This window comes from Macrosteles quadrilineatus, unplaced genomic scaffold (genome assembly GCF_028750875.1).
Source record: "Macrosteles quadrilineatus isolate MER2022 unplaced genomic scaffold, UCM_ALF_1.0 Scaffold_7__1_contigs__length_78375512, whole genome shotgun sequence".
Lineage (NCBI taxonomy): Eukaryota > Metazoa > Arthropoda > Insecta > Hemiptera > Cicadellidae > Macrosteles > Macrosteles quadrilineatus.
This window is the reverse complement of record NW_026542600.1, coordinates 72,334,911-72,466,471: the sequence shown is the minus strand read 5'-3', so window position 1 is coordinate 72,466,471 and position 131,561 is coordinate 72,334,911. Positions and strand designations below refer to the sequence as shown.

The following is a 131,561-nucleotide window of genomic DNA, read 5'->3' as shown; positions in this document are numbered from 1 at the left end:
GGGTCTGGGAATTTGGAATTTTCAAAGCCCTTTGGTGACTTTTTAAAGCTTTTTTAACACCTAAAACTGTGCCCAACTGTCCATAAACTCCCATTTCACCTGTTGCTTGTCATGAGCAGGTAGACATTTAAAAAATCAAACTATGACGATTGCATTCACAAATTTCTAAACACACTGCAGACTATGGCCATATCCTCCTAAAAGCCGTTTGGTGACTTTCTAAAGCCATTTTAACGTCTAGAACTGTGTGTAAAACCTCCCATTTCCCCATTTATTTGTCATGATTTCAACGTCTAGTACTGTGTCCAATTGTCCAAAGACCTCCCATTTCACCTGTCATACGACATGCAAGCAAGTAGACAAGTTTTTTTCTTCTTTTTTTTTTCTTTAACCTTCCATTTTTTCTCCATTTTATAGATCTGTCACAATATGTATAGTAACAAATTCAGTAATAGCATTGACTATATAAACTTAAATACTAGTGTTTATATAGTCAATGGTAGTAGGCTACTGGTGCTACCGCTGATGGCTGATGCCTGTGTAAGTTAGTAGCCAGCAGACAATTTGACAACTAGGAACACAAAATCAGCCGTTTCTCCGTCCTCGCTCGCCTTTGCCCTAGCATGTCAACCTATTACTGCTGTAAAAATTGGATGATGTGTACAACTTTCCACAGCATAATATTGTTTTATTTGTCGTGATATTGCCCCACAAAGTTTATCTATGTGTAACTTAATACTACTCCTGCCATCACTTATTTAGTTTAATAAAAACTACATTGATGTCTGTTTAATAACATTGATTGTTTTAAGGAAGAAATGTATGTTTAAATTTATTTTTCCAAGGGGGGCTTTGGCCCCTGTAGCCCCACCACCCTTGGAACTGCCACTGAAAGTAACAGAACTTAAGGAAAATAATAATAACATTCTCATTTCTTATCCTAATCACTTGAGTAAGGTGGAGGAATCTTTATCGAATAAATGGCTATTCGTGTTCAAGGAACGAATATTTAAATGAGCAAAACAGGCTTTGACTTCCTCGTTTCCCGCCGCCTGGCAAGGCTCCGGGCTCAGGACAGCCCTCTGTGGAGAGAGATCAACCGGGACCGGACCCAAACAACTTCTCTTGGAGTTTTCACGCCTAGACATCTCGTCATACGCAGTGCCGCCGAAATCACTTTGCTAAACAATGATGCCAGCCGTAAAGCTCCCCTTCTGTTGAGATGTCTTCCATCTCGAGCAAGATGCTTTCTTCCCACCCAGCAGTTGGCCTCCACAAACATGACCCCAAAACTATTGCACATTGAGTCAAGTTGGTAGTTAAAATTGAACGAAGCTTTGTAACTGATATCTGATCTGATAGTCATTAGATCTAATAACTATGCTGTTAACATAAATTTTTGAGTGAGGAAAGTTTTTTAGCCGTAAACAGCAGGTCGGCCATGTCGTGGAGTGCCTCCCGCTTCCCCTGACCTCCGTTGTATCCTGGACCTCCCCTATTAGCCATCCGCAGGTTGTTCGTGATGGATGTGGATGATTCTAAGATTGTGAGTAACGTATTTCAACAAACAATTTTTCAAGTGATTAGTTTGTGCTTCAGGGCAACATTCTACAAACGCACCTTTTTCTCTAAGTCTAAGCTAACATGGCGGATCATAGAGTCACCTAAAACTAAAACATCATCATACAAAGGTTCATTACATTGACTCTGTTGTTATCTAACCGAGCACCTACGGACGAGTCCTGTGGAACGACCTTAGCTTCAAGATTTGTCAGCTTATTCCTTTTTTTGACCTACATTTTACATTCGAGTCAGTTTTCCATCCCAGTTTTACACTAGCACCTAGATTTAAATCAATCTCTTCAAATTCTATAGCATTTTCAACAATGGATGATTCATTCTCCTCTACATTGAGAACCTCAAATTTATTTCTACATACAACATTTGGGGCACCTATCATATAGGGAATAAGCTATTACCGTAGGTGTCATGGTAAGACCTGGACTCGAGACCGATTTACTTTTTTGTTTTGAGGTCCACAGATGCCAAAAACACCATCTGTTGCAATTCATATATATATATATAATTAGAGAATATGATGCAATTGTTTTGATCTCATGTGTCAAACAGATCGCGGTATATAGTGAGTTAAATAGTGATTTTGCTGAACAATATATTTTCCCCAGAACTGATTACAAACGAGTTTTAATTATGATTTTGTATTGATCAATATTGACCAAATGTTGTTTTGTTAAAAATAATTGGTTAGTCATGACATAATGACTCATCTAGCGGAGAGGAAACTTTGCGACTTAGTTGTGTGGGAGTGCTGCTATCTTTCATCAGCAATCAGCGCTGTTCATTATTGTACTTGGCTAACCTGCCTTTTCCCCAAATGAATCCTAAAATACTCCCACATATTTAAGAAAACATTATAAAATAAGTTTTTAAAAAGAAGTTCTTACTATGTTTAATTTAATATTAATGCTGTCTTTTTTCAGACATGAATCGCATACTACTCTCGTATATTCATGTACAAATTTATAGCAAAATTTAAAAATGTTATATATCTTTTTATAAAGAAATCCTTCATTTCTTCAGCTTCTTAAGATTTTGAAATATTTTTGAAATAGTATCATAAAGAATAGTTCCTCCAATTTAGTAGTTGGACAAATGAGAAAACGGTAAATTTTAAAATTTGTTACAAATATTTTAAAAGAAGTTCTCACAAAAGGAAAATTTTTCAATTCGAAGGACAAAATATGGCAAATCATTTCTCCTTCAACTTAATATTTGGACATGTAAGACAAGGGGCTTCGATTCAATGAAGTTTAATCAACAAAGTGTATGTTAAAGTTGATGTTTAACCAACAACCAAATGAATTACAAATGTAAATAACTATAATAATAAAACAAATTATTACCTATTAAGGGAATCCAATAAAAAAAAAAAAAAAAAAAACAACAATTAATATTCAATTTAATCTATTTCAAATTTCTTTATTTTATTTTATACAAAATGAAAAATACTTAGGCATTCAAATTACCAATTTTGTTCATATATGTTCTTTTGGGATTCGTCTGAATAAAATTTGCCCAAAAACGTAATGTGAGGGAAATTTTAATATATGTCAGACCAAACATTTTCAGCTTCTCCATATATTTATATACTCTACCTTACACAGAGTGTACAGTTTCACCATATATTTATGTACTAAACCTACACAAAATGTACAGCTTCACAATATATTTATATACTGTACCTACACAGAATGTAAAGCCTTAACCATATATTTTTACACTACCTACAAGAATGCACAGCTGTACCATATACAGTATTTATATACTGTACCTTACGAAGAATGTACAGCTTCAACCATATGAAATGAAATAATATTAAATTTCCCATTAATTATATACATATAATTACATTGTATTTTTTTTTCTATACTTAAATATATTTATATGCTGTACCTAAACAGAATGTACACCTTCACCATATATTTATATACTGTTCCTTACACAGAATGTGTAGCTTCACCATAATATTTATATACTGTACCTTACACAGAATGTGCAGCTTCACCATAATATTCATATACTGTACCTACACAGAATGTACACCTTCACCAAATTTGTATATATTGTACCTTGTACAGAATGTACAGCTTCACCATAATATTTATATACTGTACTTTGCACAGAATGTGCAGCTTTACCATAATATTTATATACTGTACTTTGCACAGAATTTGCAGCTTTACCATAATATTTATATACTGTACCTAGACAGAATGTACAGCTTCATCATAATAATACTATACCTTACAAGCGAGAGAAGGGTTTGATAGGTCTATTTCCTTCCTTCTGTATGTCATATGTAGAATATGGGCCTGTGAGTTTAGTGTGTGCTTCCCAACATTTTGGTTTGTTATAAAATAACTGATATTCACAAGTAGCTCAAAAAGAGATCGTATATCGCGACTTAAGCAACAATCAATTAAAAAACAGATGTTTTAACACATTTATATTTGTGTTTTCTTTTTGCTAAAGGAATTTTTCCTGGTGTTTCATGAAGGGGGTAGTCGATTATTCCAAAACTTATGTATATGGTGTCACACTATTGGTAAATATTAATAATCCTATAAACGTCTTTCGTGGACATCAATTTGAATAAATCAGTTTTAAGGAATATTAAGTACATACAACTCGATAAACTTCAAAATTACTTTTAATAACCATTGTCTTAATAATTTTTAGCTGCAATTTTGTTATTATTGGTCCGATTTCTATTTTATTTATGTTAATTGTTATGTTTTGTTAAGACCTGTAAAATGATACCAAACTCGACTATCCTTGCTATTTAAAAATTTTGAGCTACCCCCCCCCCCCCCACTACCCCTAAGGGCAAAATTTTCGAAACTGACCATAATTATTGTAGCCCTTCATATCCAAACAAGTTGCCGCAAACCGATTTCAAATATCTCAAATAGTTAAAAAGTTAAAGGGGGTGCAAGTTAATTTTCAGCCACGCTCATGGTTATTTGGATTTGACACGTTTTAGGGCGCCATTTTGTTATTAGTGTGCCGATTTTGGGTTTCTTTATGTCAATATGTATGTTTCGTCAAGACCTGTAAAATGATACAAAACTCGACTATTATTGTCATTTGAAAATTTTAAGCTACACCCTACCCCCACTACCCCTAAGAGAAAATTTTCAAAATTGACCATAATTATTGTAGCCCCTTATAGCTAAGAAGGTTGCCACAAACAGATTTCAAATATCTCAAATGGTTGAAAAGTTAAAGGGGGGGGGGGGGGGTGCAAGTTACTTTTCAGCCACCCTGTATATTTTTATCAAACTTGGTAAATTTATTTATTTTATACTAAGCTATTAATATTTACTAAAAACACACTTTATTAGCTTCCTTGTAGCAGCAAACCTAGGTACTCGTTAAACCTAATGTTATTTAAATACTGTAGATTTAATTGAAAATCAATTAGACAAATGGAAATTCACTTAGTCGGCAGGTTTGCTGCGGCGGGGTATTTGTATATTGGTATATAAATAATACTGACACAATTTTGCATGTATCCTATTAGAATTTCAAACGCTTTCTTGTAAGGGAACGATGTAAATCCTGGTGTTGTTACCATCTAATAGTAGCCTTGTTTCAACCTTCAACCTCCGACAACAATTAATTAAATCCATTTTTATCTCACTGACTTAATTATTGGTCTAATCTTGTTCGTAACTTATTAGTAAAAATAAGATCTTGCGCTTAATTCCTTATTAAAAACAAATCAGAGGTTAGGGTAGTTAACACCCCTAAATGATTAATTTCTCCCTCGTGGAACTGTTCTCACTATAACAAAATATAGGTACAGAAATACCATGTGTTACGAACTCAAATCTATGTATTAAGTTTTTGGACCATAGCAACCATTTAGATTAGCTTTATGTCACATCTTAAAATTATTATTTCCTTCCTCGTAGAGCTGTTCTCATTATTAAAAATCCGGAAATACCAAATGAACAAAATAAATAGGCTACCAATTAAGTATTCAAGCCATTTCAACAGGTTAGGGTAGGTTATAACACAGCTAAACATTACTGCCCCCTTCCTCATAGAAACTTCTAACTTTTGATGCAGACCTACAAAATGTAAAAAATTAAATCAATTAACAATTAATTTGTTTACATATTTTTGTAAAGGATTAGGGAAGCTAACACACCTCAAAATGTTTGTTTCCTTCCTCGTAGAACTGTTTTCACAAAGAATCAACTAAAATGTTAATAAAGATTTAAATTAACTACGTTTTTACACATTGCAAATTCCATCATGACCCAAACGATGCTACGTTTCTGAGAAATACGCGAAACGCAGTCAGTTTAGAAGCGTGGCTTAACAGACTCGGGTTATGTTTGTGTTGTGTGTACCCGGAAACTGTTGTTGGATGAATAGTGATACACATGGACTCTGGTTCTGACGCAGTGATGTTAAGCCACATCAGACGATGGAGAACACGACCATCATCAGCCATCAAATGTCAGACGTCTACCCGACGTGGCCATCATAATCAGCGACACTGACGTGTAGCCAACAGGATAGGCTTTTACAATATAATTTGCTACATAAGTAAACAACGATTATCAGGGAAATACTCAACGTTAGTTAGTACAATGTTTTGCCTGTCCTGTACCTACAGTATTTTATTACCATATATGTACATTTCACTATTATATGTGACATCTTCAAGGGGTCTTCTTACATCACTAATACGAATGTCTATAATATTTACAAAATAATTGAACACGATGATTTAATTTAAGAAAACCTCCTAAAGATGCTATATATATGCTGGTGAAATGTACATTGGGTGATACAGACCACTGGCAAAATAGCTAATAACCAATATAATTTAAGTTCTCGAAACTGGGAAAATCTAAATAATTAATGACATTTCTGACTGATTCAGTTAAGTAAAATATACAATTTTTGAGTGGTGGGAAAGTATACGATTGTAGTTGATCGGTATTAATTACCTTAGTCTACAGTTGTATTGAAAAGTGTCATTTTGTCCACTGGGATCAGTTTGGAAATCAACTGATTTCTCTTTAGTTTACTTTGTCTAGGTGAATTTTGTTTACTGGAATTAATTTGCAATACAACTGATCCATAAACATTTTACTTCGCTTACTGCTTACTACGTTACCGCTTGTTTTTTCACAACTTTGCTAACTAGAATGACTCCTGACCAAAACAAAATTGTTGAGTTGAGTATATTTTGAGTTTAGATGGGGATTTTGAGTTTTTGAATTTAGGTGGTTAAGGTTAAGTTTATTTTTAATTTGACGATAACATATTAAAAATCGGTTATATGCAGATTAAATTAATTCTTAAAAGTAAAACGTTTTAAATAAACATCCAAATCAACGTTTCAGTAAAAAAAACAACAAAGTAATTAATTTATGAAGGTTATAAAAGTATGTAAAAGAAGACTCTTTTTCGTTTGCCAAATTTTTATGTTGGCAATGAATGACATTGTTTACTCCGTCTTCTCAATAATCCAATCAAAAAACAAAACATCCTAGCCTTAATGCTGTATATGCTGTGCATAAATCAATTGTTTAGTTGTAAACATACCAAAAACTGTTGACAAAATGTAATGAGCAAAGCAAGCCTCGGCAATATTGTCATCGCAAAAGTGCCACTTTGCACCCTAGCTAAACGATACAATAATGTGGAATTTTGTTCACTGAAATTAGTAAAAACCACTTATTCCTAAATCCTAAACATTATCTTTTACACGCTGGGAATGTCAACTGGACAAAACAAAATTTACGGCAATTTTATTCAGTTTCAATCTATAGGAAATGGTCCGTAAGTAGCTTATGTGTATTATTACTTATACAGGGTGAATAAAAAGTCAAGACCCCCCCTCTAATATTTTTCTAAGTAAATATACAGAGATATCCTTTTGGTGGTCGAGCAATCTTAGCAGGAAGTTTCATTTTATCATTTTGAAATTTTTAAGTGTCCCCCCAAAAGGGGGGATTTGGGGGGCAACTCAAATATTTTAAACGTAAACCCCCTTCAAGTGACACCTCATTTTGAAGTGTTTACAAAAACTTAAAGAATGGTGAAAACTAGAGGTCGCTATCTCTTCTCTATCCAAAATGGTAGCCCGTCAAATGTTGTGGAAAATCAATGGTAAAATTGTTAATATTGGCTGCCATTTTGGATAGAGAAGATAAAGCGAGCTCTGGTTTTCACAATTCTTTAAGTTTTTGTAAACACTTCAAAATGAGGTGTCACTTGAAGGGGGTTTGCATTTAAAATGTTTGAGTGTCCCCTCAAAAGGGGGGATTCGGGGGACAACTAAAAATGTTTCAATAGAAACCCCTATCAAGTGACACCTCATTTTGAAGTGTTTACAAAAACGTAAGGAATGGTGAAAACCAGAGCTCGCTATCTCTTCTCTATCCAAAATGGCAGCCAATATTAACAATTTTACCATTGATTTTCCACAACATTTGACGGGCTACCATTTTGGATAGAGAAGAGATAGCGACCTCTAGTTTTCACCATTCTTTATGTTTTTGTAAACACTTCAAAATGAGGTGTCACTTGAAAGGGGTTTACGTTTAAAATATTTGAGTTGCTCCCCAAATCCCCCCTTTTGGGGGGACACTTAAAAATTTCAAAATGATAAAATGAAACTTCCTGCTAAGATTGCTCGACCACCAAAAGGATATCTCTGTATATTTACTTAGAAAAATAATAGAGGGGGGGGGGGTCTTGACTTTTTATTCACCCTGTATGTAGAATGTTACATAAATAACAATTACGATATTTTAGTTGAAATAATCTAAGACACTATTTACAGTATGTGAACGGAGGGAATTTTTCGTTTGTCGTATTTTGAAGTTGGCAATGACATTGTTTATCCTGCCAATTCAACAATGCAGCTCAGTTATGCAACCTTCATGTTGTAATAATAACGTTTGTGTTTGTACTGTTGAACACGACTGTACTAACTTAACTTTTTATTGAATTTTGCCACGTCTGAAGTAAGATTCTTTTAGCGAATTTCCCATATAGCAAATAAGCTATTGCCGTGGGTCTCGTGGTAAGACCTTGCCGAAAACTCCCACCAAAAACCGTACAAAAACACTTCGATATACCAAATAATTTTTTAATCTTTTTAAAAAGTCTAGAGAGAAATTGGAAACTTTGTGTTTTGAGGGTCAAAAAAGAGGAAACCCATTTTTACCCCATAAAACCCCTTGTAAAAACCCCGTTCCCATGGCCCGATCATGCTGGTTCGCGAACTCATTCAAGTTTATACCGCCTTACACCTTTAAACCAAATTTCACCAAAATCGGACAAAAATTACTCAAGCCAAAAACTCCGTTCGTTCACGGACGTATATATATACATATATACAAATTTGAACAAACGGTGTTTTTGGTCTCTAGGGACATCAAAATAAAAAAGTAAATCGGTTCCGGGCCTAGGTCTTACCGTGCCACCTACGGTAACAGCTAATTTCCTATAGGGAAATTCACAAAAAGGAGTGAACAAAAAGGAGAAAGAGTACCAGAAGGAAGACGAGCTTTTGGAAAACCAAGAATGAAGTTGAAAGACTAAGTAATGAAAGACATCTCCAGACTGGTATCTACATTAGAAGAGGCGGGAATAGAAGAGGGGATGCCAGAATCCTCTCAAGGTTTCGTTGGCTACGGAGGTAAGATAAGACACAGCAAGTGATAGTATGCAATGGAAGGTGGTATGTAGCTACTGGACTTAAAACCAGAGTGTGTGAATCGGCCGTCAATATCACTTCAAGGCTTTTAAAATTTACACAATTGCTGTTTTATTGGAAAATTATCGGATTTCAAATGTATATCGTATCTGCCTATAATCGGATGAAGGAAAATGTGGTCACGTGATAGGTGTTTACAAATGATTTTCCCCATTAAAACTGCCAGAGTTTATCTTTAAGTGGGTACTGTTCTGAATTATATTCAGTTTTAATTGACTACTCAATTCCCGTACGTAGGACGGACCAAAAGCTAGTACAGTATTAAACATATTCATAAATTAATTTTACTTGTTATCCACTTTAGAGAAAAAATAAGTATTAAAAAATTAGTAAAAAATAAGTATTAAAAAATAAGTTATACAAGTTTGATTGTTAGACATTTTGAAATGATAATATGAACTTTGACGTGAAATTAAAATTGATTAATATTTTTTTATTACTTGGTAACTGGAAAACTTTTATATTTTTAGCCACGCGAAAGCACCTGTTACACATAGTTTAATCACGAGATTAAAATTCGTAAAATTCATAACTGTAACTGTATTTTTTTATTGAACCTTTATGATTGAGATTAAATGCTTCTAAGGTAAAGTGGTTCAAACCCCTAAAATCTTTCTGAATAAACCGGAATCAAACATGTCACTCTAAAACAAAACTAACTACTAGTATATATAACACACCCCACATAAAAAGGTCATATTTGAACAACACGAAACATTTGAATAAATAACTACGATTTTAGGAACTATTAATATATGTCCATGAACAAATTTGAGCAGTAATGTGATAGCATGTAAAGTTGCAACATTCCTCAATACCCAGAATGATGTGGTGCAGTCTGGCGTTAAACTGTTGGTGACTAACTTTGACAATTAAGTAGCCTGTAACATGTTCCTAGGAACGTCACGTGGTTGACATTGGACAGCCTTTTCATTCTGTTCATGATATTTTCGCAGAATGCAGTATTACAAGGGGTCACAGACACATTGGTAGGCGGCTGCCAGTAGGCGGGTTCGGGCAATAGCTGTCACCCGTCATCTAAAACTGGTCAATATATCAACCTGTCACTAACAATTAATAATTCGCCTAAACAAGGAAAGTGATAGAGATATTTATTTTGCGATGTATTTGGGAAGTTTTGAAGTTGTTTCGAAGTTTGTTTCAGATACGTTGTTTTTAAAGTTGACAGCATCTGCACAGATACTTATCTACTATCTCAACCCTATAAATTTCATTACGTTTGGTCAGGTCAAGTGATGTTAAAGTTGCTTACTATATATTTTATGAAGTATAAAGTATTTATCTAAGTAAAATTTTTGGCCAACCATGAAAAAACTGTATCAAAGCTGAATGAACACGGTTTGGAAGTTTAAACGATTCAATATTATAGTAAACAAGTACAACCAAACCAAACAGTCTCCAAACCAAAGGAAATAACCCACAGTTTGATGTGTAAAATTGGAAACTTACTTTTAAATATAAAACATCTAAGTTAAATAAAACGAATTTCGTTGGACGGCAAAGTATCAATCTATTTTTATAACAGACAATTTTTAATTAAAACTATCGTTGAATTCGAGTGCATATAAGCCTTTAAGTGATATGAGCTTAGTTAGTTAATCAATTTTATTGAAATAAGTAAAATCATACCAATGCCATGGTTTGAAAATCAAACAAAAGCCACCATCCGGTTCTTTCAATATTCAATATTCGTATAACGGGCAATATTTGTTTGATATCGGAGGAATTAAATCCTTCAAAATGAGTTGCTGTCACCGTTTTCATTATCACCTAAGCTTCTTTTCAAAGTTGAATCTCAGCCGCAAAATGATCAAAGGGCCAAACACGCATCGTCCTCACCAGACATGTGAGGCTCTGGTCGTAACTGTAACACACAACATACGAGTTAATTACTATTTCACTTTAAACTAATACTTTTCACTGATACAACTTATTCAAGTTATTATTGCGTACATTTTATATCACATTAAAACAATGATTCACGACTTTTCAGGATGTGGAATCTGATTTCATCCTCAATCGAGAAATCGCATAAAACCATAAAAGATTACCTAATCCCGGATAAAGATAGAAACTCACAAAAGAAAGTGTATACAGAATATTGTTCGAACAAACACTATACTACTACTTCTATTCTTTTTATGTTTTTTTTTTGTACTTCGTCATCTGACGACGAGACCAGATTCCACACACGAAAACCTCGTTTTTTACAAATCATGATAAACATCTTCCCCAATAATAACTTAATAGACCTCGGTGCCATTGCAAGTATCTTTTTACATAATGCCAACAACTTCAAACATAGAACTGTATCGAGGAAATTGAAGAAATGGGATGTCTTTAACGGCCACTTTGAAATTCGTGTTATAGACTAATTTAAACTCAAATGGTTAGATTTTTCTTTCCGCTTAACATATTGATTTAAATTCAACAATATAATCGTGATTCTTCAAATGTTTGAATCTCCTACTTGTGTCACATATATTCCGTTTAAAGATTATTATGAAATTCATTTTTATGTATGAGCATTTTTTTAAATCATATTCAAGTACGATATTTTTTTTATTTAACGTTTTATTTACAAAAATAATAATGTAATTGACAGTTTTCCAGTGTAAGAAATTATTAATTTGCATTTTTCAAATCAAAGTGTGAGCTACTTCAGGACAATGAAACGTATTTATGATAGTATAACCCCTAAATCCGACGACGACATCAATATGAATATCAATATCAAGGAAAGGTCCCAGGCCACACGCTCGAGTACACTGTTTGCTATGTGTCATGTGTATTTCGCTCAGTGAATATAATTCCAAGAAAGATTCTATCACAATTGAGAATAAAGATTATATCAAAGGGGAAAATGTCGCATATGTATTGTCGCCCTTTATTGGATAAATATCTGAGGGAAGAAAATCTAAATTGAATCCTGTCAAATCTCTTTTGATATATCTCGGTTAGTTTCCTTTCTTAGCATTTTAAATGGATTAAACATGTTTTTGTACTTTTAGCGAATTTCCCCTATATGGAATAAGCTATTTGGTAATAGCTAGTGCTACGGTAAGCACTCATGGTAAGATCTGGACCCGGGACCGATTTACTTTTTCGCTTTGAGGTCCCTAGAGGCCAAAAACACCATCCGTTCAAATTTATATATATAATATATATATTTATATATGTATCTATTAGCACAATAACTCAAGCAAAAATCATCTGATTTTGATTAAATTTGGTACAAACGTGTAAACCTACATTTTTTCGAACGAGTTCGCGAACCAGCACGATCGGACTATGGGAACAGGGGTTTATTGGGGTTTTATGGGGTACAAATTGGTTTTTCCCATTTTTGACCCCAAAAACTTAAAATTTAGCAATTTTTTTCCAAACCATTTTGTAGACCTTAAAAAACAAACAATTTAGTATATTGAAGCGTTATTATGCGCCTAATGGTTACGGACAAAATTCCAAAAATATGTAAATTTAAAATTCCCATGTCATTCTTATGGAGAATAAGTTGTTGTATTTTGCTTGTTTATGAACATATTTTGATCAAATTTGGAAAATTCATTCATTTCATACTTAACTATTAACATTTTACAAAAAAACGCCCCTTTACCCTCCATGTTGCAGCAAACCTAAGTACTCGTTAAACTAACTTTATTTAAATAGGGAGTAAATGTGATATGTATAAGGTGACATTTTAGTGTAAATCCAATCAGGCAAATGGAAATTCGCTTAGTCTGCAGGTTTGCTGCGGTGGGGGTATTTGTATAGTTTGGTTGAATTAAAATTGCGTTATCAATCTGCCGTATATGCTACATTACTGCCTGGCCTTAACTTAATTCGTTACTTTTTCTTAATCTAAGAAAAAAATGTGGGTGTTACGAAACGATATATTTCCACCATCCCACTAAAAATTAATGGGATTAAAAATTATTAAAAATTTAAAAATATAAGGATAGTTGATCTGGATTACTTTTGTAATGTTTTGTTTCTGCCCTTAAAGGGCTTCATCCAAAATTTGTATCGAGCCTAAGCTGAGTATAGTGTCAGGAATTAAATGTTTTAAATTGTGTGCACGATTTTAGAACATTTTTTTCAATATAAAAGGGTTTGAACACGACGTTAACTTCTAATCTTAGTATTTCATCTCAAGTAATAGTACTATGTGGGTAGGAAAAGGTGGATATGTGAAAAGCATTATGCAATTGAAAAATTACTACACTTACACCAAGCTTCAAACTGAAAAGCTCTCTCCTTGCAATAAATATTTTACCACCCGTCCTCCTCTGTAAGATTTATCCGTTTGAGTATGAACCCGAACACAATCTATAATTTGAGTTTCTACTTTCGCAGATAAATATAATAGGAGGATTGCTGATAAGAGAAAGGCAAGAGCAGGAATGTAAAGGAGTTATCAGCATGGCGCAGGTTGGCTGTCTGGTGCAGTACTGATAAAGCAGTCTCACAAAACCACATCTCATGTGTTCAGCAAATGTTCAGATTGTTGTTGCCATCTTTCTCTGATCGAATGGTCCTTTCCCTACAGTCATTGAAGAAATAAAAAAAAAAACGCTTAGTCTGTTCCATAAAGTTTTAAATATCAGATATTTTAGCCTAGGGAAAACTTCCCAATCCCTAAGATTCTCCCTAAAATCTGAAATCCCTAAAATATGAAAAAATGCTCATGTATCAAAATGAGTTTCAAAATATTTTTTAACAAAATATATATACTTTTGTGACACAAGAGTAATCAGGCCTTTTCACAATTATTCACATGGAAACTAACTTTACTGACCATCCAAAATACAGACTAACAAGCTTTTCAGTATAACTTTTAAACTGCAACTGCAACGTACAACATTACCACAGAAAAGAAACTTAAACGCTAATTCTGGTCACCTGACTCAATTGAAATGCATCAAATTATTTGTCTTTATAATAATAATAATAATGTATTGTCTTTATTATAATACTTAATAAATACGTTTTCAGGTATTCTTCGAGCATCGACCGAAATATTTTTTTGATTTTCAGGAGGAGAGGGTAAATGAGGAGTAGTGGGTGGAGGGGAGGTTGAGCTCATTCAAAAATGTTTATCGATCCGATTACATGATTAAATTATCTCAAAACTTAACAGGATTCAATATTTTTCAACAAAATATCATCGGCGACAACACTATTTATATTTTTTCCGTTATTTTATAATCATAACAACAAAATTTAAAACACTGAAAAACCAACGATAAACAAAAATGCTCTTAATAATGTTCTCGACTACGTCTCAAACTGCTTGCAAAGTCTCATTTTCGATCTTGGTTCAAAATATACCATTCCATGATATGTGTGATGTATTAGTTTCCCAACCAAAACATTATCCGCATTGAGATTGCAAAATCATAATTAATACTCTGTTATTCATAATTTAGTTGATAAATAGCCGTAGTAGGTAAAACTAGTTTTCAAATAACTTAAGAGGATTGACATTAACCTGATTTTTAATACCAACCAATCGATGATTAACATTTAATCTTAAATAATGATTTCGAAATTATAATACATTGTAGGCCTATATGTTCCTTTCAATTCTACATCCAAACTTAAAGACTTCAAAGATAAACATTTAAACGATCCAAATAGATTAAAATTAATAAAATTTATCCTTCTGGCTATTTCACTGAGTGGTCAGTTTTTATTTACAACGAAATAATTCTATACTTTAGGATGGAAATAAAACATTTATTGATTCATTCATGTATTCATATTCAAAATAAAGTTAATAGAATGAAGATAGTATAGCTAAAAAAAAACAATAAATAAAATTTTCTCTCTTCATGAGGTGCACAGATAATATTGTAAAAGAATATGTACATTGTATACATGGATTATTATCCACATTAATAGACAAAATTAAATAGATTAAACCCTAATGAATGGTTACAAAACTAAAATAGGTCTTTTGTAATGACCAGTGCAAACGTAGGTAGGTGTAGACTAGTGGAAACTTGTACTTACTTTTGTTTATTTTGAAAATTTTACTGAATTCTTTACTTATAATTTAGCTAAGAAGCTGCTTACAATTTTTATTCATATTGCAACAAAAACTACAGTGTTGCGGATATAAAGTAGCTCTCTTTATCTCAAGACTTACCGGACGATGTTTTAAGTATTGTCTGTTTTCGTTTCGGCCCCGATGTGGAGTACCGTTTTCAGGGTGACTTGAATTCCACACAGGTAACGTATCAAGTACTTGATCCATTGGTACTTCAACCGTGCGCAAACAAGTGACCCCAAATATGGCACTCTATTGTTCATCAAAGCCGAAAAGTTGGTGGACAGTGTGTTTAATTGACTTTTACACCAACGTCGCCCGAAGGCCACGAACTAAAGTACATGTTCTGTATTACATTGTACATTGTCAAATACATTGCTCTGAGTGTGTTATCGGGGGAGCTAACAGCTTTTGAAAATTGCGTATATACAAGTAACCACTGTTACAGAAACTCGGGACTGCATATCATGTATTCCCTTCATCACGTGTTGCGAGTGTATCAGCACAACTGTGGCAGTACCGAGTCAGCACTTCCTGTTTGTGCCGATATAACAGTAGATGGAGGTAAACTAAAGCACTCACCAAATTCATCGAGGTTGGGTATATAATTTTGGAACAAATGATCCAAAATCGCCACCGATCTATCAACCGGAGCAAGTTTATGTGATGATGGAGGCTTCTGGAAGATGTAGACTCTGATCCTTGGGGACTGGGCTACAAGATTGCAGCCCAGAAACTCAGCGCCCGATCACCACCTTCCGTCATGGAGGGCACCACCATGGGCAGGATCGTCACCATCCTGTTTCCGTCTCATCCGCAGCGGCCTTTTTTCGATTATGGTATGGTAGGGGACATTCCCTATAATAAACATAATAAATAAATAAACACCATATATTACCGCATAAATTTATATTTATATTACTTCATCTATGATTCCACTCTTTAGCATCGAAGAGTTGGAATCATCTGTTCTCTCCCTGACAAATAGAAAGGCTCCTGGTCCTGATGGGATTCCCAGTGAGGCCGTTAAGATGGTATTCTCAATCGACCCCCTGCTCCTGCTGAAAATGTACAACACATGCCTGTCCGAAGGGGTTTTCCCACCCCCTTGGAAAAAGGCTAATCTTGTGCTACTCAGCAAGAAGAAAGGCGACCCGGATAGCCGTCATCCTACAGACCTTTTTGAATGTTGGACATGGCCGGAAAGCCTTTTGAAAACTGATCCGCTCCCGACTGACGTCTGCCGTGGAAGCTACCGTGATTTGTCTCCCCGTCAGTACAGTACGGCTTCAGAAAAGGGTGGTCAACAATCGACGCGATATCTGAGGTACACAGAGCAGTCGAACGTGGCGAGAGCTTCAAGAATGTCTCTAACTCGGCGAGATGGCTCGATATATTGAATGCGTTGAGAAACAGCTTTCACGTACGAGCATATTTGTCGAGGCTCATCAAGCACTGCAGAACCTGCGCTGCAGAACACTTCTTTACGAAACGAAAGATGGTTTGCGGACGATGAATGTCCCTGCCGGTGCCACGCAAGGTTCAAAGATTTGTGGAACACTGCCTACGACAGCCTTCTGAGATCTGAGATGCCATAGGAGAATGTTTTAGTTGGGTAAGCCGATTACGTTGCAGCCCTCATTGCAACACGTAACGTTGAGCTGGCCCAACTGAAGCTAAACCAAGTCATGCGCGTTGTAAATTCTTGGATGGCTTATCTTAGTTTGCCGCTCGCTCTGAGCTTGTCAGAGATTGTTATTCTTACGAAGAAACGGATTGAAACCATAGCCCCACTACGAGTGGGAAACGCAGTTGTCCAAACCACGCGAACTGCCAAGTAAAAGTTGAGCTGGAGGGACCAGATCTTTAGTACGGCGGACAAGGCTGCTAGGAGTGACATTACTCTTAGTAAGCTTATGGCCAATGTTGGGGGTCCTCGGTCTAGTCGTAGAAGACTAAATGTCTGCAATCCAGTCCGTGCTTCTCTAAGGTTCTGTAGTGTGGGCAGACCGGGCAGACGCGTTCAACAAGGAAGCGTGCAGGTTGAGGCTCGCATGAGTGCAGCGTCAGGTGGTGTGTCCGAACGATGGGATATGATATGCTCCGCCGGGAGGCCACTCAACATATTTGGGTGCTGTCAGTTGAATCGATTTGTGAGCCTTGATAAAGGGTGAGGACAACTGGGACTGCTGGTCGCATTTTGACCGGAATATCCTTCAAGTTAAAAAGAACGATCTAGATCGGATCACAGTCTAGATCGTGTAAGAGAAATGATCGGCTAGACGCTGAGTAAGCCCTTCGGGCGTAGGCAAACTCGGCCTAGTTCTGACGAAGTGTGACAAGTGTTCCCAGGCTAGTGTCCGAAGAGTAGATGAGGTTTTTCGTGAGTAGTCTTTGGGTCTTAAACCCGTTTCAGTCCCACACTGCCAGCCACCTGTGTGCGTAAATGCATTTTCCCACCTCTCCATGAAAAAAATGGTGGAATATGCAGTATGTAAATTAATTATAAAAACAAATCTGTATTTTTCAAACCGAAATAGATAGAAATATTTGTTAACTCCCTTAACAAAGTAGGAGGTAGGTGGTGACTTTTATCAACTAGCAACCCCTATTGAGTTACCAACCCCTCATTTTGAAGGGTTTGTCAAGAGAAATACAATGACGCAAATCCGAGGAGGATATCTCAACCCTTGTCAAAATGACAGGTATTTCAAATTCTTATTTATGTGAAAATGCATCAATTTCACAAATTCAAAATTTGGAATGTCATATAAGACCGAATGGCTAGGGGTAAGATATCTACCTCGGGTTTGCGTCACTGCATTTCTTTAGTCAAACCCTTCAAAATGAGTGATCACTCAATAGGGGTTGCTATCTGAAAAAAGTCACCCCCACCCCCACCTTTTTAGGAGAGTTAAAAATATTGTTGACGTAAAAGATTCCGGAACCTTTATTAACAATCAATGCCAAAATAGAATATTTCAACATATTTCCGTAAAAAAATTCAGACTTGTCTCCATATCTGTAAAACTGGCGCCTTTTCATATAAATAAAATTTTGGAATACCTACCATTTTGGCTAGGGAAGAGATATCTACCCCGGGTTTGCGTCATTGTATTCCTCTTGAAAACCCCTTCAAAATGATTGAGGGTTCACTCAATCGGAGTTGCTATTTAAAAAAAAATCACCCCCTACCCACAACTCTGTTAGGGGGGGTTAACAAATATTTTTTATGTAAACGATTGCGAAACCTTTGTTAATAATCAATACTATAAATTGAATATTCCTATCTATGTCGGTTTTAAAAATACAGATTTGTAACCATACTTAATTTACACACTGTATAAGGTATTGCGCTGGGGAGCGATCTGGCATAGTGGTTAGAGCGCGGGGCTTCAGTCCGCGAGGTCCTGGGTTCGATCCCCGCCAAGTTACCAATGGATTTTATCTAATTGATAATGCCGCAACCCCTAGGTCTAGCCTGAAGTAATATGAAAAACAATCCCAGGCTCGTGCCTAGCGTCCTAGGAAAAAAAACAATAATAAGGTATTGCGCTAGTGATAGGGTGTACAACAGTTTAAAACATGTGTTGCAAATACCGGTGTAAATGCACTGAAGAGTATACAAAAGAGTAATGATTTTGGAAGCATTTCACACAAATTATGCACAATATTGTGCGTAATTGGTATGATAATGCTTCCAAAATATTTGCTAACTATAGTTAGCACATATTTGTACCTCATGCGTGAAAAAATCAAAAGCCTTAGTGCAGTAAAGAGCATTAAAAGCTTCGCTCGCTCCACTCTAGTGTGTTTGCAGACCTTATCTCGCATCAAGGTTTCTAAATATTTGATAAAAGGATGATGTTTGATAGTTAACCTAAGTATGATAATCAAGTTGCTTTCAATCTAAGTTCATGAGGTGGTTCGTCCGAAACTTCACCAGAGTTAAAAACACAATAAATTTACATTCTACAATATACATTATAAAACAGTCATGGTATTCACGGTAACAAGTTAGTTAATAGTTAGTCTTAGTAAAGTTGTTTTGGCTTAATGCATGTAATTGTCAATTTGACAAAATAAATGCGCTATTGAGTTATTAAGTTACGTCTACAGTATTGACCAGCATTGTTGCGACGCGTTAGCCACTGGGATCACGGAAGGGATAGTGGAACGCTGTGCCTGCGCCGACACGGTGTCAACTAAAACGTCCACGGCTTTTCTTTTTGACTCTTTGTTCAATATTAGTGTATAATTTTTGGTGTGAAATGTTTGTACTTAAACTACGAGGACTTGAACTGACGTATTTATCCCATTTGTTAGTAATAAGTGTGTTGTATGCTCAACGGTAATCATCCGAATTTTCTTTTCTTTGTGCCGTAATTTGTTAGCTTTGGCTAACAATCGAATTTGGCGATCGAATAAGCTTGGTGATCGTTGTGAATCCACAGCTTCACACACTGGAGTTCCTTGAGTGTGAAACCTGCGAGTTAAGTACTATACAAAGATCTCTCATACGAAGCACGTCAACAGCATCACGAAAAGGTGACAAATGGTCTCAATATATAGGTCTATATAATTTGAGCAAATATTGTTTTCTTAATAGCAAAAGTAACAAATTTAACAATACCAATAATTAGTAGGGTCTGTTTTTAACTATATTCATAAAAATCACAAGAGTCTTTGCGCACTTTTTGATCAGTAAAAAATTTCTACTTATATACTAATCATTCTAACCCAAACAACAAATTGAAAATGATTGTAAACAAAATTCAATTAGGTAATAGTGCATTGTAAACATTGCACACAATAATTAATTTACAATATCTCTTGAATACATTTTTCCTTAAAGCTCGGAAAGATTTTCAAAATCAATCCGTCGTGATAAGAAGATAGTAGATGACATGGTGCCTACACAATGTAGCAAATGCACTTCCGTAGCTCGAAACTGGAAACTAACTTGGCTGTTGAAACTTCCAGTTTCAGCGCGACTGCCAACTGCCAACTGGGAACTGTTAACTATCTAGACAGACGGCGCGGCGCTGCGCTGCAAAATCCTCCCATACAACACTCAAGTTTGTACATTAGTTCAACTAATGATATATTCCGAATGTAATGTAACGAATGTTTTATAATGTTATTCAACTATCGTATCTAACAAATAATGTAAAGTTAGAATTTACCCGTACACTTTGTTACGAACTACATGAGAAATTGATTTACTACATTTCACAAGTTATTACATTAAGAAATTACACAATTTTAATGTACTGTGGTTAGCACTTACAATAGGTTTTAACTTGTGAAATGGTGAATTGGAGTACTGTATCTATATTTGTTTTGTAATAACAAATTGTTGTTGCAAGGCCAATTATTGATTTTTGATACCATAAAATCAAGGAGAAATATGTATCGTATTTTATTTAAGTAATTTGAAAATATAATTGTTTATTTATCACAATTTTGAGTTGTGTACAATAATTAATTTTAAAAACTCCATTTCACTTATACCACAACCATAATTCACTCAAGTTTAGGTAAAAAATATGTTATCTTCTCTACAAAATGAGTTATATATTTTCGAGGGCGTGACAACTAATATGAACGAAGAACTTAGTTAATTTACAGTATATTTATTGAGTTTTAATAATTTCGAAATAGAATGGGGTATTATCTCTATTAACCCTTAGATATACAAAAAATATCAGTGGCGCAAAGAGTAACCTTTGTTACGAGCTATACACAAGAAATTGTTTTTACTACATTTCACAGGTTTATCACATTATCAAGAAACTACACAATTTGAATGTACTGCGGTCAGCACTTACAATACATTGATGTCATATATTCGTAGAATACAGATGTAATAATTTGTTTCTTATTAATCGTAAAGACATGTTCAGAGCTCATGTATTTGTTTACAATATTGAAAAAAGTTGTTGGGAGTATCTAATAATTGCTTTATTTGTTTCAGATTAGATTTGCATCCATCTAATGTAACCTTTTTACAAGCAAAGGCTTTCTAACCTATCAAAGACAGAGATCTGGGCAAATTTAACACATAGAACCTGCATATACAGTAACTAGAAGAGGCGAATCAAATCAAATCAAATCAATCAATCTCTATTCCAAGACAACAATGTACAAAAATCATACAATGCTGTATAGGCTGCGTCAATATGTAAACAGTGAATTAACATTTCAAAGGTTAAAACAATTGTCAAAATATTCTCATAAACACAGTATTTCAATAACAAATTCTTAACAGCTATTTTAAATTTATCTAATGGTAACTCTTGAAAATAATTTGGTAGATGATTAAATAACTTAATCGAGGAATATTTCAAGCTTTTTTGAGTAATACTATAAGTACAGTAATAAGTTTTATGTTTAGCACGGTTTCTGGTCTTATAACTATGGATATCACAGTGGGAAGACAATGTGATAAGGTTCTTTTTACAATACATAAGACAGTGGAAAATATTTAAACAAATAAGAGGCATGACAGATAAACAACTAAAAATGGGCTTACAATGAGTTTTCGGTGGAACACCAGCAATTAATCTAAGAGCTCTCTTCTGCAAAACAAATAAAGATTTTACATATCCACAATTAGCCCAAAGAATGGTACCATAGGTAAGATGACAGTGTATGTAGCTATAGTAAACAGTAAGCAGAACTTCCATTGAAACAACATTTTTTAGTTTTTTTAATATAAACATACCTTTGGATATTTTAACAGCTACAAATTCTATATGTGATTCCCACTTCGTTGCTCTGAATTAAGATACCTGCAGCGCTAGGTGGCTATAATGTAATGCTTCCTAGATCAGAAACATACGGGAATGGATGTGATATACTGATAATACACATACTGTGTCTTAAACATAGCTTATCTTACTGCTCCTATACTGATGACATACACATGTGTCATACAAATAGCTTAGCTTATCTTACCATGATATATTAATAGCACAGTTTCTGTCCCTTGTACACATGAATGAATAAATGAATTAATATTTATTACAACAGTATTGTTACAAAAAAAAATACAAAACTTATTCGATGAAAAAATAAATAAATGTGACAGTAAATTGCAAGGGAATATGTACATTAGTTTGAATTTGGTAAACTAAGATAATTACTACTAAGAATTAAGCTAAGACATTCTATGGACAAAATACGTTGCTGAAAACCTGAAAATAAACAAATAACTTGTTGATTAAATGAATTTGCATTCAAACAGCTCTTTAAGAATGGAAATTTACACAAACAAAATATTAACATCTTTTGTGCAATGATTATTTAGGCTTCCTGCTTCGATGGTTACAACATTGGTTTATTCCCCATAATATAAGACAACGTAACATATTTAACACTTTTAATACTATATTTTTGTACTATGCGTCGATTTAAACGTAAATATAAATGTGTACTGAGTAAAATGGCTAGTTTAAATTTTTACAAAGAATAAAATAAATCCGCCCAAATGCAAATCCCTTTTAATACTCTTTGCTATGATTTCTGGTTCACGAAATTAATCTGATGCATGTCGTTTTACCGATTCAACCAAAATTTAATATGTACCAGCTGAAATTCGACTATTTTATAAGCTTCTGATACCCTACAATGAAAATGAACAATGCCCATGAATCTCTGATATACTTTTAAGGATATACGGTACGCTGATGGTAAACTTGTGGGGAAATTCGATAATACTTAGCAATTTCTTTATAACTTATCCACATATAATATAAAATTAAAGAGGTAAATCTCTCAAGCATGGGTGAACGTAATAACTGAGACCATTTCCCACGAAAATGAGTAAGATTTTTCCTTAGGTGAAATTACGACATATATTTAAACTACGGTAAAAATACTCCTCATACAATATGAAGTACCAGGGGACCAATCATTGCTCGTGGTGGTTAATTTGTAGAAGACGCAAAAAAATAAACATAGGCCTGCAAATTACAGTCTAAAATGTATTATAAAACAAATCATACAGGGTTAGGCAAAAGTCTGGAACCCCCAAGTTAACTTTTTAACGCGTTGTAGTAGGAAAACCAAACTCGGCTCATATTTACAACGTAAGATATTGCACTTTTTCATCAAAGTTACAACTTTGCCCCAGCCCCCAAAATGGGGTATTTTGGGGGCAGCCCCAAATTTTTAAAGGTAAACACCTATCATGTGACCCCTCATTTTAAAGGTGTTATCAAGAGAAATTGAATGGTGCAAACCAGAGGTCAATATCGCAACCCTAATCAAAATGGCAGCCATAAACCCATGACCCCATAAACCCTTTAATATGAGGGGTCACATGATAGGTGTTTACATTTGAAAATTTGGGGCTGCCCCCAAAATACCCCATTTCGGGGGCTGGTGCAAAATTGTAACTTTGATGAAAAAGTGCAATATCTTATGTTGTTAATATGTGGCGAGTTTGGTTTTCCTACTACAACGTGTTAAAAAGTTAACTGGGGGGTTCCAGACTTTTGCCCTACCCTATATAATAACATTTACCTTTTGCACACATTTTGTGCATGACCCCGTCGTCTCAAGTCATTGAAAACCATTGTAGACCTAAATAAAGTTGCATTACTGACAAAGCAAAAATTTACTAAAATTAAAAATTCTGTCTTCAAAAATTTAATCATTACAGTATTGTCATTTTTAAAGCTGAGCCATTGTTTAAGACTTGATGTTACAGTAGTTTATCTTATATTTTACAGTTTATTAGTTTATATTTGAGATTTGGTTTCCTCTACCAATTAATTGAATTTTATTGAGCGATTAAATAAATGCCGTTAGACGCATCGTACAGATCTGTGATGTGCCTAGGAAAATTTTATTTTTATTCAAAACCAATGAATTCCACTGATGAATCTACTCTTAGAAATCAGTTAAAGTGTAAACATAAAACGACATTAATTAACTTGTAAAAATGCAAATAAATAGTCCGACTACTCTAAAATGTGGTGTTCTGCTGTATAATGTAGTTCCAAAGGCTAAGTTTAAGGGTTTGCGAGACAAAAATTGTCTCTTTACTTTATTCTCTAGAGTCTAGATAGAGCATATTTTTTAAGAGTGTGAAGATGTTAGTTTTTATCCCGATTCACATTTAAAATATGTCTAAATAAAACAATCATGTTAAAATTAAATAAAAAATAGTACAGATTGAGCTGTAGACGAAGGTAAATACCTATTTTTAATTAATATCACAGCTCAGGGGCTAAAAATGGATTTTAATTAAAATTAAACTATTAATAATTTGGAACTCTAGTTTAACGTATAAAAACATATACCTTATTTGTTTTACCCATAAATCATCTCCATCTTCAATTTTTACCACGTTTAATTAAGTTGTAAAGCCAATTCCTCTTCGGTAGACGTACCCTCTTTATTATTAATTTAACTAACAATCATTTCCATACAGACGAAAAATAAATATTGAAAATATCTTCGCTAAAGTTTAATAACAAACTCGTGATAATATTTAACATCTCAGCTGTTAACCAGCATTGTTACGAGTTGCGAATATTAAATTGTAAATATTTGTATTGTTAATATTTTTCTTACTATTTATATTGTTACTACTATTGTTATTGTACAACTATTACTATTTTGTTTTCTGTCATTTCAAGTTGTGAATGTTTTTAATTGTAAAGTGGTTATGCCGTTGGGAAATAAAATAATATATTATACGCTCTCTGGTTGTGACCATTGAGATAAATAGATTATAACTGGAGTCACTACTCCCTGTTCCCTGGTTGAACATTAGAGAAAAGCATGCAATCAAGATGGCCGCTTGTTGCCGAGTTTTGTTGGTGTATTTGTCTCGGTTGGTTGGGATTGTCAAAAATAACCCCATCTGATTGGTTTGAATTTGACAGCTGTAACTAACCGATCACAGGCCAACATAACAACACGAGAAACTGAAAAAACCCATCAAAACAGTGGCACGCTTTTTAAACACACGAGTGGTTACTCCAGTTATAATTATAGCTCAGTGGTTGCGAAATGATAGTCATTGGATCGCGGAACGTCGCAACAATGGGATCGACATAGGATATTTGAACAGAAACTGTATGGACCAAAAACATCAATAAAGGGACGTAACTGGATCGCTCTAACACTAATAATCTCTACATGTGTTTTGATTTTTTTTTACCTACGACCAATTCAATTCAATTAATTTATTTCCACGGTAACACCCTTTTTACAAGAGGTACAGTAGGGGAAGTAGTAAGCTATCAAACTCAAATTATAACAACAAATAAAGGCTATTCTGAATAAATTACAATAACAAGAACAAGAAAAACATATCAACAATGAAGATGAAAACCATGATAAATTTTTTAAAACAATAACAAAACAAGACTTAACAAAACAACAAATGCACGGTTTGGAATCCTCTAAGTAAGACTCACATGACAAAAACAGATATACCGTTTTTTAAAGTAGCCGTTTCAGTACAGTTCTTAGAATTGAAAAGTATCTCATAAGAGCATTGTTTACTTTCATAACAGCATAGTTTTACTCATAACAACACGGGTAACGGACCAATGAGGTTCAAGGATTGAGAGAGGAGAAGCAAAATTGTAATGATTCGAAATTCAACTAATCAGCTGTTCAGGCCAATTTAATTGTTGATTGGTGCAATTAGTGTTTCGTTGCATCACTGTCAGTGGCAATTAGAGGTTATAAACAAAAACATAACCTCTCTTAGAAGTTATGAGTAGTGATTTTTAGTGATACAATTAAAACACCGTCGTTGGTAAAGTAGAGTACGCAACTCGCGTAAATAGTGTTAACGACACTCGTAGAAGTTTTTAAGGCACTCGCCAAGGCTCGTATCTTAAATTTTCTACTCGTGTCGTTAACACTATCTTTACGCAATCGTTGCGTAAACTACTATTACAGTTGCATTGAAATAATAATACAAATATGTATATTTTCGGGTCATTTGTTTGAATAATTGATATAGTTTCTATTTTATAATCCGTGGGATCGTCAAACTACACGCCCATTCCGATGGTGCAACGTCAAAAACTACAGAACGTCCTTGGATTTGTTCTTAATACTCTTTGTTCAAAATTAGTGTATAATCTTTGGGGTAAAATATTCTACCACTTTGAACCCTGAACAGCCGTAACAATCCCATTGCTTGATAAAACACCCCAATATTAAATATTCATTTAATCTTAAACGAAAGACGCATTTTTATAGAATAGTGGCTAGCATGGCTATTGTTTTTAGCCTGAAACTAAAATATAACAATTTAGAGGAAATCATAGGAGCCGTTTTAATCATTGTGCGCAAACGTTACTCATATTATAGTATAAGACATAAGACATAAGACATTTATTGATCTTTTGGAAAAATTACATGCAATCGATCTTGTCATAAGTACAATAGTAAAACATGCTACACTAATCAAAAAATCAAAAATAAGTGTTCATTCTACAAAATTAAATAAGAGTGGCTATTTTAGAAAAACAAAAAACATCATGCAAAATTAATGGAGCTAAAGTCTGCTTCGAAATATTCTTTAAGGCTGTAGAAGGGCCTTACTATCAACCATGCATAGACCACATTCTTAAAACTACCTAAGCTAACATGCTGAGCTGAAAAAGGCAAGCAATTGAAAAGGACCTGTTGCTTCGAAGGATGTGAGAACCTTGGTCAGTCTTGTGTAGGGTCTACAGATTTTGTTTTGACCTCGTGTACCATGGTTGTGTACGTGCCTGTGGAGAATGAGTGTGTTTAAATGCTTTTTGGTATGTAAGAGACATGCAAAAATGTACAGGTTGATTTTTTTCCTGTGAAAAAATAGGTTGGCAGTGTGTATTTGTGTCGGAGTTAGTGATGATTCTCAACATCTTCTTCTAAGCTACTAACACACTACTTATGGAGCTAGAATTTCCCCAAAACATTAACCCATAGGCAATTCTACTTTGAAAAAGAGAGAAATAAACCATTCTTAAGCAATCAGGGGATATACAGACTTTTAACTTTCTAACTAAACATATTATTCGGTGTAACATATTATAGATTTAGTTAACCCTAAATTAACTAAGATATTCATTCATTGTGAGAACGGATGCTGATATTGACGATACGTACACAATGTTGCTTGATACGGACAGGATGTTCCATGCAGGATGCTGTAACAAGATGCAAGTGCTGATGCGTAGACGACACGGCCGGCGCTGCAGCGGTCAGCAATGGTCAGCATAGTTCCCAGCCTCGCCAAGATTCTTAGAACTGCTTCAGCCAGTATCCACTAACATGGCGGACCCACGCTGCAACTTGGATTGTGGGGCAAATGGTGATCACTCTAGACTATGTTTTACGTTCGCATTCCAGAATTGTGTACAGTGGTGTGTCGGTAAATCTTCTTCGATGTTTTACCAATATCGTGTTCTGATTAAAACAGATTCATGATTCCTAATACCACACGAGTACTCAACTGAGAAGTACCTCCTTTTAAAATTGAGCTGCAAACAGTAGAATTTTTCAGGCGACGTATTATTTATGTTGTAAAACGGTATTGGTTTACTGGTACTATCCTTAAGGAGGTACCGAGATTTGCCTTCAGGTACTGACACATCAGTGTCAAAATATATTTATGAACCCACGTATTATTTTTTCGTGGTACGATGTGGAGAAGGAGAAGGTGTGAACAGTACAGGTTTGTTCCATTTTGAATTGCAAAGTGGCTGAGGATCATCAATGAATACGTGGCATGTCAATCATTATAAATCATTTACCTATAGAATGAATATCCTGATACAGGAGTATTAAAGCAAGCATTTCATATTATACCACACATTTTGTAATTTATATCATACACCGTAACATGCTATGAAACAGATGTTTGGGTTTACTTCTTTTGAAATATGCCTGTTTTAGCGAATTCCCCATATGGAGAATAAGCCATTAACGTAGGTCTCATGGTAAAACTACACCAGGGCCGATTTACTTTTTTGTTTTTATGTCCCCATAGGACAAAAAACGCAATACGTTTGAATTCGTATCATATAAGATGGTCAAACAAGTTTTGGGACTTTAAGATATGATTTGTCATTCAAAAATAAAATAAAAAGGCATGTCCAAGAATGCACATTTACCCAAATAGGGCCTACCCATAATTCTGTTTTGTTATACATAGACATTTTTCTGTGAATCTTTCCAACTGATATTTAGAAAACTTGGTATGTATTTTAATGTTGAAAAGACATATGCTAGAAAAAACTAGGTTCAAGTTGGTCCAATTTGAAATTTCCAAATGGCGGTTGTTTTAATTTGTACAACTTAAATTAATAGCCTAATTTAACAGCTTAATTAATAACTTAATAATGTAATAGCTTATTTTTTACAACTTTATTTCCTTAATAGGAAATTTTAATTTCTAAATTAAAGTGTACTTGAGGTGTCTTAATTAAATTGTCCATTTTTTGTATTTTAAATTATGAAATTAAAACTAGGCCTATAGGGACTATGGGATGAGAATTAGTTTATTTTTTTATTTTTTTACCCTCAAAATATTAAATTTAGCATATTCTGCCCAAACCATTTTCTAGGGATTAAAAACGAATAATTTGGTATCCTAAACCGTTATTGAACGACTAACGGTTACGGGAGAAACCGAACTGAACATCTAAAACTTGTATGTTATTCTTATGGAAATAAAGTAAACTGCTGCAGTTTGCTTATTTAAGGATATATTTTGACAAAATTTGGCAATTGTATTCATATTCTACTAAGCTACTAACATTTTAATTAAAACAAACTTTATAACCTTCTCTCTAGCAGCAAACCTTCGTACTCATAAAAACTAATGTTATTTAAGTAGGGAATAATTCTGACAATTTCAAGGAAATATTTTAGTGAAAATGCAACTAGGCAGTTGGAAATTCACTTAGTCTGCAGGTCTGCTGCGGCAGGGTATTTTAAAATAAAGTAGTTTCAGTTTACAAATATTATAACACAAGATAATTTTCTTGAACCTGTAACAGAGGGTAGGGTTTAAAACAATCAGTAAAGCTCTGTTTTATCTGTAAAGGAAAATCTGTTTGCTTTACAAAACGTTTGCAGATTACACGGAGTTTTACCGTTATTTCTTCCTGGGATTACGTAGATAGTAGTTTTATTGAACTAACACTGCTAACGTTGTACATAAGCATTTGACAATATTCTGCGTGAGTTCCAATTGTAGTCCAGGAATTTAAGGGATAAAACTGCCATTCGACCTAACAAATTCGGACTAAGTGGAAACTTTGCACAGTTGTTTAGTAGGCCTAAATAAATAAAATATAAAAAGTCCCCATAAATCCCGGCAGTGCTTCAGCCGCCATCTTGGAAAATGGCGGCCAATTTTCACTTATTTGACAATATTTCACAAACTATGGGTATTAGAGAATTTTTGTACGTATAAAAGTTAAAGAACGTCTAAAAATACATATTTTCTATATTACAAGGTTTGCTCTATCTCTAACGGTTATTGAGATAAATAATAAAAATAGTATTAAATTTAAAATTCCCATGTTATTCTTATGGAGGAAAATAAAATTGTTGCAGTTTGCTTATTCATGGATATATTTGGATCAAACTTGGCAAATTTATTTATTTTATACTAAGCTATTAATATTTAACATAAATACACGCTTTATTACTTTCCCCATAGCAGTAAACCTAGTACTCGTTTGCTATTTCAGAACAGAGGCATGTTGATAGTAATAATATTGACGCAATTATTTCTCTGAGTTTTAACAAATGCAATATCTGAATGATAAGTGAACAAATATCAAACGTTTGATTGAAATTGCTCGTTTGTGCTAATTTGATCACTTGATAGAGATACTAAACAAAACTATGTTTGTATTCATGCCATGATATTTTTCAAAATACGAGTACTTGTTTCTGGGTATTTGAGTGGTTATAGTGCTCGTCAGTATCTTGTTCATGATTCTAACATGCCCCAGCTATCCTTCAACTATGTCCTGGCTTTAAGAACTACGTGGTCCGAAAAAGCTACACAAGGTATCTTACTCCATAATATACTCATACTTCACTTACATTCATACAAAAATACACTACGTTGCATTAGTAACTGAATATAACGTTAATAAATTGTTGTGACTAGTAGTAAATGTTATAAAGATTATAAGAATCAAAGTTAGTAGTTGTATTCTATACCAATAACTTGCAATTTTTCTATGAAAGGGGAAAGGTCCTGCAATGTGGTTTGGTGAAGGATGGGCAGGACATTCCTGCAATTTTTACGAGTCCTTGGAGCCTAGACGTTCTAACTCGTAAATAAATTAAAACACTACAAATAAATTATAATCCCACAGTATACTAGATATTTAAATTACAATCACTTTGGTGTTTGAAAAAGTATTTTTGGACGATAAATAACTCTTCAGCAGCTGTTAGAAATTATCCAAGATGGCCGCTGGCCTCCAAGGACTCTTGGATCTCGGAGGAGAAATGTGACTCAGCACCGAGCAAGAGAAGATGAGTAGGCATTGACGTGTCACTTACTATTCTCAACACTCTTACTACTCACACTTCAGTCAGTCAAGAATACAATATTAAACTGCAGAGAAGAGTGAGGAAAAAGCTAAAGTATGAGAAATTTATATGCCAACTCTCAAAGACTAAATGCTGTCCACACGTTTAACTTAGTTCAGGTTAAAGATTCGTGATTTTTGATGGGCCAAAACTGGTCCTGGCAGTCCTTGATCATTGGACATCTAACTAAAGGCCTTGGCTGAAGTAACAGCTGATAATAGCCACACATATCATCAACTACATTCTACACTCTTCACGAATTAGTATTCAGTTTAATGTATGTTAACAAAATATGGTGCTGTCTTAGTGAAGTGATTTAGATATTATGTAAACAGAACCGTGAATCATAATTATCGATGTTAATGTAATGATATTGTGGGTGGATGTTGAAATTTTGATTCTGAAGTCAACACTCGATCTATTTTGGTCCATCCATTTTAGATAAAAAAAAATATAGTTGAGTGAGCCAGTCAAAGATGATACAGTCTTAACTTATATTTCACCCCTTAGTTTTCCCTACTTTTGATAGTTGGAGGGGTATGAAAGAGGTCATTGTTTACAGTTAAGAGTTTCTTGTAGTGTATTCAACAGAAATCGGTATTACATCAACGCTCTGTCGATGGCTCTTGAACTATTTTCAGTTTTACTTTAGAACTGACTACAGTTTTGACATAACGTCTAGTTGCACGAATAGGCAAGTGGGAAGGTTTACAGGAAAGCAAGGGATGAGCTGGCATAGTGAACCACGCCCTCGCACCTGCACCCAAGCAAACGCTATGGGGAGCGTGATCCCATGTGCATGGACGAGGAGCGGCTCACAGCTATACCTAGCAACAAAAACAAAAAAAAAAAACGTGAAGGGAAGGTTCTAGTACAACTCGCTGTTGTGAGAGGAAAAAGCTGTAATAAACAATTTCAAAACAAAACAATAACAATAATACACGCCAAAAGGTCCTCACCTATCCTACCAGCTCGCAGCCATTTCGTTAATTAAGAAAAAATCAGTTTCAAAAAATAATTTTCTGAAAAGGGTCCTTCAAAGTTCTTTAAATATCAAATAGCGAGTGCAAAAAAAACAATAAACATTTTTAATTAAATACATTTAAACTATGTAAAAATTAACCTTTTAGTGCCCCCCTTATTGAAAAAGTAAATAAATAAATGCTTCATCTAAAACTAAATAACGGCGAATATAACATCTTTCAGTCCATGGTGGCAACAATTAATAAAGGAATAAATATGAAATAATAATAAACCAATATCACAGACAACTTGCGGCAAGAGTTTATGGGAGAGTCACGGCGTACAAGCAGAGCAAGCGTTACAAACGTGATATGCACATCAAATTAAAGGTCTTTTTTAGTAGAATACAATGCCGCAAACCCGACCTCAAACAGATAACCGAGTCGAAAATGGCAGCACTTCAAAGCTTTCTTGAATTTGCAATTTTAGTTAAATTAGGCTAATAAAGTGATGGATCGTTTAATTTTAACATAGTTCATTCAAAACTCTCTTGCAACTTATTGGTGTTGTACACCGTAATAATTAAGTTACTATTCCTAAGAAAAAATTATAGTAAATCAATAAAGGAAAATGGATTATCAATGACAGGCCTAAAAGAGAAAGTTGTTTGTTACTGATAGTACGGATTCCCACTACAACATGACATTCCAGAGCTACAGGAAACAGCAGTTGTTATTAGTTGCATTATTAATCGTTAGTCAAGGTAGAAAATAGCAGTTTGTTGCTTCATTTGTTTTGAGTTGTTGCTAATTAGTTTTTCCTTGGCTTTGTTATGGCTCTTAGTGAAAGTGAGAGAATTACCTTATTAATAATGCGTGGTTAAGGAGACTTAACATGGTCGTACAGTGAAGTTAAAAACCTATTTAATGATACATTTCCTAACCGAAACCCAATAGCGAGATCAACAGTTGCTAGTACAATAAACCGTTTTCTAACACATGGAACTGTATCAGACCTTCCTAGAAGTGGTTGCCCACCGAGTGCAACAAACGAGGATTCAAGTGTGGAAGTTCTGCAATCATTTGTTGAGAATCCTCATGAAACTCTGAGAGTGACCTCAGCCAAACATGATGCGTCCCATCCGACTGTGTTAAAAGTGTTGCATAAAAGTGGCTTCAAACCATACAAATTTACATTACATCAAGAACTCAACGAAGACGATTTTGATAGGCGTCTTGAGTTTTGTGAGACAATGATGAACTAGTTAGATTTAAAACAAATACAGTTGAACCTCGTTTGTACGAACCTCGATAAAACGAATTCCTCGATAAGACGAATTTTTTTAAATCCCCTTGACACTTTCATATAGGTCAATGCTAAAAACACCTCTATACAACGTAGTAATTAAGTTAAAAACCTCCATAAGACGAATTTGTTTGTGACATGGGCTAGGATTGATTAACCTCTATACAACGAATATTCTTAGCACAAAACCTCTACAAGACGAACGTGACCTCTATAAGACGAATTTATCATAATCTTAACCTCCATAGTACGTAGTTTTCAAAACAAACAGAAGCTTGTCTCAACATGAAACCCCCACCCATCCCTCCTCCTTCCTCAGTAATTGTTTGGAGAAACCTTGGAGTGAGGAGAAACCTCTATAAGAAGAATAACAGCACTATTAAACCTCGATAAAACGACCCTCTTTATTAAGAATACCTCTATAGTACGAATTTTTCCCGTACCCCTTGAAATTCGTCTTATAGAGGTTCAACTGTACTTCTAAATTGTATTTTCAGACGAGGCTACATTCATGTTAAAAGGCCATGTAAATAAATACAACTGCCGGTTCTGGAACGATAGTAATCCACACTGGATGATAGAAGGTCACAAACAAAACCCACAAAAGTTGAATGTCTCGACTGGCATCATACGAGGGAGAATCGTGAGGCCGTTTTTTATTGATGGGAATTTGGATGGAGACTCCTATCTTGCTCTACTCCAAACTCGTACTATACCAACGCTTCAAAACACTCTTGGTGAAAACCTAGTTAATATTTGGTTTCAACAAGATGGAGCACCCCCACACTACAAGAAAATTGTTAGGGATTACCTCGATGTTATGTTCCCTCAATGATGGATCGGAAGGAGAGGTACGATTGAATGGCCAGCTCGCTCGCCAGACTTAACCCCTTTGGATTTCTTTTTCTGGGACTGTCTTAAAGACAGGGTCTACAAAACAAACCCACAGAACTTGGAGGAATTGAGGAACAGGATCTTGGAAGAAAGTCGATGTATCGAAAATAATGGCACAGGACTACAAAACGTGATGGACGCCTTTTGTCACCGATTTGCTCACTGCCAAACTACAGAGGGAGGAGACTTCGAGCATTTCTTGTGAAAAGGATTTCTTCTGTAATTACTAATCTAATAATTCTAATTAAATAATCCATTTCCTTTCAGATTATGCCAATAACAAGGACAAGTAGTGGATCTTAGTTTTGCCTGTCACGAAATTATGAAATTGCCTGGGACTTTATTAATTTAACTAAAATTACAAAATCTAGGAAGCTTTGAAGTGCTGCCATTTTTAACTCGGTTATCTGTTTGAGGTCGGGTTTGTGGCATTATATTCTACTAATAAAGATCTTTAACTTGATGTGCATGTCAACCTATGCTTCCATTTAAGATTTTCTTCCAACTCTTTAGTGGGCCGTCCCCCTGAAGAGTTATTGGATCACTGAATATGTGTTAAAACAAAGTGTTATGCCTTGTAACTTTGTACCAAGTATTGTAGCTCTATCGACATTATTTTTTAAGATATTTAACTTTCTTCGAACTTTATTACCAGCCTGTATATAAAATCTGAATTTCATTCGCATATTCACTATGTTTGAAAACATTGACACACTGTTGGTGCAAATACCAATTCAGATTAAATTAATCTAAAGTGTAGGCAAAAATCCCTTTTCAAAATTCACTGAACCAGAGAGAGTATGAATTGGTGATTGATACGATAATAATTTATTCGTACTCTACTCAACAAAGTAAAATATACATTTTATAAACAACCCTAGTAATTGATTTTTTTTATGTTATCTAGTACAGAGAGTTTTCGTCTTGCTACAGAGATCTCCCTTTTTCGTTTTCTAAATAGGCAAACCCACAGCGTTAAGTTGTACTCCGTAGCACCCAACGAGCATATAAGATAAAAATAATAAAAATTTCCTCACAGAGTAACTTTTTGATATCAAAATCTATAATTATAAAAACATCACATTAGTTATTGTTATATAATTTAAAAGTAAATTCTTCAAATACAATTAAAATAGTACTGTTCATGGAAGAAGGGCCAAAACTTCAACTGTGAAACATTTGAAAATTTTATCTGCACTCTAAGGCACTTAAATCACGGTTTATTCTGTGTGTGTTCAATTAAATATTTGTTGTTCACTGCAGCGACCCAATTTGAGCTCCTTGACCAATTCAATATGGCGGAACTGGTGACAATAAGCAGAGTGGTATAGACCCATCTATTTACGTGCTCGTTGGTAGCACCAGGTTACGAAATTATCACAATATTTATGTCATTGTCTGATAATGAGTTTACAGTTTTACATTAAATTCTTTTATGAAACCCTTGACGGGTTTTAAGTGCAACTGGATTGCTTAAGATTCACAATGATAAGTAAAAAGTAAATGACAAAGAGAAGTAATGATTAAAAAAATTGTTTAATGTTGAATTGAAGTTATTATCGTAAGTTGGTGCGTGATTCCTTTTTTTTTGCAAAATCTACTACCAATTAAGAGGTATACTAGATACACAATTTAGCTTTAACTGAAATGGCATTTCTAACCAAAGTTTAATTTTGTGTACAACATGAATTATGAGGAAATTTATTCCAATCCCAACTTATGATGTTAATAATAACTAGCTGTTAGCCCGTCCTACGTACGGGAATCAAATGAGAAAATCTCTTGTTTCATTAGAAGCGTGTACAGCATTTTATTATAATCGCGATCAATATCACAGCCAAGAGGCACTCGTTAATTAATCGTAATTACCACAAAATGCCTTGAAACAGTAATCAAGAATATAACAAACGTGGGTGGAAAATTAAATTTTACACTAGGCCTACACCATTACAGAGGTAACGAACTTTAAAATGCAAAAATTTGAAAACAAAGCTAAAGTTTTAATATCAGTGTTAAGTTATTTATTAAGTAATTATTAAAATAACCCCTGATATTCTTAGGTACAGCTAAAGTATGCGAGGTAGTATTAAAAAATTAAAATTACAATAAAGAGCAAGTTTGCGAAAATTATTAAATGGTAAAAGTAGTTTAGTTGTAATGTTTTGATTGCAGCTATTATGAGTGGAAAGTGTTCTTTCATAGATTATAAAGCACATAGTTTCATCATATAACCCTGCGTGGCTTTTAATTAACACTTGGTTTTGTCGAAAACAAAATTACGAACTTAATATTGTATCACGTTACTTAGTATTAATATACCAATTGAACATAGTTTTACTAATTTTCCACGATGCTAGAAGTATAAAATGATTAAAGGAAAATTAAACCGAGTTTTAACTAACATAAACTAACTAACTGTAACTGTACCGGTTAGTTACAGAGCCAAGACTACAATTTATACAGTATTAGTTGTCAGATAAATAAAAAGTTTATAATATACCAAACACTGTTGTATCGGGATAATACAAACTGCATCAAAACAAACCTCCCCCTTCCCATCCGTTACCTCTGATGTATACGTAATCGATTTACGTTGTTATAAATTTCGACATTAATATACATAGATCATGTAAACAAATAACATTTTGTTGTCGTCAACATTGTGAGTGACAACACCAACTTTAAAAATGTGCCATGAAATAATACAGTTTTCACAATTTTTTCAACAAACTCCTAACCAATTAGATTAAGTGTTTACTGGATAAAATCACTAAAATAAAATAAAATATTTAAAATATAAGTATTTATAAGGGATTGTCGTAAATATTCGGAAAACTTGTTTAGTTTTGAGAATGCATGGTTACAACAAAAAGCAATGAAATTGTATTTACAAGAGATAATTATTTAGCCTGAGAAAACTGATATTTTCCTTTTGTATGTCCATGGTTCGTTGCAAGTGACAACCTTACTTTGACAACTTGTTAGCTAACGTGGAGTTTGCAATTTCAATTATGTTTCATTTTTTTGTGAATTGTGTTTGTAGAATTAATATAGTACCATAAGTCATACTTTTAACCAAACAGCTAGGTATCCCAATCAGAGGTGTGATTTTTGAAATAAAGTCGGCATGATAGTTACACCAGATCAAGTTTTTAAGCAATTTACGTGGTAGTCTCTTTGCACTTGTATATAATTATTTTTGCTTGTTTTTGCATTTGTTGTGTAATTTTTCTGGACCTTTTTGCAATTGCATGAACATCTTCCACTTTATACATTATTTGTATTTCTGTTTATTTTTAGTATGTGGCCATGTATGCATGCGTCTTAATATCTATTGGTATTTGCCGTTGGAATGAAATAAATAAATAAATAGTTCTTCTTGACCTTTGATATTTTGATAACTAAGGGATTAAGAACCGGGCATTCTTAATTAGTAATCATAATACTTTCATCACTTATCATTACCCTTAATTAGCACTCTGGCGTAATTTTATTTCACGCAGCAATTATAATTTAGTTCAATTTTACATTTAATTAGAAATAACGTAAAAACTGTAGGTTCCTCCCATCAAATATGGTTCCTCCAAGATGTTTTTAAGGATTGTTTATGGGTGCAATATAAATAATTTCATAATATTATTATAAGAATTACTGTTTCTTTTGGTTTGAAACAAACGTGATTTGAAATCAGTGCAATTTAGACAGGTAATACCACAAAGGGTGCACTAAGGGTCGGTAAGGGATATTAATCATCCAAGAGAGAACAATTAGAACATGGGAGTACCTCACCCCCCCCATCACGTAGAACAAGGGTTGGTAGTAATAAGCTTCGTGTTGACGAGCATTTCAAACGACAGACAAAATGTTCAAACAAACTTTCATTTAACAAGTGTTCATTTTGTGTAACAGGACATCAGTTTAATATGCCAAAACTTTCTTAATCCTGATTTTGTAAAAGTGGTTTACATTGTATTATGAATTTTGTTATTAAAAAGTGTATTTACATACTGAATAAAATAACGTGGAGTGTGTACAGTTTTACTTCTGTTTCACAGTTTTGGCGATTGTGTTTGTAGAATTTTAGTACCATAAGGCATACTTTTAACCGAATAGCAGTCCCAATTGAAGATATGGTTTTAGCGATTTTTCCTATACGTAAGTAATTATTACCATAGGTGGTATGGTAAGGCCTTGGCCCGGAACCAATTTAGTTTTTTTATTTTGACGTATCCTGAGGCCAAAAACACCATTTGTTCAAATTGTTATACCTATATGAATATATATATATAAATATATATAGATTTTTCCTATGTCCGTGAACGCGATAACTTAAGTTATTTTTGTCCGATTTTGATGAAATTTGGCTTCAAGGTGTAGGGCGGGATAAACTTGAATGAGTTCGTGAACCAGCATGATCGGACCATAAGGGTTTATGGGGTAAACATTTGTTTTTTCCTATTGTTGACACTCGAAACATGAAATTTTGCAATTTATTTCCAAACGTTTTTGTAGATCTTAAAAAACACAATTTTTTTAAATTGAAGTATTTTCATGCGATTAATGGTTATTTTAGAAAATTTCAAAATTACTGTAAATTTAAAATTTTCATTTCAACCTCATTGAGAATTTCGCATAGCTTAAAAAATAATTTTGTAAATTGAAGTATTTTCATGTGCTTAATAGTTATAAAAAAACTGTAAATTTAAAATTTCTATTTTAATATTATGGAGAATAAGTAAACTGTTGCAGTTTGCTTGTTTATGGATAAATTTTGATTAAACTTTGCAAATTTATTTATTTCATACTAAGCTATTAATATTTTACAAGAAGTACACTTTATTTATGCTCCCTGTAGCAGCAAATCTAAGTACTCATTAAACCTAATGCTAGTTAAATAGATTTAAGTGAAAATCAAATCAGGGAAATGGAAATTGGCATAGTCTGCAGGTTTGATGGGGCGGGGGTATTTTCTATATAAAGATGGCATGATGGTTACACTAGTTCAAGGCGCACACCTTTATTTCCTTTATATTTTGTGTAGATATGTCAGTTGAACTGTCGTTTGGTCCATACATTTTATTACAACCTCGCAAATTATGAGTTGTTGTACAGTATATGTTTGTGTATTTTATAATATGCGACGAACCAGCTTGGATTAGATCAACTTACAAAGTTATTTTTTTCCAAATCCCAATATATTGGAATGTGATTGAATATTTTGAATTAATTAATTGAATTAATCATTAATTTTCCAATACTTGAATTTTATGTATTCTTCGTTTTTGAATTATGACAAATTTAGGTTAGTCGTCAGCGATAGGTGCAAATGTTTGCTTACATTGTATTTACTTACTTTTAAAATCTTATTTTATAATTAAATGTATAAATTATATATTTACATATATGGACAGAAGTAAAACAATACTAATGTAAGAGTCGTGGGACGAATTCAATGATCAAGCGTCATAAGTACTTTAAAATCATTAAACTATAAATCATGTATATATATATATATTTAGAAACATATTTTGGTTTAGAAAAATAATATTTACGGAAATTATTATTTGGTATATTTTATTATTTTCACTCAAGTTTACTTAGAACTAAATTTCGTTTTTATTTTCATTTTTTAAAATTCTATATGAATATTTCAACCTTGAATACAGTTTAAAATATAAAAAAAAATGTATCAAATTTTTCGTAAAATGTCCTTAAAAGTAGACTTTTAGTTCTCACAAAAGAAAAACTATATAAAGCGAATATAAAAGTTAAGTTTTATATTCAGCAAAAAACCTATGTTTATAGAAAATATTGTACATTACCACGATATATCTTATGTTAATAATGTTATGTTTATTCTTATGTTAAAATAACAATAATATAAGTATCTCACCGATCAATGTATTTCAACTTTTTTTTAATACGTTCAATGAAACATCGAAATCAAAGCACATATCTGATTTTACTCGTCAATCAGGCATAATAGAAGAGTAAAAAATGGTTTTTAAGAGTTTAACCTTTAAAAAAAGTATTCCATAAAATAGCGCAATTTTAAATCAAATTTAATATGTTTGTTAGGAAAATAAAATTATTAAATTGACTTACATATCAATTTAATTTCGTTTACTAACGGAACGTTGAATTATTTGTCAAAAGTAATGGAGCTGTAAGGGGACATTAGTTTGGTCGGTGCAATTTGCCCCGTGTACTCCGTTAGGTCAAGTAATTTTGACCACGTCGTTGCTTAATTAAATGTCTCTCATAAAAGCCAAGAGTTCGTCTGCGCAGACCCCCCAATTAAACCCCTCTCAATGCCCATTGTTTAAAGTAATGCTTGTTGTAATTAATTAAATGCATCTTCTGTTTGAGGATAAAAATATACTTGTATATGTAAATCCAATTTCAGGAGTATTTACGCAAACTGTTTGGTGAATTGCCACAAAGAGGTAAAATGAATCGGTTAGTTGAGCGGAGCGAAGCTCTTTGAGACCGGACCTTATGCAAACTATGTAATCCATTAACTCATTAACGGCTGAACATATTTAATCCAAATTCTCCAGGGTTATTTTGACAAACATTGTTCATGCTATTAAACAAATTTCAATTTTGTAATGTCTGTACAATTTAAAACTATCATAGTGGTTTTAGCATTAACCTTATGAGTGGCCATGATGGTTACGAGATAACAACGTGGATGTAAACAAAGAATCATAGCATGCTTGTTAGGTTGTTAGCAAACTAATATACGATATACATACAGCTCAGGTGACAACCTTTGATCAAAGAATACAGAGAAAGTATTACAGGTTATTTGGAAACTACCACGGTATATACTGATGCAAAACTAAAATACTATGGGAAGGGAGGGAAACAGGCCCACGACGTAGGAAGTGGTGAAGGAAGTAGTAAAGGCTGGCATTGCGGAGTGTGGTATATTTTAAGGATATTTTGTTTTCATAAATGTATAATCCTATATTCTTATATGAGCAATGTTTGCTTGTATGTATACTTGTATGTATGTTTGCACAAAGATCTTGAAAAAGGCTTCGACAATTTCCTTTAAATGTTGTAAATAATTTATTTCTAGCCTAAAAACTTAATTGACTAATGTCACTCCCTCAGGAAAATTCATATTTCACTACACAACTCATTTAAAAATTTAACATTAACAAATAAATTCAAAATAAAATGTAACATGGGTTACCAAGTAACTATGTTGGTTGAACAAAATAACAAGGAAAAAGTAATCAAAAGACTTGTTACATATTGTGTTTATAACAAGCCTACCACAGTGTACTGGCAAATTACAATTTACAGTACAAAGGGAAAAACGTTACTATTGAGCAAAGATTACACTGAATATCAATCTATGTATATAGGAGAAAACAGTTCCCCTATACGAGGGATTTTTACCATCGACTGTAAATTAAGATGTGTTGTGGATTGTCAGGTTAAATTTTCCATCATAATAAATTGAAATTTCACCAAAAAATTAAATAATTAGGTCCAAAGTTAGTTGCAAATAAAACTAGTGTTTCCTTCATGTTACTTTTACAATCGAAAACAACTATACCGAGCCATAGCTCGGTCCCCTGGTACTAAAAGATGATTTGTTAACTATTTTGTTCACTCCGCTCAATTGGCGGACCTGAGACAGCACACCTAATATTTCAAGGGGTCATAATTTTAAAAATATTTAGTGAGTTTGGTGAAAACACCAACCATTAATTTCAAGCTATTATTTTTTTTAAGAATAGAAAAATGCCCGTGTACTTTGGATTTTCCCTATTGGTTACCCTTATTTAACCTCAAAAATAAGTTCACTTATTTATTATTATAACATTATAATTGAAATGTAGCTATACAAACAAATAAAAGTTTTTGTTCGAGAAAGCTTTAAAACGTAAAATTACACAAAGTTTCACTCATAAAAAATAACTTTACTCCTGTGAATGGGAGTGAGTAATAGTTTAAAGATTTGTGCATTTTGAAAAAAGCAACGAAAATATTCCTAATTGTTCTAAATATTACGTTGAAGGATCACGGTACGCATTATTGGCAACTTTAAACAGAACAGACGCGTAGGCTACGTATGAACAATTTTAGAACTGTTATTTTATGGAAGACTTCACCGAAATATTGAGTTTAAGATTACCTTAAGGAATAAGATGGGCGCTGAAATCTGTCTTCCAAGCAAAAACCCTTGTGATCACAGTACTTGCCTTTCTGTGCCTTCCCACGAGGATCTAATCTTTGTAAACTCGAATTGGAACTTCTATGAAATGCTCTATGAATATTATCTCATAAATACGAGTTTTGCCTTGCCATAAAATACATTCTGAAAAGCAATACATTTAAATATAAAATATTTTTACTTATCGTTGATTTCTAGGTAATAGTATCAGATAATTTGTTGTTGATTGTATGTCAGTTACCAAAGTTAGTAATTAACGTATATGTCTCTGTACTGAAATAAAATTTACAACTATTATAGAATGATTAAAGACATAAGTGGTTATACAGGGTGTCTAGGAACCATGTTGCAATTGCCTGTTTTTTTTCATTGCATCCAAACATAATTTAACACCATAAACATGAGCTAAAAATGCTTTGTTACTCTCTAACAAACTATAAATAATGTTTACCTAGTCCCTAATGGAACAAACGAGCAAACGTAAAGCTGTACATGGCTAAGTATGCTATGCAGCGTATATGTGTTAGATGTAATGTTTTTGTTACATAACGACCTTTTACCGTTTAAAATTGGAAAGTCTATAATCATTTCTGACAAAATATCTGATTCTTATATCCGCCATTTTGGATAGGATAAAATCTAGAAACATGAAATGTAACACATTCATGGTCTTGAGAACTAGTAATCTTTTTGAAAATTCAGGTTTGAAGCTGATGAAAGTACAGGGAATTTTCACAAAAATTCTATTAGTATATACCTTGATAATGTGTATAAATACTTTATAACATAATAAGAAATGTTTACCCAGTTTTAAAATGTGTTTGCTCGTTTGATGAGCATACGTAAGTCGGCAAATTTTAATGTTATTTCCAATAAGAATAACATCGAGGGGGGAATACTAAATTTAGGGGGGTTGAAATTTAAAAAGGCAACTTTATAGGATTTCTCCGGGGATTCCGGACCATGGCACAATCGTGCCAAATTTCAGATCTCTAGCTATTCCATTAGTGGTTATACATTTGTATCACCAGTGAGTGAGTGAGCTACATATGCGGGTGTGTAGTATTTAGAAATATCTACTGGTTAAATCCGTATCCATTCTCATTATTTGTATATGTTGCAATATTTTAATTTTTACCAACTTGAGTATTAAATAAAATTCTATTAATCGTAAGCAATATCTGTTGGATGATAAATAAATAAATCTAGTTTAATATACAATCATTCTATCGAAAAGTAGTTTTTAATAGTTATTTTAAGAAATAGACCACGTTGACCTATAAGTTTGGAACACCTATTCAGTATGAGATTGATAGGATATAGAATGATCAGGACCCGAGTAATCCATCTTCTACCGTATTCGCAGGAACCCAAACATCCCATCACCCACGTCAATTGAGGTGTTTGAACATCAAAAGGGATTTTTAACACTAAAAAGTTTCCTTACTAGTAAATACTTGTTAAATTTAATTTTTGAAGATGGTGAAAACTTGTTCATTGTATGAATTTAAATGCAATAATAATATGTCGGTAACTAGGACGCCAACATCAATTTACGTTTTATAAGAAGTATATTATGGAATAATTATAACTGAATTCATACAATTAATTTCAACACGTTGCGTTGTAGCAACATATCGTAACATAGTACCTAGTGTTTTTTTTATCCATGGCAGTGTTTTTTTAAATGTGAAATACTGCTTTAGGCTCAACGTCAAACTTAACTATACCCGTCACTCTCGCACTGAAGTTCCAATCAACCAATACATAAAAATATAAATAATAGTTCATACATAAAAAAAGTAATTTGTGAATTGATTTCCAGAGAAATTGATTATTTAATTACTTAATAGCAACTAATAGCACATCAACAGTTAATTTTTTAAGCTTACATAATGAATTTCACTTTTGATTTATAACTTAGAGTAATTATCCAGTTTCCGCAACCGTATGCCACCAACACTTATTCAATCATGAAAGTAATATAAATTAACGCATCGTTTTATCGATTATAAATATCTTATTCCTATGTAAACACATTCAGGTTCACTCCAAAATAATTTACAATTAATTTTAATTACCTCTTAATTAACATTACAAAAGTTAACAAAATTTCAAAACTGTTAACCACTATGAGATCACTTTAGTCCAGTTTCCATAAAAAATTGCTCTCTTGAAAAAAACGTGTTTTACATGCATATGGTCAACATGTATAAGATATTAGTTATTGTCACGAGTTTTAAATAACATTCAGACGAACTCCAATATAATAAAATAGCTTTCCTAGAATGTTTAAGCTGGTGGTCAAAGAGGAAAGGGCATTCAAACACGTGCACCTTGGGGACTACTTAAGCGATATTTAGTGATAAGTTATCGCTATTACACTCTGGTTAAACAGATATTGAAGCAACTACAAACCAGCCCGTGGCCTATAGCCTGAGGGTCTTAATTTGACTCTAACTTCCTCTGTGGATAATACGTAAGAATTTGATTCAAATTTAATGGTGCTTTTAGAAAATGTGATCATCACGTACGTGAATATTTAACAAGCTTTACCGGTACGCAGTTTTTCAACACTCATGCGTACAAACATTCATGGGAAACTGGAAAGGATTTGTAAGTAACTTGGAGATTAATCGTCCCATAGAGGCGGGGAACGGCTAGAGCAACAGAAGATGAAGTTTCGAGCAGAACGTTAAATTGAGATTTGACCAACTCGCTTGGCTGTGGCAAAAGTCCTAAGAACAAATTACGGACAATACTAGAACAAATAATGTATTATAAACAGTAATGTGATTTTAAATGCTTAGCGTGGACAAGCCAGAGCATGTATCCCTGGTTAGTTCTGAAATACAATGATCATATTTTCCAATTGGGCTTGTTGTGGCACGTGATGGTAGGCCTACTCCAATGTTATGGAATAATAAACACTTCACTTTCATGAATTTAAATTAAAAACTGATTATTATACTTTAACTGAATTTGATATGAGTGGACTGTATAATGATGACCTAAACTAAATACGATTGCTAATTCAAACTATACTATGATGAAATACGTAAAGGGGTCTGCCTCACACGCCCTATGAAAGTGAAACTCGATCAACACGACAATGAGTTCTGATCGACCCCACAGACCACCCTTACCCACGGTCCTAGATAACAATTCTAAAGACAGACAGAAAGGTTTACTTTATGAGACCGTATTTGTTCCTTACGCAGAAGGACGGACTCAACTGCTATGTTAAGAAGCCGACTAATTGCCCTAGCTGAACAAATGGGTGGTTTATGCAATCGTAACAACTCATTTCGGTCGCACGACACTGTGTCGGAACGACAACATTTCAACAGTGAACCATTGGATCTTATGAGAGCTCGCCCACTGTACGATAATCTCACGACTACGACAAACTGTCGTGAAGCAGTCGTCCACTGCCACTGTGATACACGAGTGTCGTACGACTGTCTAACTCGCAGTGGCGTGTACGATCAAATGGGCGCTCGTCCACTATACGATTTTTTGTCAGATGTCGTGTGTTCTCCCCAAGTCCTCTTCCAAAAAAACTTATCAAATATATAATATAATCTTACTAACCTCAACGTAATAGCTAGCCTTTCTTTAGAAGTGATGCAGTTCCTCAGTTTAGTATTTCGGTGAGCAATTGTAGCTTTTATTTTCTGGTGTAATCAAAGGACGCAGTAGACATTCTGAAGTAGTTGAAAAACTTGTTATCATCACGCCGAAGTTCATCAAAAAGAGTTTGAAATGATCCTGTGTGATCCTTACTTTGATTAATAGATTGAATCCAATATTTCTACTATATTTATAAGCAATTATCTATGGTCTTTACAAGCAAATTTTATCCCGTTGATTGATTTTCCAAGCCCTAAATTCCATGACCGCAGTGAAAAAGCTTTTATAGTATAAAACTTTGGGTTGCTTTTGAGATGGTGCTATTGTAATGTTTGACAATATTTTAATTTGGATAACGTAACGATTTTGTAACAGCATAAATTTAAAGATGCACAGTATAATAAATAAATCAAATAACTCTCATAAGCCATGTCTTATTTCAAGTTGTCAAGAATTAACGTTTTTATGGTTGGTTCTGTGATTGCAGTTAATCATAATTTAACATATTTTCTTTCTAGGAGTAAAGCAAAACAAGCAAATTGGAAATCTCATTAGAAACTATTGGTTTCAACTAGACCGATACCGATCAACGTTTGTTTGTACGTCCAGGCGGTACCAAACAACAGTTGTTTGGGATGGCAAATGAATCCTATACACTATTAAGCAATGTATGTATATCCACCTAAATCGCTTCGATCGCCATTCTGTTTACTTCAACATGTTAACCAAATGTATTGTAAATATATGAATATTCACTTAACATTGGTTCTACATGTTAAAATGCAGTGGAAAAAGTGTTCTTGGCAATTTTTTTTAAATTAGCAGTTTTTGAGTAATTTAAGTTTAAAACATTAAAATGGCCACCATTTTTAAATTGTAAGTTGAATCAAGATGATTTTTTTTTCTAACATGGGGCTCTTTTACTTTAACCTACATACCAAGTTTTATAAGGATCGGTTGAAAAAATAAAAAAAATTAAAAATGTTTATGTGTAAAATACAAAATGGCGGATATCTGGTTAACGAAGCGATTTTGGAAAAATGTTATTCTTGATTTTCTCTTTATTTTGACCCATAGAACCATTTCCCGGAGTTTGGCTGTTTACTTAAATACACCTGTATATATGCACATCCGTGAACACGATAACTTGAGTAATTTTTGTCCGATTTTGTTGAAATTTGGTTTAAAGGTGGGATAAACTTGAATGAGTTCGTGAACCAGCATGATCGGACCATAGGGAACGGGGTTTTACGGGTGGTTTATGGGGTAAATTGATTATGGGTTTTCTGATTTTGATCCTCAAAACAAAAAAGTTCCCAATTTCTCTTAGCAATCAAGTGCTATCACGTAAATAATTATGGTTTTCGCTTGTAGGGTTACTGTGGCGACGTATATACCATTGATGTTAACCACCAATATACCATCATAGATTTTACGGGTTGTTCCGTGGTTAGCCGGTCCATGGGCGTGCATTTAATTTATCCTGAGGGTGGGCGGGGGGGGGGGTACAGGTCCTAGGAAATATTTAAAATTTAGGTAATAATTATTGATTTTACTTATATTTGTAACTAACTTTGCTTTGGCAATATCATGTTTTTTGCTTCGTTTTTCAAATATAATAACTTCCTTACATACTGCTTAGGCCAAATTACCCCAAGTGGTACTTGACCTTCCCCGACTCAACGCACCCTTTATCTATTTTATGTTTTCACTGCAAACTCGGAAAAATATGGTTATGTGGAGTTTCATAGTGGGGTTCGAGCCTCCCCCCCCCACGAGCCGGTCCAAAATTTGTCTGGTGGACTGATGCTGCTGGTGGCGAAGGGAAGTCTGACTCCTACTTCTTGTCTGCATTCGGAGGCTGAGCCAAAATTTATCAAACAGTCAAGCTCCCCCTGTAGGCTTTTGTGAGCGTCGTAAACACATTTTTTAGGTTATGTTGGATCACACAATATGTCCGGGGGCAACGGCAATGTAACACAAACATGGCCTTCTGATCAAAAAATCTTAATCCATTCCTTAGAATAATAGTGAAAATTTAGCTCACAATTTATTTAAACTTGTATTTTTAATATAATTTTAGAAATGTAAGTCTTTATTGATAACTGGTTGCTAATACAGTATCTCAGAAAGCGAACTTAAAATAGGTAATGAAGATAATCCATTGTAAACAAATTTGTCTTCTCACTTTATTTAAAGTGTTTGAATCTCAATACAATTTAGACAACGTTGAAGGAAAATGGACAAGGGCAATATACAATGAGAATATTTAATGAGAAGAATCATGCGTTATCGGAGAGACAAATGCTTAAACAAGTTCATAATCAAATTATAAGGATGATATCTATAAGGAAAATAAAACCCCTCTGTGAAATGGGCGGGTACCACCTACGTACGAAAAGATTCAATTGACTAACATTGATATGCAGAGGAAACCCATATTCATTCAACCCTACCTTAACAGGACGTTCCAGAACTTACTACTGATAGCTTGTGCATACTTACTGGTTCAAAACCAATAGAAAGTTTTAAAACTGTGTAAAAGTCCACAGTTACTTACGCGGCGTCCATTCAGTTCAAGTATTCGCCCTTCAAATCCTATATAAATTTGGTTTCATAAAAAAACAATTTTTTTTAGTCTCACCTTCCTTCTTTGTACAAAACTGAAGACCAAATGACTATCAATTCCATAAATAATGCCAGATATATTTGTCACAGTTGTGTAAAAAGAAAAAAAAATGAATCCATTAATCAACATATTAATTTTTTTGTGTAACATTAACATCAGTTATGGTATAATACTTGTGCTGTATCAACGGGTTTTACGTGCAAGCGTATTTATAAGTATTGTTGTATTAATTTGATCTTGAGGATACATTTATAAAATAAAGAACGAAACGTATAAATAAACATCTGCCGCAGCAGCTGCAACCTGTTTCCGATCAATTGGTTATAGAGGAAGAAGCAGCAAGAGTCATCTCCTTAGGAAATAGCCATTTATTATAATGTATCATAGAGTTACCGGTATTACACAGAACAAATCTAATTTCAACCGTCAAATCAAGTAAAATTTCGATTTTAAAGATCGAAACCCCAAAAACGGCCTTCCTAGCTTCCAGTATATATACATTTTTTTCTTTATGCTTTATTTTAACATAAAGTTATGTACAAAACAAATATCTGATGTAGTCATACGCCTTTAAAATCTGTATTTAAAATGTAAATTTTTTTTAGTATTACATATTCAAGTTTGAAGGTATGGTTCAAGGCCTGTGCTAGTGGTAGACCGTGGGTCTTCGGTCCCCAAGGTTCAAGTCCCATTAATCATTAATGTTTTCTAACTATTTTATGATAAGCTGTCTTGAGGTTTAAAGCCTGAATTAAGCTATAGGCTCCATAACAAGAGGAAAAATAAGAGTTTCCCAGGCGAGGAGCATCATAACTTTCAAAATTTAAAACTGCCCTAATCCATTTGCAGCAGACGCAGTTTCCATTTCTTCAATACATAGATTTCGTGTTGTTTTTCAAATGTATCATCCATCAAATATACAGGATAAATAATTTTTGGTAGAGTCAGAACACGTGGCGCAAGTTTTTCCCTTGCCACTAGATCTAAAGGTCATGTTGCAACAAAATATTTTTTGCACAAATTAAAAATTTGTGTAAGTAATGGCTGTTAAAAATGAGCTTACATATAGAGACATTGAAGTACTTAGTATGACTGCGTCACACCTTTGGAAAGTTGTTAAACACAAACTTTTTAAATTAAATTCTTGAAATTCTCTTGTTTTAAAAAACGTCGTATTTAAAAGCTAATAAAATTGAAGAGACATTCTTTAATAATATTGTCTTCATTCTTTAAAATGTTAATTAAAGAGTATAAAATTAAAGTTGAAACTGAAAAACATACTTGTTTATTTTCATTCCAGCAAATACTTCAGCATTATAAAATCAGTTTATGTATACATATTTCTTGGAATAATAAGAAGCTAAGCTATACAATAAATCAAATAAAATCCATACAAACAAAACGAAACATCTTGAAATCGAAGTTATTTCAAGAGTTTGAAGAAAATGCTAAACATTCTGAAAAAAAAAAAAAAAAAAAAACTCCTGTTAATTCCTCTTAAACATCGCTACCGACGCAATAATATATGTTGCTGAATCTAGCGGTGGTCCCCAATCCCCCAACCGAAAGCTGATAAAGAAACACTAAAATCCCGTATTCATACAAACTTTATATTTGATAACTATTACTTTGTGGCTAATGTGATATTAATGCAAACAAATGCTCAAATCCTGCAGAGTTACCTTTAATCATACTTATTTAGAGTAGGTATTTAAGTGGCTTGCTTGTAAAGGGTGTCCCAGTAAGAAGGCCGGATTTCAGGAGCGTCTTATCCTTATCTGTATTTCAATAGGAATTCCCAAATTATCAGCCATGTTATCAGTATTAGGTCCCATGTGTAGTCATGAATCGCTACACGACGGATCAATGCGTGGTCATAGTTAAAGTGCACTACAAGTACGGGGAATGTTTCGATGAAACGGTGCGGAAGCTGCGCGCTATTTTCGGCTGGAACAATGCACCAAATGAGTCATCTGTCCGAAGATTGATTTCTAAGTTTGAATAAATCGGCTCAGTTTCGGAAATTTAAAGACCAGTTTGCAGTCGGGCAGGCCACTCCCTTGAAAATATTGAGGCTGTACTTGGTAGTGTGGAGGACAATGCAAGAACATCGACTCGTCTGCGTAGTCAGCAGTTAGGCCTAGCTTGGAGCAAAGTACAAATAATTTTGGTAAAAAACCTTCACATGTTCCCTTACTAAATTCAACTCACACAAGAGATCAAGCCAAGAGGTCCCGTAAAACGGCTTAAATTTGTAAACTGGGTGGTTGGAAATCAAGATGAAAATGACATGTTTTTAAAAACTTTGCTGTTCAGCAATGAAGCACACATCCATCTAAGCAAGATCGAGCGATTTAACACCGTGTGACTACTTTCTTTGCGGATATTTGAAGTCGCTTGTTTACTCCAATAATCCTCAAACATTCCAAAATCTGAAGGAGATAATCCACCTAATGGAATTCAACAGGAAATATGGGAAAATGTGATGGAAAACTTTAGAGATGTCGGGCTTGTCAGCAGGCAGCAGGTTGGCACTTACATGACATAATATTCCATTACTAATCAGAGATGAATGCTTTAATATTCATGTTTCACATGGTAAATTTAGCGTGAATATATATGGTTTATTGACATTTCAAATCCGGTGCTCTTATTGGGACACCCTTTATGTGGTATGTGGTTGATGGAATTGATAAAATTAAATAAATAAGTGAAACTCAAGTTATAGGCAAAGTCATCCCTCCATGGCGACAATCAGTTTAGGAGTCACTACTGGCATAATCTCGTTTCAACAATTTGTTTCAATGGTAATCTTGAAGGCTCTGGTCTGCCCTTGCTTGGCCGCTGGTCGGTTCCAGAAATGCTGAGCTTGCTGATCCCACAATAATCCCCTCCCGGCTAACCTCCCTCCAGGCGCGTCTACGCCTCTGGCTGTTTGCAGTTCTTCAGATTCTCCCGAACTGGTAAGTCCCTTATCTTGGATTCCATTTTAATAGTTCTTAATGATTTTAATGGTTGAAAAAATGTTTCCCAGAATTGATTAGCCTTTACATACACCTTCAATTTGAGAAATAAACTTTAATTACATATAAATAAATATTTAAGACCTTTAATTGACCAATGCGTTGTTCTCGTTCTCTACAAGTGTCCTTAGTAATAATCGGTTTAAGCTATATGATGTTTTTACAGGAAATCGAGCAATAAAACGATAGACGGTTTCAAAATTTTTTTGCAAATACAACAACAGAAATATAATTTTGTTTCTATATTTGCGATTTTTGGAAACTATTTCCCTGGATAATTTGATATTTTCATTGAAAGTAATTATAAGGCGTAGCTATTAACACATTTTGAAGCATATTTCAGGAACAACGGGTGTTAAATAAGCGAGACTTTACGTTACAGTTTATGTCATGCAGTTAATTAACGTTTTATTAAACTCTAGATTGTAATTGCATTTTTTTTCGAGAGTTTTGTTTATTATAACTTATAGATGTGCATTGTAGTTTCACAATCATTGTTTTTAGAAATTATTTTTTTATTGGTGACTGTAGAAATATTTATTCCCGTTAATGTATTTTGAAATTAAGTCGGGATTCCCGGTATAATCAAACAATCCTTTTAATCACAGTTTTTTTTAGAATGTTGGTTATTGCAATTATTTCTGTTGCACTCTATGGTAATTTGTGTCGAAACTAAGGACATTTCATATTAATAGAATTACTTTAAAATAATAAATAAAAATCCTTTAACAATATCGGTATTGAGTTCGCATAACAAGATAGACATTTTAGTGAAAATCGTTTAAAGATAATTTACAAATTGTACGTTAAGCTCCATTTACAAATTTTGATTGTCTTTGTGTTCGTCCTATTCGGCAGTCATTTTTCTGCTATTTAGTACTCGATCATTCTAAACTTTATGTCATTACAAATGCCAAATACAGTAAAACGCTTTTGCCTTTTTCATAAAATCAGACATCCTTACTAATTCGAATTATAAAAGTTCAAATGTCCACCATTTTAAAACCAAAATATACTTTTAAATACTGTTTCCTGAAAGTTAGGTTGTTACCTCCTTAAACACTTGTACCATGTCTCATAAATATATATTCAGTAGTTTTTAATTAGTTTTTTTTCGATTAAAAATGTAAAATGGTTGTTATCTTGGTTTCAATGAGTTTTTTCAATAAATGTTATTCTCATTACCTAATTCAGATGTAATTGAGATAGATTTCATAAAATTCTTTATAACTTTACTTGCGTGATCTCTAAAATTTCTTAAGTGTTATAAGAGATCAGAATAAATATAATAAGTCTTTTGTTTACTAAGACTCCTATAAAAATGTGAGTCATATTAATTTAATTCATTTGATGATTAAAAACTTTAGAATAATTAATAACTCTTCCGCAGAAAACAGGGATGGGCCTTAAATTGAATTTATAAACGAACAGTTAATTTAATTTCTTAGCATATTAGGCCTACATCCTCTCGAAAAAAAACTAGAATAATTTATTACATATTTATTTACTGGATTCAGCCTAAACTTTCGTTTTTCCTGGGGTTGGCAGACCAACCTTTTTGTAATAAAGAACGTACAAGTATGGACCACCCAGATTGACAACTGCGCAGTATTCTCCAGATAAGAATATTCTCGCTGTTTACGACAGATGTGTGTAGATTGACAGATGTCTTGTATAACATGATAAGATATTATTCACACAATGGGTGGCACAATGATTCTTGGGGCGGGATGGTGAATTACGGTGGCCGTGGAGATGTAGTAACACTTCGGCCCAGTAACATTTCGGCCAAACTCAAATTTCTTAAAAAAACAGTATCACTTCGTCCCACTCGCTTTAACAGATGATTAAATAAGCTAATGGAGTAACATTTCGGCCCGACGAAAAATTGACAAGGGTTGAGGAACGCAGTTCAGGTAGTAAGAGGTAGCCTACATGACCTGTATACTTTGCAACCACCCTCTGGTGGAATGTCGCCCAACCGTCACCCCTTGCATCCTCTGACCTCACATGACGGAGAATCGGTGGAATCTTACCTAACCTAACCTAACCTAACCTAACCTAACCTAACCTAACCTAACCTAACCTTACCTTACCTAAACTAACCTAACCTAACCTAACCTGTCAAATATTTTGTTGGGACGAAGTGTTACTAGTGGGCAGGTAGAAAGTTGGACCGTAGGCCACATCTGAGGGTTTCGGGCCGAAATGTTACTGGGCCGAAGTGTTAATTGGGCCGAAGTGTTGCAACACGGCCGTGGACACGTACAAGCAGAATCCTTTAGGTTCCTGGTTTTAACTATTAACAATTTTTAAAGGAATTAACGTTTTTTCTTGCTGGCTGTGTATTTGTCAAGAAGAATATTATAAATAGTTACCTACATACATACAGAACGTTGAGTTCAATGTTTATAATATTTTGGTGAACAATAAGCAAAAAGTAAAAAATCAACTAAACTTTACCTTGTATTCACATAATCCATTATCCATTTGGATTCGGTAAATAATGCTGTTGAAATTCAATAATCACGATTGAGCTGGCCAATGTATAGCACCACAGAAAAAGTATAATTCATCAATAAGGCCTAAAGCGACTGTTTTCGAATCGAGTTCTTGGAAAATTACCAAGGACCGAAAGACATTTTGACTCGTGTGATGAACTCTACTTTTCGTTACACTGAACGATTATTTAGGCTAACCTATTAGGCCAGTAAATATGTAAAAAAATACGGGGTTGCTGAGCAAAAGGTCGGGTGGTTTTGATTTTTGGACATGTTGTTAGTGATATGAAAACACCATATCAAAAACGTGTTATAGTTTATTTTGTAGTGTTGGGTAAGCAGAGTTACATACTAAAAGTTGTCTAAAATCGGTCCATAGGAAACCCCCTAAAATCACGATAAAAATTGGGAAACTTTCGAAAAAAGGTTTCCACTTGAATTTGTTATGCACATCTTTTATGTAATTTACTTTGGACCACCACCGATATTTATTGGGTGGTTAGTACTTTTCACTTAAGAACGCTTTTTTGGCCACCATCTTGGATCCAAAAAATAATTTTTTTATTATCGTTACCATATATAAAACTTTTTAATGTAGTAATAGTGTTGTGACACATCATTATAAACTAGATTTTCACGCTAATTTCAATACCAAAACAAATTGTTAATATCTTCTTTCGTTTTAAAAATATATCCAAACGAAAACTGACCCCCATACATTTCTTATGGGCATTCTGTACTTTGAAAATTGTTTAAGATTATATCCTCAGTTTGTATTAATGCTTGCAGTTTGTTCTAGCCTTAAAATATTTAGTAAGGGCTTTCATTTGAGCTATTGATCATTAAAATCAGACAAATTAGACACCAGCTACTAACAGTCAAAGAAAAATTGGATTTTTATTTAATTTTTAGCTAATGAAAGACAAGAATAGTAAAAGCAGACAAAAATGGGACAAATATTCAAGGCAATAACAATATATATCTAAAAGTGTTATTAAATAAATTAAATTCTCTTTAAAATTGTAAATGAAACTAACTTTAAAAATACTAGTAAATTATTTATATTACACCTGTTATTTATTTCAAAATGGTCACAGTTTTCCTTAAGATGTCAATTATTTCCAGGTCTTCTTAATCTTAAACCAGCTCTTTAGTCGTATTTTCACAGTTATCAAACTGACATTTACATAAGCTCTGGTGCACTCGAGTCCACGGTCCACGATTTTTTTATAGCTGCATTGCATTGAATTGCAAGCCAATGTTAAAAGTAGTTGCACAAGAAAATTTTTTTCTCCTATAGTCACCTAAGAAAGTGGGCTTCCTTGCACAGATTATAATTCAGAAAGCTTTACTCTGGCACACAGTTTTTACTTTGGCGCACAGTTTTTACTTTAGCGCAAACCAGTATTCCAAACTAAGAACACAAAACAGCGTGCTTTGTATCATGCACGTAATCTGTGTATGCTTGAAAATAAGTTGACAACACTTAAAAGATACTACGACTACGATCAGCTGTTGCAGTGTTTTCCATTTCGTTCAACGCTTGGGTTTAACCTAACCTAATACGTGTTGTTTAGTGTTTGAAAGACTAATTATTTATATGATTTTTAGTAACTGTAGGAAAAATGTAATGTGTAACACGAGTGCAAACTGCGTTTGCCCACTACTTACACAAATAACTATTTTCTACAGTTACTTGACAAAGCGGGCTTTCATGCGCTGATTATATTACGCAAAGTGGCTAATTCCTGCATTAACTTATTTTCAACACTTGTTTTACTTGTCGCACTCATTTTACTTTGACGCATTCCAGTATTTCAACCAAACAACACAAGAAAGAGTGATTGTATTATAAACGTAATACGCGTTTGCTTGAAAACGAGTTTGCAATACTTTAAGATACTACGCCTACGATCAGCTGTTTATACGTAACTTTGTTCGTCATTCCATTTGACTATTGATAAAACGACTTGACTTAAGCTATAAACCTGTTGTTTCGTGTTAAAAAAAATTGTCGTTCAACGCTTGTATTTAACCTCACGTAAAACGTGTTGTATTGTGTTTGAAAAACTAACTGTTTATAAGTTAAATGTTTGGAAATATAATAATTCTACCCTCACTCATTTACCAAAAATCTTAGCTTGTATTGAAAAGAGTAATTTTAAGGCTCTAGTGGTCTTCAAGTAAAGAATGCGTTTAATAATAAGAAAATTTAATCAGCACAAGTATTACAGGTTATAACGAAAGAATTTAAAAAATATTTAATAAGAATAGTTCTTTATAATTAACATTTTGTATGACTAAAGTATGCTTACAATTTTTATTTATGTAATAAGTGGGTTTTAGAACGAAGATAATTATCCTGAGATTATCTCTCGGAAGATAACGAACACGATTTTCCTCAATTTTCTTATTTTTAAGAAAAATACTTGGAAAATACTTGAAGCTTAAAAAATTTACCTGTTGTATTTTGTACAGGACTACATGCAAAATTAATATTTAATAACTATGCACCAGGTATAATCTTTAAATTATGACTATCTTACAATAACTACTTTTAATTTAAGTGTTCAGCTTGGTAAATATTTTGTCACCAAAAAGTGTGCAGAAAATATGGGATCTGCGTATGTCTCTAAAATTTGATTTGACTAGTTATAATTCGTAGTTATTTTTATATTCTTGTAAAATAAAGCATGGTTTTAAACATTCGCAGTCTTTTATGTCCTGATATGAGAACACTGACGTATTCGGTTAGGCTATTGACATAAAAAAGTTCAAATTAATATTAATCTCTCATAACCATAACGAGGTGAGTAGCACAATTTCTAAATTTTAAAAGGAACTTAAAACTTTATGATATTAATGGAAATGGAGTTTTTTGATGATTTTGACAGAGGCCGTTTTACAGTTACCACCTTCTGGGAAGGCCGTACTAAAAGCAGTGGCTACAATTGCCCGATTCGGTTCGGTCCGGCCCGGTACTCCAAAATGCGGAACAATGCTTCCCATGTTTTTAAATGGAGGCGGCTACACTTACCTGATTCAGTCCGGTACGGTCCTGTTCGGCACGGAACGATTCTCCAGGGAGCATTCGTCCGTATTTAGCGGAATCGTTCGGGGCGGACCGGACCGAATCGGACAAGTGCAGCCACTCCCGAAATTCGGATGAGGATCGGGTGGTTCCGTGAGCACTCGGCTATTTCCGACGTCGCGTGGTTTCCTCGTGCCATATTTTAAACTAATTTAGAAGATGAAAAATAGATTTTTGTGTTAATATACACTGTTAAATTGAAATACCTTTTAAAATTTGTCAAGTTCTGTTAAAAATATATAACCAATTAATAATTGAATTTAGATGTAAATTATTGATGTGTTATACTGCTACTTCGTTGTTTGAAATAGGAAGGGCCGAATATCACGGTCTTGAAGATTGTGTTTAAAGTTGAAGAGGTACTTATCAAGAGTAAAAAAAACACTTTATATGAGAAAATATGAGATTAGAAAATATCAAATTATTTTATAACTGATTCCAAAGCTCACTGCCCTCTCAAACTGTGTTATTTCAGAAGAACCTGAGAGAAGTAAGAAAAGAGTGGAAGTTTCGATTACCGTCAGCCGATCTATCAAGCAAGTCGATGTTGGTCTCAAACAAAACCCTTTCTATCAACTACTTGTCCAATTTTCGACCTAGATTTAAAATGTGAGATAGAGGTTTCTTTTGTAATAACTCTAAAACAAGTACTTATTTATTCTTTTTAGGAAATATATTGTTATATGTGTTTTAAGCCGAGACAGAAATGATGTACAGGGTGAGGCAATGAGAACGCTACAATTTGTTTTACCTGTCACATGTTAATTGTTGCAACAATGAATGATCAGCTGTGCTTAAAACATCAATTAAACTATGCCATTTTAGTAAATATTATGCCTGAGGCTATTAACACTGAGATTTTGATATGGAAACCTATTTATAAAAAGTGGTTCTTGTGCAAAAACCCAGAGATTGTTTGGACCGTATTCCATCCTTGGTCAACATGGCGCTGTTCCAGATTGGAAAACAATGTTTAACTGGGTAAAATTATTTAGGATAATCGCTTTAAAAAAAAAAATAATCGGTGGGTGCCGCAAAACTCTTTTTACACCAGCAAATGTTAAAATAATTTGAGTCCAAGTAACTCAAAGTCCGAAGAGATTTGCCAGGAAGCTTTTGTTGTTGAAAGCTTTACGTTGGCTAATTTTTTTGGGAGGGGGGGGGGGGTTGTTCTAATAAGCGACTTGACGTTCTAGGTTTTTAAAGTCACCCTAAGGATTTGCTTGCACCGAAGCTAAGGATAGTCCAAAAACTAAAGTGATTCCTGAAGAAGTGCTGGAGGAGTATTTGATGGAGTTTCAAGTGGCTAAAAAGGAATGTCAAGTAGGACAATGAAGTCACTTGTAGGATTTTGTTCTCAAGAAATGGAAAAATGACTTTGTTAAGTTAAAATGGCAAAAGATAAGCTGTGTTTTGGTGTGCTATTTATATCCATAAGGTAAATATTATTGAGTTTGTACTGTTTATAAATTGGGGCGCTTTCATTGCCCCACCCTGTATTACTTTACCTGCTAATTATTTTATTACAAAACATGCGTGTTCTTCCTATAATAGGGGCTAGCTTTATGCAGATGATCAAGACTTCAGTGTTTATCATATAAAACACTTGTTATGACACATAAAAATTCATAGACTTAAAACCAAATCTAAAAAAAAATAAAAAGAATACATTGGAGGTCACGAAGAACACCACAAAACAAAAAACCCACAAAAAACCACTCTCGTGGTTTTGGAGGTCACGTTACTTCCTGGGATGCTTACGGGGATCACGTTATGAATTGTAGGCAATTGTCTATGAAGCAAGAATCTATTACTATAATTTGATCAATATTAGGATGGAATACTTATAATACTCTATACAAATTTATATATTAAACAAAGTATACCAGTTGTTATAAATCTAATGACACATTTCATCAGCAATACAATTATTACACTACATTTCACGTTCTTACTGAATTTAATCAATATCAGGTAATAAATATTATTTTAATTAAAACTCCGAAGTAGTTTGTGTACTATACTCGCAAAACATTCAAAAGATCAACCAAAGTTTATTTGGACATACTGAATTTAAAAATTATTATTAACTGTTTCTAATGTTTATAGGCCTACCAATAAGTTTTTGATAAACCACAAATGTCCTGCACGTATAGAGACATTTAAAACTACTTACACCTCACCGATGGTCCTCTGAGGCTATATTATTCAGGTTATATTTGTTCTCTGATGGGGGTGTAATTTCAAAATTGTAAACTACAAGCTGATAAAACCTCTTTAATAATTTGAGTAAATAGAGTCAATCAATAATTTCCGAACAAAATTTGTTTTTAAAAGATGTGTAAACTTAGGATAAAAACTTAAAATTGTAGTAAACTTAAGAATGTAACAGATTTGTTCTTGACAAAGGAAATCTAAGATCCTCATGGGTTCTGGACAGTGTGATGTGTATGTGGGCTTTCTGTTACACCCAGAGGCCCGCCTACCCCTCACAACTGACCAGGAGTACCCGATTCAGCAAAATGCAACTTCTTCAGTAAACAACCTCTTCAGAGCATCTGTAAGAGATTACATCCAGAAGGCTGAGTGTCTACATCCTACACAACTGCACGTGTGTTTGGCTGCCCTACTTACTGCAGACATCACATCTATATGGACCAGCTGATGCCAAATTTGTATTAAAATATAACTACAGTAGACTCCCTCTTACCCGGATACCTTATAACCGAACATCGGGTTAACCGGACTCCACTTGGAAGAAGTGGCATTTCTCTAACCGGATGATTTTTATCTGAACATCAATTTAACCGGACTGGATCGGTAGAGAACGGGCGGTACTGAAATGTGTTTTCTCGTGGGAAAGAGTTGAGACCAGTGATCATGTGTCTGAATACTATGCTCTCAAGTGAAGTATTTGGTTCGATGGATTCCCGTTTTAGTTGTCGTCGGTTTAACCCAAAAACCCGTTATCCGGACTGGCCTCACTCCTGAGGAGTCCGGATAAGAGGAAGTCTACTGTAGAAGAATATATGGAGTAATACAGTATAAAAGTATATTTTATTCTTTTTTTTTAGTTTCAGTTACTAAGTTAGTAATACTAATGTTACAAGATACTATAGCTATAGTAAATTGTCTAACTTTCACTTTTCTTGGCGAACATTTTGGCGCAAACGACAGAAATCAGTTATTTTTACCACGCTCTGTCTTTTCAAACTTCGTACAACTATCAATAGTTGGATAGACCTAGTTGTAGATAAGACCAAGTGGCTTTTATAGGTAACTATAATGTGTTTACAGTATAGGTTTTGGAAAAATTATGGTTGGATATAACTATATCTCCTATGATATAATGATACCAAGCCCCCTTGCCATAAGGTCTTAAACATGTTTAAAGATGTTTTAAAAAAGATAAATTGAGAAATGTCAAAACTCAAGTATTTTTTTACTTCCAGAAAGAGTGAACATTGACGACAAATTTCCTTTGAAAATGTATATTTATGTGAATAGAGACATGTGTTCTACCTTAATCGAGTCCAACAGAACATAGAAACAATAGAACAATAGAAACATTGCACCAAGTGAAAACGGTGTTCTGTTATGCATGTAACCTACAATTATACACATTGGAGTGGGTAAATTGCTAACGATAGAATTGATTTCTGATAAGTCTAGTCTTTTATCATAGCATTCTCATTACTTTTGAAACTATTGAGTTGCATACTAATGTTTAGCCTATTTAATGTTTGATGTTATTATTAGAGAGTTTAGTCTGAGTTAAACTGAAAAATATTACGTGCCATGCAACTAAATATGCAAGGTATAGTTAGGTGCTATATAACTATGCAAGGTATCTGCAGAGATAGTGTTGAAATAGATTGACATTTGGGTTAGTAGATTTGCTTTATTCACGCAGTGGGGGAGGCCACCTATAGTTGATCTATTTTTACCCATAATTATCCATCACCAGGTGTTTATTCTGATGGCTAATTGTACATAGATAGATTATATTTGTGATATAATGATAGGTTTCGTTAAATTTAAGTTCTGTCATTTTATCATAGGTCATTTACAGGTTGGTATATTTTATTCTGCAAATTTATGAGAAATGTGTTTAGTCAGAAGGGATGTGATGTGTTTGTGAGCTTTCTGAACATTGAACAGACAGCCACTCGCACATCACCTGCCCTTCATCTTGTTCTTCGCAGAATACTTCGAAAAATACTTCATCTCAAACTTTGCAGTTTACTTCACCTCATACTAGTCCCAGCTAACTGGACAAATTGTAGTTGCAATTTGTAATTGTATTTAAGGTTGTCCATTTTTTATGCACGAGATAGTTTTGGTAGGATAATTAATATTTGAATAAATTAAGTCATATTAGCTCATTGTATTAGGTATTTAACGTAATCATGATGTTTTTAAGAGCATTGCTATTGGTATTTTAAATTAGATTATACATCTCCAGACATTGTGAAACTTGCGTATGTTACTGATGGAAACTATCTTCTTAACAACATAAACTTATCATCGCCAACAATGAATCCCGAAGGTTCTCTTAGTGTTTGGCTCCATAAGTATAAAGATTGATTTTTCCTGATAAAATTGAAAACTGTCAGTATAGAAGTCCTAACCTTAATTAAGCCGTCAGTCTCACACCCACTTGATGTATGCAGAACATCTCTAGGGTAACTCAGCCTACGCCAACTCTTCTTAATTATCACATGCAACACTTAAAGTTTTAACTGGGTCCTTAAAAGATATTTTAAGCAAAAAAATTAAAGATTATATTATCACTCACCTGTGTTTAAGTTTATGGTTATATATTATAAATTCATAATTAATCATTTCACAATCAAACTTTAATTATTGGCTATGGTTACTGCAAGTACACTTACCATCTCAGTGTAAAATCTTTAGCCCCTTTTACATTTTTAAGTCCGGTTACACGTGAGTAAGCTGAGAACTTAATGTTTGTCTCCTAAACAGAGTAAATATAAACTAGTTGCCTTATTACAATGACAATAAAAATTTTTTTCTAGGATGCTAGGCACGAGCCTGGGATTGTTTTTCACATTACTTCAGGCTAGACCTAGGGGTCGCGGCATTATCACTTAGATAAAATCCATTGGTGACTTGGCGGGGATCGAACCCGGGACCTCAGGGACTGAAGTCCCGCGCTCTACCACTACGCCAGCTCGCTCCCCAATGACAGTACAATAGAATCATACTACTTGGTCAAAGTAGTTTGAAATTGTAAAATACAATATAGATATAGGTATAGATTTTGTGTAAATATTGTGTCTAATTTAAGCTTGTAGGTTGTAGGCCTTAAGTCGTAAATAGGTACACTATTATCATTTTAGGTAAAAATACCCCTCTGCCAGGAAATAATTCCATAAGTGGTGAAACATTGCACATGGGTAGTACTTGTACCCAGTAACAACATATCAAAAATCAACATTAGTGGATCCTGTGCTACATCCGCCATCTTGGATTTTCACTTTTTCGCCCATATTCCACTAACCGTTGGAAATCTTGTCCGAAAATAAGTTAAAGAACACACAAACATACATAATTTGCTTATTTCCACATTTGCCCGATCTCTAACGGTTAATGAAAAAAAATATATAAAAAAATGTGCCTGTATATCAGTCAGTCTATCTGAGCGGCTGTCACGGCTAAAATAGTCAAATGCTTATTTCACAATTTCAGACAGCTGATCCAAACAAGTTAAATATAATGTTTTGCACAACTATGTGGTAGGGTTGGTTTATTTGTTCTACCATGTGTCATTGATTATAGAATTAAGTAAGATTCCATAACCAATGCTGTATCAACCTAGGCTTTGTCACCGAGTTTTGAAAGATAAATTTTTAATTGACATATCTTTACAGAAACAATAGGAAAACTATAAGGTGTACATGTTGTGAACTAATTTGATATTTGTTTAACAAATCTAATAGTAGAGTTTGGATTAGGCTTTAAAATACGTATCTTTTTAAAAAAACTACATGAATTTACACTGTTTACAAATTCAAGATTACAGATTCATGGGTGAATTTAAAAAATAAAAAAATAAAATGTAAATAGCTTATGGCATGTAGTATAAGGAATTTTGTAAATATTTTATGTATTACTGTTGACATAACCAATGCATGTAAATTATGTAAATCTGCTTGAAGAAATGACTCATGACTTAAGAGAATTACTGTAAGTTTTATTATTTGATTTTTTACCGGTATACGGTTTTTAGTGATAGTAATTGTAAGTACTAACACCATTTTTTATTCAAAGGTAGCTAGCTACTACTACCTACTTATTTTTTATAGTTGTCTTTTGTTACTTCAACGATTAGAATATTTGCATTTAGGTGTACATTTATTCTAATGAAAATTAGAATGCCTTTTTTGAACTTTGTTTCATTCATGGGTTACAGATTGAATGCCCTTATGTGGGAATACTTTTATTTTATCTAGCTTGCACTTCGCATTAACTTTACATTTCGAAAAATTAAGTGTTTGTCTTTTGTTACACCACTAATTAAATTAAACCATGGAAAATATCATACAATTTAAAGTTTATTTAAACTATTGAAGATGCATCAGCTGTTAGATTTATTTTTGTTTTAGTTTGTTTGTTTATTTTACCTCGAGTTAACCTTTGGATTCAACCATGGATTTCTATATTGCATCAAGAGAAGTGAGAGTAAGATTTTCTTATGATGTGAGATAGTGTTCAAACCTTTGAATTCTGTTTCAATTGTTTACTTTTTATTTCAATGTCATATATTTTAACAACACATCAATTTAATATAGTTGCAGACAAATTTTGTGTATATATTTAAGTAAAACAAGAACAATAGAGTTTGGAAGAATCCTTATGTGTTCCAACTGGGAAAAACGCATCTGTAGAGTATTTTTCTCGTGACATGGTCATTGATAAAATTAATTTCCATCATGCGCTTAATCATCCAGCAGTTTGCATTGCATGAGGCAGTTACATCAACATATATTTTTGTTTCTATCAGAACTACTATTATTAATAAAACCAGGATAGTGTTGTTTTGGCTTAAAGTAAATGTGAACATCAATAATTTAAAATAAGTTAAAGTCAAGATACAGGCAACCCTCGTTAATCCAAATACCTCGTCCAAAGCATTCGAATTATCAAAATGGTCCAGTCAATGAAGGCGTTAAAATCTAGCGCCCACAGAGTATGATCAGTTAATTGTCCCGTTTCCAAACATTTTCTGCTCAAAACATTTTTGTGAATTAAGCTCACAGCAATGTTCATGTAAAATGTTTAATGGAAACACTTGAAAAATGTTTTGAGCAGTGTTGGCAAACAAAAAAGTGTTAGCAGCTTGTTAATAGAAACGTGACTTAATAACAACAGAACCGCATTCTCGGCAAAATTAATACGATATAAAACAGTTTTGTGTAAGAAAGGAGATAATATTACAACTTAAGCAACTGATTCAGGAAGTGCACTGACGTGCACGCTTTGCTTTCAGAATCATAAAATTTCCCAACAGAAGGGATCGGATTTTAGTGGTGTTCAAGATACAGGGGTCTACTTGGTGTTCAGAATATTAAGATTTGTTTTTATTATATCGTAAATTTTAAAATTTGTTAGTGAACAACTTACAATATCTTAAAAATTAATGGAATATCGGTAATCCTGTAAGTGCAGGTAATTAATCAGATTTTTGTCCAGCCAGCTGCTACTGCTTTCATTGTTGCATACATTGTTTACACTCAAGTTTCGGTCTTTTGTTAGTAGCAGTGAAAATCATAGCTTATACTAACAGTGGATATGCAGTTATAGTATTTATTTACGGATCTTATGGTAGAAATTCAAGATCCTAACATGCTTTAACAAATTAAAGAGCAGCTACATCATCCCAGATGACACGTACTATATTGCGTGGGTCTCAAAATGGAGGTCATTTTGAAAACTTTATTTGTAGTTAAAATAGCTTAAAATCAAACAAAGTACATTTAATGTTATAGCCACAGCTTTTCTGCTTAAATTTGCAGCATTTTAAAAGTTATTAAAATTAGTGTAAAACATCATTAATATTATTAAAACATACCACAAAATTGTATAACTGGGGGATAGGCCTACTAGGTCATAATCATGTAGTTCTCAACTAAAAGAAGTCATGCGAGCTATCGTATTTTATTTTTTACCCATAAGGTTAATATCGGAATGTGAGTATGCTTATTTCCAATAAATACCCCCGCCGCAGCAAACCTGCCGACTAAGCGAATTTCCATTTGTCTGAATCTGAATTGATTTTCAGTTAAATATATTTTAATAACATTAGGTTTAACGAGTACCTAGGTTTGCTGCTACAAGGAAACTAATAAAGTCTGTTTTTGAGTAAAATATTGATAGCTTAGTACAAAATAAATAAATTTGCAATGTTTGATCAAAATATATCCATAAACAAGCAAACTACAACATTTGACAATATTCTCCATAAGAATAACATGGGAATTTTAAATTTACAATTTTTTAGATTTTCTCCGTTAGTAATGATCGAACAAAAATACTTTTATATACTAAATTATTTGTTTTTTTAAGCTCTTTAAAAAGGTCTAAAGAGAAATTGGGAAATTTTGTGTTTTGAGGGTCAAAAGTGAGAAAAACCAATTTTTACCCCATAAAACCCCCCGTAAAGCCCCGTTCCCATGGTACGACCGTGCTGGTTCGCGAACTCATTCAAGTGTATCCCGCTTTACACCTTTAAACCAAAATTTCATAAAAATCTGACAAAAATTACTCAAGTTATCGAGTCAAGTTATCAAGTTATATATACATAGATAAATATTTGAACGAACGGTGTTTTTGGCCTTTGGGGACATCAAAATGAAAAAGTAAATCGATCCCGGGTCTAGGTCTTACCGTGCCACCTACGGTAATAGCTACTTCCCTATAGGGAAATTCGCTAAAAATGAAAAAGAAACCTAAAATAAGGGCATTTTGGCCAGTATACAATATTACTCAACTAGGAGAAATAATATACCAACTTAATTCTGACATGTTTCAAATTAGGCTAAATATTAATGTTTGTTTATTTAACCTAATTTATTTAATATTTAATACTTTACAATATTTTGAATTTTCACAAACATAATCTACATAACATAATCTACATAACCTATACAAAAATTCATATCAGCCTATCTTGTTCTCCAAAAAATTCTAAATTTTTAATAAATAAAGAAAATAAATAGTATCTTGCAGCTTATTAGGGAGCTCTTTTCTAAGTGTGCTGATCCCTCGAATGATTAAGTTATACAGAAACTTATTTCTTATCTATTTTAGTTTATACTTTTTGTGTAACATATTGTGTTTTTTAAATAATGCATTTTTCATTTATGCTATGTGGAATTATTTCATTCATTCATTCAATGCGATTACAATTCTCATTAACTGCATATCGAGTGGTAATAGTGTTCACCTTCAATCTGAGGGTTGCTGGTTCGATCTTCATATGCGGAGTCAATTCAAGACTCACATGCCATTTGCTATTGGATTATCAAATAATGCTACCACAGTATCTAACAACAGGTCGTCATTAGATTATATCTAGCCAAGGTTGGTTTGGTAATAGAGGTCCGACGATAGAAGTACTAAATATTGTATGTCACCTGTCCATATTAAAACTGTGATGCAGGGTAGAATTTCGATCCCTTAAAAGCCTTTTTCAATTTAGGAAGCCAAGAATATATAAAGTGCAGCTGAAGGATAAACGTTTGTCTATTCTAAAACTCACATTTACTTTTATTGTTAATAAACAATCAGTTTGTTTAAATTTTATTTGACCATTATTTAAAAACTGTTCTAAGAATTTTTTTGAAGTTTAGTTACATTTACATGTCATTCAGTGTGTTCCTCAAGAAAAATGTTTCCTTTTTCATATCTGCAACAAACTCCAGGAATCCATTTCGCAATACATTAAATCTACCCGTTCCTCGTAATTCCACTTCTTTCTTCCAAAGAAACTTGAAGTCTTCCACCTCGACTGAGTGCCAAACGAGATATGACCAAATTTATAAGATGTCTTAAGTCCATGTTCTTGGACAGGACCCTCTACAGCCCCAGTGAATACTTCAGTGGTCAATCAAATATCTGCAAATATGTTTAGTTTATAGTTATTTATAGGCTGAAGTTGGGCTATATTTATGAGGATTTCATTTTTTTTTTATTTTACTGGACTAATGCAAATTTTGTTTAAATGGCCCAATTAACGACTTATTGACTAATATCATAATTATTATTGAGCAACGATGGTAGGCCTATTCCATTGCAGGAACGCTAATTATTGTTGTAGAATAAATGCGAGCTGCCTATTAACATATAGGCTATTTGGAGAAAGTAGAATGAGAACGCAACTTCCACGAATTCCCACTACACTACATCACTGATTTTTCTTAGATTAATTCCGACATTTTCCTTCACTATAAGTAAAACAAGTGAAAACCCCCTTTTATTTACCTAAAGCTGGGTTTTCCTAGACGCGGAGTCGGCCAGCGGAGAGCGGACAACGGAGAGCGGACTCAGCTTGTCTTAGGCAATTTAATGTTACTGTTTTCCTAGCAGCGGAGCGGAATGCCATGTTAATTTCAATTCCGCTCTCCGTTGTCCGCTCTCCGCTGGCCGACTCCGCGTCTAGGAAAACCCAGCTTAACAATTCTGAGTGTAGTTTTTATTCATGATTTCCAGCCTATTCTAGATTTATACATTTTTCTTGTGTTTTAGGTACTTTATTACCTGAGATCAGATCCCGAAACGACTTGGGAACCTGGTTTCTACCAATCGTACCCAATAGAAATGGCTGCAATGAAATAAGTACATTTATATATGTTGCCAGTAAATTACCTGCTGTGTGACATGGATCAAGCTCCATATAATCATAATCTTTAACGTACACCAGTTTAGATCCTATAGTAATAGTTTTGTATGTTAGCAGTTGTTTTAAGAAGCTGATGACCCCTAGCCAGTTTGCTGACGTAATGTCGCAGTACATGCTGATCAATCGCTGACTCACCGGCTGAATGGTAATACGTTTCTATTTCACTGTCTCTTAGTTCATTGCAACGACTTTTTTGTTTTTGATGAATGTAGAATCGAAAACATACTTCTCAGAAAGCAATTTTACAATCCGTGTTTAATCAGTGATAGTTTTAAAAATGCATTTTTGAGTATTTTAAAGATTTCATTGGCAACAATCAAACATTTAAGATTTCCTTATGAACACACAATTAAATATTTAATTTCGTATATTTATATTTGGTAAATTATCATAGCAGAGAAGACAGGTTTACTTTACATTCTAGCAGACGTGCATTATTTTGTTTCGAAATCTTGATTATCCTCAATATAATCATTGAAAATATTGAGACGACACGATAATTGAATATAAATTAAATATTTATTACGTAAAACTAGTATATTATTGACTATACACTCAATAGCCTAATTCAAACCTAATTAGAAATGTAGAAAATGGGTTGACGATCGTACGATTTGATGTGCATAATATTTCAGTTATGTTTAAAAGTTTTGTAATACTGGCCCTTATTTAATACAGCAGAGGAGAAAACTTTCAAATGAGAAAACCATTTTACATGAATTATTTTATACAATTATAAGCATTAGTGACCAGTTCAAGCTCCACTGCACAAACAAAAAAGGATTTAAACAGCTTTCCATAACGTCAGGGATTCTCTCATATTTAAACTGTACTGATGAAGGTAAACACAAATTATAACTCAAATAGTTTTTTAAGAAATTATTTTGGGGGATTTCCATATTAGAAATGCAACACAATCTTATAAGAATGCATTTTTTCAACTACAGCTGGTAAACAAATTAATCAATAAAATATTATATTAAAAACAAAAACCAAATAAATACTATATTTAATGGAGGCTAATTCTAGTTTTAAAATATTGTAACGGATGCTCGAAATTTTGAGGTGAAAATTTTATATATAATCAAATTAGCTGCTCAGTTTAGGTCACAAGCTTGTATGTAATTGGATGATCATACTCAATTATAGGCAATGCAATTAGTATCTGTTGTTTACCAGAATCAAGTTACTTCCATTTTGGAGGTTTTGAAATTCTCATTTGAAAACCATCGGCCTATATCTAACGTATTTTTGACTATTCTAATTCATATGTTTGTGTGTGTTATGCAATGTAGTTTGCGTTGTTTAAGGTTTTTGTTAGTTTACGGTACAAGCCCTGGACGGTTTACTACCTAAAATCAACATTTTGTACCAAAATCTTTGCCCAATATATTGTAAGATGGCATCATTAGTTGATTGATAACCTGAAAACGCATATTTTTTAGTTTTTATTTAGCGGAGCGAAGGAAGACTTTTTAGCATTGATTTAAATACAAAACTTTGTTATATCATTACGCAGCTAAAATTTCAGCAAGACTTACATGGTTATTGACGAACCGCGGATACTTAAAGGAGAACATTTCAATTAGAAAAATAATAAATAAATAAAAATGCCTTTATTTCTCTCTCTGCGTCTCTCAGTACAATATAACTGTTTTACAGAGTAACTCAGATAAAATACTAACTAAAAATATAATACTATTATAATAAAATAGATCGTGTGATTAAATACAAATAATTCCCTATTTCCTAAGTATTAAAGAAATCGTTAGATTACTTTAAACCATATAAATCTAGTTCTAGTTAAAAATGTTTTCATCAAACACACATCTCAAAAGTTCCGAAACAATAGTAAACAAAGTGGTGAAAAAATATTTGTATAATAATTTAGGAAGAGTCTTAAGAAAACTCAATTCAGCCAAATAGGCTTTTCGTATATTTTGAATAGCCATTCAAAACTTGGTTCAACATATACGAAAGTAACATTTTTAAATATAGTAATATCTTTGTGGTTTTCACTTAGCTCACAATCACTTTTCATAATTTTTAGTAAAGTTAGTATTTTCTATAAATACGTGTTGCTACGAATTCGCTCGAGTAATCACAAAGCATTGTGGAACACTTTTGCAATCTCAATCTGCATTTTCAGCGTTCAAAGCTAAACAATTTTGGAAGGGAAACAGACGATTGATAGCAATAATCTTTTACTTTAACGTCACCCGATTGTGAAAAGGCAGTGTGAATTTGGTGGGTGGAGCGTAGGGTTTTGGCGGGAGAGGGAGGGGCAGCCACTTTGACGGATACATTGAGAATAGCAGGAAATGTGTGTTTTAATAAATGGAAGAATAATTCCAAGTAAAATGTTTTAGCCTCTTTCATTCTAAGTCTGTTTCGAAGGTCGTATTTCGATCGTAAGAATTTTAAATTTAAAAAATAACAAAACCATAGGGTTTATTCACCAAAGCTGCAGAGCTGCGACTTGTAAAAGTAGGGTGACGTAGTTAAGACAATTAGAGATTATCTTTTGTGTAGTTTAGAAACTGTGTCGGTCTGAGTTGTTCTGTGACTTGGAAGTAGATCAATATTTGTTGTCTAATATTGTGAATCCAATTTTTACTTCCTATTTTTAGAGATTGTTTACTTCCGATTGTTAAGAGATCTAAAGATGGATTTTTTTTCTGACGACAATCCAAATTTTGTCCCATGTCTTTTTGTTGTTTTCATCTACAATATATACTTACCAGCATAGTTTCTTTGCAAAATATTTCCAAACTATAATTTATAGTTTTGTGTTGCAAAAATAATTATACAATACTCATTAGATTAAATACTTTATTTAACAGCTTTTCGTCAGTATACAAGAGTTAATCCAAGAGATGCTAAAGAAACTTAGTTGTAGAGGTTAAACTTTGTCAGGATGAAATCAAAATTTAACAATTAAAACATTTTATTCTGTTTAGGAAATATGTTTTTTATTATGTTACAGAAGTTGCATAAACTACACAGATATGCGCTAGGGTTGTTTATGTTGTAGTTACTTAACAAGAGACCTTTGAAGATGAATTTGTATAGATAAATTTGTATCTTTTAGAGTCGTCAGTGAGAAGAACGCGACCGCGGGAGATGATGACGGATATCACCTAAAACTATCACGGTGTTGTCGTGATTGGGGAAGCAATGTATGTCATTTACAGTTCTCTGTATATGCATTGTTTTATTTTGTTACGCAATTTCTGTTAATCCGAACAGTTGGATAGTCAATATCAAGAACAATCATAAGGTTGTTCAGTAATTAATATTCACGTACACTACCTGTTTTCCCCTATTTCCCGGACGGTTGGACACTCTAAAAGTATTGTAGTATAACAGAGCAAAAGCTGATAAAATACCTAAATTGGAAGAAATTCTGTTTACTCAGTTTCCATCAATGTTATCAACATAGGTTTTTTAAGAAACCAAGTTAATTATTACTGTTAAAGTGATATTCCTGGTTCAAATGAAAATACAATAGTTTGTTTTTATTTTACACATGACTTTTACGAATATCTAGATACTTACGTACGGTAACTCACAATCGATTATGAGATTGATATTCTTGTTGTAGATGTAGACACTTACTTCCAGGTTCTTTGTGGGATTTGTGTCTCTATCGCACCTGTTCTAGTGTAGATTTTATAAGTAAACCGTGTGCTGTGAAGCGGCAGGTCTGTTGGTGTGACACAAATAGTTTACCCATGAGCCCGACCACCTCGTAAATTTATTTAAAATATGTATTTTAATGTAAGTATTAGTTTCAAATTCCACTGCATGTATTTGTTATATGGTAATTTATCAGCCGAGTTCATAGAATAAATATATATTGTTGTTACTTAGATTTATTATATATCCCTGTTAAATTAGTATTAGCTTTTTTTACTCCACATCTGTATTTCGTATTTACTGGGATTTAATCAACATTACCATAAGGACGTTAAATGACTCCAATATCGCATTTAAATTGTAAATAACAGTCAAATTTACCTACTTTAATATTGAGGTCTGTTTGTTTACAAGAATTCTGTGACTATTAATTTGAAATCCAAACAAAGACCTCTTAACGCGTGCCTTATAACAAGGAAGTAGGAGACAGAGATTTCCTTCTTACGACAGTACTCCAACAGGAACTGAACAAGAGTCGGGGAGGACTGAATGAATGGCGGATATCGACCTAGAGTATGAATGGGCCCGGAACACGGGGTCCAAATATTATTGACCCAGCATACGCCATTCAGGCGAAGTAATTGAAACTAGGGAATAAAAAGGATAAAGAGGAGTGCAAAGGGAAGCGAGGGAAAGACGGTGGGAGGAGAGGTCGATATAGGGGGTGAAAGGGTGAGAGAGGGAGGCTGTGGCAGAGTATGCGCTGAGAACAGAGAGAGAGAGTCAGCAGTAGACTCATCAGCAGGCAGCAGCACAGCAGCAGTGGCAGTCGACGACGACCCACGAGACGAGGCGCAGTGAGCAGTGAGGCCAGGCGGTGAGTAGTGAGTACTCTCTCACATCACAGAGAACTATCTCATAGCGGTGGACATCTAGTCTGCACTACCGCTCACTTACACCACATTACTGTTGTCATTTATTGCACTTTACACTTAAAACTTTTTTTAATCCTTTAGAAAACAGTAAAAAAAAGTAATTTTTTAATATTACACATTTTAATGTATGTGTAGTAAATATTTGATCTAATATTAATTTTACTGTATAAGTCTCATTTGTGTTTGTTGTAAACTGTATAATATAATTACTCATATGAAGGTAAACTATAACAACAATTTAACTCAAGAAAAAGTGCACTATAATATTTTTGTGGTTGATAATCTAAGTATTGTATTAGTAAAATATAAAATTTCTAAAATTATACCAGTGAGTAGTGTTTTAAGTAGTATATAGTAGATATAATGTGTTGTAAAATTCATTTACATTGCAATTTTTTCCTCGATCAAAAGTTAATAAGAAAGCCTGAACAGTTATGTAAGCGTACTACAGTATCTCACTGGTGAAACAAATAAATAATACAGTCGAAAATTTGTGTTGCATCTCCTTATAAACATAACGTGTTTATATAAAATATCAAGGAAAAGAGTCCCCGTATTTCTAGGTAACGAGTAGTACGCTCACCGTAGTCATAGTGAATCGCTTCTTCTCTTTCATTCATGAATTCATTTTATTTCAGTGGCTTTGGTGGTTGCTATTATTTTAACTTGATGTTTAAAACAATTTAAAGTTTGTCATCCACTTTGGATGGTGGTTCTTCATAAAATTATCATTGAGAACCTCATACGTAGTTTTAAATTTTGTATTTTAAAAAGTTGCTATCAATTTATACTATCATTACATTATTATAATTTTACGTATTTCCTGTGAATTTTAGAACATATTTTTAATGTTAATAAATTTAAATTATAATTGATTCATAACGTATGCCTCCTCAAAGCATGAACAACTAAAGTATCAAAAATTGGCAGTCTTTAAAATATAGTGTTTGCCGTTTGAAAATCCCCAGAAATGTTTTCAATAATCCAGCTAAGTGTATTTTGTTTAATTGGTGTACATATGTATATATACATATAAGGTCATAAAATAAATGTTTTAAATCTTAATTACTTTTTATTTAAATAATTTCCGTATTACTGAAACAAAGTTAACATTTGCTTTATCCTATAAATTCGTAATACAATTTACGAAAACAATTAAATACATTTAATATTGGTGCAACGAATCCATTTTTTTTTATAATGTAACCACATACAAACGGACGTCTTTGGTTCGATAACATAATAACGTTATAACATAAACAATTTTTTAACAATTGGCAGTTACATAGTTGTTGACTCATTGTTAAAAAAAATTATACATATCCCTAACTCTAGTGAAAAAAATTTTACTCATAAACACAACCAGTTCAGAATAAATCACTAACAACAAATGTGAGTGAATCATTTTAGAATTGATAATATGAGATTGCAGTATTTTTCTATTTCACCAGTCAATACTTCTTAGGAAATAGTGCATTGTGTAAAAGTAGGACAATTAGTAAAGTTTCTTACAAAATGCACTGTAATATCCACAATTTTATACAGAATATTAATTTAAATATGACATAATAAATATGTTACAAGAAATTAATAATATGTAAAAAGTAGTAATGCAATTTAAACATTGAGGTTTGGTTAGTTGAATGCAAGTAAATAAACAAACCTGACTTTGTGTTCAGAAACAGTTTGGACGTAGAGGGGTTGATTAGAGGACTGTTTGTACGGTCGGATAATACATTTGTCTTTCACTAGTCCGGAAGAGTTTCGATCCAGAAAGAAAATAGAAACGCCAGAAAATTGTGTTCCTGTTGAAGATCTCATGTCACTAGAAATCAAGAAAAACTTATAATACATAAATAGTTTGAAAATATTTCCAAACTTTCGTGTAAATATTATTTTTATGACTAGATTCATAGTTTTAAAACGATTGTTCCATCAAAATTTCGTATTTTAATATTTGTTATCTTTATTTGTTTGTTTGACTATACAATAATAACATTTTGGATATTTTCAATTCTTAACTCATATAAGTTTTACAACTCTCGAGAATGTTTGCAAATACACTACAAGTTAATCTTTATCACCGATTCTATTTAAGCTTGAACGATGCAAGATAGTGGTTAAATTCTGTACTGGTATACCTTACCCTCAAATAATGATTGTAATCATAGTTTGTTGCAAATACACTACAAGTTAATCTTTATCACCGATTCTATTTAAGCTTGAACGATGCAAGATAGTGGTTAAATTCTGTACTGGTATACCTTACCCTCAAATAATGATTGTAATCATAGTTTGTTGCAAATACACTACAAGTTAATCTTTATCACCGATTCTATTTAAGCTTGGACGATGCAAGATAGTGGTTAAATTCTGTACTGGTATACCTTACCCTCAAATAATGATTGTAATCATAGTTTGTTGCAAATACACTACAAGTTAATCTTTATCACCGATTCTATTTAAGCTTGGACGATGCAAGATAGTGGTTAAATACTGTACTGGTATACCTTACCCTCAAATAATGATTGTAATCATAGTTTGTTGCAAACACACTACAAGTTAATCTTTATCACCGATTCTATTTAAGCTTGGACGATGCAAGATAGTGGTTAAATACTGTACTGGTATACCTTACCCTCAAATAATGATTGTAATCATAGTTTGTTGCAAACACACTACAAGTTAATCTTTATCACCGATTCTATTTAAGCTTGGACGATGCAAGATAGTGGTTAAATACTGTACTGGTATACCTTACCCTCAAATAATGATTGTAATCATAGTTTGTTGCAAACACACTACAAGTTAATCTTTATCACCGATTCTATTTAAGCTTGGACGATACAAGATAGTGGTTAAATTCTGTACTGGTATACCTTACCCTCAAATAATGATTGTAATCATAGTTTGTTGCAAACACACTACAAGTTAATCTTTATCACCGATTCTATTTAAGCTTGGACGATGCAAGATAGTGGTTAAATTCTGTACTGGTATACCTTACCCTCAAATAATGATTGTAATCATAGTTTGTTGCAAACACACTACAAGTTAATCTTTATCACCGATTCTATTTAAGCTTGGACGATGCAAGATAGTGGTTAAATTCTGTACTGGTACCTTACCCTCAAATAATGATTGTAATCATAGTTTGTTGCAAATACACTACAAGTTAATCTTTATCACCGATTCTATTTATGCTTGAACGATGCAAGATAGCGATCAAATACTGTACTGGTACCTTACCATTAAATAATTAATGTAATTATAGTTTGTCGGTTGTGTTGTCAATCTCTCTTACCGAAGATTGAACGATATCCAAAGACCACCTGTACGCAATCAATGCCTTTATTGAGAATTGAGTTTTTAAGTACAGCCACAACTATACATTTAACGGAAAATACCTGACTAATAATGGCGCGTAATTGTTACGTTTGAGTAATAAGTATTATCATAAATTAGTTTTGAGTACTGTAATATTAAAAAATAAAACAGATGATGAAAACTATACTCGCTAATTCGAATACTACGTAATTCAAGTATGTTTCAAATGGAAGTGAGGTTCCTCAATACTTAGACGATGTCAAATGAGGATGTTGCAAATACTCAAAAAATTTTAATCAGACCTTATTGCAAGAATATATATTTTTATAGATATAGTCTTAAAAAAATATACTTCAAGTGTAATTTGCTAATAATATTAATAAGATCAGTTAGTTAGGAAATAGGTTAAATTGCTGCAGAGAAGAGTGGTAAAAGAAAATATTTTTGGAGTTTAATTTGGCAAAGTCATAATTTTTCATTAGGATATTGATGAATAATAACATACTACATGTTGACGTTAAAAATACTTACATGAAAGCGTTTTAGTTTCTGATATCAAAATATTTAAGCCACAGCAAACCTACAAACTACCGAATTTTCATTTGCATTTCCTAAACAGATCAAATTTATTCCCCGAATAAATATAACATTAGATTATATAACCTTGGATTTGAAGAGTACTTAGGTTTGCTGCTACAGGGGAAGATACAAGTACTTTAGTAAAGACTGTAATATGAAATTCATACATTTCCGAAATTTGATCAATATTTATCCATAAAAAAGTACAATAGTCCACTTTTTCTCCTTAAGATCAATTGCTTTGTAATCTTTAATCGTACAACAACGCTTCAATACACTATTATAAATTATTTGTTTTTTAAGCTCTACACGATGTATGTATTGTAAATTTGGAACTTCTACTGTATGTTTTAAAGGTAACAATTTGGAAAAGAAACAAAATTTGGAAAATATAAACATTTGAACGAATAGTGTTTTTGGTCTCTGGGCTTATCAAAATACAAGTAAATCGGTCTCGGGTGTAGGTCTTAACGTGCCAATAGCTACTATCCTGTAGGGAAATTCACCAACATGCTAGTGACATAAAATAAAACCAATTTCGTGAAATGATTGAAAAATAATAGAACAATGACAAAACATTCGCATTCTTGAACACTTTACATGATTGGTCGAGTAATTAATCTCTTGTAATACGTTATTGTGTACAATGATATAAATAGCTATATTTGATTTTTTGCATTATAAAGATATAATTCAATTGATTTCTTAAATGTATACCATAGCATGTGTATAACACATTGAATTTAATTATTATTATTCATATATACGTCAACTGTGGCGTGAATGCTTTCACATTTTGGGAAGTAATAAATTCACACAATAAAGATGGTTTTGTATGTTTTGCGCAAGACAGGTGCAGTTTCTCCTCGATAAATTGGTAACATTCCTTTTATGTAAGTAAAATTAAGGCATCGCTTCAGGTCTTCGTGTTGTCAAGCAACAAGAGGACTGAATAGGACATAGTCCTAAAACAGCCTCAGCCCAGTAGGGCTTCAGCTTCCTGTATTGCAACGTCACGAAGAAGGAGAGGAACAAAATATGTTTATTGGAGTGGTAAAATTTGAGTTCGGTCTTCCGAAATCCGAAACACCTAGCATTGCGTTGTTGTGGTCTATTATGATCTTTATGAAGAACTGGTAAAATTGGTATCAATAAAATTGTAAACTTTGTAAAATTGTAAAATTTGTAAACTTTCGCCAGGTGTACATTAGACACATCACAAAAAAGTTTTGCCATGGCAAAAGGCGTCATAAAATAACTAAAATATTGGTCAAGTTGTTATTTGAAATGCCTTGTGTTATTTTCTTTAAAAAATATTTTAATTTTAGGACAGAATGCTATGAAATTACAATATTTGGATCAAGCACTACACGTTTTATAAAATATTACGTTTTGATATCACAATTACTGTAATAAGAAATGTTGACTATTAAAAATACCACTCCTAATGCTCCTTTTCAAATCAAAGCCTATTGTCACATCTAAAGTGAAGTTGCAGTCTTATACCGTTTTTATACCGTACTCATGATACCGTTTTAAGTCCTTACTTAAAAATTCTGCTATGGACGAGTGAGTCAAGTCTGAGTCAACTCGGATTGAATCTTTTGTCCCAATTAAAACAGCAAATAACGGATTTCCAGCTAGTTGTTTAGTTTAAATTAAAATTTATATAAAACAAGTATTGCGGTATTTTCCCTCTTATGACGCATATCAATCTCAAGTCTGTGCGAGGACTTTGTAAATAACATATTTGTTAAGTCATCAAAACAAAATAGTTGAAAGAACTGTTTAATATTAGTACAGGAGTACGAGTTCGAGCCCAGACCAGCATTGTCTTCAAAGGCTTTTACTATCTTCTGCAATTTTCATTTTCCACAGATTTTAGTTCATCAGGTACCCATATTCACCAACTAAATAGAATACAACAGGATCTTTGGAGTGCAGGTGCCACGATAGACGTAGACAGATATTGATTTAAAATCCTTAAACTAAATACAGAAATTAAAAAAAAACTCTTAAAGTGGCCGAAGCATGGCTAGTAATGTCCAGGTTCCTAACACTTCGAAATAGATTAGGACGTTTGAATGGGAAGATTTTGGGAAATTATGTACCGAGATCATCCATAGCCGTCTCTAGTTTAAGGCCACGGCTTTCGATGTGGCAACGCCGCGACTCATCCCCACCCTCACACTGGTCCAACTCCAGGTATTGCCGCCAGCGGTAAAGGCCCGTTTTGCCAGAAGCGTCTCGTGCGTCTGACGCTCAGCGTCTATCGCTCCGCGTCAATCGCTGCCCACTGCTTTGCATTATTTTAGGTTAGTCTATTTTGCCAGAAGCGTCTATCGCTACGGCCGCCAGCGTCTGTAACTGAGACGCTAGCGTCTGACGCGGACCACTGCTCCTGGAGCAGACGGAGACGCAGTCGCTAGCGATTATTACTGGAATAAGTACGTGTTTAGTTGTTGACTTAATTTTTGTTTACTTAAATAAGTGGTGTTTTCAAGTTTAGTGACATGTCACAATCAAAGTGGGGATTCAATAGTGAAGAAGATTAAAACTAGTTAAAAACTAGATGAAACTAGTGAAACTTGGTCTCATCAGAGCGGAGGTGATTTTCAATTAATAATTTAAAATATCCCTTTTCAGGTCTCTTTAAAAACATAGTACGCACTTCTTCCCTAGGTTTGCACAACATTATTTCTAATAATTCTTCATCGTCAAATTCTTCAACTAACAAATACTTTACTAATATTTATTTATATTAGTAATTTACTTATATTTTATTGATTTTTATTTGATTTTTATAGCTCATTTTCAGAAACACTCCTTTCGCCACTAAAGTAAACCACTCAAGGATCAAATAATCGCAGGGTACAGACGCTTCTGGCAAAATAGGCCCGAGCGATAGACGCTCAGCGATTATCGCTCTAGCGATCATCGCTGAGCGTCAGACGCACCAGACGCTTCTGGCAAAACGGGCCTTAAAACGTGCAACGTTTCGCCAAAACTGTGCTTATTCACGTTGAAAGCTATGCAAATGGAACCAGTTAAATAGATTCGTTTTTAGCATGATGAAATACCGCTAACAACGTTTCAGATTGTATTACGAAATACTAATTAATACATGTTTATATAAACTTATATTCACCACTTAATTCCAACCCTGAATATTATGCACAAGTGATATACATTTGCGATTAAAAACGGAACCATTTTGGAACCTAATGAGTGTATGAAAAAAATACTATTAAACTAGGCCTAGGCTTCCCCTGACATTCTTCTAAATTTTATTATAAACTGGTCGTCCTGTGGTCGAAAACTCGGCCAACAATATTTACTGCTCTATTTCCAATCCACGCTGTAAATAAAACATGTGATTAGAATTTCTTAAAATTTTTTTATTTCCTGTTTATTTCGTCACCAGAATGGCAACCCAAAAGGTCCATATTAATTTTTTAATTTTAAATATTTTTTTTGCTTATTTTTGAGTCAATTTAAATAACTTCTTGATAAAAGGATTGGTTGGAGGATATGTTGATTCGCCTATTGGGTCTGATGATGATCGGAGTGTCCAATCGAAATCGATCACCACTTACCATCTTTTGTATATTTACCGTCTTGTGAGTAACAGTATAAGCGTAAATATATGTTTTAAGTGTTATAAGACGTATCTTTATTTACTTTCCGTATTCTTAAAGAGAAAAAAAAATAGACTGTTGTTGTTTGCTTGTTAATGGACATTGTTCAATCAAATTTGGTATTTATTTTTATTAAATAAACTATCAACATTTCAATAAAGACACCCCTCATTACATTCCCTGTTGCAGAAAACCTAGGTACTAAAATTAATGTTATTTAAATAGGAAATAAATATGGCAATTTTTCTGGGAATATTTTAGTGGAAATCTAGTTCGCTTAGTCTGCAGGTTCGCTGCGGCGGGAGTAATTAAAGTGACTATGATACTAAAAATAGTAGATGGTCAAACTATGCAGCTTTACTGTGAAATTACCTGTTTTCGTTACATATTTATCACTTGCGGAAATTCATCATTACATTGTTTACTATGGAACAAGAATGCTTACTATGCAAAAGTAATGTTTATTATCTTTTTTTGGATTTTGCCGACGTAAACAAAGATTTTTATTTTGTTGTCAACTGTTTCAATTTTACAACAACCAAAGTCAATATTAACTTTAAATTGAAGGCATTGCCTAAAAAATGCTATGAGTTTTGTAATGTTCCTAACTGTAATAAAGACATTTCCAAAGTCTGTTTTTATTAAGAAAATAATTGGTCTTTGTAATGTAGCAAAAGGTAAGGTTTCAAAACACGAGTGAAAGTGGGTCATACATATTCTTGACCATTTAAAGTGCTCGACAAATCTCGCACATCAAACATAGTCTCAAATATGTAATGACTCAATTTCTACTCTTGTTAAATAACATACTATTTCAACAATAATAAGTCAACGGCATTTATAGACTAATAAAAATAAATCTATATTTTTCGTGATTGCATGCTTTAGAAATAATGGATAAAAGTAACTTTTTCCATTATTTGTGTTCAAATCAGGTTTTAAAAGAGGGAGACTTTTGTCGATTGATTGTCAACTACTTTGGCCTTCTCTTTCTCCGCTCTCTCGAGTAAATTTTCTATCAGAAGATCTGATTCGCTGAGTAAAATTTTATTTAGAGCTTTTAACGTTGAATTCAATCACTTAATCAGACTGTTTCCTATTTTTTTTATTAAACTCAATTTGATAAATAACAAGAAATTCAATGATGACATTCAATTAGTCTTTAAATATACACACAATATATACAGGGTGTCCCGGAACTCTCTACCAATATTTTAGGGCATTGCTCCTGGGTAAGAAACATAACTAAATATGATATTTAAACTGTCCGGAAGTCCTTAGTTACTCACACAGCTGCCATTTTGTTTTTTTCAGTTATTATTTTTTTTTTTCTAAAGAACGGTTGAACATACGAAATGGAAACTTTGCACAAACATTTATGACAACTAGACAAAGCTACCAAAAAATAATCATGATTATTCAAGTTCATAAAACAAAATGGCGGTCATTTAAAATTTTTGTAAAATCAATGGTTTTTGAGTTATTTAAGACAGAAAATTTTAAATGGCCACCATTTTGTTTTATGAATTTGAAAAATCTTCATAATTTTTTTGTTGGTTTGTCTAGTTGTCATAAATGTTTGTGCAAAGTTTCAATTTCATATGGTAACTATTCTTTAGAAAAAAAAATAACTGAAAAAAACAAAATGGCGGCTGTGTGAGTACAGTAACTAAGGACTTCCGGACAATTTAAATATGATATTTAGGTACGTTTCTTACCCAGGATCTATGTCCTAAAATATTGGTATAGAGTTCCGGGACACCCTGTATATACACACAAAATATATATATATATATATACAGGGTGAGTTTTAATTGTCCCCCCCCCAACTTTTTTCTACATTTTTTCAAATATCAATCCCAGACCACTTCCAAACATTGTTGGGTAGTAAGTACTTCATTTTGACAAGGTGGCCATTTCCGGCCGCCATCTTGGATCCGCCATATTGGATGCAAATTTTTTTTTTCAAATGTAAAGGTGGGAGTTTGACCCATTATTTCGAACTACATTTTTACCCTGATTACAATGCCGTAAGCCGTTTAAAAAAATCTTGATTCATTCTAAAGTTATGAGGGCTTTTTAAAACTTTATTTTTAGCCCATTTTAACATTGTGCATTTACAAACTAAGACCATAATCTCAAAATAGTGCTAGATAAAGATAAGTATACACTACCAGTAATTGTCGACCTATTTTCACTTGGTTATGACTGATGTATTTTTTTCGGCCGCCATCTTGGATCCGCCATTTTGAAATGTGATAAATTATTTTAAATGTGAAGGGGGCGTTGTGACCCATCATTTCGAAATACTTTTTTAAGCTGAACTTAATTCCATGATCCGTTTTTCATTTTCATTTTTTGATTTTGAAATATTGACATTTTTAACAAAAAAGTTTCAATATTTCATAAATAAAACTTGATAACAAAAAAAGGGTTGCGGCATTGTCTTCAGCTTAAAAAAGTAGTTCGAAATGATGGGTCACAACACCCCCTTCATATTTAAAATAATTTATCACATTTCAAAATGGCGGATCCAAGATGGCGGCCGGAAAAAATACATCAGTCATAACCAAGTGAAAATAGGTCGACAATTACTGGTAGTGTATACTTATCTTTATCTAGCACTATTTTGAGATTATGGTCTTAGTTTGTAAATGCACAATGTTAAAATGGGCTAAAAATAAAGTGTTAAAAAGCCCTCATAACTTTAGAATGAATCAAGATTTTTTTTAACGGTTTGCGGCATTGTAATCAGGGTAAAAATGTAGTTCTAAATAATGGGTCACAACCCCACCTTTACATTTGAAAAAAAAATTTTGCATCCAATATGGCGGATCCAAGATGGCGGCCGGAAATGGCCACCTTGTCAAAATGAAGTACTTACTACCCAACAATGTTTGAAAGTGGTCTGGGATTGATATTTGAAAAAATGTAGAAAAAAGTTGGGGGGGGGGGACAATTAAAACTCACCCTGTATACAGGACACTAATCTTGCCAGGCAAAGAAGTTTCACAAACACACACACGTATATATATATAGCTATCTCCTGTAACATTAATTTAAAAATACGACCCACTGTTTACGTCAGTAAAAGCTTGAGTTTTCTTTATGTAATGTACTCAAAAGATCTTAAGGATATTGAGAATTTGTAGTTCTTTTATGGGCAGGAGTATCTTTATGCGACATATTTATAGAGATACTTATACTGATACGTTCTAGGATACTGGTTTTACGATTTAAGATTTACACAGAATCCGTCTTAAGTATTTAGATCACTAGTAAAACTGCAAGTAAAACTTGTGAATAAAATAAATTTTATATTGGGTTTTCTCAACTGATTTAATTACATTTACAATTAAATACAACTGGTGTAAAAGGATTCTAAGTATAGCTTGCTCACAGAAAACTTAAAAATCCTTTTTCCAAGTATAATATGAGTGTCCTATGAGTGTGTTGGTAAGACAGGCGTCAAAAATTTTTTTTTACAAAACTTTTTTATTGTTTATTTTTGTAGACCTATTTTTTTCCATAGATACCAAAAACAATATAAAAATAATAATATATCTATGTTTTATAAGAGTTTTTCTGAAACTTTACAAGCTCCGTTTTGTCAATATTCATAACTCATCTTTTTTAAGACAGGCGTCAAAAATTCTTTTTACAAAATTATTTTTCTTGTTTTTTTTTTGTAGACCTGTTTTTTTTTTGTTTCCATACATACCAAAAACAATATAAAAATAATAATATATCTATGTTTTATTAGAGCTTTTCTGAAACTTTACAAGCTCCGTTTTGTCAGTATTCACATTTCGTCTTTTTTAGTTTTTCGCCATTTTCCAAAAGTTGAGGTTTTTAACACTTCGGTACACTTTTTGGCAATATTTATGAACCAATTCGAACAATTTTTTTTAATTGTTCCTTGTAATGTTTTCTATAGTAATAGGAACCAGTTTTTGTGTTGTTCAAAAAGTCTTTTTTATATGGCCTTTTATGTGTAGTAAAAAAATGTAAAAAAATCAATAAACAACAATAATTCATAAAAATGTTATTATTCAACCAAATTAACTTTTGGTTCCTATTATTGCTCTTTACTATGGCTAGAATAAGCCCAGAAAAAATCAGCTACTTATGTTAATATTTGTAAATGTTATGTGTACCTAAAATATATGAATTTAACATGGCCGAGATAGGGACGCCCGTCTTACCTTAAACTGATTAATACACATAAATGTAAAAGCTATGCATAACGTAGATATAAGAGTTTAATTAAGTTACTTAACATTTCGAACACAACTTTAAACACTTATTGCCACGTGAACCGTGAGCTATGAACAACAAAAATGGAACCACTAGCCTATTTAAATATTACTTTACGTTGCATTTAATTTTGCTCCACACAACATACGATTTCTCTTTGTATTTTAGCAGTCGCTTATATAACGATGGGTTCTTATTGGGGGTTTATATTTACGTTTCCAAGAAACGGGTAAAGGATATTGTTTACATACAACTTTCCTCTCGTTGGAAACCCTTATGTCACGGTTATTTGTTCAACACCACATATGGGTTATACTGATATCGATATGTTTGTCGATGAAACAACCTACGGCAAGTCTGCCCCAGAGTGTATGTAAGTAAATTACGATATAACCGTAACTATTTAATTCTGAACTTGAACAATATTAGTAACTATTTATGATTTCAATTTTCTGAAAATGTCAAGTGATCAAAAACTTTTTTTAGCATTTCCTTTATCTCTTAATATTCGTATAAAACTAAGAACGATAAAGTTATAGTAATTGTTATACAGTTCGACTGCCAAAGTGCGAATCCAGTCTAAAATTGCCAAATCAAACGGATGGAGATGATTCAAATCTTTCAGCCCAACTGCTGAACGAGCGTTCACTAAGTTGTTGAAAGCTTTATTTTGTTTGAGTTTATTTTCCGTCCTACTCAGTATCCAAAAGTTTATACAATTTACACATCGACATTTTCATCGCCAACTTTTCACATAGCATTTTCGATGTTTTAAGAATAATCAAAATCGAATTAACATTCAATTTGGTAGGTTATTTATCAATTTGAATCGATGTAGACTATGGCCTCTACTATTTACGTGTATAAGATTTAAATTACAAATATAAAGCTCACTTAGTAGTTTCTCAGTGATATATTACTTGAATAAAAAAATATAATGCCACGTTTGGTAATCAAAAGATTTTGCAGATGACTGTGCCACCCAATCAAACATAGCAACTGCATTAAGATTAGACATTTGCCGGCGAAATGTAATTTTTCTGTAAAACCCTCTTAAGGACACGTGCCAAATTAAAGGGCTGCATTTAATCACATTTAAAATACTGCTTGTGCACCATCTGTTAAATCTGTTAATATTTATTACGGTATGTTTATTTTAGTCCTGGGTTAACCTAATGATCCTTATCACAGTTTTATTTCAATGAAGTCATTAGTTATGATTCTGCTATAATCCAGATTTCAATCACACAAATCAACAAGATATTTTTTGAGATATAAATAAATTTAGTGTTGTATCCATTACCAATGATTGGGGTGAAACTATATCTGCAGTAGAATTAAATAACCACTACTGTATTCTGTTCTGCATCCACACTTCGTTGTGAAGCATGGGTATAAACAACTAGTTTTGCCTAAAATTGTTATACTTGATCATTCATTAAATCGCCTAATCAACGCGGTATTTTATTAGCCTATAATACAAATGCTGTCGATTCACTGCCTGTAAACATAGTGTGGGTAATCGACAAGCATATTTCAATATAGCAATAGATGGTAAAAATCTAGTATATGCTCGTATAAAGGGAAATTTGTTAAACATTTTCAAAAAAAAAAAAAAAAAAAAAAAACTATATACAGGATGTTCAAAAAAGGTGGGGACATAATTTACGTACTGATTCCTTGGGTCAAAATAAAGAGAAAGTCAATAATAATTTTTTTTCAAAATCACTTCGTTACCCAGATATCCGCCATTTTGTGTTTTGTACATAAACATTTTTATATTTGAATCTTTTCAACGGATCTTTGTGAAACTTGGTATGTATGTTTAGGTAGAAGAAACCCATGTTATAAAAACATTCATCTTGATTCAACTTAAAATTTAAAATGGCAGCCGTTTAAATCTTTTAAATTTAAATTACTCGGAAATGACTGATTTTATGAAAAAATATCAGGTACACTTTTATTTAGCATTTTTAAATACCTATCAAAGTTGAAAAAGATCGAATAAGAAATAGCTTAAATATTACGTATCTTATTAGTTGTAAAATGGGGCAAACCTGAATAACTTCTGCCTTATTCTACCCCATGTTACAACTAAAATCGTAATATTTCAGCTATTTCTCTCATTAGATCTTTTTCAACTTGGAATCGTTTCATAGGAAATCTACCTTAACATACATACCAAGTTTTATAAAGATCCATCGAAAAAATCCAAAGATAAAAATGTTAATGTAGAAAACACAAAATGGTGGATATCTGGTTAACGAAGTGATTTTGGAACAAATGTTATCCTCGATTTTCCCTTTACTTCAGAAATCAGAACGTAAATTATGTCCCCATCTTTTTTGAACACCCTGTATAATTGACTTTGTCTGTTCTTTTATAGACTAACTAATGTCATATGCAATCACATATCACGTTTGCGAGTTAAAAAAACGGAACGAATTATAATTATAAATTTCCAATTCAATAAACATTCAAATGTGTGAATTGCATAAAACTATATTGCGTAGTGGTTTAACATTTAATCTTCATTCAAATATATTTTTTCAAGCTTTAGAAGGGAAACACAGGGGTTTAGGCCAGGTAAAACAAAAGCGTGGACTTATTTATTATCAGAGAACAGATTGGGACGAGTTTTGCCATTATGGCAAACTGCCCAATAGAACGTTGGAATGTTGGGCGGCAAAGATTGTTGGTCAGTGTTCTTCTCATTGAAACTAATGGTCTTTACTTTCTAACTTAAGCTTTTAATATTTTATTTGATAAAGTCATTAAACAATTAGTATGAATAGGTTATTTCCTACCCAGAAAATAACTATTTAGTAAATGTAAGCTTGTTGATGCAATTTTGGGACACCACATTTCTGGATGGTGTTTCCAGTAATGTATGAGATTAAACCTTGCATTTTGAGGTACGTGTTGAACTTATACATTAAGTGGCTGGGCAGGTAATTGGATATGGCTTTATCTGAAGGTCAGTCCGTTTAGATTTGTCTTTAAGTATTGTTAGAACGAAAAAGCTAAGGAGACATAAATAAATACATGCACAAAATAAAGGCAAAAAACTCGTACAAACCGAGATCAAAAAATACTCTCCTAACCTATCAAAAATACTAAAGTGCTGTTGTCAATTGTGTAAACGCATGGATATTTTGAATAACATAATTGTAATAACTGCATTTTTGCGAATTACTTCTATGTGTTGTTCTGTGATATTAAGTACAACTTATGATACTTCTTAAGAGAGTGGTATGTATATGATGGATATTTCATATTGATGGTCACACATACATACTGTATGTATTTAATACATACATATAAAATGCTCAAATATTATGTGGATTTAGTTTTAATCCTTTCATATCTATCTATCTAAACATATCTATCCTTATATTTCTATGCATTTTTTGACAAACTATACACTTTTGTTAGTTGTTTTGGGATGTCCTTAAGGAGACCACTTTATATTATGAATGTTTCTATGACTATGATTCTCCATATATATATATATATATATATATCTGCATTGGTAATCATTAAAATACATAAAACTAAAGCCAAAACAATATTTCCTATAGTTTATGTCCTGCGAAGGGAAACTGTAAAAATAACAAGGATATTTAATTCAAAGCGTTTAGTATATGGTACTCTTTTGCAGAAGTTATTGTTTTAAATAATTGAGAGTCTTAGTAAATTTTAAAGTTTCTGGCAAAATTCTTCTTTATTAAAAGTAAGAACGCAATGTGTTGGTACAGTGTATCTCACGCAAGCTTACGAATAACCCGCAGTTAATTAGGGACGAAACCCGCCGGCGGAAACAGTAAATTTTATCTTGGTTTGAGCTAAACGTGTCTCGACTCCAAACAGGGGTTGATATATGAGTTGTAGGTGCAAGTAGATAAGGTTCTATTTTCCTGATTACAAAAAACAAACGCTTACGATGATTTGTGGACTTCTTGCCATCAGTTGGTTATGCAAATCATATGGGGTTGGTTTCAACCGTAAGTTGAACTTTCAATGGGCCAATAATCAACTGCCTAAGCTGTACACCACAAATACCTGGTAGGTTATACAAGTGAAGGGGTTGATTTCAAGGGTATGGATAATTTTTTTACGTGTTAGTGATTTGACGTGTTACTTGTAATGGAAAACACATGTTCTCCACTATAGCGACGACGAAGGGATCATATGAATGTTGCGGTAATGTTATATTTTGCAAGTAGTTTATCTTGTTACATCAAAGAATTTTTTGCTCAGATATATTTTTATTTCAGATTGTAGTAACTCTTAAATTCATTTACCAATATGCAAAAAACTGCCACTGACATAGGTACTTTATAAAAAAAAACAAGTTCGTGTTACTAACGCATAAAATCAGTAGGCGAAAAAATCGAACAGCGTCAGAATATATACAAGATGAATCCAAACTACTCTCGTGGCCCCTTCCTTATTAGTGCTCATACATTACCCACAGTTTACGTTCACTTCCTATATAGATAAATAGTGTATTTAGAGATCTAAATAGCAGGGAGCACACTATTCAGTCTCTTCTGATTTCACTACCAGTATTTTAACATTGTAAGACCTGGACCCGGGACCAATTTACTTTTTTGTTTTGATGTTCCCAGAGGCGAAAAACACCCTCCGTTCATCATAATCATATACTTGTCCGTTAGCGTGTTAGCTCAAGTAAAGATTATCCGGCTATCATAAAGTTTGGTACAAAAGTGTAAAACTAGGTCTTTTTGAACGAGTTTGCGAACCAGCATAATTGGACTATGGGAACAGGGGTTTATAGGGGTTTTATGGGGTAAAAAGATATTTTCCCCATTTTAACCTGAAAAACATAAAGTTTCACAATTTATTTCAAAAACATTTTGTAGAGCTTAAAAAAAGAAATAATGTTATATAATATCCAAGCTATGTTGTATGCCTAACAGTTACGGAGATGATTAAAAAAATGAAAATGTACAATTCCAATATTATTTTTTGGAGAATAAATAAATTGTTTTAGTTTGCTTATTTATGGTATACTTTAATCACATTTGGCAATTTTGTTTATTTCATACCAAGAAATCAACATTACAATAAAAAACATACACCTTCCTTGTAACAGAAAACCTAAGTACTCATTAAAATTTATGTTATTCAAAAGGAAATAAATCTTACAAATTTTAAGGGAATATTTTAGTGTGGAAATTCGCTCAGTCTGTAGGTTTTCTGTGGCGGGGGTATTAATTTATAATCAATGTAGATAAACACAGGCTAGCAATATCTTTAAAGATTACATTTAAGAGACTATGTATACATATGATTGTTGTGTGTCAAATATGGTGTTAATAAAGTTTACAATAATTATTGTTAATTTGATAAATCTTGTATTGGCTGTGGTTTGAAATTTTAACTTCGCTGTTAGGAGTGAAAGTGCGTCGAAATACTGTACTGACTGTGCCATCGAAACATATTAAATTAAATTCACCATATTGTAACCGGAAAAAGTAAATATAAATTAATTTGATTCACTCTAAAGTTGTATATATATGTTAACCATGTAACGTCCATTGTATACGTGGCAATTACAAAATATAATGCGGAATCAAAATTATTTCTTTACTTGAATTATAATGTACAAAAAATGTTATTCGAAAGAATAACACACACCAACTTGCAAATCTGGAAATACTAAAATACAGAGGAAATAGAGCATTTTTGTGCAAAGTGAAAGAGGTGTGATTATTGGAAAAGGGTGTGGGAAGTTTTCTCTCTCAGTCCAGCCTTTACAGAGAAGTGTCGAAAATCACACAGTAGGCAACTCAATAACTCACACAGACACTTTGCCCGTTCGGAATAAAATCCCTCGAATCAATAAAATTAAACTCTGTTTGGCTGACTTTTCTCCACGTTTCTGAGTATATTCTATTTCAGCTCGTCAAAGCTTAAGTTAACAAGGAGACTTTCGATGTATTTTGCAATGAAATTTACCTCTTTTTAATGGTAACTATATTCAGATATTGTTAGAAAATATGTTAGTGAATGCACTAGGTATACACCAATCGTTTCGTTATTTTTTAAATTTTCAGTGCGTTGGACATATTTTGATATTGTGTATATTGTATTAATTTTATTTCATACTGTGACAAGGTAAGCAACATTTGGTTCTTTTCGTGTTGTAGAATACATATTTTGGTTCCCAAAAGGGGAGACAACTATGAGGGGGATCTTAAAGATATTTCTTTTCTACAAATCTATATTTGAAAAAGTGAAGATCTCCACATTTAGGATGAATACGCAAGGAAAGTAACAAACAGAGAAACTGTTAGGGACCAGTACATCATTTAAAATACAACGTTTTAAAGTAAGTTAATCGAATGCAAAGCAATAAAAATTTAGGTCAAAAATTAATAACCATACTTTATTTTCAGAACTAAATCATGGCTTTATAGTCTCTTTTCTTTTACTGTACATCTTCATACATTAAAACTATACAGTTGGTAGTAGTTCCTCAATTAAAAATATATTCAGGATTTTAGACATTAATACAATAATTACAATCCCATCTCATACTTTCCCCATTGCCTCATATTTGTCGTTCATGAGAAGGTGTGGTTTACGAATCTGTAGAAAAGTTATAATGTATTTTTTATATAAAATTTATCATATCTTTTGGTTTCAAAGATGTACAGAAATTTTCCTCCATACGTGAAAATGTGCATTTTTATATTCCCTACAACTTGTCTATAGACTTAACCTCCTGATGGTAATAGAAATATATATATATATATATATATATATATATATATATATATATATATATATATATATAGACTATAAACTGCAAACGAAAATTGAGTTTAGATGTATTTCAAGCCGTTCAAAGAAAACGCTCCGTTAAAGGAATATACCAAAATACTCGCTCTCTCTTTATATAAATAAGATAGGGATTTTAAAGAAATGCCAAAAGGCAAGCAACAGCTTTTTACAGGGTCATAAAGCATATTTGACTTTCCTTGAAGTCCGTCACGTATATTTAAATAAATTATTACAACAAAAATATGTTTTCTTGATAGGATTTTTTAATAACAAAAATTGTGCTCAATATGTTCGGTTAGTATGCAAGTAAATAATATAATGTTATTATGTATATGGCAGAAGAAACTAAATCTTTTTATTTAAAAATCTTTAAATTGACGCAAAAATACCAATATTAGGCTATTTGATTGCTAAACTAAAATATAATTTTGATTGTGAACTAAAGTTCTACAGTATTGGAAATGCCGTAAATTCATAAGTATAAAAAAAACACTCAAATTGTTATACCTGCCATTGACTATTTTGTGTTATTGAAAACAGTATGAAAATAAAGGCAATTTAGTACAATACATTTTGTGGTCCACACTGCATATGTTTTTTTTGTTTGTCAAAATATTAAAAACTCTATTTAATGGTTGGATAAAAAATAAAATCGTTAATAACTAAATATTGTAATATTTTTTAAATCCCGATTTAAAATCGTTTGTGTAGTCAAACATTTCACATAGTCAAACACTTCGTAAGAGTTTCGAGGTAAATGAAAATGTATGTTACCCATCATGATCACACTATGATTGACACTATAGTAATTCTTAACGAATCAACAATAAAGAATATTGTATTGTATTGTATCATTTCCAGATCGTTTACTTAAAGAATGGATAAAATAATATCGTTTAAAAAAGTACTACAGCTTTGAACAAGTTAAGCCTACAAGATTATTGAACAGCTAGTTGTCAGAATAGAATAAGCTTTTGACAAAACCAAACTAAATCCCTCTTTTACAAGAAAGTGGGAAACCTTAAAGTTGGCCGTTCAATTTTCAGATCGATAGACCGCTTCGAACCTACCGCAGCAAAACAGTCGAGAGGAGTAAAGCCGACAAGAGTGTCTTTGAAGAGTCGGTCTAATCTCAGTAACAAAAACATTCTACGTCTGATTAATACGGTATAACTTATCTAATAAATATTTTATGACAATAATTTTCCTTTAAATTTATATCCTTTCAGAGAATCCCTTCAAAGGACTAAAGTACAGTAATAGCTTGAAATATATTAAATAAACTATGTGCTGTTTGCTTAAACTCTTAGCAAATTTAATTACATAAGCTTCTTTGATCACAGTTTAACGTGTTATTTATGTTTCAACAAACGTATCCATAATTTAATCAACAATGTTTGACCTAACACAAAGTTAAACTATTTGCAGCGGCAGTACGATCTCTTGTTTGATTACACTTGTTTATAGGCATATTCTCAACTATTTAAATACCTTTTTCGAGGAAGATGAGGAAGAATGCTTTTACGCACACAGGTGACCATCCTGTTGTATGACACTACTGCATTGATTGGACTACTTACTAAAAATAACCCCTCTACTCTGTAGGGCACAAACCTGGGATGGTATGTGATGTTTCTTTAGGTCAGGTCAACATGTGACCTAAGCTCAGGGCTCGCAACGTTTCTGGCATAAGAGCAGTTTAATACCTCGATCGTCAACCGGTCAAGGTTGAGCTTCTTGGCACAGAAAACCCCATGCATGAACCGTGACAAACGGTTCAATCATCTCTACGTCACCATTGGGATGACCGTGTCCACCGGCAGCAGTCTTACATGGTGTTGAGCCTCTAGGTGGGGCCTTTCCCAATTCGGACAGCGGAAGACCGTAGAGTGACTCCACATCGCCGGGAGTGACCGGGCATTACATGCAATTGAACCAAATGGCCCTGCCCAGCACTTTTATCTAACAGTCTGTGCAAACTTCCCGAACAGGTATGACCAAAAATAGCCGTGGCCTGTCGGACTGTCTGAAATTGGGTGAGGTAAAATTCGACTCTCAGTATCGCCAATTAACCCGTTGGATTTGCTGAATCAGTTGCCAGTCCAGCATCCCCACATATTCCTTTGCCAGCTGTTAGCTGGTGTACTCCTCTGCTCTTGCCTGGTACTCCCCACGCCACTGATAAATTATCTTCCTCTCCACTGTCAAAAGTTTAAAGGGGATGTCTCCAGTAACCACCATAACTGCGAGCTCAGGCACTGTTCGGGAGACGGATCCTACCCTTGACGTTGCTTTGATACTATAGTGTATTTGTTATGCATAACATAGACAAGTTAGATTTCATATATTCAGATTCAATATATACAGTTCTGGTGATCGTAGTCATGATACAGCATAACAGTTAACATAAATTATTATTAAGTTAATAATAAATATTACTTCTTTCTTGGTTGCATTTCCATGTTATTTACATGATTGGAACGATTTTACGTAGAGAAAGTACGAATTGATGTTCACGAGGTATGTTTTGCCGAGGAAATAAGGAATTACCGTAGCAATTAAAACATTGCTTTAATTATTACAATTTGACAACCGAACTTTTTTAACGTGCCGATTAAAACTATAGTTAGCTATTAATAATTGAGTTTAACAAAAAAAAAAAAAAAATATATATATATATATATATATAAACGCTCTTCCCCGAAAAGGGTATACATCTTAAATTACATGAGTAAAAGTGGAAACCTTTTTATCCCACTAGGGATTTTCACCAAAATTGAAACTTGACATGAGTTGTGAAACAATAACGCCGTCGATGAAGTGATCCTTGAGGCGATTAATTCTCCAATTTTCACTCATCGACTTTCATATTTATAGCAAACGAGTTTTACAATTGATACATTGGGATATTATATCATCGATGGGTTTTCCAGATTCTTTGTTCGGCCGATCTTTTCAAGTAAAGTATGGTTTGTTGTCCAAGCGATTATGCCTGGCATGGACATAATTTAGCCCCAAACTGCCGTAATAACCTCTGTATACTTCCCCCTTCTCGTGAACAAAATCTTTAGTGCGCCATATCCTCCCCATCTTCAATACCCCTCTATTTTATCTTTATTTTATCCAATTGATGGGCTAAACCATGGTAGAATACTAATATTGATGGAAATTAATAAATTTATTTCTCAAAATTGTGACTAATAAATCGTGTTATGCAAATTAACTATAGCTTAATTTAATGCCATTTCGTTTGATTACACAAGTAAATCTAAAAAAGCTAGAAAATAGGCTTGGGAGGTGAAGAAATCCGTAATTCCTGACAGATATCTAAATTGAATTATATTTCTTATTATTCATTGTTTATTTGTTACCATTTAACTTTACATGCACAATATTGGGGGCTCGTGGTTTTTTTAACATATACATAGCTTTCCAAGATTTAATTTTCAAGTCTTCAAAGAAATTTGCTGAATGATAACTTTTTTGCACTAATTAAATTCCATTTTTTTAGCCCCTGAACTGCTTAGTATGGACTAAAATAAAACATACCTCGTCTTGCAGTCCAAATAGTGTGTTTTTTTAATCCACTACATGTTTCGCCATGTTGACATTGCACCGCTAGAAATATAGACGAAGCTAATAAACCTCAATTCAACTCAAATATTTGTCCAATTTAAAAAATATTACTACAAATCAAGTCAATGAACTTCTCTCAACAATTTATTATTTCCTTAATAAAGATAATCAATTCTCCAATGAAGTTACCTAACACGAGGTTTACACTAAGCTAAATCAGGCATCCTCTCAAAGGAAAGGTCATTTTGGTCTCTTTTGATGTTTTGTGTTGCGTTTTACTTTTTTTGTAAAAAAAAAAAATGTTGAATTTTATAAACCTACCAAACCGTTATTTTATGTAGAGAAAGATATTTAATACAAAATAAACCGTAAATACCCCCGCCGCAGCAAACCTGCAGACTAAGCGAATTTCAACTTGTCTGATTATATTCCTACTAAAATATTTCCATAAAATAAGACATAGGTTATTTATTCCCTATTTAAATAACATTAGATTTAACGAGTGCTTAAGTTTGCTGCTACGGGGAAGGTAACAAGTGTTTTTTGACCATACGTCATTAGTATAGGATGAAATAAATAAATGTGCATAATGTTATCAATATATATCCATAAACAAGTAAAGTACAGCAGTTTTCATTTTCTCCATAAGAATAACATGGGAATTTTAAATTACACTATTTTTGAATTTTCTCCGTGACAGTTAGGCATACAACAGCGCTTCAATATACTAAATTATTTCTTTTTTTAAGCTCTACAAAACGGTTTAGAAAGAAATTGCAAATTTTTTTGTTTCTAATGTTATTTCATACTGTGACAAGGTAAGCAACTTTTGGTTCTTTTCGTGTTGTAGAATACATATTTTGGGTCCCATAAGGTGAGAAAACTAGCAGGGGGGGTCCTACAGATATTTCTTTTCTACAAATCTATTCTATATTTGAAAATGTGAAAATCTCCACATTTAGGATGAATACACAAGGAAAGTAACAAACAGAGAAACGGTTAGGGACCATTACATTATTTAAAATACAACGTTTAAAAGTAAGTTAATCGATTGCAAAGCAATAAAAATTAAGTTCAAAAATTAATAACCATACTTTATTTTCAGAACTAAATCATGGCTTTATAGTCATCCTAATGTGACCTAATATTACCATTTATTAGTTTTCACTTATCACCAACAAAATTCTCATGCCTTATTTGTCCATGACATTTCATAAATGTTGGTGCCATTCTGGTGATATGCTATGGAATCACAGTTGCACGATATTACACCCTCCCCCTCACCTCATCAGAAAATCATATCCACCCCCTCCCTTAGTGGCATAACGCCCACGCTCACACTCCTAGTCTACTTTTAATATCCGTTTTCCACAAGTTTTTCAATTACAAACATTTATCCTTCTAAGATTACCATACACTTTTATATTTTTGCAGCTTGTTAATGATTGAACGGTTGAGATAAATAGTATTTTTTTCTGAGGCTAATAATTTATTTATTTTCAAATGACAAAAGTGCAAGGAACACAAGTAAGGATGCGAACCACCTTGGATTAAGTAATATGGAAAAGTGTATATTCCTTTATCGATAGTATTATATTGTAAATAACATTGCTAAGTATAAAACATATTGGTAAATCTTCCTCAGTCTATCGAAGAATTTTTAATATTTCGGGTATTTTCCTTGGAAGCGTTTGAGTTCCTCTTAATGCATTGCTACACTACTTTGACATGAATATAAAATACAAAATTTCTTAGGGGAACTATTTGACTATCAACAAACAAATCATTCATTCTATAGTTCAAATACAGATCTACATTAATATTTTCACACCATCTTTAGAGTGAGCTGTCCATTTTTCTTAATAATTATAAAATTTAAATCCTTTATTTCAAGTGACAAAGTTAGGGCAGTGAAATGGGTAAACATTTGTTTCTTCATTTTGAACCCCGAAACATAAGATCTTACAATTTTTCTAAACTATTTTGTAGAGCTTGAAAACAAATCATTTAGTATATTGAAGCGTTGTTGTACGCCTAATAGTTACGAGACAATAAAAAAACTGTAAATTTAAATTTCCCATTTCATTCATACGAAGAATACAAACTGATGTCGTTTCTTTATTTAGGGGTATATTAAAATACTATATTTAATTACCAAAATTACTCGAGTTCTTGTGTTTACGGAAAAACAAACAAACCTATACCTGTATGACGTAGGTAGGGAACGGGGAGGCACATACCATCATTACCAAACGAGGAGACTGGGTTTTAAAAGTCGGGTGGTTATAAAATGTGCATTATACCAAAACCACAGCATGCCATCAACGGTGCCATCAAAACCTCCCTAAAAAAGTTAATAAAAAGTGATAGAAAAAAAGTAGAACAGCTGGCAGTTTGTTAAATCTGTAAGTAAGCTGCAACAGAGAAGTATTTTGTAATAACATCATTGTAAGTAGATTTTCAAAAGACTTTACAGATAAGGTAGCGAGAAACATACGTCGAACCTAATATAGCCCATATATTTCTTGTAATGCTTATCAATTCCAATGGGACTACATTTTCTGCAATTTTCTTCATGGAAGATGGTGAATTAACTGTCGAAATAAATAAATTGTCGTTTGGAATGTAAAACAATGGTACCTAGAAACGTTTTTATGTTAGGTTTGAAAAGTTGGTGTTAATGGATTTTTCCTACATCTACCTAACAATGTACATGTTCTCTCACTGATTTGAGAAAGCAAAGTGGCCAATTCGCTCATCAGTGAGACAATGTTAACATTGTCTCACTCCAGATTTGCAACGTGAAGGCACGAAATAGTGAGCGCGTAACATGCAGACAAGGTCGTATGCGCGCGAAATACGTTGGCAGCACTGGCTGTAAATCAGCTGGTCAGTTGTTTTACTGTTGTATCATTAAATGTAATATTAAAAGTTCAATTCTGTGTAAAAATATGTTACGTTTCTTTACCAATTTATTTGTTTTATTGTAACTGTAGGAAAAATATAATGTGCAACTCGAGTGCAAAGTGCAATTGCCTCAATCGAGAAACCATTCCTCATTCGCCTACGGCTCGTGAGTAAGTATTTCTCTCGAGTGAGTCAATTTATCACTTTGCTCACTAGTTGCACAAATAACTATTTAATTGCAGCACAGTTGTTTACCTCTAAGTTTTACATGAATTTTGTTTCCAGTTCCAACTATTAAATAATATCCCCTGAATGTCACCCTTGGAAACGCTTAAATACTCATAGTTTCGGTTAACAATTAATCTTTCTCCGTGACGATGGTTGTGGAGGATTGAAATTGGTATCAGTCTGTTATCGTGTCATTCGCAAAAGGTAGGATAGTAAATCTTCAAGATTAGTATTCGATAGCTTATTTCCGCTTTTATAATAAAATAGCCATCATAACAGAGAAAGTCGATCCCGATTCAGCGGACTTTAAGAAGACGTTTATCAGTGTCAGGACTTAAAGCAACACTTTCCTCCCCCCCCCCCACCACTCCTAAAGCCCCCGGCAAACTATTTTACTTTCGTCATTTACATAGATGAACATTTTCACTTTGCCCTTTTAAGACAAGTTAGCTCGACAAACGTGAAATCAAATTGTTTACTATGTTAAAAAATGCCCCTTTAAAATTCATAGCTGAAGGTAAAATTAATACTGTAGTTGGAAATCCAAAATAAAACATAAACAAATCTTGTGGTAACAAAATTCGTTTAAAATCATCAATGGTGTAAAAGTCCGATATAATATTAAATAATAGTAATCGTTACTGTGTTCCAAATGTTTGCTACGGCTTATGTTGTACGTTCAATACCAGCCATAGCCAAGGATGTTAATATTGTTGTCATTCATCCACATCACCCACCAAAAAACAATGCAAGTTTAACTATGCGTTTTAGCAAATTTCTCTATAGGGAAGTAGCTATGACCGTAGGCGGCACGGTAAGACCTAGGCCCAGGGCCGATTTACTTTTTCATTTTGAGGTCCCTAGAGGCCAAAAACACCATCCATTCAAATTCATATATAAATATATATTTTGATGAAATTCGGCTTGAGAGTGTAAGGCGGAATACACTTGAATGAGTTCACCAACCAGCATGATCGGACCATGGGAATGGGGTTTTACGGTTGGTCTTATGGGTAAAAATTGGGTTTTCTCTTTTTTTACCCTCAAAACACAAAATTTCCTAATTCCTCACTATACCTTTTTGAAGAGCTTAAAAACTAATAATTTAGGATGTCAAAGTGTTTTTGTTCGGTTATTGTTATCGGAGAAAATTAAAGAAATTGTAAACTAAAAATTCCTACATTATTCTTATGGAGAATATTGTAAAATGTTTAAGTTTTCTTGATTATGGATATATTTTGATCACATTTGGTAAATCTATTTATTTAATACTAAGCTATTAATATTTTACAAAAAAAAAACTTTATTAGTTTCCCTGTAGCAGCAAACACATAGGTCTAGGTCCTCGTTAAACCCAATGTTATTTAAATAGATTTAATTGAAAATCAATTCAGGCAAATGGAAATTCGCTTAGTCGGTAGGTTTGCTACGGCGGGGGTATTTAAACATCGGCGAGTCTTGTGGAAGCAAATCATTAGAAACTTTCTATTTTCTATTCAAAGTGCCATGAAATCAATACGTCATTTCATTACACTGAGAAAGCTCAGGGCTACTTTTATGTGCTAGAAAAATGTAGTCAACATAATTAAAATCGATAGTAACGAAGAATTGAGTTGAAAAGAATTCAATATTCAATGTTATAATCTACAAAACATTGCAATAAACCTCATTGATTCACGAAAATCATAAATAAATACTCGCAAAATCAACCGTGACCGGTGTATCGTCAGAGCAAGGGATTAACCAGGGCTGGAACACTTATGCTAATCTGCACTCTCCGCCCTGCTGCGCTGGGGCGATGATGTTATATTTACATAACACGATGAACATTTGTGCTGGCGCTGGTATCTTGACAGAATGAAGCCATCCTATCACCCTGTACCACCCTCATGGCCCCTAGCCTGCAACCAAGCCCAGATGTAGTAGCCTAATGATGAACTGTTCTAAGAATTATTAGTTCCTACCACCTTTCTTGGATATATAAGCATCACTAGTTGTTCAACTCGTAATCGTGTAGAATCTGGACGTTTTGTGTCTATTTACCTTTCTCGAATAATTCGATTATACCATCTTAATTACCTGTTGTAAATGCAAATACGAAAATTGAATTTTTTCGAATATTCTAACATTAGATGTCTCAGTTACTAACTTTGTTGTTAACATATTTATCTAGTCTAAGTATACGGTGATTGGTTTAAATAAAATCATAGTTTTCTATTCATTATCTGAAATTATGTAGTTATAATCCACAACATAGGTAGGTCTCTGACACAATTAAGCCTACTTATTAAGAATCTAATGTTTGAGTTCAAGGGGGAAAAAGAGTTACCATCATAACAAGGGAGAGTTTAAAAATTGTCCTGCTTATTAGGAAAATCACGTTTAACCTTCGTAAAAATCCACGTATATAAAACGTATTCATATATATATGTATATAATATACGTATTCACGTATTATATTTTTGTGTCTTAAAGATCATTTCAAGGAATGTTAAAAATAATTTAAATACTACTTGAACATTAATGTAAAAGTTATTGTTTATTCAGTTTAATTCCAACACAGCATGTTCAAAAATGGAATTGCCCGTTGACTATGAAAGGTTTTCCTTTGTTCACTCCGCTTCATTGTGTTTATGTAAAGAGAGACCTGTTTAATAAAGTCGGATTTTCTAACACGCATAGTTTTGTGTTACGACTGTAAACAATTAATAAATAACGATTATCAATGAGTTAATGTAGCTTGTGTATAACGGTATCAATATTTGTTTCAGATTACGATGCGACCTGGTTTCCTGAACACATGTCTGGCCAGTCTATATTTTTTGATCGCGTCAGCGGCCTCCCCCCGTGACAAGTACCGAGATGCGGCAGAGCATCTTCCCGAGGTAGTCAAGTCCGTGACACAGGACCTGAGCAAGGAACCTAGCTGTGACGAGCTGAGAGCAATGTGGAGATTCTCCAAGAGGCAGTCCAGAGCCGCAGAGAGCACCAACGAGATCCCGACATATCGTGACCCCTTCGCGTACAACGTGTGGGAGGACCACGCGAGCATCCGGAGCGTGGGGGGCGGCAAGATGAGGAGGCCGTTGGTGTACGGGCGACTGGTGCACAACGGATACCAGAGACCGAGAGTGCAGGAAGCACCGGTCCCGGAGAGGATCAGAGGGTTCGAAGACTTTGCAAGGATGTTCAATGCAGGACACATGCCCAAAGCGCACACCAGGAGGAAGCCAACCACCATCAGACTGGTAGGCGGCAACAGCCTGGGACAGATGCAGATCGATGATGCGCAGCCCACAAGCTTCCAAAAGCTGAAGCAGATGATACAGTTGGAGAGAGCGCGAGAGCTGCACGAACAGAAGTTGTCGGAGGAGTCGGCGGCGCGAGAGAGTGCTCTTCAGTACCAACGAATGATGATCCAGGACGCGAGTGCAGGCGCCACTGGACTGGTGCCGTACAGCCATGGTCATCGCAGACCTCAGCTGGACCCTGTGGTCAACTTTCCAGACGTCCTGGCGCCCTCGAATGACTACTACACCAACTACAACAACTACATGCAGAGATCTTCATACCCAGAACCACTGGTTAGTATATTTTATACATCCATACTTTGTTGCAAGTTGTGTTGTTGACCCATGATAGTTAAGTACTCTTTAGATATTTGACCTAAATACTTTCATGGGAGCATTTTACGTTGTTATTACTTAAGCTAGATGATTAAGTCTCCTACTACAGTTATAAGAGTTTTTTTCGCTTGACTTTATTGTTATGATAATAATAATAATATCGAGATATTAGTGTAATAGTAACTGTATTAAAAGTAAGAATTAAATGTTTTAATTTTTTTAACAAATGTCCTCAAAGTTGTCATTTTTAGGATATAAAGTTCGAAAATCCCAATGGATTATCATAGTATTGTTTCATAGTATTGGTGGTTCACTATTTGTATAGCCTTGTCGTGCAATTCAATATTTTATAAGTCGTCGTGTTTTAAAATCTGGAGTTAGAACTTTCCAAACATCCTCTTACAAAAATATAAGTTTGCCTAAGCACTATAAGGAAGTAGTTTATGTTACAAAAACTTTCTTATAACCGAACTTGCGTTAGTAAATATATATCTAATACGTCGAACACACTGCCGGTACTACTCTAAACACAGCTTTGTATGGCTTAGTTATACAATGGCCTGTTTTGCAATTAACCTTGTTTAGAAAACAGGTCAATATCTGACTAATCCTCACACAGTTTAGCTAATTGTTTTGACGTTACACAATTGACTATGTTTGAAAAACTCTCCGCTCTACGAATATGACATTTAAAATATACCACGTCATTATTTTACAACAATCAATTAATTAACTATCAAACAGATTATTGTGGACATTTTCTATAGTTCAGTTTAACGTAGAAAACTTATGTAAAAGTTTTTGCATTTTTCTCAAAAATCACAAATTGAAACTTCCGTTTCAGAATAAAGGCTTACAGGTGTTTCATGACAACGAGTCTGTAATATTGGAAATTTAATGAGGATTCTGAAAATGACAATAAAGTCTAAATAAAAACAATTGTTAGTGCACTTACGGCCATTTTATCAAAGCAAATACACATATTTAGAACAAATATTAATTTGTCTGCTATTCCATACCTGTGAGGGTTTAGAAACCTAAATTAGTGTCTTTTTGTCACCAATACTAATAAGTTTAAGACATAAAATATTTTAACACTAACTTCGTTCCACCCTGTATAATGTATAATATAATATATAATACGACACAATTTATAAGTTTCGTGTAAATGATGCATGAATTTCACTGTGCAGCGTGACTGTGATTAAAGGTACACAATTTTAATTTTATTAAGGGTGATACATAATTTTAAACCTTATTTGATAAAACATATGACCTTATACATAACCTATTTATATTAATATAGATTAATAATTAGGTTATTAACATAACCTTATTTGATGAGGAAATATGTGATAATACTTGATACTTTTATAGTGGAACTCTGCAACCTAGAAACAATGATTTTAATGTTTATTAAGTCTTTGTCTTTGTAAACAATTTTTACTTTGACGCTGAAACTTAAATAGAATCTTATTCAACACCCCAAAGTTCATCTTTTATTTTTATTTTAAATTTAGTAAGAATAAAAAAATGCCTTTATTTTAACAATACGTGTCATTCGGTACTATAAGTTTTTTTAACTATCATTATTTTAAAATCATCTTAATTTACATTTAATTTTCTTACTGCTTGAGTTGGGAACCTCAAAGATGCATAATTTACTTACCAGTATTATTTAGTTTCACAGATAATTTTATTGAACACTTATGACCAGACACCCTGTATATACTAATTAAGTTTCAAGACTGGGCTCAGGAAAATAAATGTATTAAACATTTATGAATAGCGGACTAAAAATCTTAAAAATAGTTTCCTCTTGAGACGACACACTGCTGTCAGCGGGTTTTCCACTGTTGGAAGGCTTCCTGGAACTCAACTATCGTAATGTTGTTCAGAATATTGTTCGAACCGGTTTGAATTGCTGCAAAAGTGCCAAATTGCATTCCTTCAAGCACCTGCTAGTCGCTCTGAAGAGAAGGCGGATATATCCGCTTCCCGTCCGGAACATCAAAACCCATTAGCGGATATATCCACCACCCATCCTTTATCACCAAACACTTAGGAGGATATATCTTTCACCCGTCCGGGAAGGGTTAATACGGGTGAAAAGGTAGTTGGAGACGAGATCTGCGACCGAGGGTTGCCGTGGAAGCGTTGCCACGTTGTTTCGTGTCAGAATCTGTGTGACTGCTCAACTGCCACGTGCCGTTGTATCTGATCCCCCGTGAACACTTTTGGTAAAGGTTTGCCACATACCTTACTCATCGTCAAATCTTCAGAGACCAAAGGAAACACTGTACCGTAGTTTGAATCCATTCGATCCGCGATGAGTACAATGCTCAAACACTATATTAAAAAAATATTTTCATAAAAAAGTACAACGAAATACATAACATAGTGAAATTGCCTGTGGAGCACAAATTTCCCTACGCCATGCCAGCTGGTCAGCGCCCTCTTACAGAACCATTTACATTCTTTCTTCCTTCCTGATTTTAATATACATAACTGTATATAAGTGTATGTAAATAGATTTGTAAAATGGTGGTCTACATTATTTAATTCAAAGTATTTTTCATAATACTACCTACAAAAAGATAATACTGAAAACCCCTCAAATAATATTAAATTTACCGATTCTCTGGTGTAAAAAAGTCTGTAGATAGTTAATTATTGTTTTTAGAGCAAAAATGAATAGTCAATATTTTAGCTATGTTAACGGTTAACAAAATAACCAAAAGATGTATGCAATCCAATTATTAATTACAGAGAAAATAGCAAATTAGTAATTATCGACACTTTAAATTTTGAGGGGGCTGTGGGGGGGAAGCTCGGGGGGATTTTTGGGGACTTTTGTAAAAATGTTCCTCTAGTTTATATATATCAACAGTGTAAAATTAAGCATTACTCTAATTATTTCCCTTTCTAAACCTTTATTGACTGGGCTATTCGTAGCAGTTCAAAACCTACCCACTTTTACCAGATTTTCTTTGTTCCAAGTCCAAGACGTCACAGGCTTCACAGCACGATCGTCTTTTTGAGACCTTTAAACAGCTTGTGCCACATGAAAACCATGGCATGTGACGCTGCATCTTCTTGATAGGCCTGTTGAAGCAACTAAAGCGTTTCCATGCAGCTCTCGACACATCATTTTATGGACCATTTTATGTTGATCCTTAACATGCTGAATCTTAACTCTGGTGGTGTATACGTAGTTTTGTGTTTTCACAAAACACATTCTATCTTTTCTCGTGTCACTTTCACTCTCTCGCCGGCAACCGGGGAGAATTACTCGAGACGTTCCTACACCCAGCCATTTCCCCATGACGGTCTGGAAGCTCTCCACTACGAGGGAAATAATCAGTCTTGAAACTTAATTAGCACACCCTGTATATTATTTTGTTAAGAATCCGCGTTTAAAGCTCTTGGGTAAAATCATAGATAGTTTAATACTGAAATATTTGTGCTTATCCAACTCAAGCTCCATCCTAATTAATTTCATATACATGGACTTGCTACAAAATTGTTGACTGAGTTAAAAATGTACCAGCTGCAGAAACATGTTTGCAATCAAATATGCAAGAGGGAAATAAAGTATAATAAACTCCTCCAATAACCATAAGTGTAAAACAATTTTTTCGTTTTTATTTGTATCAAACTTGCTTGATACAAAAATATTTTAATACATCAATGTTATGAATAGTTTGTTTAGTTAATCTGCTGCGTTTCTATTCTGGAGTACTTAGAAACCCCATGTCATTTGACATCGAGATATCTAAGTAAGCGTTTTAAAAACTGTTGGTCGGTAACAGTTGCCGATATGTATTGATTTACATTCTTGATTGTAATCTTTTCGCGATGATAGGTAAGGAAGTGTCGTTTCGTACTTAGGTTTAAGTGGTTTAGGTTATTAACCAACCATGACTATACCAACTGCCTAGGCTAGGATATTTTGTATCAAAAAATGATTTCTGAAATTTTTGTATTATAATTATTAACCCCATGTACCAGTAGTCATATAGATGTTATAATGCTGCTTAATGGTGAGTACGATTAAATGTCTTGTTATTTCAATGACATCTCTCTAACAATGTGTTTTATGTAAAGTTAAACCTTCTCATGTAGCCTTTCATATTGATTGGACATAACATTATACCATCGAATAATTCAAGTAAAGAATACTTACAGTAACAATTTAATTTAATGTAACTTGTTAAACCAGACATGAGAAAGTTTAAAAAAATCTTGTTCTATCTTCTTTAATCTTACAAATTCGTTGATTCTATCCGTTTCAAACTGCATGATATCCTACATGTAAATTATTGGATGGACCTTCATTATTTTATATACTCTAGTCTTTCTCTCATTCAAAAAATGTGTTATACTATTAACTATCCAAACAATAAATTACTAAAATATTTATTATACATATGATAATAATTTGGACGAATAAAAAAAATATCAAACAATTTTTTCATATTTTTCTAAATTTAATGTTTTTTGTTGAGATAACAATTGGACGTTCCAATTATATGGAGGAGCAATAGTCGAATGAATCAAACATGGTATGGGTTTTTCTAAAGCTGGTTTTTAAACGAGTGGACCTTAGCTTTGCTGGTAAGAACTTAACCCAAATCATCGGTAGTCAATTATATTAAATCAGATGCGCTATGTAATTCTGGTCACTCACCTTCTTGTAATTAAAACGAATTTGTACTGGTGATTGAGTTCAATTAAAATTGACAACAACATTAAAATGCCTAGTTATAAATTTTCAACTTTTCTTGTAGGATACAATATGTAAATATATCTTTGAATTATTATCCAATGCTCTTCATTTAATGTCGTATAATGTGCAATGTATATTAAGTTGATTTCCCTTGTTTGCATGGTTTATACTCTATATTACTGTCTGTGTTCATTAATTGTCACTTATAAAATATGATAAAATATGATAAAATATAACGTAGCTGTCAAAAATATAGTTAACAAGTTTTATATGGCCTTAGTCAATTATGTTTAACGAAATTAGATAGTATAATTCATTTTGTAATTGCTTTTAACAGTTTAATTATTCGTTGAACTTGTATAATCGCATGATAATAATGCTGAAGATGATGCAACAATATATTTCATTTGTTATATTCACTTTAAAATGATTTAGTTTTCAAGACCTTTTACAAGCACGTTGTTTTTAAAGAGTATTAGTTCAAACAAATTGGCAATTTCATGAATTAATTATTTTTAAATTCTAAAACTTCAACATCTCAAATACTGCAAAGTTATTTTTCCCGAGGCACTGATACCGACAATGCTTTGTGCTATACTTCCATTGTAATCTGTTTCAAAACGCAGTCCTTGTGTCTTCCTTTGTGTTGCATGTTTGTGGTTCTATGTTTCCACTTTTGAAACTGACTCCTTCTCACCTCACGAACCTAGCAGACCTTTTATTCCCACGGAGAAGGACTTTATATATAACAAAAAGCCAATGATGTGTTCTGAAGGATATCTAGTATCGGGTTTAGTCTTGCAAAAAGTTTTGTTCATGAGCTAGATCTTTTGGAGACCGAATCCTTTGGCGCAAGAATTACATTTTTCAATTTTTAACCGTTTTAGTGAAAACGTTATCGTCATGTGGTCAAATAAGTACATTAAAACACTCTGTTAATCCTTTAGGGGATAGGTGGTAAATGTACGTGTGCTTATATGTGTACTTGTTGTTAACCCGTTGCTTTTTTATGTTCTTGATGTTGTCCCGGATACGTGGGGTGGACAGGTCTGAACTCTTCTCCCCAACAAGCTTCGGTAAGTAGTTACATATTTGTATAGTTCTATTGTATAAAAATACAATTTTCGTCATACTGCAGCAAAAACGGTTGTTTCAATACACGATTTAAGGGTCTAAAGTAGATATTTTTCTCCTTTATAGAGAAAGAGATTCAGCTGGAGTTGAATACATCTGCTGAATATGTTTTATAAAACTAGCCCTTTGATTTTGACTAAGAAAATAGTCCATAGACTGTTTTGAGTTCACCATCATGCCACAACGTAGACTATATTTCACAGCAGTGGCAAAATTTAGAAAATTTGAAATGTAAAAATACATCAGTGATTTGGATATTGATTTATGTTTGCGTTGGCGGAGTGATACATGTTGTGTCTTATATACGGAATCAGCTGTTTGAATACGCGTATAACGGTATCACCAGATGGTGAACAATATACAAAATTTACTATTTCGAACTAGTTAGCCTAAAATAGTGCAGTGTAATAAAAAAATAGAGTTCATCAAACTGGCCAAAATGTCTTTTCGACCTTCGCTCGTTTTCTACCTAGTTTTTTTTAGCTAGGTCGTTAGCTAGGGCTCGTTAAAAGAGTCACTTAAGGCCCTAGTGACGAATTATACTATTAATTAGTTTTAGTTTAAGAATGTTTGTTCTCATAATTTGGCTAAGGTTTAGAGGTATATTCCTGCTCTTAAATTTTATTTAAAAATCATACAAATATTAGCATGTCATAAACGTTATTCAGGGCGAATAATTCATTGAATGTACATATATGAACCCATAAGAGTATGTATGCTAGTGGACAGACTTGAAAACGGACAGGTTTATGAAAGTGCGAACAAGTATATAAAATAAATTTGTAGGAGCTGAATCGATCATTTTCAAGCAATGATTTATAAACAACTCGTGGATCACTTCCCCATGGTAGATGCTGATGCAGCCCATACACTTACCTTTATAAAAACACCTTTTGTAGATGCTGCTCTGTTTAAATATAACATAGAGATCAAATATTGCTAACATTTCAAACTCTTTTTACTATTAAACACTTTGTCTGTTTTGTTTCTTGCAAAAAAAGAACCCATTTGAGCTCTTAAAAACTGCACATTAACATATTTTTTTGTTTTTAGACAACTGACATTGTTAGTTCCAAATAGCACATAGTGGAATAATAAGTTATTGGAAAGAAAGGATAGTAAGTACAATATTTGTAATTTCACACTCATTTTATTAAACTAAAACAACTTACACATCACACATTTCTGAATATAATAAGTTTGGTGAGTTTTTGCCGCAGACTTATGTTTGACGTAAAAGTGGTACTTAATCTTTCAATCCGTGTGATCACAAACAATATATCTTACAAAATAGCTCACAACTGTACTTAATGAATTTCAATTCACGTGTGTCCTCTCTAAAATAAATATTCTCAAGGTGCCCCTTAAAAATAGGGTCTACCAAATATGAGCAGGTGACTGCAATTAGTCTTTTAGTGTTAAAGTTTCCTTTATGTTGCTGTTGACAAGACAATACATTGTAAACGCACTTCACAGCCTTAAATACATCTTCATGTGCCCTAATAAGCTTATCTCAGGTCGCATAATCAGTCAGTTGAGTATATAACTCATATTGTATTTTCAGATCGGAGGACAGAAATGCAATCCCGACATTTAATCTTAGGTATAAGCTTTCTTACGATGAAGTCACCAATGTAGTATAACATATTATTCTTATAATACGATTGTAACTTCATCCTCGTTCTATTAATCTTTGTCATTGTCACATTTGATATCACTACTTGAATCGGACAATGAGAGGACAACGTGGTGACAATCTGGATCACGATCCAAAAAATCGCCTTGAGCAGAAAGTCTAACGTTGTTCAGGCCATGTAAATTGCTGGACATTAGGGCTGATGTTGTTACCACATCTACTGCGAATACAAGAATAACTCGTTCTAAACGGTCTTGCGGACATTTATATGATAGAGAGTATTTTAACGTATTTGTGGTTAACCATTTAAAAGTCTTATAGCTTTGATATCACTTGAAATCCCTAGTCCAAATGCTTTCCTTGGATGATCAAGTAGATTTATACCATTAGATTTAAGGCTAGATAAGCTTCGGTTGACGTGCTTGGACCATGAGTCCACCCTCTTACAATCAATCAATCAATCAAGGCTAGATACGTTCTTTTCTGCTTCCTACTCTCATACCTGTCCAAGTTATCTAGTTTTACGGGCTCTTTAAAAGCCTTGCCAAGTGGGTCCCTGCTGTTCAAATATTCTAACAAGCTATCAATCGTTTTAATATATTTTACAGTCGCAATACAACCAGCAAAATTCGGATGGCCCTTAAAATATGAATATTTCAAAGCTTGTGCCACACTACTACTTAAAGTCTGAGCTGTAATCTCTTATTCATATATAAGGGGTAATTTCATTATTCTCATTCTGAGGTAATTTCACATTAATTCAACGATGTTGGTAAAATACGTGTTATCAGAGAGAATATTTACTAATTTTAACCCCTGATTCTTTTGTAATTCATTCAAAATTTTCAATGTAGGGTTTTTAATGACATCAAATTCAGATTCAATGCACCTCATGTCAGCTAAGGTAGCCGTAACACCTTAGCTGACATGAGGCTGACATTATTTTAACATGTGGGGGGGGGGGGGGGGTCTAGCATCACAGATATATTATGGTCGATTCCAACATGGTTTATCGGTAAACCTACAACCTAACTTAACTAGAGTACTTAGATTGGCAAAGGCTTCATCAACGGCCTTGTAGTACTGTACGCCCTTCTTCTTATAGGCTTTGAAAATTTCAGAGTTTGTGCTGAATTCTGTTGTCAATAATCTGAACTTTTTCAAGTTTACATTTTGTTTACATCAAAACAGATGGCCATGATACAATTTTACTTTCATCCTTACGAAAATTTTGTTATCTTACAGCTGATGACGTTATAGTGAATTTAAGTAAAATGTTGTAATTTAAATGGCATAAAAGGTAAATGAGAATATGACTTACTTGATTTTGTGTTTTGATAGGATTTTGTGTTTTCATAGTATGTTTTATTGATGTTTCGTTAATTTAAGTAAACTATTGGTATTTGTTTAAAATGTAAATAAAAAAATGACGTTGGATATTGTGTTTTCATGTACGTTTCATTAGTATTTGTATTTTTTCTAAGATGCCTGGAAGAGATCGCGTGCTCAATGAAAATAATAGGGCAAGCTAACAAATAACAGGGATGTGATGTGAACTAATAAAAATCACAAGACAGTGATAAGTTGATTATCACGTGAAAAATAGATTTTCAACTTAACTCAGAGCAATAGAAAATTGTAAATTAATAAAAATATCACAAATTTGAAGTCACGAAGTGACGCTGGCTGCTAGTAACTATTAATACATTTTTTAAATTTAATAAATAAAAGAGTTTACATTTTACGTCAAACAACAACTGAAATGGATGACAGCTAGCATGCACGTGAGGTAGGCCTACCAGCCGGGAGGGGGGGGGGGGGGTTTGCTAGACTGACAGTGCCCACTACTCCACTGAGAATGCTACCCAGTTCTACATTATTTTTTACAAGTGTCCATTAGCAAAAAATAATCGTTTAAGAACCCTACAACACAAATATGCCAAATTTCTGTGAATGTATGAATTTTATTATAGTGTAAAATGTACTCATAGTTAATGGTGGGATTAATATTGAAGACGCACATGAAAAGAGCCCAAAAACTCAGGCCGATGCTTGAAAAGCGCTTGGACCTCCAAGGTCCCTCCCAGGACGGTGCGAAAAGAGCCCGGGCTCTAGAACTTTCACAACGGGTCTTTAAAGGAGAAAGAACCAATGACACAGTTAAAGTATATGCATTTATTTGCAATATTAAAAGGTACACTGTTAAAAGATACATTATTAAAATATTGATTATTAAAAGATATTTACATTACTAAAAGATATAGTCTGTTTACCTAACCTAACCTAACTTAACCTAACCTAACCTAACCCAACCAAACACAACACTCTTTACTAACACACTACTACATATACACACAATTTAAAAATTATTTTAAACAGAGACTGCAGAGTATGTAAAATTTAAAACGACGGTACAAGGTACTAGGAGTGGGGTGGCTGGGAGACCCAGGCTCATTCCATGCTTAAGATTAGTGCACCTTTTTGGGGATTAAAATTTCGGGCTCGTTTCATGTGCTCCGAATATTGTTTATAGCTTAAGTGGTTTGAGCTAATTTCACTGTTGGTTATAGAGGTTTAATTTTAACTTTAGATTACATTATTGAGTTACCCATAGCATATTTGTTGCCATGATTCGATATTTTAGTCAGCGTGCTTTACTTTAATTTTTCATAAATTATAAATACCTAGAGATCAAATAAAACTTGCTTTAACAACCTTTAGTGTACGTAACGTTTGTTTTTATTCTGATACCAGCCAAAGGCTTTGTAGATCAAATTGAGGTACTTTGGTATTATACCGAAAACACCTAAATTTGGTTAGGTTAGAATAAGAAAACCTGATACAACCGGAAGATAACCTAACCTAACCAATTCTAAGGGTAACCAATTAAATACAATTACTGTACAAATTTAGTAATTTTTATACTGGTCGGTATAATACTAAAGTCCACAAATTGATTTTGTTTTTGAATTCTAAATCCTTAAAATGATTGTATTTTAGCACTTGTACAATAAAATACAACATAAACGTATATGCTTGTTCCCATGGTAAACTTTTCTTTCAAATACCTCGGGTTTTACCACAATTAGAGTGAAAAGTTTGTATTTACAGCATGTACAGGTTTCCTTTAAATTGTTTCTATTTGCCTATCTTGAAACACATTCATCTCCCTGTAGGCCTGTAAGGCGTCATGAGAATTATGCTGACGCAAATAAACAAAATTTATACTTAAAATAAGTTATATTAAACCATATGTAAATGCATATACAGGGTGAATACACATTTAAGACACCGTCCCATCTAATATTTTTCTAAGTAAATATACAGAGTTATCCTTTTAGTGATCGTGCAATCTTTGTAGGAGGTTTCATTTTATGATTTTGAAAACTTTGAGTGTCTCCCAATAATTTTGGGGGCAACTCAAAATTTTAAGTGAACGCCCTTCAAGTGACAACTCATTTTGAAGTGTTTACAAAAACTGGCGAGAGAAACTGGTAAGGAATGGTGAAAGCCAGAGTTCGTTATGTATCTTCTCTGTCCAAAATAGTAGCCAATATTACCATTACATTCATTTTTCCTTATCTTTTTAATGTGTAGACTTCAATACATTTGACGGGCTGCCATTTTGGATAAAGAAGAGATAGCGATCTCTGGTTTCCACCATTATTTAAGTTTTTGTAAGCACTTCAAAATAATGTAACTTGAAGGGGTTTACATTAAAGGTTTTGAGTTGACCTTAAAATTCCTCATTTTTAGGGGACACAAAAAAAAATTCAAAATCATAAAATTAAACTTCCTTCCAATTTTGCACGACCACCAAAAGGATATCTCTGTATATTTACAAAAAAAATGTCAGATGGGGTCTTGACTTTTTATTCATCTTGTATAATCACTGTGCCTTCACACAATAAAATAATATTTAAAAGTAAATGATTTTAAAGATACATTAAACCTCGAATTGGGTGTCTTGATAGCCAACTGACTAACTTTGTGCACTACACCTCGGGAGGAATGGGTTTAATCCCCTGCATATCCACAAAAATGTGAGGGGTGTGGAATTTTCCCTTAAAGCTTTTCAGTCACTTTACATAAAAAATGCTACTAGGGTATACACAAAATAATTTAAAATGCTTATATTCTATATAAAAAAAACGACGAATTAGGTATGCAAACCAGAGGAATATCATTCTTGATCTCATCCGTTTCAAGTTCTGTATGTTTTAATAGATGTGTTATTATTTTGTTACAGAGCCGGCTCACTGCACCTGGCAGATCCCTCATCCCAGTGGCCAATCCGCAGTTTCTGAACACCGAGATCGAACTGTACTCTTCTCCGCGAACTGTGCGATCTTCGCAACAACAGCCATCGCCATCCTCCATCTCCAGCTTTATCGATGAAGAAATCTCCCGCCTGGTGAAAAAATCTACTCCCTTTAAAACGATCGATATGGTATTATCCTTTAAAAAGCGTGGAAGTTTCAATCTTCCTCTCCAGGAGTATACAGAGGATGACCCAGATCCTGTTATAAGAGATTTACCTCCCTTAATATTTTCCTTGCTGCCTAGTTATCCTATTGATCAACAAGAAATGGCCTGGATTGAAGATGGTACTTATGAGCCAGTAGATACTTTCTTTGTTGAAACAGAAGGCGATCCCAAATTGACCCCTGAGTTAGATGCTCCAATAAAAAACAAGGCTGAGGAAGTTGATGGTGATTATAAATCAGATGTTGAAGGCTGTCCTGACTGTTTGAAGGAATTTGTGAAGGCAATGGGATATATTATGGACCCGAACGATTCCGAAGCTCGTGAAACATTTTTTACGGAAAATACAACACTAGATGGGGTTGATTTGAGCAATGATCAAGTTGAGCCTGTATACCAAGACGATAGAGAAACAATGTTGGCCTCGAAACCGGAAATTAGTAATCCAATGACGTTTGAACGAGATGTTGGCAAACAGCAGTCGTTGACTCAAAACTCAAATGACGACATCAATGGTTCGAGTACGATGAATATGAAGGATGAACTGAAAGAACGAAAAGAAGTAGTTTCCCTTCAAGAGAAAACTGAAAATCCTACATCTTCTTCTCGGAGTAATGAAATTAAAAACTCAGATTTGCGATCACATGATGTAAGGGTAATGGATGAATATGGACTTCCTTTGCGAAAACAAAAAACGGATTTAAAAAAGATTACTCCGAGGAAACCAGCAGAAATTGAGAAATCAGAACCACCTACTTCAACCACATACTTGATGAAGTAAAACATTAACGATATTTTAAATATAAACTATTTTCTTAGAGAGCTTAGTACTCCACCTTCCCTAGTAATCTATACTTCCTAACTGTATTTCCTAATATATGTATGTTCGTGTGTATGGACTGATAATATACATAAAACTAAATATATATAAGATACATCTATGGTGCTCTGACTGATATTATGACTGTTAGAACAGATAGCTCAACTGTTATGCACTTTTGTCTTGGTAATGTTAACAAAAATGTAATTATTTTTAGATGTCTTATTGTAGAGGTGAGTTTCTAAAGTGAAATGTTTATAAGAATACATAGTTTGTCCCATGCTTATCTGTGTGTTCTTTGACCTTTTTGGCATTGAAATTCAATATACGTACCGTCTCAAAAATAAAGTAAAAATTAATTTTTAAACTTGAAAATAAGTATAAAACGTTCTCCTTCAAGTTTTTTTGTGGTTAAACATAGTTAGATTCGCCTATTGGGTCTGATGATGATTGGAGTGTCCAATCGAAATCGATCACCACTTACCATCTTTTTTGTATATTTACCGTCTTGTGAGTAACATTATAAGCGTAAATATATCTTTTAAGTGTTATAAGACGTTTCTCTTATTTACTTTCCGTAAATTTAATAACACGTACAATGCTGATCAAGAAGTTATTTAAACATAGTCACATGCTGATAAACAACTGAATAAGTCTTTACATTGGAAATACATTTATATCGCAGCTGCACCACAATGCAGTAGAGTAACAAAGAAAACACCTCAGGAGGCAAAGTGAGAAAAGGGAAAATCAACATACACTGTGGGTCTTTGTGTGAAATGAATGAGTTTTCAGGACCTGTAGCTGCGTTACCCCCCTCCCAAACCTGCCAACGCTCTTCGAAAATCTGTAACTAAAAGCTTTTGCATTACATCTGGGTCAAGAGATACAAAATGTAGGCGAGGGCCATTAGAGCTGCTAATCCCACTGATGGCACAATGTTCTGCACTATACGTTTAAAATCGGTGTTTATAATTACTGTTAATTATCTTTTCATAAAATTCACGTTTTATAAGTATCACTTGTCAACTATCTGAAAATTGTTTAAATAATTGATCAAATGTTTAATTACAAAGACAATGTTTGAGGAATTTAGTTGAAATACTTAATAAACCCCTTACTTAGTTGAACTTAGTTGAAATAGTTTTAATGACAGGCAAGTCTAATGGTGACCAATGTCTAAAATACATTGGATGAATATAATCTGTATGAAATTAGTAAATCCAGGTCTTTATAGCATACAAATTATGTTAGACTATGAGTTAAAATGAATGTTTTTATTTTTAGAAAAAATATGTTTCGAATAATATTTCAAAGTAGATTTTAAAGGGAATAATCAATTTCTGGAATTTAAAAAAATCACTCACGTAGTGTGAACATTATTTACACATTTCCATTAATTATAGAAAATGAATTTTTCTGTGCTACGTTATTGTGCCTCTAGTTTGATGGTTTTACTAAAACATTATAATAAAAATAATTTGATTGTAGATTTAAGTATTATATCAAAAAAGTACTGGAATGCAAGAAAAAAAATTGAAACTATATATGTTAGTAGCCTTCTACACAAAGATTTATCATCTGAGTATAGGAAGACTAACTCGTTTCACTACCCTAAATACACCGAAACAATTGTAAAGAGCGAAAAAGGTCTTTCAAGCGAAACAAAAATTATAATTTAAACTTTAGACTAAAGAGCGTATTGCTCAGTAAAATAAACTGTGTACATGCAGTGGTCTGCCTGAAATATTGAGCAGGGTGACGAATCAATTGTTCCCAATGAGCTTGGTCGAAAAGAGTGGCTTTAGGCCCTAGTGATGAAATGTACCAATGTATTAACGCCAGTGATACAAAGTATATACAAGTTTCAAACATATGTTGCAAATTTTAGTGCAAATGTGGCTAAAGAGTATGCTAAAAAGGTTAAGCCATAATTTGGGAGCACTCACATACCAATTATGCACAATGGAAGACGCTTGAACATAGTTAGCAAATTTAATTTGGACCTCATGCTAATCAAAAGTCTAAGTGCATTTACATGCATTTACTCTAGGGGGGTATGGGGGAGCCAACCCCCCCAAATCATATTTGAACATTGTAAAAGTTGGGAATTTTTGGTTATTTGAAGGTATGGCTTGGGATTTTGGGTAGTTAAAATCTGTCGTTAAAATGAAGACTCAATGGTTTATTTTCAAACTAAAAAGACATCAATATATGACTTATAATTAAAGTAAAAAAGTGTTGGAAATTTCATAGGCTGAGTAATTATGGTTACGTATCGAATCTTTAAGTAGGTACATGGTAATTCAATGCTTTTTAGAGAAATTTCTTTACAAGCTGCGCGTGGAGAGCTGTATTCACTGAATGTTTATTGAAAAATTGATTTTAAGAGGCTGTGAACTTAATGTATTATTGATCAGTAGGCCTAGACCAAAAGTGTGAACATTTGTTGAGACACTTCAGACACAACCAAAAATTAAGATTGACAATCAAATCAATAGTGTAAGACAAACCTTCATTTCTTGTTATTTGTGTATGTAGCTATAAAGAGGCTCTAAAGATAAAATAGGCCTATCCTTCTTACTGTTAAAGCTTAATATTAATTGGTTGGGAAATCTGAGTAAATAGTTAGACAATTCAAGTAATATAGTTGGGCAATCCGTGTAATAGGGTTGGGAAATATGTACAACGTAGTTAGGAAATCCACGTAAAATAGTTGGGAAATTCAATAGGTGGAAAATTCGAGCAATATAGTTGGGAAATCTGTCTAATAGAGTTGGAAAATTCGTGCAATATAGTTGGGAAATCCACGTAAAATAGTTGGGAAATTCAAAGTCTCTCACCCCAACATTTTTTTTTCGTGCGACACCCCTAATAATATATAGACTATGGAGCAGTGAGAGCTTAGCTCGCCTCACTAAATGGATATAGTGCTACTCCATGAACCCTATATCTCATCAAGGTGTATTAATAACATGATAATCAGGTTGTTTATGAGTTCATGAGGTAGTAAATTTGGAATTCCATCGAGGTAAAAAGGTAAAATCGAGTAAAACTCAGGTGGAAATTTAAGAGCACAATTAATTTAAGCAATTATGTATCGCAGGTCTTGTGGTTTATTGGTTAGCATTCAAAGTTCACATTCCCGTATTCCGTGGTTCGAATCTAGTTTTTTAATAATTGTATTTTATTTAAAATCGTTTGTTTGAATTTAAGGAATGTTAATTTTATTTTGGGATCATAATTTATTTTGGGATAGTAAATTTAATTTTATATCATTAATTTCCACCTACAACCAATAATTTTTTTAAAGGAAATAGCCTCTATTTCTATAAACAATTTTAATTAAGAAATCTATTGTATACTACACATCTCTTTGGCTAACACAAGCTTCATCAATAAGTGAATACTATACACTCAAAAGAAAAGGAGAAACTTTAAGAAGTATCACATTCAATTTATCATTAACACCTAAATACGCAGTTTGAGACATATTTTATCACTAGGAAACCTTATTTTACCCAATTGCTAGAAAATGTATATTTTCCAACTTGCCTGTAAATCAAGAGTACGTCGTATTTTTGTAACTTGTCTGTAAATCATTTTGGTGTATTTTTTAGGAGGACCTAAATGAAGTATTTGTAGTCTCATAATTAATCGGTTATTCATTGTTTTAAAGGGTACAAAACAATTAATGTTAACTGATTAACAAAAATGTCCCCATACTTTAGTATATCCGGTACACGTAAGCGGGATGTCTATTGCAGTATCCAAAGTCAATGATACATCTGATTCACATAAGTTGAGATGTCTACTTGCAGTCTCCAAATCCAACGCTACATATAGTTCACATAAAGAGATGTCTACTACTTGCAGTCTCCAAATTCAATGCCCCATCTGGTTCACATAAATGAGATGTCATTCAATGCTACATTTGGTTCACATAAATGAGATGTCTACTTGCAGTCTCCAAAGTTGTTGTTAACGTGAGTGGGATGTTTACTTGCAGTGTCTAAAATCAATGGTGCATTGGCCTAACTGGTTATTGTGTCTATTGTAGTATATTATGCTCAACTGTATTAATCCGATTGTTCATTCCTTTATTCTTGAATTTGTAATGTGTGTTGTATAAATGGCTTGTTAGTGATTAATATGTTACGAATCTTGTGTTTTCATTTTTATTCTTAATTTCGGTTCACACACACATCAGTTACAGCACGTCACATTAGAAAAAAATCCTTTAATAGATTTTCTATCGTGATATCTACATTACAAACAACGGAGGTCCGTCAGTTAATATCGGGTTTCTTCCCACCGATATGTTGGATGTTCGAATGCCTGACGGACGTGTCTGAGGTTATAATAGTACATTTCGTACCTAGTGCCAAAAATGAGGTATTGCTGGCTCGAGATAGTTTTTAAGTTCGAGACGAAGTCGAGAACTTTAAACTATCGAGAGCTGCAAAACCATTTCGGATCGTGCTACTAACGCCACACTATTCCCTATTACCACTATTCACCACAATAATAATGTGCACTAACAGCCAACACAACTACAACTTTAAGATTATGTGAAGAAATAATTTGAGGAACCAGCAAAATATAATAATAAACAGTTGCTAGGCAACGGTGACAAAAACAAGTCTACCACAATGCTATGGATGCAGCTTGTGTATTTAATATACATTGTTGTTTTAAGTAAATAAGCGAACAGCTGATTTTTATGCCCTAGGGATGTAAAAACCTGCTCGGTCCCCACAATGACGATGACAGCTGGCATGGCCAGCAAAACATAACTTTCAGCCACCAATTTACGTATGTAAAACAGCTAAAAACACCATAGTGTGGTGAAAAAAGATTTGTTGCTATTAAAATTATTGTGTTTGTATTTTGTAAAACTACTGTTTGTAAAATTCAACAAAATGAAAGATGAAAATGTAATAGAGTATTGTGTTTTAATTGCAATCTCTTGACTGTAACATCACTGTAAATAAAGTGATGGAAGACTGACTGAAACCAAATGACAGACAGATGACTGAGAAATTGCGGATACAACTGAAACTGAACTGTACTGTAGTGGAACTGTGACTGGACTGAGTACGAATCGACCTTTAGCGTGCAAATACGTCATGGTGACTATCAACGCGTAAGACCTTTGTTAAATTTCTCACCTAGGGTTACGCCCTGAACTCCGATTTGACCCAAATTAGATTGATACCTTCCCATAGTTAGTTACTATGACTGTGCTGAATTTCGTGCGGATCGCTTCGGCCGCTCAGGAGGTATTTGTAAAAAAGCAGGAATGTAGTATAAGAGCTTTGCTGGCTCCGCTCAGTGACAATTACAGATATTTTGTCAAAATCTTTTAGTGATGGATTAGTCAACATTATACAGGGTGGCTGGTCATTAGTGTTACACACATTTTTTGCTGTAAGTACAAAAAAAATGAAGTGTGATGATGCATATAAGAGGTCCCAAGTCTGAAAATTAGCTTCGCAATGAATTATTTCAATTCTTTGTAAAATAACCATGTTTTTAAACACAATATGGCAATTTCTCAATTACCTGCAAAACGGATTTGAGTAGGTGATGCTATTTTCGTGTTCTACATTAAACTTTGAAAATTATGGAGTATCAGTTGTAAAAACTCCATTGTAAATAGTTGCAAAGATTAAAATGGATGTCTATGATATAAGTTTTAAAGTCGTTGGTCTATTGCTTTTTTCTACACCTGCATACAAGAAGGTAGCAAAATATGTTGACAACTGCACCATTTTATAAGCATTCCAACCATATGCTACACTATTGAGGTTTAGATCTGCATTTGTTTGTTTTAGTGGTTTGAATACTAGGAAACAAAGGGGCCTTTTGACTGTTTTTATGTTTTTACTGTTAAAACTGAATCCAAAATATAAGTTTCCCTGAATGCCTATCTAATAATAGCCTACTATCTATGTTTAAAATCTAAAAAACCCGTGTTTTGAGTCTTCAAACCACTACAGCGAACATAAGCAGATCTAAACATAAATAAAATAGTGTAGCATACGGTTGGAAAGCTTATAAAATCGCGCATTTTTCAACATATTTTGCTACCTTTTTGTATACAGAGCGTATAAAAATGCAATTGACCAATGTTTTTTCCTCTTTATAAAATACCTAAATTTTTATCATTGAACTATTTACAATGGAGTTTTATTATAGATTCTCCAACATTTTGCGACTGGTTATTATTCCAAATTTAATTTAGAGCACGAAAATGACATCAAATACTCAAACCCGTTTGTAGGTAATTGAGAAATTGCTGTATTGTGTTTAAAACATGTTTATTTTAAAATAAAAAATTTTTATTTATTTTGGAAGCCAATTTTTAGACTTGGAACCTCTTATATGCTTCATCACACTAAATTCACTTTGTACTTACACCGAAGAATTTGTGTAACAGTGATGACCAAACCCTGTATAACTCTTTTGGAATAAAACCAATCAAAAATGTTAGTACTGTTTACATAAACGGGATTGATAGCGGTTAGGTTTCACTAATTATTAGTTACAACACTTTAAGTCGCGCGATTAAAATGGACAAACACATTGTTTTTGGTGTCTTAGCATACAGTATATAGCTTTTTCTCAGATAGTGAATAATTATAACTTTGAATTACTTAGTACCTGGGGACAGAACACTGCTCGGCGAAAATCATTAGTATACTCTGCGAGCAGTCTTTGGTAAATGCCATTTATCCTAAACTTATTTTGATGTCTATTTGTAATCCGTTACAATAGTGGTTGATACTTGGTTGACTTGGTTTTGGTAAACAACAGTTATTAGTCTTAATTATTGCGTACATTTTGTTGTTATTCTTGTAACCAACAAACCCATTGGTCAAAAAATTCCAAATACCAATAATAGCCTACTTAAAACAACATACAAATATCTCAGAGTAAATAAATGTTATTTTCTTTTACAACTAATGTAAGAATCTAAGCATTTTCAATTTATTTTGTGATCATAATTTATTTTTTACATTTAATTATTGTTTTTATTTATTCACATTTGAATAAAAACTATAATATTAAATATTAAATTAACTTAAAGCAATTTTTTTCACCTCAAAGTTAATTTTACCCTGACTAATATGCATAATTAATTTAGGTATTCAATTTATGCCTTGCCTATATTTTAATGAGAAGTATATGTTGCTAACCAATTTAATGTTTCTCTTTATCATAACAACGTTTATATATACGCGAGTATGCATACTCTAAAGAAGAGGTGAAACATGGAGGATCGCATTCCTTTTATGATTAACGCCAAATAAGCAGTTGGAGTAACATTGATCAGGCAATTTTATTTTGCCTAGTTGCTAAAACATTTTTCAACTAACCTGTGTATAAATGGTATGGTCAATTATAGTTCTAAAATGTTTCGGTGGACGCCCAAGTTTCATAACTTACATGCCTAATCGGCTATTCATATATATATTGTGTGTACACAAGTTATTAATGTTGGGCCTAAATTTTTTGGCTATTTTTGTAAGCAGATTGGAATATCCAGGGGTTATAAATCATAAAACCACTGATAAACGATATACATAGACACAATATATTTTTAAAACTAACCTGTTAAATCAAGTGCGTTGTGATTTCGTTTTTGAACTTCACCTCACAACTTGCCTGGTTGGTAATTAATTAATTGTTATCTAAGTGTCCCAAAAATTGATATTATATCTTACGGAAATTAAGTTAGCTTATTCAAATATCCATAAATATGGTTCGAAACAATAAAAGAAATACCACCGAAAAAACTATATTTAGGCCTAGATGATTTAGTTTTGCCACACTGAGTGGTTAACACAGCTTTGCACAAGTTTTGCAATAGACTACAACAATGCTATTAGTCCAAGAATTTTAGGGATAAAACTGCCATTCGACCTAACAAATTCGGACTAAGTGGAAACTTTGCACAGTTGTTTAGTAAGCATAAATAAATAAAATATCAAAAGCCCCCATAAATCCCAGCTGTGCTTCAGCCACCATCTTGGAAAATGGCGGCCAATTTTCACTTTTTTGACAATATTTCACAAACTATTGGTATTAGAGAATTTTTGTAAATACAAAAGTTAAAGAACGTCTGAAAATACATCTTTTTTATACTACAAGGTTTGCTCTATCTCTAACGGTTGTTGAGATAAATTATAAAAGTTAAGTTACCACTTAGTCAGAATTTGTTAGGTCGATTTTCCTAATATTCTTCCACTATATATTCTTTCGACGAAGTATACATACCCACCTCTCATGAGGGAACGCCTCAGCCCGTTTAGACACGTTCGCCGCAACAATGCAAATACAGTACTTCATTATTGTAAATCACTTCGATTTATGAGTACCAGCTTGAAGAGTGTTGTGATCATTTACTGCTAAACCTATATTGGAAGATGCATTACAATAGATAATTTTATTTAATTCCCCATGAACTAATGGTCAAGTCGAAATAAATTAGCTCGAATAAGTTACGCGATAAATATAAAAATACCCTCGCCGCAGCAAACCTGCAGACTAAGCGATTTTACATTTACCTGGCTGGATTTCTACTAAAATATTCCCTAAAATTTGTCAGATTTATTTCCTATTTAATTATCGTTAATTTTAGTGAGTTTGCTGCTACAGGGAAGATATTTAGATGTGTTTTTTTATTGCAATGTCGATAGCTTAGTATTAAATAAACCAAATTTGGTTTAAATATATCCATAACAAGCAAACTACAACAGTTAATTTATTCTCCATTAGAATCACATGGGAATTTTAAATTTTTTTTTTATGATCTCCGTAACCGTTGGGCATACAACAACGCTTCAATATATAAAATTATTATTTTTTTAAGCTCTACAAAATTGTTTGAAGAGAAATTATGAAATTTTGTGTTTTCAGGGCCAAAAATTTGAAAAATCAAATATTACCCCATAAACCCCCGTTCCCATAGTCCGATTATTCTGGTTTGCGAACTCGTTAGAATAAACGTTTACACGTTTATACCCAATTTCATCAAAATCTGATCATTTTTGCTCGAGTCATCGCGCTAACGGACACTTATATATTAATTTGATGGGATGGTGTTTTGGCCTCTGGGGACCTCAAAACGAAAAAAGTAAATCGGTCTCGGGTCTAGGTCTTACCATGAGACCTGCGGTAATAGCTTATTCTCTATATGGGAAATTCGCTAACAGGTTTGAGTTATTATATAGTATTTTGTTTTATCCTCTCATTAATTTCACTACTTGACTTTGACTTAATTTGTTATTAATTTTCTAGTATAATATGCTCTATGGTATTAATCTGATTGTTATTTTATTTTGCTGTGTGGCATAAAGCAATAATACACTTTAATTTGTTACAATTATTTTAAGTAAGAAAATGTTAAACCTTCATGGCAAAAGGTTTCCCATAAAGCCCATGTTAAATTAGATTATTCCTTGATGTAACAACACTGGTATAGAATATATTTTTGAAGCAGAACTTAGTTACACCGTAAGGTGCCGATTCCTAAATCGAAGTACCAAATTTTCAAACTTCACTCATATTATATATAGGATTACTTTTTCACTTTTAAATGGTGTATTTAATTTACCCTTACGACCAGCCAAAGTCCTGTTGCACTACTCTGATCAGGCGCCTAAGTTGAAGCGGACAAAATATTATTGAATGTTATTGTATGTTGTAACAGTTGCAACAATTATAAAACAATCTACACAATACACAAAACAAACAAAAGTAAAATCCAAATTTAATTACCACAAATGATACTTTAGGTTAAATTACAAGGTAAGCTATTTAAAGATATTATCAAATCTTGGTCAAGGGAGGTGACAATTTCGAAGAATTGGACGTAAAATGTTTCGGTTGCGTCACTGCAATCCTTCTTTTATACTTTAAATACTACTTTTTTTGTGTTTAAACATTATAGTTACAGCAATTTCTCTATTAGTAGACTAGTAACTATTAGTCCTTTGCAATGTTCGATCTTGTAAAAAGATTCTGTGCAATTGAAAGTAATGGACTAATTTATTGTTTAGTTAAACTAGATTTTTTATCAATATGGATATATAAATTAAGTTTTTCTCAAATACAAGCCATAGAGCTTATATATATATATATATATTTATATGCCATTATCACAACAAACCACGATAACGTCTTAAGCGACCCAAAGTTTGCAAAGCAATTAAAGCAACCACAAGAACACGTTGAGGCAATCAAACAGCTTATCAGTCGATAAGAGAGTGTGTGGGGAGAGATGCTTTAGTCTTAGATGGAAGGGATTAGGAATCATGGAGGTATGAGAAGAGCAAGAAGTTAGAAGTTAGGTTAAGGGGTAACCAAAAAACCTGTTTAGTAATTTACGGTAGTGAATAAAGTTATTGTTTATTTATGCTGAATACAAACAGGATTACATCTATAATATTATAAAGAAGAGGTGATGTCTGTATGTCTGTATGTACGAGATGAACGGAAAAATACTGACCAGGTTGGGGGAGTGGAATTTTACCCCCAGAGCAAAACTTGATTTCACCGTCATAGGGGTAAAATTTCACCCTCTAACTTTTGAGCTGTACAAAATTAGTGAAATAAACTATAGGTGGAATCACACGTATCTTTTCATGGTTGTGAATTTCATCAGATCAAATAAAAAATTATAAAACTTAAGTGAACTCGTCGGAATTTTACCCCATCATGAGTTCAGCTCAAAATGTACGACCAGGGATTTTACCCCCGAAATTTCAGCCCTGGAATTTTATCCCCGAAACTTTGACTCTGGAGTTTTATCGCCTGAACGGATATAGAATTTAGTGATAATAATTAATTTTGTACATAATATGTTTTACATAATATAATTTTTAGAGAAATTCCATTAAACAGGTAAATATTATTTACCACTGTTTATATTAAATTTTATGGGCAATTACAATTTGTAAACTAAATAGTTCAGACGGACACCACCCCATTTTTATAATAGTATAGAAGATTAGTCACAGTCACATATCCATGTTATTGTGTTTGAGTTCTCAGTTTTGATTGAATCACAACAATTTTATTTTTAAGTAACGTATCTTAATTTAGTTGAAACCTCGACCAAGTGAACAGGTTTCGCGTTTAGGTTTTGAGATTCGAGTTTCGCTATTCAATGTTTGGGGCCAACTGTTTGTTCATAAGTGGCTAAAAAAACTAAGTTGTACGTAATATGTTATTTCATAAGTTTCACAAGTGATCGTATAATATAATGTGAATAAAACATAGGCTATGCAGGAAACATAGTTATTTTTGAATTTTTAATAAGTTAGGATTTTATATTTTCGGTCAGGAAAAACTATTTAAAGGCCTTTGCTTATAGTGAGGAGTGCCCCTAACGCAATTGACTACAGATCCATAGCAGTGATAGAAGGGCCACTAAACTTCATCAGTGAATTCCTGTTCTGTACCGCTTCATCTCATAATTTGCTGGATACGTTCCACGAACATGCTCGAAGCTTATGTAAATGGACAAATGAACGGTTGAAAAAGCCCGTACACTTCTTTAAAAAGCGTATTGACGATGAAAATAGTCCTCTATTTACAATTATAATAAATATGTTACACTTATACTTTGAATACTGACTACACTAGATGTATATAAAAGATGTTACAGTGCTGATCGAACTCAACCAGTGACACCGGTCATCATCAGATCCATCAGGTCCATCAGAGAATCTTACCTCAGCATCAATCTAAGTAGTTTTATCTAAATACATGTTAATGTAAAGGCTACTTTAAATATGTGTAGGGAAATTTCATGGGCACGGGTTGTCAGGGAGTAAGTTTTTAGATTCCTGCTTCTTCTATGTTAAAACTTGAATAATACTTAAGGACTATACTCTTTAAATATTAATAACACCATAGTGAATGCCATGGACGTCACAATAGGTTTTCAAGTTAATGGTTTGATAGTTTCAAACCTTAGTTTTGAGATACATTTTTATGTTTTATCCTTTCTAGAATTTAAGTTTATACTGTATTAAGGCACTTTGTAAAGTATAGAGATCTCACATTTTAATCCATAATCCTGGTTATTTTATCTGATTGCAGTCTTTTATTTATTTATTTGCTATTTTATAATAAAGGAACCCCCAAACAGGCTTTGGCTTGGGGGCCCAACATTTCCTCCCAATTACTTTCACAAAATATAAACATAACCTAGGTATAATTTTGTTCTTTATCATGTATATCATAGTGATTAAGCCAGTGTACTTTTTCCTCAGACTGATACTTGGGACATTTAGTTAAAAAATATTATGTCAAGTTCTTTTTCATGTAATGCATTGTAAATTACCTTATTTTATTATTATTACTGTAATAATTGTATCACTGGGAGAAAATAAACAGTCTTAGTCAAATAATACAACATTATAACGAACTTATTATCATTTATACAACTTCTTATGCATGTACTGTTCACACATAACAATCCTTTATGACGCAGCTTGCTACATGAGTAGTGAATCTCAACGCACGGTTGATTCACAGCTAATTATAGACAAATATAAAGATTAAAGCTAGTCATGTACAATTCTTAGAGAATATCAAAAATAATAAGCTGCATCAGCAATCTGACATATACATACTCCCATTAGTTTGTCAACAACCCCTATCATTGGCAAGCGGTGGGAGTAACTATGATATTTTATGGGAACATTCCCAAAAGTTGCAGTAACTTTTGAATGGCAGTTTTTACAGCAATGGGAGCTGTACAATTGTGTTTGGAGTTAAAGGCAACATAATATACAATTGTAATAAAATCATTAGAAAACCATCGAATTGTTAGAGTGAAAAGTAAATGATTAGGTTGACCGGGGAAAGAAGAGATGAAAAACGGGGGAAATGGAAGATGAGACCATTTACAGCAAGTTAATGAGTTCAGTTACCTGTTCATTATGCGGCTTCTTTGACTACAAATTATTTTATGAAATATGTTAGCACCATATAAAATACTAAGCTCCGTATCATTAAATCACAGTTGTTAGATTTTTTAATAAAAAAAAATAGTGTGATCACTTTACGTAAAAGCCGTTACGTGTCCTCCGTTATCTGATATAAAGATTTCTCAGGGCATTTGTCAGGAATTATATTATAGAAATTGACAGGAAAGCAGGCTTGGCTTTAAATAAGTCCATAGAGACACCATAGATCAGACACCAGTCCGTAGATGCAAAACGTATCCCATCAACCCCCCCCCCCCACCAAAAGTTTTTCCAGCAACGCCACAACTGAAGGTTTTAAGATTCAAGGACACAACACCTACAGCATCAGCAATGTAATTTATCAGCTTCAATGTCCAGCTCAGTTTACAGGCCTAAACAAGGAACCAGTTCCGTACTAGAATATGAACGGTCATCGTCAAGATATAAAAAATAATTATAAAGACAAACCAGTAGTCAACCATGCCTCATCACACTCCAAATCTGATTTCAATAGCTGCTTGTCTTCAAAAATAATAAAACAACTGCCTCCAAACTACAACCCATAAGAACTGAGAAGATGGGAATTAAGTTCACCCACTCTAGAAACCCACCAAACCTTAATATAAGATAATCCCCATTCCTCACCTTTCATAGCAGGCTAGTGTATATACTTTTTTTTATATATGGGTGTACATATGTAAATAATAAAACAGTGGAAATATAGTGGATTATTCATAATGAGTGGACATATTCAAACATATGCAACACTAAAAACAATTTTTAGTCTCTTCAGCTGTGTTGGCATTCCTGACAAGGTGGAATAGATTCAAATTGCAACTGCCAGTGGCACTCCAGTAGCTGAAAAAGGGGTCAGTGACCACGAATATTACTAGTTTTGTGTTGTATATTTTGTGAGTCTCTATGGACTCATTTAAAGGTAAGCCTGCTTTCCTGTCAATTTCCTAAACTAACAAAATGACTAGTTAACATAAATAGATTTTTCCTACAGTCACCCGACAAAGTTGGCTTCCTTGTACTGTTTATAGTACAGAAAGCTGCTAATTGCTGCATATTTATATTTTGTCGTACGGCTTATACTTTGGCGCACATCAGGATTCCAATCAAACAACACAAAACAGCGTAGTTTTATTATGCACGTAATCCGTGTACGCTTGGAAATAGGTTGGCAACACTTAAAGATAATAATACTATGATCAGCTGATTGACTATTATCACTTTTTTAGCATTTAAGTTAAAATTCCTCATCAATTGACACCAAGTTAAAATCCCCCCACCACAGCAAACCTGCAGACTAAGCGAATTTACATTTGCCTGAACTGATATACAATTAAATCTATTTAAATTACATTAGGTTAAACGAGTACCTAGGTTTGCTGCTACAGAGAGGCTAATAAAGTGTGTTTTTTAGGAAAATATATCATAGCTTGGTATAAAATAGATAAACTTGCCAAGTTTGATCAAAATAAATCCATAAATAAGCAAACCACAACATCTTACAGAATATTTGCCATAAGAATAACATGGGAATTTTAAATTAAAATTTTTTTAAATTTTATCCATAACTAATAACCGCACAAAAACACTTTATACCGTACAAAATGATTTGTCTTTTAAGCTCTTTAAAATGGAATACAGAGAAGTTGGAAAATCTTTTTGATTTATTTTTTCAATTTACCAAATGAGATAAGAAAAACTCGTTCAAAGAGAGTTTATCCAACCTTACACCTTTAAACGAGTATCAAACACCTTTATGTGTCTGTTACCACGATAACTCTATCAAAATTGATCAGAATTTCATGAAATTTGGTACAAACGTGCAACGCTACGTTTATTCAAACGAGTTCGCGAACCAGCACGATCGGACTATGAGAACGGGGGTTAATGTAGGGCTTTATGGGGTTGTATTTTCCAAATTTTGTCCCTGAAAACATAAAACTTTGCAATATCTTTCTAAAACATTTTGAAGAGCTTAAAAATTAATAATTTAGTATATAAATTAAAGCGTTGTTGTATGCGAGTGACCTGCCGGTAGTTTGATGGATGCGTTGAAAACAACTCGTATTTGGGGTGTTTTACCACATTGACCTAATTTTAGAATACCATTGTGTGGGATGAAATACTTTATTTGTTTGAGATTAACTTGATTATGATCTACGCGTTTCATATGGCCTAACTTTAGATGTTCATATGAATCTCCCAAGCAAGGAGGCACGGAAATGGAAGGTAACTTAACAACGTACCTGCCAGAATCGTTTTTCACTGTGAGATTCACAAAAAAGTGATTCCGCTTGTTTATCATCTGAACTTTGATGAAATTGTTTTGGAGCTTCCTTAATTTACCAAAAACATGAAAAACAAGTTGCATCCAAGGTATGATTAGGGGCAATACAAAGATTAGAATTTACATTTGACTACGTTTTACCAATCAAAACCCAGCCAAACATTGTTCTAAAAGGTGTCGGATAACCTTGGTTCATTTCCGCCCGCCGTCAAACAGTTCTGGGTACAAATCGGCACCTATTAAGAATTCAATTTTACCTGGAACATCAAAGTGATGGTCAGCTATATTAATGTTGTAAACATGCTTAATGTCATTAGGCAATGCTTGAGAGGGGAGTTGAGTAGTAGCCTAATACAGTTAAGTACTACAGCATTAGTTTCTAGGCAAAGATTATTCTTAAATCGAGGCTTAATCGGACAATCAACTACTCCTAGATATGAATGAGTTGTTGACTTAGAAATTCCAATGATAGGAGAGTATGGTAAAACAGGTAATGATAACTTAAGAGAGCATTCCTGAGTGATAAATGACATTTGACTCCCTGGATCACATAGGTGACCGTATGAGGCGGTGTGAGCTGATGTAGAACTTCAAGGTAAGATAATACGACTAATCATACGACTGCTGACAGTAGTCAAAAACAAGAAACATTGACAGGAAGGCTGTGTTTCTTGCGGTGATTCATGAAGCATAGTGATGATTTTTAGAACATTTCTTACATAAAACATTAGATTAAAAAAGGTTTAGAAGTATGTCCATGAGATAAGCAGTTGAAACAAGCTTCTTTACTTTATATGAAGGTTATGCGTTCATTTTCAGATAAAGCTTGAACATTACATTATTTAGTAATAAACCCAGTTTCAAGAACAGTTTTAATAAATTACCTTTTTGTTTTATGTTGCCTTCAAGTTCTTGATGTTATTCAATCACACAACCTGTGGCGAAATGCGCATCAGGAATTGAATAACATAAAGAACTTCAAGGCAACATAAAACAAAAAGGTAAGTTATTACATTATTGGCAGATAGAATGATCTTCATAACAAAACAAACTTTGATGCTTTGTGTTTCTTTGCTGTAGATTTGTTGAGTCATATGAATGTCGAGCAGCAGAAGAGAGAGGTTAGGATTTGTACCTTTGATGTTTACATACCTTGTATTTTGACCTACTTTTGGCTTATATATGAAACTCCAGAGGAGGTAGAATCTTTGATGGATAATGTTGCTGCTTCCAAGGAGTTAATGTGGGAGATCCAGCCAACAAGTTTAACTCGTAGTATCCAGTCGATGCATTGCCATAGAGAAAGCAAACATTAAGATTTTAATATTTTGAACAGCTTAGTTCTTTATTTCAAGGCTTTATTTTATTTCGTTTCCCCTATCGTACAACTTCATATTTCTGCAAGATTGACAAATTTACATTTTTATCTCGATATCGAAATCACAATTTATTAACCAACTGTGTTATTTACAATGGATTTAATTATTTTTTTTTAACAGCAAACAAATTCTCTTTAAAATTATATTTTGTGGTAGGATAAAATCTATGTGGCAGAAACCACATTTTCTGGACCAGGGTAGCCATCTGTTGATTTTTCTTGGTGGAATCAAGACCTGCTTAACCTACTTAAATAAGTAACATAATTTTTATAGTAGTAACTCACTACTGTATTAAACAACTAATCAAGAATACAAAAAAAATTTATTGCATCCTGCATGTTTGCTACACTGATAGAATATTGAAATATGCTATAAACCTCTGCTTAGATTACGTTTTAATGTATAATCTGAAACACGTG

General features: G+C 33.3%; 1 protein-coding gene across 1 annotated transcript; it reads left to right on the top strand.

Annotated features, from left to right (window-relative positions):
- The first annotated feature begins 72,539 nt into the window (after positions 1 to 72,539).
- On the top strand, positions 72,540 to 114,757 carry LOC128998567 (uncharacterized). The gene is made up of 3 exons (XM_054424762.1): positions 72,540 to 72,662; positions 100,817 to 101,629; positions 113,420 to 114,757. The coding sequence occupies exons 2-3, from the start codon at positions 100,823 to 100,825 to the stop codon at positions 114,434 to 114,436; spliced, it is 1,824 nt and encodes a 607-aa protein (XP_054280737.1). The 5' UTR covers positions 72,540 to 72,662; positions 100,817 to 100,822; the 3' UTR covers positions 114,437 to 114,757.
- Positions 114,758 to 131,561: the final 16,804 nt, after the last annotated feature.

Coding starts and splice junctions, on each gene's coding strand:
- LOC128998567 (XM_054424762.1), top strand. CDS start 100,823: ATGCGACCTGGTTTCCTGAACACATGTCTGGCCAGTCTATATTTTTTG. Junction 101,630..113,419: donor CTTCATACCCAGAACCACTG/GTTAGTATATTT, acceptor ATTTTGTTACAG/AGCCGGCTCACTGCACCTGG.